Source organism: Ixodes scapularis, unplaced genomic scaffold (assembly GCF_016920785.2).
Source record: "Ixodes scapularis isolate PalLabHiFi unplaced genomic scaffold, ASM1692078v2 PGA_scaffold1__304_contigs__length_218370807, whole genome shotgun sequence".
Lineage (NCBI taxonomy): Eukaryota > Metazoa > Arthropoda > Arachnida > Ixodida > Ixodidae > Ixodes > Ixodes scapularis.
The window spans coordinates 148,952,279-149,074,174 of record NW_024609846.1 but is presented as its reverse complement, the minus strand read 5'-3'; the positions used below and the strand labels follow the sequence as shown (position 1 = coordinate 149,074,174).

The 121,896-nt window shown below is 44.6% G+C and overlaps 1 protein-coding gene across 1 annotated transcript; it reads right to left on the bottom strand.

The window, feature by feature from the left end:
• Positions 1-8,114: 8,114 nt before the first annotated feature.
• LOC115318372 (dehydrogenase/reductase SDR family member 7) lies at positions 8,115-76,954 on the bottom strand. Its single transcript, XM_029978070.2, has 8 exons — positions 76,834-76,954; positions 47,713-47,862; positions 43,257-43,363; positions 35,685-35,883; positions 32,647-32,693; positions 15,482-15,595; positions 10,336-10,469; positions 8,115-8,239 (listed from the first exon to the last, which is right to left on the bottom strand). The coding sequence occupies exons 1-8, from the start codon at positions 76,952-76,954 to the stop codon at positions 8,188-8,190; spliced, it is 924 nt and encodes a 307-aa protein (XP_029833930.2). The 3' UTR covers positions 8,115-8,187.
• Positions 76,955-121,896: the final 44,942 nt, after the last annotated feature.

The window sequence follows — 121,896 nt, the reverse complement described above, 5'->3', positions numbered from 1 at the left end:
GACCCCTTAACGAGGCCAAAAGTATGCAGAAAAACATAAAGGAAGCAAAAAAGAAAGCCAGAACAGTAAAGTGATTGAGTTAGCGTTGGCGTTTGCCAAAGGAGGACGTGTGTGGCGTTTCCCAAGGGTCATGCTAACGAATTCCCTAAAAATCCACCAATGTCTTTTTTTTTTTACGTTGTGATTAGGGAGGCCCGTTCATAAAAAGTTTGAAGTGACGCTTTCACTATCCTCAGGCACTCCTGCGATTATCGTGGCACGGTATGTTTCCAAGCCGATTTAATCGGTCATTCGAAAGGCATCCCCCGGATTCGGAGGCACGCGGTCAAATAGTCAGAGCCTGGTCACTAGAATTGGAACGTTATCACAGTAACACCGAGCGAAGACGCAGATTGGACACGAATGCGGCGTCAGCGCTCGGTCGGGCCTTGTATCCAACCAACGCGTCGACGGAAGCTCGGTATCGGGCTCGGGTACGAAAAACCGATCTCACCAAATGGGTAACATCGCATGCGTGACGCTGCCGTAAAATTTAGTCCGCGGAAAAAGTAGGCGGAAGTACACGAGACGGCTCGCGTAGTCTAGGACACTGCACGCGCCGAGCTCCAGCGAGTGTGCCGCGTGTGCAAAAATACCGAAGCTCCCTCGTTGCATTTCGGCAGCGGAGACATAAGCAAACTGGCTGCTGAGATCCGCGTGTTGCTCTATTGCCGAGCCAGAGACATTGTACTATGATGACGTTCCATGGTGGAAGAGGACAATGCTCGCGGGCCTTAATTATTGAGTGTGGTATTAGTTGACCCCACCCGGAGAGCCCTCGGCAGCATCGCGAGGTGGCCCTGCAGTAGCTGCCTCCTTATAGTTATCAGGGAGACGAGAATTCAGGACGTCTGGATCTCCTTAACGCCATGATTTTTTTCATCCACTACCTAACTAATGACAGATATATGGTGATCTGTACCAGCTTGCCTTTTGCAGGGTCGCGATACAAATGTATCGCGATAGTATTTCAGAAATACATTTCGTATTTGTATTTCTGTATCGCGATACACTTTTTTCACCGGTATTTGTATTCCTGTATCGAAATACATTTGGAATTTTTTTCCTATCGCGAAACAATCAGGATGAAATGTATTTCGTTATATTTCTTGAGAAATACTCCCCCCCTACCATAATACAAGTCCGAACGCCTTTTTTTTTTTTTTTTACTTCTGGGAGCAGCATGGTCAAGGAGATGCTGGGGCATTGTTACTATGCTGACCAATGTTCCTTCCGATTCTCCAAACTATTTTTCTATGCGTCCTCTTCTCTCTTCTAAGAAGTATTGCGTAGTTGGGGACTCGAACCAGGTGGTGTGCCACGGCCCAGTAGTGAAGTCAGTGCATCTTTTGCCGCAGGTCCCTAGGTAGGGATTTGATAAGTCATTGTTTGCTCGCATCCAATGCCCGCTGCTAACCGCCTCTCTTGCCTTAGCGAACACAGTACAACCAGCCCGCAAAGCTGAGTCACAGTTCGTTGCAGCAGGAGCCTGGTGGTGGTTGACTTGAAATAGTGGGACTACTCACGCAGTGAAGTTCACCACATATCTGAATGCATCTGCGCCCGTAATATTGCATGGCTCAAGGGTAAGTCATCGGTCGGCGTGAACGTGAGCCGCTGCTCTGGTGTTCCGAAATCCAGGAAGAAGCCAGACATGGCCCCGCTGTGCCGACCCAGACTTCGTACACCTGCGACTCGTCTCGAGCCCGCTGTTTCTCGGAGAGCTCGCACCAGTGTTGGCAATATCAGGTCGCACGAGGTCTCTGTTTGGATGATGCGATGCGAAACTTGAGGACTGCAATCTATGCGTCGGTGGCAGAGGGTCCGCAGAAAGAACCTTCACAACAAGGACGCCACCGTATCGTTTTTTTAACCGTAACAGAAGATAAGATATGCGTTCCTGGATGCTTCAGGTGGTCACCTATTCTCGAAAATTTGAAATGACGCTGCCTGCACGATCTTCAATGAGGTCACCTACAACGAAAGTACGTGTTGACCGTTCATACAGTAGTGTGGGTAAAGTTTCATGTTCAAGGCCACACCTTCAGATGACGAATTCCGAGTTTATTCCACCGTGACGTCATGTGATCAATGTTGACAGGGGCGTACTTATTGGGCAGGGGCGTGGTGAAGCTTTGATGGGATTTAGGCTGAAAGAATTTATTTAGAGGTTGAATTATTTTCGCATCACTCGTCAGACAGACAGGATGTCATGGAAGGGACCGGGGTCAATTCTTGATGAAACTTTTTTTGAGCCCATTGAAGACTCCTCTTCGTCTGAAACCACTACCTCCAAGGCAAAGTGCAAAGACTACAAGAAAGTAATTTCGGGGTCAAAAACTTCTCCTTCAAACTTCAAGCTTCATCTCAGTTGGCGTCTCGACCAAATTTGAAAAATGTATTGCAATATCAGTATTTCTGTATTTGTATTTCTGCCCTCCCTAAAATGTATTCCTGTACTTGTATTTCCAAAGACTTTCTGCCTCTTTTTAAAATGTATTTCCGGTACTATCGCGATACATCTTTACATATATATTTTTGTATCTGTATTTTAGCTACTATGTTAATGTATCCCAGTATTTGCATTTCCGAATACTTTTTCGAGTGTTTCTGCACAAATGTTAAATTTGGGAGTTTTACGTGCCAAACCAACGACGGGCATCTGGCACGCCCCAGCGGAGGACTTAGGATTAATTTGGATCACCTGGGGATCTTTTGACGTGGAACCGAAAGCTCGGTTACACGGCGCCTCCTCCGCAATCAGCCTCCGTCAGACTGCGGGCACCTCGGCCGGGATTCGAACCCGCCACATGGGGATTCGTAGGCCGGCGCTCTACCCTGGACTTTAGAACAAAGACAAGAGACGTCTTCATCTCACCCATCTAGAGCATGAAGCTCGCTCGTCAGACCTGCACGTAGCAACTATATTGTCGACGGCATTTCGACTTACCTTTAAGGCCCGTTCACAAGGGAGTATTTGCTTATATCCTTTTGCGTAACTTTATGAGTCTCCCCAACATTCATGCCGCGAACGTCGCGTCCAAGACCTGTTCTTGAACTGTTTGCCACAGTTCGCACGAAGCACAGACGTTTGACTCTCAACATAAGCATACGTAAGCTGCTGTAACATAACGTACGTAACGAGCGGTGCTGTTTGAGCCAGCCTTTACGCCTTCACCATGTGCACTGCCAAAAAATAACATACCCGATTCGATCAATATTACGACATATTCGCAGATGCTTGAGCACGCTGCGAATTACATCGCACGATCTTTTGTCGTGACCTGATGCTGTGTATACCCTTCCGTATTCAATGCACAAAAGTATGCTCATGTCTATTTTCTGATATTGAAAGTTTGCGTGGCCCGCTTTTTGTTCAATTGTGTTGCTTTACCTGCTTCACTGTGCTGCTCCGGTTTCCGCTTAAACCAATGTATAAATTAATAACGAACATGACAAAGTACTTCTTTGATGTTTTACTTTGGAACGTAAATAGAGATGCATCAATATTCAGAAAATAAAAAAGGCGCACAAGTCGACATGTCTTACTTAAATCTGACAAAACGAACATGCTTTTAACAACACTGAGGCATCAAAATAGGACATAAAAATACATTTTTTTTTCTTGCTGTATAACTAAAAATTAAGAAAAAATCATAGAATTGATTTTAAAGTTGACACGCTTGTTGCTATTTCTTGTGAAGTTTCATTACAAAATGTAAACCATGAACCATGTCTGCAATGCGTGCCGAGTGTAGAGTGAACATTGCAATATATCGGCAACAACCGCTCGGTAAAGACGCAGTGCACCTACCCGCTGCACGAATTCGCCGTTGGCCATACGTATCATTCTTCAGCGGAGGGAGGCATAAGCATATGATGTAGGCGCCTATTGGGCAGGAGATCCAACTATAGGGGGCGCTCTGACCCGTTTGTTTTCCCCACGCTCGGTGTTTACTCAACACAAGGCCTGTGCACATGCCAGCAGGCCTTATGGGCATGGCCATGTCATCTTCTACAATAGAGCGCGGGGCACAGTCTAATGTAAAAAATACTAACAATCGACGAAGCGACGTTAAGTGCCGGATCTATCCTCAGAGAATGCGAGCTTGACCCACTTCGGCTTTTGTGCTAAGCTGGGATCGTGCATGCTGCATTGTTCATGCAGGCCGTTGTGGAAACAAAGGAGCCCCTCCTCCCCCTCGCCGGAGAATTCGAACTCCAGCCGAACGCTGACGCCGCGTTCGGTTATGTCGGCCGAACGCTGCGTCATTCTATTTGTTGTCCCCATCCGTGTAGTTGATAAGTTAACCACTTGGGGCGTCACGGTCTGTCCTCCTCCCCAATAGACAAGAAATTCGACGACCGACTGAGGGACAGCAGGAGACGAGACTGCTCGGGGACGTCAGAACGCCGAGCTCTGGTTAGAAGGCATAGTGGGTACACGCAAAGCTGGCTGCCCTTTCCTCTATTCACGCTTCGAACGAGTTCGAATGCCAAACGCCGGCGTCCAGAGTTCCGCCGTTCCGGCTTCGTGCTCGAACGCGTTCGAAAAGTGAGAAGAGACAAGGGCAGCTTGCTTTACGCCTACCCACTAATTACTCCAGGGAGAGCACGGTGTTCTGACATCCCTGAGCACTTTCGTCTCCTCCTGTCCCTCTGTTAGTCGGCGCATAAGCTTATGTCGTCCAATTTTCAGAGTTACACGCGTCCATTCGAGAGAAGAGAGTTCTCGACAAATTAAGCGCATGCATACTCACCTACGTTGCTGGTGCAGGCTATGGTTTTTACTTTGATTGCTTTGGGATGGAAGAGGGGTGTCATATAAAGGGGAAACCGAGCGGCGACGGGCAGGCCAGGTAGACAATGTGCGACCATGGTGGGATGATGCTCGCGCGATGGGCCGGTCGAGCGGTCATGAAAAATCCGGCATTTGTGTTATCGGCGGGTTGTGTGTACTTCGTTGTGAAGCGGCAAAAATCTAAGTTTTCAACGGGAGGGTGGTCGTTAAGGAACGGCAGTCTTCGGAGTTGCTGTTTCATTGGTTTCCACGAGTTGGCATGTCGCGGCAGGTAGTGCGTGTACTTGCGACGTCGGCAATAACGGTGGATGTGCCCTGGAGCATGGCAATATAAATTGCTCTAACGATCACGAGAGGACATGAGAATGGACAGCGTCAACTCGTGAGACATTTTTAATGATAATACGGCGTTTGACTGGAAATTTCGGAGATTGTGCGTCGCGCGGTGTCTTGCGTAAACCACAGCCGATCACAAACAGAGGAGCTATCATCAAACAGGTTCACGCAAACGCGTTGCACAAAGTCCGTGGTCGCACCATCATGTTCATTCTTCACTCGGCAACGTTCTCTTCTACGTGTTGCTTCACGTTCACTCAGAGCTTGATCTTGACGTCAAATGCGTTCCATCCTAACACCCTGGGTGAGACCGTCGGCTCCTACGAATTGATGACGTCCTCTCTGGCGGGCGCGTTTACGTCGTCGAGAGCCACCCTCTTCTTGAACGGAGAGGCTCAGAGTGCCGAGGGAACGGGCGACGGAAGGCAAGAAAGATCGGGTGGCGGAAGTGCAATCACACGCCTCCCAGAGAAGTCGCGATTGGCCTAATGCGCCTCGCCTCATCCGCGACTATTATCAAATTACTTGTTGCTGGGCAGGTTGGTGGTGAACGCTTTGAACCATGGTTGAAAGAGCTGAAAAGGCAAACGCAAGCGCCCGAGTTTGTCGTCTCTATAGTCTTCGTTTTAGCGCTTTCACCATGGTTCAAAGGCGACTATTATCAGCGAAAGGGCGAGAACATCACTGCCGTACTCGCCCTCAACCGGCGCCAAAGCCACCTGCGATAAATGCGTACATGTTCGTTCGTTTTCGGTAACACGACACTCGCCCAGTACAAGCCCAGTACACCTTACGTTTTAAAAAGCATCCATATCCGTTGTCGCCAGTCCTCCAAATGTCAGTACGGCGATGCGCTTAAGTTGTGGAGTTGTTTACCTTCGTAGTGTACCATATAAAACTGGGAATTGTTGTTAGGCTAGCAGCACTGTTGGCGGGAGTGCTGCCGGTCTGTAGGCAGGAGTGCGTGTCAACAGCCATATTGCAATTTAAAGTAGGAGGTTGGACTGGATGTCGTGGAGCCCACGGGATGGCCGTGGAAGCGGGAATGATTCATACTGGCGACCAAGGAAAGATCGCAGCTCCTTAGGGATGATGGTGCGGATCAAGGTTAAAAGGCTAATGTCGGCGAGTGGCTCAATAACGACACCTCGGGGAGTCGCTCAACATTCATATGCGTGGTTGGTCACAGTGGGGGAATATTCTGGGGCTGTAATAAAGAATAGCTCTTGCGACAGTCTTTCGAAATATGTTAGACCTTGCTTGCACTCGTCTCGGGGTCTTTTGGGCGGCATAGACATTGTACGTCTTTAATATAAGCGGTTCATGACTCGGGCGGCGTCGACTGATAGCTTTGAAGCAGGTGATCCCGTGCCTTTTCTTCTTCTTCTTCTCGTTTGCAAGCTTTAAAGAACCATACTATCAGGTATGCGGAGTCACGCGTTCGTAAGTTTTGAGCCAGTCGTCCACGTTCGAATATGGAGATCCTCTGGATGTATGAGGGTCCGATGGCGGTGTTTTGTGGTCAGGTTCGTCAGGCTAATGAAGCGGGACACGGTACAATATTCGTGAGACATCGAGGTTGTCCAGTAGTTCAGTAGTGCGATTCCCATTCTCAGGCAATTGCCAGGGATGGGAGTCGCTTCACCTCCACCAACCTGTCAAAGAATTTATGGCTTGAACGCAGTCAGAGGAGGTCTACTATGGTGGTTTTTGTCAGACTGCTCTAAACGAGATTTGTTCCAGACACGAGACGCGCGGGGGTCTTCGGCATGAGCTCCACTTCCTTTTTATCGACCGTAAGAGGTCACTAAGCTAAAAAAGGAACTTGAATATGCCTATAAAAAAATGAAAGCCGTTTGCGATTCCCTGTAACGCCGGTTAGAGCGCAGCTCTTGAGGAGGAATATAGAAGCGTACTGAGGGATAGGTGACTCCTTGAGGTCCCGTGACCTCAAGGGGGTCACGTGACTTCAGGGGGTCACGTGACCTCAGGGGCTCACGTGACCTTTGTGGGTCACGTGACCTAGGGGGTCACGTGACCTAGGGGTGTCACGTGACCTGAGTGGGTCACGTGACCTGGGTGGGTCACGTGACTTCAGGGGGTCACGTGACTTCAGGGGGTCACGTGACCTTAGGGGGTCACGTGACTTCAGGGGGCCACGTGACCTCAGGGGGTCACATGACTTCTGGGGGTCACGTGACCTAGGGGTGTCACGTGACCTGGGTGGGTCACGTGACCTCGGGGGGGTCACGTGACCTCGCGGTTACGCCAACGGCGACGCCGACGGCGACGCCGTTGCTGATACTGCACGTGGCCTATCAGCAACGGCGACTGATACTGCACGTGGTCACGTGGCCTATCAGCAACGGCGACGCCGTTGCTGATAGGCCGAAACATTTTTTAGAGCTGCGCTCTAAAAAATGTTTCGGCCTATCCATGGACATCGAAATTTTCAACGTAAACCAGCTTACGAGTAATTGCTTATCAGAGCTCGTTAAAAAAATTACAGAGGATGACAAATTTTTATTTAAAAACAAGCAAACAAAATCCTATATTTTTCTGCGTCTTTAGAGCATCTTAAATATACTTACAAAGTGCCTGGCAAAGGTTAAATTAATCTAGACAGAAAAATAACGGGAAGATATCGACTAAATTATACGACCTGCGCCAGATGTGAAAAAGACGCGCATTAACTCGAAAAAGAAAACAATTAGGCAATACCACGGTCGCCGGCCATTTTATTTTAACACATGCCACAAAACGATATATTGTTGACAGAGTAATAAACACCCGGCCTTTTTTGCTTGCCCGATTTGCGATAAGATCGCCATGGCACATATGCCGTGCAGCACTCCTCTAAACATATAGCTCAGTTGGTTAATATTTTAAAAGGAAAAATGCATCATCACGCGATTTTTATATTTGTCAGCACTGGTCGCCTTGATTTTCTGGTACGCCGTATCTTGTCGAGCTTCGGAATTTAAGCATGGTTCTCTTCGGCCACGAATTATCTATTCTTCGTTCTTTCGTGCCTTGTTCCTTGGAAGAAGTTTGTAAGCCCACCTGAAAACACGCGTAAAATAAGCACAGCGCCTCAGCAATTGGTCGTGGGGCGCTACGGTACCATAGCACGCTACGAAATGGTAACTTAATCAAACAGAGCGACATGCCTCTTCTCATCGGTTCCTAATTCCCACTGAATTCTCGTTAACATTCTTTATTTTATTTTTATTTTATGACTTTGGTGCCGTCTTCTTCAAAACTTGCGCGTTTTACATTGCCATATAGTGTATCGCCTCACCTATATAAAAAAACGACCCTTTTGAAAGTTCAAAATGTCGCATGTATTATGTGCGGTCGCCATTAGTTGGTCATGCACGGTGAGCAAGCATTAGACACGAGCGCTTTGTCAGCATTCGGAGTGTACTCGGATGTAAACATATTCAATGCGAGTGCTGCGTTAGTGCTCGGCACGGATTCGGAACTAGTCACTGGCTTCACACCGGAAGCGATGAGACAAACCGATGGCGGAAACGCATAATCTATGCACCATTTCACAATTTCGGAAAGGGTTTATTGTTATTATAGTCAACGACATAGTAAGAAGCGCAAGCCGTGTCGAGTCTCGAGTATCTTTTTTTTTTTTCTCTCCAGGGTCAATCACGATGCAAGAAGGGTAGATAAGTCACGCCCTATACGTTTCTTAGGCTGTCAGTGACTATTAATACGTGATGCGACTCTCCTTAGTTAGTTCTTTCATAATTCCCATACTTTGTACGCACCGTTCACCCCCAAGCTGCGACTGCGCAGAAAACTACATCCTCGTCGAACCAGTAAAATGTCTCTCTTCAGCCACGTGATCACGCTCCGATCCCTACTATGCGCGTAGCACTGGTCAGGCGACGAGAGGGAGACGGCCGATTGGTCCGGCGGGCACGTAGCTCTCGTGCTTAGGTAATATATAGTAAGAAACCGATAGTCTCGATGCGCCCGTTGGGTAGTGTCAACTGCTCACTTCACTCGCCGTTATTTATCGCACGTTTCACTGTAAAGATTATCCTAAACGAAGCTACGATCATAATGAGCCAATCACGCAGCGGCAAAGGTGTGTCGCCACGACGCTTGTTGCCTTGGTAGGTTTTCTATCACGCGCTATACAAATTATGCAGAAATAAAAAGCGAAGGATCGCGCGGCATTTCCTGTGCGTGGTTGGTTCTTTGCGTAATTAGTTCAGTCGGTGATAGAGAACACAAAACGACGATAGCGTCACGACAATGCACTTTTCAAGCTGCTTGATTGACTCCATCTGATTTTACCGTTAGCTGCGGTCGAACTTTAAGGGAAACAAAGTATAACGCTTTACTTTAACTACAAATGCCATGAACGTCACGCCAAATATTGGAAACGCATGGGTTACTAGGCAGCAGCTTCCTTTGTTCCTACCACTCGATCGGAGAAACTAATGCGGAGCGCAAGTTCGTCTGCTTCTTTTGCAGAAGTTGTGGTGACGTCAGAATGCCGAGCTCTGATTGGCTCTGATTGAAGGATAGGGGGTAGATCTTAAGGCAGCTTGCTTTGAGGTCTCACAGGTCTTCAATTGGCGATTACGACGAATTCGATGGTTAAAAAGCTTTAAATACAAGCATTTTAAGGTACTTACATCAAAACTGTTTTTTTTTTTTTTTTTTTCAATTTAAGAACCTCTTCAGCTTCCCTTTAAGCTGAAATGTAGTATAAATCTTCCCAGCGCTTGTCACCCGGGCTAAAAATGTTGAGCCACTGAGCTGAGGGCGAATGCGCAGAGTCTTATATACTGCAGAGCGGAGCAACAGCGCATGCTCAGAAGGCCTTTACAGCCCAGCAGGCAACGATAGCGGCGCGAAGAAGGCCATTTTAGGACAAGTGTACATATACCTTCCTTTTTCTTACGCGATCGTCCTCGGTTAGCACAGCTTCCATTATTAAGCGCCCAAGGCCTTATAACTGCTGCACTGAAATAATCTTGGCTTTTGACCGATATTACAAGATCTAACACGACACAATAAAAAACCTAATTCACCGGTGGTAATGTTGATCATCGATGCGCAAGTCACAAGAGGTTTGATCTGGCTTCGATTAGAATATGCTTTGAAAACTTATTACAATGGTCTACACTCACCTTCTCAATACACGGGGAGTGTACATAAGAAGGAGCAGCGGGTTGGCAATTATCCAAGTCTCGCCAACTTTATTCGCCATCGCTATGGCTATCAGCTGGGCGCAGCGGGAAGTGGACATTGCTTCGAGTTGAAACTGAAATGGAAAAGGCCATTGTCGAAGAGGAATGTCTTGTCCCAGAAAGAACACAAAAGAGGCTTATCTTGATCAAACAAATAGAATAACTAAAACATTACGATTCAACGAATTAAACCAGAGACCTTACTTCCTATGTTAGGGTATCAGTACAACTTGGACAGATATTAGCGGTAACGGACATGCTGAAACTTAGCTATAGCTTAAAACTTCAAGATCTCTGAGATTGTTTAAAAATATATTTCTCCGTTTTCTTCACTTTTGTGGCAAACGCCATAGTAACACAAAATGAACTTTGTGTTTCTACTTGGTGATTTCGCACAGTGTAACTTGAGGCACATTTTTTTCCTCGACGGATCCGACATCCCGTGTCCGGTAAAAAAGCAAAACAGCGCTCCAGTGTGAGAGGAACGCGAAGTTCGTTTGCGTGTGTGTGTGTGTGTGTTTTTTTTCTCGTACACCTTGTTTCTCTCCAGGTAATTTGCGTTTCCCCATTTCCCCAGAACCACGCGCTCTTTCTCTCTCGCCTCCTATGCACTCTCTGACAAACAACCATATCTGCGAGCGCACTTGCTCAACACATTTTAGATAAATGTCCATTCAAACAGTACCATTTAACTACGTTATGAGGACATCCGAACGTCGAACTACGACCGTGAATCGCCGAGACATCCTTACTTCGCATGAAGCTTGGCAACCAATTCAAGGAGTAGCTTGGTACGCGTCATACAAAGCATGGTATCACTTTGTCCCTGTTCCAAATGTGTTTTTTTTTTTTTTACTCTTACTCCAGTGTAAAGGATTTGTACGTTGACATTCGAATACCCCCTCCCGCGTAAACTCACTGAGTAGGTGATAACCGCCGGAAAGAACTTCAGTTGTCCTGCCTCAAGCGCAATCTTTCTACCTTCGACAACACATGGACTTACACAACACATCATGAGATTTCTGTAAGCGCGGAAAGATTTCAACACTCATTTCCGTTTACCACCTTCACCCATTACAGCCCCTAGTCACCCCTTCAAGAGTGTTAGAAGCAATTGGTATTTTCCGAGTCCGAACATGGCAAATGCTTAATTGCGACCAACCTACTTTCCCGATATAAGAAAGGTTGTTAAAAGTGACGTAATCAGGGGGCGTGTAGGGCTTCAGCCCCCACATCCGTCCACCCCCCCCCCCCCCCATATATTTCCTGGTCATCGGCATTGCAAATTAAATAGCCGCAACTTTTTTTTCTACAATATTTTTTTGACGTCACAGATCCTTCCGAAAATGTATAAGCGACTGGAGTAGCATATTTATGTCAGGTATGCATTCTCGGAGAAAAAAACAATACTAGTAAAAAGCTAGTAACTCCAGCAGTTACCACCTTTTCCTGACCATCACCCCCTTTTTACTATTTACTCCCCCAAACGCGTGACGGCTAGTAGGTGCAGCAGGCACTACATTTTCTGCCCGTTACTACTTTTTTATTAGCTTTTACTACCTCAAACGTGCGACAATTAGTAACTGCAGTCACTATACAGGAACCGAGATCATAGCTGCTTGGGACCAACGGGAACACAGTTTTATAGACTGCTACAGATAATTACTGCGTCTACTGTTACTTCTTTGTAAGAGAAACATTCCTTGGAATGTTTAGCAGCGATTGTGAAGAAAAATATTCGTGAAAAACGAGCACTATATTGGTAACATCGTTCACGGACGAGGTGGTCATGAACAACCAACGACTCTCAAATCATTAGTATAAAAGTCGCATGGGCAGCCATTGGGGGAACCGATTAGGTTAGCATGTCGTCGCGTGTGTGTTGGGCCTGTTTGCCATCCGTGTTATAAATCCTTGTTTGTGTTAAATGTATATTACATGAGCAAATGCACATGTAAGCAGCGTGGAAAAAAAATACTCCCAGCGATAATCATTTTTTGCAATTCCGAATTTTATGTTGACAAGCGCCACCTGGGTCTTTTGAGAGTAAGTGTCATTTACTAGCTAAATGCAGTGAAATATACTAGGCGGGTTAGTAAACGTTTCAAACTTTTGACCTGAGAACCATTTCTGGCTTGAACGGTACTACCTACGCTTAGTAGGTACCTAGTAGTATATGTGACCAGCAGTCACTAGCTATTACCAAGGAAATACACCAAGTTTTTTTGTTTTTTTTGTCAAGTGTACTACAACACTCTCTCCGAAACTGCCGAACTATCCGCCGCAACACCCTCGGATAGCACCCTCAGACTAATGGTCGACGTAACGATCTAACTGGATAATACGCCAAGAAACAAGGAAAGAATCCGATAGAAAATCTAGACGCAGCGGACAGGACAAGAAGTTCAGATCTTTCTTTATATTATCCATGATTTTTTTGTGTGTTTTCAAGTGATTAGTAACCAACTGGGCCAACTTGTCATCTTATCGATATACCTGTCAACTTTCTACGATGCTTGCAACGCATTTTCCACTGAATAAACAAACCATGGGACGAAACCCTTCCCTTGCTAAAGTATGTCTATAACACCGCTGCATACGAGATTACACAATACAAACGATTCAACAGCGTTCCCCCAAAAACAATTTACAGTATCTTTTATTTATTTATTTTTTCACACAACAATGGCGTCGTCCAAAACTCGGTCTTCACTTAAATATAACACTAGCGGTCTCGATCAGCCATTGAAGTTTCTAAACTAACTATAACCTTATGCAAAAGTTATACGTGCTTTTCGAAAATTTTCAATGGGAGAGTGTGGAAAGTTCTTGGTATTTGGCGCCTTTTAGCCCCATGCGTTCGTGGGCTCCGTCAGACACCATTCTACAATTAAAAGTGTATGAACATTTATTAGAGCTTTTGAATAAGATAAAGGTTTGTTTTAAAACTTTGATACCTTTTTTCGGACAGCCAGCTCTCCATATGGCCGGAAACTTGGCATTCCACGATGCGTAATGTGTTTTTTTTTGTTTTTTGTTTTTTTGGCAATTAGAGAAACACTAATGTTGTTGTTGTTGTTGTTGTTTTCGGGGACACTCTGTATATGGTTCTTGAAATGAAAAGCACTCGCTCTCCTCGACACCATCCTACCCTTCATTGTGCCTATCTAATCACAATATAGCCGGTCTTTTTCGCCGGGCTTAAGATTTTCGCTTCATTACAAACGGACATGTCGACAAGCACAAATTAGCGGCCACAACGACAGGCACCGTCACATCACTTACAAACTGGGAGTCCTCGTCTTAATCCGGTAACTCTGTCGCTATTGCGGCCGTTTCCCAAATTTATTTCGCGGTATTTTGGCCGTACCAAAGTATTCGCAAAAATCTGACGGAAACTACAAATTAGACCGTGTGATTCCCCCAGCCGTTCCCAGAACACTGAAACTGTTCGTGAGTCCACGATAGAATTCCAAATACCAATATCTTCTCTTACCATCCAACCAAAGACGAGCAACTTGTTTTGTTTTGTTTTGTTTTTTGAGGGGGGGGGGGGGGGCGGGGGGGGGGGGGGGGGGGCGGGGGGGGGGGGGGGGGAAGGGGGGAAACGGGGGTAAATGGTACATTTAGTTGATTAAATTAAACAATAAAAAATCGCGTTGATAGAAGAAGAGGAAGTTCAGGTGGTGATCATACGTATTTGTCTTGTCCTTCATTATCGCATATTATTAAGATTTGTGTCATGTCAGTCACTTTCAAGGGCGCATTTAAGTCAGGGCAACCACCTTTTAATTCGTTTGGAGTTCCTAACGTTTTCATTGCTCTAAACAAACCTCTAGTTCCAAGTTGAACCTCGCTGGACATATTCAGAACCACAATCTCAGTCAGAATTCGGAAAACATTCAGTTGATGCTCTGTTAATCTGGGTCCCAAAATTGCATATAAATTCGACGCGCTGATGTGGCTTTTACGTTTCTTAACATTCTCATTTTCCTTACGCCTGCCTTGCGCCCGTACTTCATGCGGCCACTTTTAAAACCCCACCTCGCTTCCCAAGCGATCCAAGTTGTTTTATAATTTACGGTTTAAAAGTTTCATAATAGAAAGCATACGTGTATTTTCACTAATAAAAATATAAATATGGACAACTAGTTAAGACATTTGTTCGCATAAAGAAATGCACCTTAATTTACTGGCCTCTCTGCAGTAATTGATAGAGCACCTATCGTGTTTTACTGTGCTGTGCGTAGTTTACTTAGGAAAGGTTAGACCTATTGTCGAAAAATCTGCCGGTATACGTTCGTTGGATTACTTCTATTTATTTTAAGTCTGCCAAGAGTATTTGCAATTTGCAGGATTTTACGGTACCAAAATATAGCGAGAGAAAAAGGGGGAGAAGAGGATGCCCCAATCGAAAGCGTTCGGGATATATGCCCGTCCTCAATCCCTCGGGATTGTTTCCGATTCTCGAAACTAATTCAACTAACCCGCCCCGGTAAGTTATTTGTAGTATAATTATTCATTTTCTCAGATAACCTGCCTCTCAATTGTCTCTCGTTACAGCTTTTGTTTTCGAGTGTGTGTTAAGTTTGTTTTGAAGGACTAAGGTGTATTAACACGGTGGTCTAGTCCCCGAATGAATCTTCAGTGTCTTAATGTGCCAAATCTTTCCACAAAAGTTTACTTACAAGACGCTTTCTAAATTTTGTCTCATTTTAACTAAAAGCAAGGTCTACCCTACTCGCTCAAATCAGGGATGCGAAAAGCTTAACGTACCGTTTGAATATCTGTGAACGTTACGTTACCTATATGTGTGTATGCTGTCATACTCTCAGTCAATCAAGAGCAATGAACACGCCATGACCTTGATACCTTATTATTAGTATCTGGGCTTGTATGTCGGTGACCTCCGGCGCTGATTTATGGTGAAATGAAGTATAGTATACTTTTCCAATAGACTGATCTCAAACGGTTTTAACTAATGCTTTTCAGTGTTTTTATCAGAGGTTTTAACATTTTACTACAACGCCTTTGAGCAAATTTCGCGGAGCAGAGCAAGTCACGTCTGAAAAATCGGACCCCTCACCTTTTTTGGGGTAGCTGCCCACATGCGAGTTTCGACCGGACCTGGGCAGGCAATGGTCACGTCAGGGCCGTACACCGAAAGGCTTCCCTCCAAGGCGAGCGTCTGGAAATAACCCTGTCGGAACGAAATGCCGCATTAGTTTAGGACAAGCGGGACAAGGACTACATTCGAACAACACGCACTGAGTGTCATCGTGCATTAATTAGCGCGCTATTTATGTACGTCTCTTGCGGCCACTCAAACTCGAACGCAGTACCACCGTTCGTGAACTTTGCATGCAATGCGGCCCTCCAGTCCACCACGGGCTGTGCTCCTTTTCTGTAGGAGTATCGTCGCGAAGCTTCGTGCACTTTAGGTGCCATATTTTCTGTTTCCCCTTCAGCCGATCAAAATAAAATTTTGAGAAACTCCATTTTCCACAATTACCTATTAAGAAAAAAAAATGGTGAGTTCACGTTTTTGCAGAACGGTGAAACAGCTATTCATGGCGAACAATAGAAGCATCCAACCAAAGGACGGTCAAGCGGCCATTAGAAAAACAAACAAATTGCCTAAGAACAATGGGAATGTACGTTGCACTTTTTCCGATTGCCCCTGCGCGCTCAGCGCTTCTCAGATCGATTTGTATTTTAGCTTCGCCATTTACTGGGATCACTAATCCCTGTCGTGATTGGTTGTCTCCGTGTTCTGCATAAAAGTGAACTATTTTTATTGTACGTTCGGGTGTTGTTCTACTGTGTTTAGTGCACCCACGAAATGCACTGCATTGCCTTAGAGAGGCATGAGAGTTTATCAAGATCAGGAATGATTTAAAATACTTATGCAACTAAAAGTTAGGTTCTTCACACGCCGATGCATCTTTCTCAAGATGTCATTTTCGTATGCTTCGTCCCCTGAACCTTTAACGGGGAATCTTAATTATTTATGATATTGATACCATAGATAATGAGAACACTTCAAAGTTCTCTTCCCTGAATCCAGCAACCACCGCATTTGCTTTTCAAGAGAGGCTTTCACGTGCTACCGCGCCATGGGGTGTCTTGGGAATTGAATGAGTTGCATATTCGTGTCAGTAAGCAAGACATTTATACCCAAAAACGTTGTAGTGTAAGCAGAAAAGAAAAAAAAAAATTAACCGGATGAAATCACCTGGCAAGGCATGTCATCTCCAGCAACAGAGACAAACATCTGTAGCCATAAAAATGTATAACTAGTTGTATAAAATAAATCAGTTGCTCGTGTTTAGTGGGGTTATGTGCTCTTGTTTTTGTCGTTTCAAGACTCGGCCACTTTTTTTCGCATAATTTTTGCTTCAAGACGTGTATTATAAGCTGACGCGAACTCCACAAAACAGAAACAAAAAACTGTGCAATGTTGAGTTACTGGAGCCTTCAGAACAGTAACTTATTTACAAAAAAAAAACTTAGATGAAGTTTTTCTTTTGTTGTTATATTAATTATCCGGATTTGAACCGAATAAATAAAGCTTGTCTTTGTCTCAATGAGGCTTCAGAGGTATGACGAAAATTGGCTGCAGAAACCACAATTGTTGGTTGTCTCTGAATTGCCATAATACTAATAATATTTTTTTTGTTTAAAAACAACAACATTGGTCTTCTCATTAGTGCACCAACACAAACAAAGAAAATCAGCAAGCAAATAAATAAGCTCTAAACACCCTTACTTTTTAAAAAAGATAAAACATCTAACACAAACATATTGGTAAAATCGTGACGGTACATAGAAAGTGGTGCACTTATGTCAAGGTGGGGTCGAGCAAAGGTATTATAGAATGACTGAATCCGAGAGAGAGGTGAGGTATTACATGGCGAGCGGACATCAAAACAAGCAAGGGTTCTGGGTGCACGTCATGGAATATGGAAGTTCACTGTCGCAAGGAGTTGCGCCGAATCAACTACGCCATTTGAAACCTTGTGCAGAAAAATTAAATCTCGAACAGTCCTTCTTTTAGACAGTAGTGAAAGTGAAAACATTTTCACTATATATTCATACGCATAATAAAAGCGCCGCTCAAAGTATCTCTCATAAACAATCAGGACAACTCTTTTCTGTACATTTTCTATGCTCATAGCCTGTGTCTTAGATATCGAGTTCCATACGACAGAAGTAAACTCGAGTCGTGACCTCACTAAAGAATTAAAAAGGTGAATCAACGAATGAGGGTGTCTAAAATTATGCGTCAAACGAGAATTTACCCCTAACACTCTAAAAGCATTGCCCACGACCAGCGACATATGATTTATCAAAGATAAAGCGCTGTCAATACAAACACCAAGGTCCTGACCTCACTAAAAAATTAAAAAGGTGAATCAACGAATGAGGGTGTCTAAAATTACGCGTCAAACGAGAATTTACCCCTAACACTCTAAAAGCATTGCCCACGACCAGCGACATATGATTTATCAAAGATAAAGCGCTGTCAATACACATACCAAGGTCCTTTAAGATTGACACAGGCTGTATTGGCGATCCGTCGAGATAATAAGTAGACTCAAAAAAGTGCGCCGACGGCAAAAATAAATCGCTTTTGTTTTGGGGGGTTAAGCAGCAATTCAATATAGTTACACCCCTGAAAAACGCTGGTGACATCACCTTGTAAGACATCGCAATCTTTAAGACTATTAATGCTTTTAAACAACTTAAGGCCATCATCAAAAAGTTGTGGTTCAGAACTGTTCACGCAGTACACTATATCATTTATGAATATCTAGAACGAAAGAGGGCCCAGTATTGATCCCTAGAGAACACCGGACGTCGAAAAACAATTTTCAGAGAAACAGTCACCAACCCGAACAATGTCTGAGCGCAATGACAGAAAGCTGTCAAACCATTCGCATAATTCAAGACGCACACCATATGAGGACAGTTTACGCAAGAGTAATTTATGGCTCACTTTGTCGAACGCTTTACACGTATCAAAATAAATTGAGTCGACTTGTCTTCTATTAGCCACAACTGGCGCAGAAAAGTTTAAAAAGGTACACAAATTAGTCTCGACTGACCTACTACTCAAAAAACCATGCTGCAGCAAGTTTATTTTCTGTCGGAAATAAAAAAACATTCTCGTACGGATGACAAGCTCGAACACTTTCGAAAAGCCACAAAGCAAGGAAATTGGGCGATAATTTGTAACAAGGAACGGATGGCCGCTTTTTTAGAAGAACGACCACCGATCTTTTCCAAAGAGACGGAAATGTTCTCGAACTAAGAGAAAGGTTGAAGCTATGCTTTAGAATCGGAACGAACAATTCACTGCATCCTTTGATAATAAAACTTGGTATCCCATCAGCGCCAATAGAAAGCATCGGTTTCAGTTTTCTAATCGCTTCGGCGATTTCAGCTGAGTCAACACGCACAGAAGACAAAAGGTCATGGCAGTATGTGAAATCGTCACCAGGCTGAAAAAATTATTTACCGACAGAAAACAATTTCTAAAAAAAATCTGCCAACTTATTTGCGATTTCAGCGGAGCATTATCTGACCCATAACGCAGGAAGATAGTGCGACGCGCCTCACGTGTATGCTGTTTCACAAACTTCCAAAATATTTTCGGTCGTCGATTTAAACGGTTTTCTATGATGTCACGATGTAGACGTTTATCACGCGCGAACAGTTTTTTTACTAAGGAACGATATAGGCTAAATTTGGTGTGCCAAAGATCAAAACCAGACTTTTTTTATAAAGTCAGTGAAAATTATCTTTTTTCCTTAGGTTAAGCCTGAGTCCTTTAAATAACCAATTAGGGAATATCGACGGCTTGTTGTAGATTTTTGGCATAGCTTTCTCAATAGCACTTTTTACGGCTGTGGTAAGCGTCTCGGTAGCATGATCAACATTTGACTTAGAAAGAGCACAGCCCCAGCTGTAGGCGAGGCAATAGCAGCGAGGAGAGTATGCTCAACCGCTGTCTGCTTCTTTCGCAGTTTTCGGGTCCCTCGCTGTTCCTATGTTCAATGCTACCACGCTGCACGGTTACCAGCTACTGCCTGCCCTTCCTGCTTTGTCAACTGTCCCTTGTTGCGTGGTCGACCCGGCTTGTTCGTGCACGGACTTTCTTGCCAGCGGAATTGAGGGTGTTCACGGTTTCCTTACCGGCCTACAAACCGCGAATCCGCAAGTCATCCCCTTGGATTATGTCTTCCTGGATGGTCCAATCATCGAAAAGCCCTGTTCTGTGACGTCGGTTAAAAAGGATAGAAGGGCTTCACCGACATAGTTCCTCTTTAGTAGGCGAGGCAATATCAGCGAAGGCAGTATGCTCAACCGCTGTCTGCTTCTTTTGTAGGTATGTTACCTTCAGAACGCTTATTGTGTACGGTCTGATGATCGCTTTTTACTGCTATTTCCTCACCCACGTGGTTACGATCACGGTATTTGTTGTTTTGTTGACCGATGCTCTCAGCTGGTGTATTGCATTAATGGCCTTCTCCTGAGCGGAGACGTTGAAACGAATCCAGGACCACCCAAAAAAAACAGCAAAAAAAAAAAAAAAAAGATAACATAGTTTCTAAGTCCTGTTCCAGTAACAGCTCGGTTTCAGAAAACTTGAGGGCTGCTGATTCGGGGGAGAGCGATAATGGCGGAGGAGATATCGAGAGACAACCCACAGTTTCGGATATGTTTGCTGAATTGCTGGCTGGCCAGAAAAGGATGGCTCGGGGCATAACTGTAATCAAATTATTCCATCAGTCAGTTAAGTCCAGCTTTGACGCTCTTGAAGCACGAGTGGCTGCCTTTGAGTCGTCTTCCGCCACGCCAATTCACCCTTGTACATCTTGTGACAATCTGCTTATAGAACTTAAGTCATTGTCTGGCCTGGTAGACACACTCGTCTCGAGGAATGACGACTTGGAAACCCGCTCACGCAGAAACAATCTAATCTCACATGGCGTCACGGAAAGGGCAGACGAAACTAGTGAGTCATTAATTTCTAACATATCAGAAATATTCTCGGATAAACTGAATAATAACTGCCTTGTATTGAAAAGTGCCAACGAGTAGGTCGAAAACACGACGATCGTTCACGTCCTATCATTATAAGACTACTTGATTTCCGCAAAAAAATTGAAGTATTGAAAAATTCTTCCGAGCTCAAGGGTTCTGATATTTGTACATCGGAAGACTTCTCTGTTCATGACCATTCTGCTCGAAAGAAAACATGGGATGCATCGGCCTCGTTTCGAGACCGTGGCTCCACCGTCCGCCTTTGATATGATCACGTGTTCATCAATATTGTGCGATATAATTAGGATGATAAAACTAACACTCTGGCTAAGTGTTCGGACTACACCGCCCAGGCTGCTATCACCGAGTCAACGGCCATCTACTGATGGTCGTTGACTCGGCCGCGGTTTAAAAGACGGTTTAGGTGACTGTCATTGTGTCTTGAATGTTAACGCCAGGAGGTTAGTAAATAAGTTCCCTGAGTTTCTGTCACTAATTTCTTCCCACTCTGCTCACATTATTGAAGTCACTGAAATATGGTTACATGATGGAATATATGACACCAAAATCACACCCTCTGGTTTCTGCGTAGCTAGAGGTGATAGGAAGTACGGGTGCGGCGGTGGCGTCGCACTCTTTTTAAACACCAATATTAAATTTTCAGTAATACAGAGTCCTCCCCAGATTCATTCAGTGTGGTGCAAATTTAATGTGGAAAATAGATCTTTAGTTGTTGGCGTTGTCTGCCGTCCTCCGGCTCTCCCATTAATCAATTACACGCTTTATGTGACTTTATGCACGAGCATAACCTGTCTTCTTTTAATTTAATATTAATGGGTGACTTTAATTTATTTGGCAAACAGGTGCCGTCTTTTTTGCTACCTGGTCCTGACGTTCAAATATGTAGATAGTTACTGAACCTTTCGTTGTCATTTGGTTTAAAGCAGATTGTTCAGGAGAGCACGAGAGTCGTCAGTTTTAGATTTGGTCTTTCTTAGTATACCTCTCCTAGAAAACCGTTTGGAATGTGAAGTCGTTGACGGTCTATCAAATCATGAGGCAGTCTTTGTTTCTGTCGCTTATCCTGTTCCTAAAACACGTTTTGTTTACCACACTTTTCCTGATTTTAACCGCGCCGATGACGTGTCCATAATTCACTCATTAAGCTATTCTTGGGAAGTCTTTGAACAACTTAGTATTCCCAGTGACGTGAATGTACTCGTTACATTTTTTATTACTTAGTTAAATCGTGTATCCAGCAATTTTTGTCACTCAAAACTAAAAAAAAAAAGATTGTCGCTCATTGGTTAATTTAGGAATTATTGCATTTATCGCGACGTATCGCCAGACTGCGGCGTGGAAAACGTTGCGCTGACCCTGTAAAGACTGCTCAGTTTATTCAAGCTAAGGAGGAACTCCGACTTAAAACTAATTCCGCGAAAGACTTCTATTTCCGTGTTACATTGCGAAACTTAATAAAGAGCAACCCTCGAAAATTTTGGAAATCTATTTTACCAGGCAGCACGACTTTAAACTCGTTTATAATTAACGACGTGACTACCATGGACGCGCTGACAATCGCTACAGCTTTCAATACATACTTTCAGTCAGTATTTACAGTTGATAATTTCCAAATTTTTCCTTTTACTCATGTTTCGCAGAGTGCGGTTTACGACGTAGATGTGAACGTTCTGGGTGTACTAAACTTGATTTTGAAGTTAGATTCTAAAAAAAGTCCTGGTCCTGATTACATTCCTAATTCATTTATTGTCCGGTACTCCCTTGGGTGCAGTCGGTGTCTCATGGTTATTTTTCAGAAATCACTGTCAACGGCCACAGTTCCTTCATCTTGGAAACTCGCAGAAAGCATTCCCATATACAAATCTGGCAACTCACAATCAATGTCCAACTACAGACCAATTTCTATAACGTCACATTCATGCAAATTATCGGAACATATTGTCTACAGGCATGTTATGGAGTTTCTCGAAACTAACACAATTCTACGCGATTTCCAACATGGTTTTCGAACGCGGTTACAGTACTATGACACAACTAACAGAATTCGGTCATGATATCTGTCAGTCTCTTGATATCGGTAATCAAGTTGATGCGATACTTATAGGTTTGTCAAAGGCTTTCGACACAGTTCCTCATTCTAAACTTCTACACAAGGTTAACCTAATTCTAAATAAGCATCACCTGGTCAACAGGATACCTAGTTTTCTTTCTTGTCGGTCACAGTTTGTCTAGTTTAACTCATCCAAATCTAGTACAGTTGATGTATCATCAGGTGTTCCACAAGGACCAGTTCTTGGACCGCTACTCTTCTTGATATACATCAATGATTTGCCACGCTATTTTTCCACTAAGATACGACTGTACGCTGATGACTGCATGCTATATCACGTGATAAACTCGTCCGATGACCATAAAACTCTTAACAATTATTTTGTGAATTTTCGTACGCGGTGTAAAACCTGACAAATGCACCTAAACTTTCGTAAAACAGTTTTTTTTTTAACAGGAAGGTGATGAACGCCCTTTCTAGGCGTTCATCACCTTCTTTGTTTAATTATTCATTTCACACATTATGCCTAGAAAGTGTTTTTGAATATAAATATATTGGCCTCCTTTTCACGCCAGATTTATCTAAGCACATTGATACGACATTTAACAACTCTCTTAAAAGACCTGGATACCTGCGGCGTACCTTACCTGTGGCACCTCAAGGCTTTTAACTTTTAAAACTTCGATTCGCCCAGTCCTCGTATATGGGTTTATCATTTGCTTTCCCTACAAACAGTCCGATATAAATAAAGTCGAATCAGCTAAAAACAATAAGTACGTTTCTTTTTTTTCTTTCTTTTTTTTTTTTGTCGTCGGTATGACAGAAACTTTTCTCCTTCTTCTAACCTTTCCGTGTTAGGCCTAAGACTTCTTTCTGAGCGTCGTGGTATTGAGCGCCTAAAGTCTTTGCATTTCAAGATTAACTCATCACGTTTTGACGCTTTAAATAACTACATAAAGTTTTTCAAGCCAATTGCAACTAGGAGCCACCACGAATTAAACATTTTACCTATTCATCCTCGTACTGATATGTTGAAATACAGTTTTTTTCCTCGCACCATTGAACGCTGGAATTTGTTACCAGGAAACATCCGGTCACTACAACCAGATGAACTTCTCTGTGCCGTTGACAGTGGTCCGTAGTGACGTCTGGGCCGTCTGTGTATAACTCCCACTCCTGCCATAGCCCCACTGGGGCTGCAGTATGTATAAATAAAATAAATAAAATAAATGTTCTATATAATATAAAATAGTCCCCTCGAGAAAATTAGTAATTTGAAGCGTCACATGAAGCTCTCGGCTTCTAGGGGAGAGAAAACTCGACAGTAAAAGGAGGATGGAAACCATCAATTTGAACCAAGGGGTTCACAGCACAGAGTTAAAATTGGCATGTTACGAAGAGCCAGATCTAGAATATTTCCAGCCTTATTTTCGATCGTATTGTATTGTTGAACACCACAACGTTTATAAATAATAACAAAGAATACGCCTTGGTAGATGTGATCGTATTGCTATATACAGTTTCCACAAACCAGTCAACACCGGGTAGATTAAAATCGCCATAGACTTGAACACGACACTTTCCGAAATTAATTTACTTACTAATGGCATCAAAATGCTGAATAAAAACTGTCTGGTCAGAAAGGGGCGGGAAAAATTACGTACCTACTAGGTAATTAAAGCCATTACTGACCTTAATTTCTACCCAAACACATTCGGAATAGGATTCGAGGTCAAACCTTCGATGCAAGACAAGGGAACATTTAGCCGCGATTAGGACACCCCCGGTTAGCTTATGTCCTGTACAGGAGTAATCTCTATCTCGGCGATAGAATTCGTCATGAGACTGACGACCGAGCTCACTGTGAATACGACGACGCAAAGGTTGAGCACGTAAACACATTATTTTACGAATGGTTTATGACGAAATCCTTGACGTCAACCAGACTGCAGCACGCCAGTTTAAAATTAAACGATTGCCTCGTCTTTGTGCAATCGCTTGTGTTAGTCATGTAATTTCTTGTGTTAATAATGCAAGCATTATTTTGTTTGCTAACGATGCCAAGCTTTTTTAAGTGTTCAGTGTGTGTCTGATTGTTCTCGTCTTCAAGCTGATAAAAATTTATATCTTTAAATGCTTCCCGGCAAACGTTTATCACTTAACCCCCAGAAGACAAATTCAATTGTGCTATCTAGAAAACGCGATATGATTCGTTTTTCTTAGACCCTTGGTGACGTTTCAATTTCAACGGTTTATCAGGGATCTTGGCGTCTCTATTGAAAGTGCACTTTATTTAAATAACTATGTCATTATAACCTAAATGCAGCGTTAAGAGTGTTCGGTACGATTTCACGATTATGTTTTCAATTTTCTTCTCCGCTTTGTTCATTGTATTTGTGTAAGTCTTTAGTTAGGTCACGGTTGGAGCGTAGCTCTGTTATCTAGAATTCCTTGATTCTTACGCGGGCTGCTCTGACCGAAAATTTCCAGAAGCATTTGGTTAAAATTGTTTATGATATTGACAGAGATTATTTCTGCCCTTATGAGGCACTGTTTCGCCGGTTTCCATTACATAAGCTGAATGTGAAGCGACAGTAGAGAGATTTTATATTTTTGCACAAGGTACTTTGCGGAGAGGTGGATTCGATGGATTTAGTTCAGTCCATTTCTATGTTACGACCCATGTCGGCCGCACCATATAAACATTTTACCCCGCTTGTCTGTTTGTGCAGTGTTGTTGGCGTTACCTAAAAAAAAGCAATGAAAGACGTTACTCGTTACTTGAAGTTAAAAGGATCAAAATAAAATAACGCGTTACCGTTATCGTTACCCGTAAAAAGTAACCTTTGCATTACTTTGTTAATGATGAATTAACACGTTTTAGTCTTTTGACGATACATGTATGCATAAGGGCCTTGTTTAAAGAAACATTATGTTCATTCAGAAACTGAACATAATTACCCTATCTCTGTTTTCGGTCCCGCTAGGTTAAGTATTTAGGAAGTGAGTTTGGTAGTGCTGTTTCATGGAGTTTCCAAATTTCATATATGTGTAAAAAAACTGAGAAATGTGTCTTGTGGACACTATAATACAGTCATTAATTCCTAAATAAACCAAAAATATGATAGCTCAAGCGTTAGCATACCGTTTTTGAGTTATGGTATAACCTTTTTTGGACATGGGTCTGCGATATGGTGTCAAAACACTCAATTAGCTTTAAAAGGAATGTTCAAAAGCATTGTCTACGGTCCAGCGTAACAAAGGAAGAAGAGACACTAACAACTTCAAGTTTGCCATTTCCCAATGCTTTATTGGTTCGGACGGTTGCATTGAAATATCTTTGGAACAATAACTATAGAAAACCCCCATATAGTGTCTAGGTCACTTCGTCGAAAGCTATAAAGTGCTTTCTATCACTACGTACCATAAAAAAAGAGTTCGCAATTTTTATGTGCCTTCCACCTCCAATGACCTACCGGAAAACATATATGGCATGGACTCTTAAAACAACTCAAACAAGTGATCCAAGATTTTAATGAAACAGCATAACTCTGCGTATGTGCGTGTGTGTGTGTTTTCTTTTACATAATCATTAATTGCATCACAGTGTAGATATTGCAACTGTGCGCGTGTTTTGCATCATAATTTATCATTACAGTGTGGATATTCCAAGGTGAGCTTGACACTGTTTGTGTGCGGGGACATTGGGATTATGACCAGTAAGGTGCTGTCCTATAAGCCTTAACTGGCTTTGACAAACCCGTGCCTCGACTTGAAAAACTATCTGCACATAAAAGGTATTCAAATTATTTTAATATTATTTTCATAACTCTTTGAAACAGTCATTTATCTATTCTTGTCTTTCAAATTTCAAAACTTAACCCTCCCTGGTCAGCATGGTTTAGGACCGGCAAATCAACGACTACAAATCTTGTAAGTTTTATGGCTACCGCATCCCAGGTATAGTCTGCATCAGAGGTCAGATAGGCGAGGTCTACTTTGAACTAGACATGGCATTTTACGTTGTAAATTATACGATCCATTTATCAAAGCTCTCCGCATACGAGGCTCATGGCACAGTGTACGGTTGGTTTCAAAGCTATTTGTCAAACGGGAAATCGTACGTTCAAGTCAACAATATGAACTCTTCATTGTATGGGCAAGTTCTGGCGTTCCTCCGAGTTCCGTCCAAAGACCGCTCCTGTTCGCAATTTTTGTAAATGACGTCTCTGATGCTATTTCTAACTCTTCGTTCCTGCAATACGCTGATAACACTAAACTTTACAAAGAACTAGTTACCTTAGATGATTGCGCTAGGCTTCAGGAAGATGCATGTTCTTTCTTTAGATGTTGCTCACCCAAAAATCTCTTAAACCGTGGTAAAATCAAGGTTATGACATTTACTCGGAAGGCACAGAATACATTTTTCGCATATAGTATTCCTGGTGAACCTCTGTCCCGGGTATGTGCAATGAAAGATCTGGGAGTTATGTTCAATCCTAGCGTGCGATTCTCTAGTCACGTAACTAGGCTCGTTAACTCGTCTCTGCGCATGCTGGGTGTTTCCTCTTGCTTAACGTCAAGCATCCTTCTGAGTTTCACACGTTGTACCGCTCGTAATGCATGCCCCAGTTAGAATACGCATCAGTTGTGTGGAGCTGAATCTTTAAAACAATTTAATTGCAAACCGAACCAGTTCAGAAAAAGTTTATTTCCATCTTCAAACATCGCTACTTAATGAAGGATGTTCATTGTTCGCCTTATGACGCAACGTTAGAGCGTGTTAACTTGCTAAGCCTCCACCGGCGTCAGCAGAAGGCGGACCTATTGGTTTTGTTGAAAACGTTGCATGGATCGATTAATTGACCAAGCCTCTTTTTTTAGGTGCGCTTTAGGGTTCCACGCGTGTCTACTCAGAATCAATCATCATTTTATATTTCCAAAAACTGTAGTTTTTTTAGCCCAATTATTAAACTGACTGAGTGAGAAACTTGATATTTTTAACTCGTGCCACAGGGCATTTGTTATTTTTATTGAAGACCTGTCCGGCGGGTGAATAATGATTCTGGTTCACTTTAAGATTGATTTCGGAGAGCACAGACATTGTTGGGTCTGTGCTTGTGCTAATGTTTCGTATATCATTCGTTTTTGAGTGCCTCTAAAACTTGTTTTTACATTACTGCGATTTCTCATCATTGTACACAAAACCTACAAATTGTGTTTTGTTAATATTCAGCTCAATGTATGGCGTGTATGATTATATGGAGTTACTGTATAGTGCATTGCTCTTCTGTATTTGTGTTTGTATTAGTCATTTCTATCCAGTGTGCCAGCACCAAGACCGCAAGGTTGTTCCTGTGCACTATAATAAACATTGAGTGATTAAATGATTATTAATATTAATAATAATATTATTATTTTATATGTCAAAAACTTACATAATTTAGTTTGTTTTACGCATTGGGAGCGCGCAACAGTAAAGCGTACTAAGGCTGCAAGATAGGAAGAAACGTACCGCTGCAATAGGATCATTGCCGATGCTGTATGCAGACACTTCACATCTGGCTGCCGGGAACGACGTCCTCGGGTTGTATTGCGCCAGAATGAAGAGATCTACTTACTAGTTGTCAGGTTCCCAACTAACCTATCACTTTAGGTAGTCCCTATCAATTCATAACTATAGATACTAACCGCCCATTAAAAAATCTTACACCCTTAAGGGTACCAATGATATTGCAGAAGGGCTTACACCATGAGGGTGCTTCATACGGCGCTGGTGCACGACCTAAAATAAGAGTGCTTTAGGCCCAAGCAGCATCCTTGGTTCTTATTTACGAGCAACAAGTTGACGAGCTATACGCAACGCATACAGCTGTAGCATGCACAGGAACAACAAACACAAATGCAACGATGCACGCGCGAGACCGAAACCACTGTTCTGTTGACTGAGCCACTCGCTTAAACACACCGAAATTTAAAGGCACTCTCTCCATTTCATTTAGTTCATTTTTATCTCATTAATTATAATGTGAGTAAATCAGCTACTACTAGGATGCTCCTTCTTCATATTTAAAAACATGAGACTCGTAACAGATAAGAAAAAAAAACGCAAACACAGACTTTAATTGGAGATAGTGTGCATGCATGAAATGAGTGATAAGGCGCAGGCGAGCTGGTTTACGCTCATGATTTAAGACAACTTCGTCGAGTTTGTCCTTTTTGTTTCGCCCGTCTCAGGGTTGTCTTAACTCGTGTATGCTTCTCCCTTTTTAATTCTTTTAGGGAGGTAATTTACGAACTTGCTTGCGTTTTTAGCTTTCTATGTTACTGGTTAATTTTCTTATCGATATTTTATGCAAAGTGTAATTTTACAAGGTTCACGGATTGCATCTCTAACTAATAAGGTTTGATCAAAACCATAACTCGACCTGTGAAAAAACGAATTCCTTCCAAAAACATATGGACCGGGATGTCGTAGCAGTCCATAACAGAACCACTTTCTGTCGCCTTTAACACCCTCCGAGAAATAAAGGGTGTTCCTTGAAACATCACCCAACTTTACTATTATAAAGGAGCTACGCTCACATAAGCATTCCTTAATGATATAGCCGTAGGTAGAGTTTTTTAAACGCTTTCGTTTCACCCTATAGGGTGAATAGTTTTAAGTGTAGAAACTATCCAATCATCAATGCCTAGCTCTGTATGTAGAAAAAGACTCTTGGAGTTGATTTATGTACTTGGGGGCTAATCCTTGTGTTAAGTTTATTAAATAAATGAAATGTTTCATTATAGCCTTCGAATTAGTAAAAAGAAACATACGGTTTAAATTAGAAACTTTATGAGTGTCATTCAAAACCGCAAAACATTCAATGTAAAATACTCGAAGCATAAGCGAAGCGCGGAGTTCCACTAAATTTACCCACTCGTGCCACTGGCACAAGGCTAGCGGTAGTTAAACACGAATGATAGTTTTTCGCACTGGGAGTGTTGTTGTAGAAGTGGTCATTCTATAGCACCACAGCGCTTTTCGCGCGCTCTAAGTCTTTCTAAAATGGCATTCGAAAACGCTCAGCCTGCTTATATTTGAAACATGTGTTGACTTGGAATCATTTAGCTATTAGACTTATCTTGACAAGGGGCCCAGTATTATGCCCCACCCGGTTCTATCACTCACCTGCACAAACCGTATTCGTGTACCCTTCACATAAAATCAAACATCTTGTATCTGTACCATCGGGAAAAAGTGAAATGCGAACAGAGGATCCCGTGGCTCGCGGTACAGGCTGCGTCGCCTGAAAGTGAGCCTAGGGGCGAGGGTGCGTGGCCTATGTCGATGTGTTTACGCCCCTCGCTCGGCGCTCCCCAAGCATCGGCAGTGCGCCTCTTAGTGCGCTGAAAGCTATCACCGCTGTCTTTGCTCGCTCGGCACGCGCGGCGCAAGGAAGCTCGGGGCTATAATATGCTAGTAGCAGCTAAAGCACGCGCAGGGTTACCCCCCCCCCCCCCCTCTTTCTCTCCAAAAGAAAAAAAAAGGTGCGCGCGTTTCAGCTGATACTAGCGGCGAGAGCTTCCTCGCGCCGAACGCGCCGAGCGAGCAAAGATAGTGGTGATAACTTTCAGCGCACTAACAGGCGCGATGCACGAAGCTTGGGGAGCGTCGAGCGAAGGGTGTGAACACATCGGAGTAGGCCACGCACACTCGCCGCTAGGCTCACCTCCAGGCGGCGCAGCCTGTAGAGCGAGCCACGCGCTCCCTTGTTCGCATTTCATTTTTCCCTGATAGTACATGAATGGCAAGCGCAAAGCTAAATGGGTTTCATTTTAAGGCGGACGCCTTACTTGTCCAATGGAGCGAAAGAAAAGCGTATATGGCTATGAAAATGCGATTGAGCGGCACGCGCCGCTGAATCGTATGTTCAAAGACGACACTGACCTTGGCGTCGTCCTTGAGGTCGTCCTAAAGGTCGTCCTAGATTTCCAGGACGACATTAGTTGTCTCATTACTCGAAAAAGCGGCGTCGTTGTGCCCGAAAGACGGCCATAAAAATAGTTCATCAAAGACGCGCTGCTCTCGATCACTCTCAAGTGCGGGAGCGTGATGTCCCCGCCGGGGCACCGTATGCAAATGGTGCTCCTCGGGCTTCATCTGTGCTCGTTATGTGCTTCGCGCGATGGACTGTGAGGCGACCAGGTCTACATCTACGGCCTCGACATCGGTAGCAGCGTCGACATCCACGGCGGTTTCCGCAGGCAAACGTGGGCGCCCGCAAGAATACGCCACAGCTTCCTTATGTGTCCTACCCCAGACGTCGTTCTAGGCGTCGTCCAAGACGTCGTCCTTGAGGTTATCGAGAGGTCGTCCTCGGCGTCTTCCTACACGCCATTTATGACGTCGTCCTAGACGTCGTATTTGGCGTTGATCTCTAGGACGTCGTACTCGACGTCGTCCTAATGTCATCCTATGCGTCGTCCTATACGTCGTCCTAAACTTTCATACCTGTTGAAATATTACACGAAAGCGTTGCTCCCGTGGGTCTAATGCTTTCGCCTTCCTACACGTAGCAGTCGTGAGCGTCCTCCTGTAATTTTTTTATTCAGCTATTTACTAACATCTTCGCTTTCAATAGTTTATATATAGAAACATATAGAAGCTATTTAACTGTTATATAACACTACACTTTACAAAAAGCCCGTGCGTTTACTTTCCCGAACAACACTTGCAGAGCCAATCACCACAACGTACGGAGGCAGCTCACCGAATGACAATGCCGAAATAGATGTTGAGACAAAAAAACGCAGTCTGAGATGCCATCTTATGCAATGCAAAAAGTCACGCTTGCGTTGTTTAATATCACAACTCCAACTGCGTTTTTTGGTCCAACATATGTTTCGGCATCGTCATTCGCTGAGCTACTTCCGTAAATTGCGGTGATTAGCTCTCTGAGTGTTGTGCTGAAAAGTCGATGCACGGGCTTTTTTTTAGAGTGTACTAGTATAAGCCTCTAACATGCATGTGTTGTTGTTTTCATAATACGTGAAACTTATTGGAAAAAAGCATTAATTAGGATGATCCTATGTTTCAAGTTAAATACCAAATTCAGTTTAAATAAAAACAAATTCTGTGCAGCGCCGTATTTTAACTTTATTATTAGATAAAAACATTGTACTTAAGACGCTGTTTATACGTTAATACTGAAGAGAGAGCACTGCAAATTGGACGCTTAGAACATATTGCCCAATAGTTTTTTCATTTTTTTTTTTAAATATACGCTGTACTGTATGCCGTGGGGTTTAGGCAGCGAGTCTAAAACGGTATACGAATTAAACATTTTCAGACTTTTGGCCTCAATTGGATGTTATACCTTTCTTTGGCACAATATTGTATCAAATATTTTTCAACGGTGTTCGAATTTGCCGGAAAAAAAAAAACAAAAAAACTTTAGACGTCCGGCCCAGAGCTTTGGCGCAATGCATCTATCGTTTTGCATTTGCTGCAAGGGCTCCGGGGAGCATCAACGAGTGCGAGCGAGGGCGAGCTAGCGCGAGTGTGCACGCTCGCTGGTCCATCGGCTCTGTGACGCTCTCATTGGCTGGGTTTACATGAATGCGATTATAGCGCATCGAATCGAGCAGGGTTAATCACACGCACCCCGTCCTCCTACTTCTTCCCTTAGTGCCCATCTACTACCGATCAAAATGGTCAAATCATGATTCCATGCGCTACGGTCGCATCCATGTAAAGGCAGCCATTGTAAAATTTGGAGCGCAAATGCTTTATTCTTGTCAGTGGCAAGCAGGCATCAACAGCTATGACTGTACAAATTTATGCAATTTTGTGACATTGATTTAACTCTCTTAATATGGTGCTAATAGTTCAGTGTAAACAAATAAATAACGAAAAATACGAAGGGATTTAGGTAAAATATAGCTAAAACCTCATTTTGCTTAGAAGAGACTGACAAGGCTTTTACGTCAAACGAGAATCAGCGCCAGTGTTCATATAGTATTGAGGTAATAAACATTTACCGAGCTATATCTAAAGTAATGCATACCGATTTTGACGCTTTTTTCTAGATTTCAAACCGAAAATACGCTCATTACGCACAATGGAATGATAATGTTACACTTACATGCACGGCATGTTTAGAGGCACAGTATGCCGACGCATTGATGATACCTGTTTGAAACAAACATAAAAAAACTGCTGAGTTTCTTGTAGACGTTTATGCCAACTGGTGTTTTCCAGATAAACGCTACAGTCTTTAACCTAACAAATATTGTAATGGCTCAAGTTCATTATCACCCTCCTCCACATCACCATTATGCGCGATTGTGAATGACAATGATAAGGTGGATGACGGTGATTGTGAACTTGTTCCATTAAAATGTATTTAAAACGTTTCACTTTTGCATAATAAAGGCAAACCTTTCGCAAAATGCTGCGTGGTTTAAAGAGTTTCTTTTTTATGGTTGTTTCAGCATAAAGGTAATTACTTTTGTTGCAAGCTAAATGGCAGCAATGTGTTTCTTAAGCACAAGGACCGCAACACAGTTTGTCCTTATAGTTTCATCCGCCAGTATTTTAGGTGAATTAACTGTTGTTTCGCATGAATTCAGTCGTGGGCTGCAAAAATCATACTAATGGACCATGGCATGGTTAGTGAAACGGCAGTCGGAAGCAAACACGACTACACTCATCAACCTGCATGTGAGTATGTACATTATCTTAGAGTCACCGACAGCTTTAGAAACGCAGTGTGTGGCTGTTCAGAACATCGTATTATCGCAGCCAATCAGGTTTCAGAATTCGCTGGATGCCGAAGAAGCAACCATAAAGTAAAAAGAGTGAACATAATAAGTCAATCCCGGAACTTTCCTAAAGGTGTCGGGGATTTTTTATGTAACGTTTGTTTCGGTGCGCTTTGCGATCAGTCCAAATACGCAGATCAGTGAACGGTCAAAAAGAAGATGTGGTTATAATACCATCGTTTACCAACTTCCCCATATGCGTTATGCAATGAAATGCCACTCGTATCTGTCTTGAAGCGGGCCATTCATCGAAAACCATATGTTAAAGGCAACTTTTAAAGGAGCAAAAGGCCAACCTATTAACTTGGCGACGTCTGTATATTGTCAGGAATTAATATTGATGAGGCGACGAAAACTGAAGCAAACTTAACGTATAATGGGACGAACTTGTACCCAAAACAAAATTGAAAAAGGCTAGCGTAGCGGGCGTCGATGGCGGCGAAACAGCAGGATCGAAGGCTGGGGAGGAACTGATTCCCGCTCGCCCCGCGGAGCACCTTTTGAACCCGCGTGGGTTTCTGAAACATTCGGCGTAGGACGTTCGGCGCGTAGAACATTCGTAGCTCGATCAAACGAGAAGGTTCGCGAACTTACGAGAACCACAAGTAGAAAGAATAAATAAAGAACATTCCGATCCCTGGAACCGAACCTGGATCGTTGATACGACAGCCAAGCACGGTAAGCATTAGGCCACGCACGCGCTCGCTGGGCGAAGCGCGTGTCAAAACGTACAGTAAACGTCGAAAACAATATTATTTTAGTTGCCAGCACCAAACGCACAAGCACAGTTACCTAGACCGGCACCATGGGCAATAAATGCATCGCTTATTTATCTATACTGAAAAAATAAGCAATAAGCGGGTTTTGTTGTCAAGTTTAAATCATTAAACCTGTATTCCAAAGTATGCTTACAAAGCAAGAATGGTTTTAGGCAGTGCATCTTTTTTTTTATCCGTCGAACCGACCAAAGCTGAAGATATACTAAAAAGTCAAATAATTTTTCACTATGAGATTCGAGTTTTTCTAGTTATTACTTTGATCGAAAACATTAACCTTCAATTTTTTAAAACAATGCGTACGAGTCTTTTTTGTTCGAGGCTCACAGCAACGATACAACCACATCAGTGTTTCACACCATCTGAGGCTCGAAGTTTTTTTTTTTACCAGCCAATGTTATCGCCCTCGCAGGGCATAGAAATGTGCATCACGTGCGACTCGTGATTACTTGTGCCAGCGCTTGGAGACTAAATGTGAGCACTCAAAAGTTTCAGACAACATCGGCCTGATAACTGCTTCTGATGTTTACGGCGCATAAAAAGAGTGTGGCCTAATTGGCACCCTATAGACAGGCAGTTCAGTTCATTCACAGTCACTAATCAACATGTGGCGTAACGCATTCTAGCATTCGACGAGTCTTATTCGTCAGAAGTAGCGCAAGGAACTAAATTTTCGATTAGCTTTATCCTCATGGCCGAACTATTTTTTATTGGTCGATATATGGACGATGTGATTGGTCCACCAACTTCAATTATCTTCCACCCAATAAAGGACAAAGGGTCATTGGTTTGCAGAGTATCGCCCTTTGTCATTTCCATATCTAAACGCAAAGCATCGGTAGCCTGACGTTTGTCAAATTTGTTGTTTTGTCTCTCCACCGAGGACTTGCCTATTACCGAGAACTGACCGATGGCCGAGCATTATCCGATGAAGTGACCGACGTTTCTGCTACACGTGTTATTAGCCGTAGACTTATGCTCTAGGGTAAAAGCAGTTGCACGAAGCTGTGGCAATACGTTATCAGCAAATCGTAGTCAATTTTTTATTCAAGTTTCGCCCAGAGGCATTCACTAGAGAAGAGATGTTCCTCGCTTCTGCGTTCGCAGAAAGACAAGGTAATCAACTGGTATCGCCGGGTAATTAGTTTAAAAATCATTGTAATATTGTTTACATAGAGGTTTCACCTGATGCACTGTTGGATTGCACACTTGCGAGAACCCACACATATGAACGGGATCAAGCATTGCCACAGGCACTTTTTAAACGCACATGCAGTGTAATTCAGCCAGCTCAACAACCATGTCACCGACTCATAATGCAATTAAAACAGATACTTTACGAAAATTGCTTGACTGTACGAATTGTAGACAATATAAAAAATTGTGATGGGATGTAAAAACTTGATTGTCCTCACTTGTGCAACTATTTTTCGCTTGTACCTATCAGCAACCCAAGTGAATTTGCACTGAATGTCCTCAACTCTGTAGTTTAATACGCTCGTTGCTCTGCCATTGTTTATGCCACGATACACAGCCAAGTGTTTTAGGAGAAAACTCCAGTAAGAAATGTGTGTTCGTATCACCTGTCCTTCCCGCCATGCTGCTGGTGACGACCACTTGGCCCCGATGCTGCCGCTGCTTGAAGTGCCGCACGACCAGTCGAGCGAGAGATACCGGGCCGAACACGTTCACGTCGAAAAGATCCCTCTCGAACTCTTGAGATGAATCACTCTCGAACATTCCATTTCGGCAGAGTCCCGCGTTGTTCACCAGCACGTCAACCTAGCATAAAAACAGAGCACTGCTTTTGACGTAGGGGACGCCATGTGAGACCTAAGGGAAAAGTTAGGAGCACCAACCTTCATGAAGAAATATGCTTGACATTCGTTTTTTTTTTTAAATAGTGTTTTTTTTTTATATAAGTGTTATACAATTTAAATTTAGATGCTTTCTTCAAGCCCGACATTATAATATTAATTGGTAAAATCGCGTTTCTTCATTATATTGGGCAGGAATTGAGGATATTGCTACAGTTGTCCATAGCACTCATTGCAAAGAAATATGTCGGAAATACGTAGTTGGGCTGGTTGGTGAACGTTATGAAGCATAGTGTAAAGCGCAAGAAGACAACGGACACGAGGAAGAAGACACACACAGGCGCCACTTACAACGATATTTGAAAAGTGCAGAAAATAAAGAAATACATATCCCGTACCTTACTTACGTCCCCGCATACGCTTGACCTGGTGTTACACACCAGAAAGTTCTCAAGATTTTTATCTCCGCATTATACGGTGCAATAGATGTATACACTCCGTGCGGGAACTATAGGGGTCGCTTTGAAAAACGCGCGCAGCGCCGCTAGCGGAGGAGCTGGCGTTCGACCGTGAGGCGCGTTCAGCAGCCTGCGGCGCCTTTTCGCATGCCAAGCTGTGGCGGCGGAAGCGCGTACGGACGAAACTTTTGCTTTTTGAGCCGATACGTTGAGGGTGACGTTGCATGAGTGCTGGGGCAGAAGGGCATTTAGCTGTTCTCCACTTCTTATATATTGAGTTTGAGTCGTTATTAGGGGTAATTTCTCTAGTTGCGGCCAAAAAAGGAGTTGAAGCAATTTTCTGAAAAGCAAGACGGCCGCCACCATAATTGTTTTGAGTGGGAAATTTATTTCGCTCGTCGCTGTAAACGTAGGACTGCTGGAACGATGATATTGGAGGCGAGTGAGATGTACACTAAATTTCTGCACGAAGTGTGCCAAGTTTCATCAAGACGGCAGGTGTGAAAGTTGTTTCTAACGAATAAAGAAATAAGGCTGTACGGTATATCCAATATTGGACCCAAAACGTTGTGTTAGAGCGGGCTGTGCAAAGTGCAGATTTGGGCACACAGGTGCTTGGACTTGACAGTAACATGACACAACCCTTATTATTCAAAAAAAAAGTGGCATAAGGAAATCAGGTGAAAATTTAGTTTGGGCGGCGTAACTCAATGGGAACCGGTTTTGGCCATGAAAAGGCTGTCAAGAGAATACCACTGGTCGGGGGAGGTGGAGACTTTAGAGGTAGGAAGGGGCTAGTGGACTGTACTTCCAATTGAAACAACTTTACGAAAGGTGGTTCCAAAGCCGAGAAAACAAAGTTGTCGGCCAACACACGGTTTGGCCGCCAAGAACCTTTGCGGTCAGCTGTTGTGTAATAACCAGTTGTGCGAGGTGCTGATTTTCGGCCCACAGGTACTTTGACATGACCGTCACTTGGCACAACACTTATTATAACAAAAATAGTTGGCATAGCGAAACCAGGTGGAAATTTAGTTTGGGCGGCGTAACTAAATGGGAACTGGCTTTGACCGTCAAAGGCTGTCAGAAAATACCACTCATCGTGGGAGGTGCACACTTTACAGTAGGAAGGGACCAGTGGACGGTACTTCCAGTTCGAACCACTTTGCGATAGGTGACTTTAAAGCCGAGAAAAAAATTGTTGTCTACAGAACTCGGGGTGTCAGTGTTTCCACATCTAAAAGGAGGCTGATCAGGAAAGAAAGCACACCACATAAACTTCCATACTCAAACGTCGATTCTCCAGTGATTCCGAGTTTCATGGTTGTTTTCTTTAGACTTATATTTGTCACTTTTTTTACCGTTCGAATCTTTCTTCGTAAAGTACAGATTCCGTGCCATATTTGTGCGGAATTATCATCGACTCGTACGATGGGGACGAAACTTCTTTGGAGGGCATTCCTCCAACGAAATCGGCACTGCATACCCGCGAGTGTGGGATGGCATTTCAGTTCGTCCCATCGGCGCTGACAGATGTAGGTGTTACTGGTACGAAAACAAACGCAGAGCGCAAAGCGGCAGTGTAGAATATGTCAGCCGTGCCGACACAGTGGCAGACATGATCGGGACACCAAATTTCTCGCGTCGTATGGCACGGCTCCATCGTTGTCGCTGTCCCAGAAAACATCGGCGAGGTGAAAAACTGTGAAACTTTGTCACCACGAGATACGACGCATAACTATTGAAGCACTTAATGACGCAGCACAGGCTGCGTCATTAAGCTGTGAACCCAGCGCAACAGCACCACTCCGACTTCAACGCGTACCAACGTACGCGGCGTGGTTTCGGTTTCGTTTTCTCTGGGGTGCTCACTGCCTACCTTCGGTACCGGCCGCGCGGCGGCGCGCCAGTCGCGTCGCACGGAGTGTATAGCTTACGCATTGTGCACCCCTTTTCCTGATAAAGCATGCTTCAATTAACTCGCGCGCTTTCCGGCTCTTTCCCTTACCCGGAATCGTTGTCTGAGAAAGGCGCGGTTCACATTTACATTTCCTGCAGACTTCAGGTAAATGTGCCCCATCATTCCTCTAAATTTTCCCCGTGCTCCTTTAGTCGGTCATTCGCACATCTTCCCGTTTGTCTTGCGCAGGACTTTCCACACGTAAGGGGATTTCGTATAGCACACCCGTGACGCATTCAACATACGGCCTGACATGCTTTGTGGTGCAACCTCTCCTTATACCGCCACCACCGGTAATGCGAGAGCACAGCTGGTCGAGTTTGCTCGGAGCTGAAAAAACGCGCGATACCCCAAAGCGGTTCAACACTTTCTTGAGGTTGTGCGGCCTTGTGTGCATATACGGTACCACCTGAGGCCTCATTTTGCTTAGTGCCTTTTGCATCCTTCCCGTACTTGTACATCATTTTACTTTGTGAAGGGTGCCTTCTACCACATTCATTACGACCGTTAAGGGAAGCCCGCTGACAAACGTCTCGTCACTTGGTTGTTAAAGATTATCTGCATTATCTGCACACGACTTTCTGTGGGCCGACTCTAGGCATAGCATGGCGATAGTTATTTTTACTGCCTTAGAATGCGTGGAATCATACGGCATGAGTTCCTTTTGGGACCGTGGGAAATACAACCGACACGTGTGTCCTTCTAGGAACTTAAAACTTAAATCTAAAAGCTGTAGATTATCCTGCTTATGCAGTTCATGGGTAAAAGTTAATCATTTCTTATGGTGTCTAAAGACCTCCAACACTAAATTCACCTCTTCATCGTACGTAAAAGACTATCGTTCATGAAAAACTTTAAGAAAATCATCTATGGATGTAAATAGATTGTCACGGACGAAGATACCATTTACCACCAAAGCGAAATCCACAGCAGCCCCGCAGGCCGCACCGCACACGAAACTAGGTCAGCAAGCAGGCATTCCGGGATTGGCAACGGCTGGTGCGTCATCCGTCAAATCACCTGATTACGCTCCTACCGTTACCCGCGCACAGAGAACAGTCAAGTGATAAAGACACTTACGACTGCTTACGTGCAGGAATGCGAAAGCACTCCTACATGCGGCGCATTCCTACAAGCAGCGTGCCAGGTCTCCCTTTTTCACACGGCGCTCCGGCGGTGACATAACGCTCCTACTGCGCAGGCGCGGCGAATCCCGCCGGCTTCACGACGGCTTCCGTGACAAAGCATCCGCGTTGCTGTGCTTTTTTTTCTGTTTTATTTCTGAGGCCCGTGCTTGATGACGTAGTTTTGTGACCATCTTTCGGGGACAACGCAGCCACCTTTCAGCGGAGTGTGACATGTGCTTTCGCCTTCAATCTTTAAAAAAAAAACGTTAAAATCACTAAGAATATTTTTAACCGTTCGATCTGTTGCTTAAAATATCTTGCACAGTCTGGGGCTCACGCACGACCCAATGCAGATGCCTCTTGTTTTGTAGAAAAAGCTGCTTGTCCAGAGAAATAAAAGTGCTGCTAATGTGCGCCTGTTGTAAGGTTAGCAAGTTGACAACTGTCAATCCTGCCTTATTCTTCAATGGAAAAGCCATACTCAATGCATTGGCTGTCTTTGTAGAAATCAATAACCTCATCAGACCTTTTTTGTGGCAAAAGGGTCTGCCACCTTCAAGCTGTTCAAAGTGTCTAAAAGAAACCGACTGACATGTAGCTGCCAAGCGTCATTTTCACTCACAATTGTCTGAAGCGGTACATCCGGCTCATGAGTTTTTGTGGAAAAAAAACACACTTAACGCATCGTTTTTTGTTCTTCGAAATATTCCTCCCCAGCCTGTTCAATTATAAGCTTCTACAGAAATTGACGAAAGCTCTTTTCAGTTTTAAAATATAGTTGTGAGTGGCGCTTGTATTTCTGTGGCCTCTTCCTTCTGTCCGTTGTTCTTTACGCCTTACACTATGCTTCATCAGGAAAATACGTTTCTGGAGTTCTAATTAGTGTTAATAAGTTTTGCATTGTTGCGTTTGTAAACGCTCTGGGGAATATAGCGATATTTTCAATTGTTCGACTGAAACCGATTTTTTACGTTTTGCTGGGGGAACGAAATTTTCTGAATCTTTGAAATGTATATTCCAGAAAGCATGTGCATAATCGGAAACATCCTTATGTCCACTAGCGCAGATCAACTATTTTTTACTGCCGCAAAATTCGTTAGATTTAGAGGAACTCGAGCTCTAGTCGGCCGCCAAACTTTCAGTAGTGCTCTCTTTGTCTGTGAGTCGCACTATGACCACAAACAACAAACATTTTGGCAGGAACCCATACTGCGACCAAGCATACTGGCGTTATAGGTATTTGAATTAACTTTTTGTAGCTTATTTATTGATATTAGAACACGCTGCATCCATATTCGGCATTCCAACACACGACGCCAGTTGAAGATGTAAACGTGTTCGCCATCGTGTTATCACATTGATATTACAAAGTGTTTAATTTTATATCGAAGTGATATAAAAAAAAAGTGGGCTGATGGACGAGTGCCGTCTTTCCCTTGTATTTGTCAGGATCGGCGGACATTAGATCAGAAGATAATTATCATGGAAAGTTTGCTAATTTACTAAAATCTGTTAATTTCCTTATCTTTTTGATTAGAAGTTTTAAGGTCATGTTGGAATTGTAGTATTCATAGCAATTACTATTAGAGCCCAGAAAAATTTTAAATTTGCCTAAAGGTAATGTCTCTTTTAACTATAAGTCGATACATTTTCGCGCTCCCCTCTCCCCCTTCGCCCCGATTTTAAAATTTTGATTAAAAAGAAAGCTCTGCCTCTAACAACGCTTGGAAAAGTGACATAGTCGTTTCAATTATATCGTCACTATATCGACAGCGTATCCTTGGAGGGTGGGCAGAACGACAAAAGTGACGACATGACTGATACGACGTCCCTCTTCTAAGCGTCACTGGGGGCAGAGCTTCCGGCTCTCTTTTTGCGGGCAATATTTAAATGAGGCGCGAAACCTGAAACGTTTATTAATTCATATCTCATAATCATTACCTCTTTTAAACTGTTTAGTTGTCTTCCCTTCCATGGTTATTGGCGCCAATACAGCAATTCCAAAGTGACCCCTAAACTCAACAATTAACAACTTATTTAAAAAAAATCATAATTACATAGCATATCATGACGATTATCACCTAGTCTATGTCCGCAAAGCCCGATAAATACATGATAAAGACGTCACTTGTATAACGCTCATTACCTTTAAAAAATATATGTTCTAATTAAAAATTAAGCACCCTGTATAACCAACTTTTGCTCAAGTCGAGGCGTGAGTTTCAAATACCGAATGTTTCTGGTGGCATCATAGTGTCACGAATGAGAAGCAGAGATGGGGTTAATGAGGTATAAAACTAAACGTGTAATGGGGCGAACTTGCGTCCATACAAAAACAGAGGTATAGGCATCGCGGCCGTCGAAGGCGTCGGGGCAGCTGGATCGAGCGCCGGCGAAAGACTGACCACGGCTCGCCACGCGGAGCCCTTTATGCACACGCGTGGGCTTCTAGAACAATCGGCGTAGATGATTCGGCGCGAAGAACATTCGGACCTCGAATAAGCAGCATGGTTTTCGAATTCACCTGAACGCGAAATTTACAGAAATAACAAAAGGTGTCCCCTCCCAGGCATCAAACCTCGAACTGTTGCGTATAAGAACTGAGCGCACGGCATTTTTTTTTTAGCCGAGCGCACTGTTTATTTGGCTAGCTTCGCGCTCGGCAATGGTAATTTGTGTGTGTGTGTGTGTGTGTCTGTGTGTGTGTGTTTGTGTGTGTGCGCGTGCGTGTGCGTGCGTGCGTGTGCGTGTGTGTGCGCGTGCGTGCGTGTGTGTGTGTGCGCGCGTGCGCGTGCGCGTGTGTGTGCGTGTGTGCGCGTGTGTGTGTGTGCGCGTGTGTGTGTGCACGTGTGCGTGTGTGTGTGTGCGTGCGCGCGCGTGCGTGTGTGTGTACGCGTGCGTGTGTGTGCGCGCGTGTATGTGTGTTATATATACAGGGTGTTTCACGAAAGGTGGACAAAGTTCATATTGCGAAAACTAAGCATCGCACCAAAAAAGGCTTATGTCGTATTTGTGCTAGGCCAGGGGCCTATTAAGAAAAATTGTTACAGTTCGGGATAATCAAGTTGTTAATTATTTTCGCGTAATTATTTTTGTAAATGTTGAGTTTAAGGGCATGGTTTCCTTTGGAAACTTGATGAGCGTCATCGAAAAGCACCAAATAAAAAGATTGGTGTGCGATAGAAGGCACGCGCTGCATTTTACAGCTTTTTCAGAAGCCGAACAACCTCGACGGGTCTTTAAGTTTTGGTTTGCAATCGGAGAGCTTCTCGGCACCGACGCAACCGCGCCCCGCGGAGAATTGTGCAACCTGCTTCTCATGCGTTGCACGAGGAAAGCGAAGCAAATGTTAGTTGCACTATTTCTCCACGGTGCGTGGTGCCGTCGGTGCCGAGAAGCGCTCCGATTACAAACCGAAACTTAAAAGCCCGTCGAAGTTGTGCTGTTTTTCAAAAAGCTGTAAAATGCAGCGCGCACCTTCTGTCGCATTTCAATATTTGGTTTTTAGTGTTTTTCGATGATGCTCAGCAAGTTTCTATATGAAACTATGCCCTTAAACTCAATGTTTAAAAAATTAATTACGCGAAAATAATTCACAACTTAATTTTTGCGAATTTTAATCATTTTCCTAAATAGGCCTCTAGCCCAGGACCAAAGTGGCACAAGCCTTTTTCTGGTGTGATGCGCAGTTTTCGTGAAACACCCTGTATATACAACACTTTCAGATTCAATCTTGATGTAATGATACGATCAACAAAATTGACCGGTACATTTCCCGTACAAATTTACTTACTTTTCCGAAGAAGTCGGTAACTTTTGATAGCTGCTGTTCGTGAATTGAGAAATCACGCACGTTGAACGGTACCAGAAGAACCCGGGTTCCTTTCTTCTTGCCAATTTCTGCATTTAAGAGCAGCGAGTGGGGTTCAACACTGACCAAACATTACATACAGCTCTATGAACGAGCTGCCATCTGAACTTAAGAAATAAACTCTTAAAAAAGGAGTGCACAATACTTACTAACCAAAAGTTAATAACTGCTTGTCACAACATTCCCTTGCTTCTTAATGACTGTAGTAAGTAAATGTCGAACTAGTAACGTTATTAACTGAAGAAACTAGTAACGGTTACTGACCAACTTACTATTTACCACCAACTTTTGCTAGTAACTGGCACCAGCTCTCACAAGAGCTAGACTCTAAGGAAAAAAATAGTACTATTTTCTCACAAAAAAATGAGGAACAGAAGCGTCGTATATACTATCCCACAAAGAGACAAAATCTTCCCGTGCCTCGCACACCAAAGACAAACCTGATGGCGGGTAGTGTTTCGGCGCCTATGGCCACATAGTGTGATTGATGCAGCTTCCACCAGATGGAGCTCAAAAATTCAAAATAATGTCGGAACTGCGCCGCTTGCGTTTGCCTCGAAATTCGAGTTAAAGGTGCACAGACGTGCGGGAATATTCAATACACCGCACTAACATTAAGAAACAGAACAACACGCAAACAAAAGCAACAGAACAGCCAAGCCGATAACGCACTCTCCTTCTACGAATGCCAAGTTCACCCGATTGCTGTATTTGGCAGTTTTGAATTTTAATTCGCCTTGGCCGGTTACTGCCACATTTGCGGCATAAACACGTGAAGGATGACCAAATATTACTCCTACTTATTATTAATTTGATGTTTTCTGAGGGAATTGTGTATATCCTTAATCCAGTACCTTGAGAAAAGCCACAGTACTAATTTGATGAATCATGTTAGAAATGCAGTATTGACAGTGATTCTTCTTAGAGTATCTGGAAACTATTTGAGGTTCATTTATTATTCAGTTACCGGCACCATTATTTTTTTACCTTTTGATATTTTTACGTCGAGGCCACCCTTTTCAAATGTTCTGCGTTTATTTGCAACAAATACCATAATTATAGTGTAATTTAAAAGCCGGTAATTATTTTGCGCTATCAAGGATACTCCCAGCCTGCTTTATATCCAGGTATACCAGGCTATAAATGCATGCTATATGACAGGTTTTACCAGGTACAGTTTTTCAGGCACCACAGGTGGTTACTGGCTCAACCTTTCCAGCTAGTAAAAGCTACAGTTACAACCTGTAGCGCGTTCTATGTAGTAAATGGCTAGTTGAAAGGTAGTAACAGTCAGAAAAAGGTAGTAACTGCTTCAGTTACTAACTTTTTACTTGTTTTTCTTTCTGATTGCGTACTGGGTAACGCAAGATGAACACGACCGGCAGCATCTAGGCCGGGCGGCACAAAAGCCATGCTGGAGCCGCCGGGTGCGTTAAGCCTTGAGAAAAGGGGTCGAAACGTACTCCCACATTTCCTATTGTCGCAATGTTGCAGTCGGTTTCATGCTTTGCTTTCCTGACGCACCCTATGCGGCATTTTACCACTTTCGGCTATATCTAAACTAGGCCAGCTCAGAGTGCCGCCGAACGTACATTCGTCAAGGTTGTAGCCAACGTTTTGATAGTTTATGAGTGCGTGAGCGTAAGACCTTAAAAAGGGTCCTCGTCAGCCGAGCACTCTGTAGAAGGGGTACATTTTTTCATCAAATTTATTGTTAGTCAAATTCCAATGTCATACTTGATTTAAGAATTGATATTTATTTTGCTGTGACGATAACCGCTAAATTTTGTAAATTTCCGTTAAAAGAAGGTAAATCTGAAAAGCAGTAGTTTTATTTTTAACAATTTACCTCGTGTTTCATTAAACACAATATTGAGGGTTTGTTTGTTTTTTTGTTTTGTTTGTTTTGTTTTTGATAAGTGTGCATTTAGTAGCGGGTATGCTCCATGATAACTAGGACTCCCGGTTTTCAGATTTTATTCGTTGTAAAATTCGGAGTGTGTTTTTCAGAGTTTTTGCTCGTTAGGTATTCGGGGTTTATCGGCCCTACCGAAAAATCTAGTATAACTTTTTATTATCCCGATTATTGAACCGGAAATTTGTTTCTGGAAACCCAAAATCCAGATTGCAGACAAAGGAATAATTTCTGAAAACATCAAATCCAGATAGAGTCCAGAAAGAATCCAGATGGGGTTCCGGTTCTATAATCCGGATAGCGAAAAGTTATACTGAATTTTTCGGTAGGGGGAGTTTATTGTTTTTAGATTTCCAGTTGGCCAAAATTTGAAGCTTAGCGGTACATTTTTCTTATTTCAAGAAAAACTGATGTACGAAAAAAAACCGTAGACTGAATTCATAAAAAAAGATCACCGGTATCTAAATATATTTATGCAGCCGCATGTGGCGTTGACGCCCTTCGGATTAGTAGTACTAGCTGTCTTACTACGACAAATGTTGAAAACAAGTGTTATATCAATAAACGTTGGTACTTTGATATACTCAAACTCCTCGACGCAAAAAACCTTCAGCTGACCTCCCCATCCATAAAATCTGCACGTTCACATCGTTCAGTATGATAAAATTATGACCCCTACTCCTAACAAGCGCAAATACGTATGGTACAAGCTGGAAATCGTAAGAGTGGTATTTTCGTGATTCAGAACTACATTGGCCCAGTTACTGAAGGAACCTCTACGAGATAAACGGGACACTCCATTTTGTCGAAAGTGCTTGATAAAAAAAAATATATATATGACCTTTTTTCGGTAGCACTATTCTGCGCTCTGACATACTATGCGTAAAATACCGTCTTCTTTGCTTATTACTTTGCCATCAAGACATCGAAATTCCGAGTTTTCGGATAAATCAGAATTGTCGAAACTTTTACCGGCAAGTGTTTTTCGGAGTTTGTCTGATTTGTCGGAAAACACGGAACCCTCATTATAACCTATAGTAATAGTAATATTTATTCACAGGAAATATATACAAAAACAGTGATCTGGCCCACAAAAGCAGGGGTGTGCTTGTGTGTGGGGCCAGGCAAACGACGGAACGCATCGACATGAGGAAATCGGAATCAAATTGCACAACAGAAAAAAGGCACTTAGAAGTTATGCAGTTAGACATATTACAATTAATTCATTAAAGAATGACACCAGGTTTTACCATTACTCAATAAATACGTAATATATAGCACTCATATTTATAGGCACATTGCAAATCACTGAACCTACATTTGGTATATGTATTATTGTATGTAAACTGTTTAGCTAATGCATTTCTCTATATATGATGCTTTGAATATTTTCTCCCTCTCCATCACCATCGGTCACGCACTAAGGAACCGGACCTTGTCAAGCCAACAAATATTGACGTTTTTGTCCGTGGCTCCAACATTTGTTTATGCAGTTGCAAGGAAAACTATATAATTTCATTTCAGTAAAATATAACTTATAGTGTGACTTTACTTTTTTTTAGTTTTAACAGAATAAAATTACGCTGTTTATATTGCCGCGTAAATATGTCTAGGATTGTTAAAAAATAAATGTTAGGGATTTGCGGCAATTAAAAAAGACCAAAGTTATTGGAATTATGAAAGGGTCCAATTTAATTTTACTGTTATCTGTTATCACATGCTTCGTTAAAAAAAACGAGACAGTTGCACAGATGTTTGTCTTCCTATCTATTAAATGGAGGATTTTCTTCCACGCCGTGTTAGAAGAAGTTTTAGCTTCAGGAGAGGAAGAAAAAGCTATATGCCACTCTCTAGCTCTTTTTTTTTTTTAGTTGGACAGGAATATTGAAGGAATAAATAAAAATATGCTATTAGATATTCGTGAATTAAAATAAAATTCGCGAATGCTTGACCTGCTAAATGAGTCAACCAACCTTAATTCTCGTTAAAGAATTGATTCTAAGAGCGAATATGTGGAGGACAACTCAGGTGCCGCGCGCAACATTTTTGTGCAAACGGTAGGCGATCCGCGGCATGGAAACGCCGTACCGCCGAATTTGCTGCTCTTGGAGGAGGGCACTGCGTTTTCACACATAGCAATGGGCGGCTGGTGCGCTGGCCAGCAGAGGGCGTTGCGCGTATATCACTGGAACGCGTTTTAGTGCTCATTCAAGCGCCCCAGAGATACACGAGCGCAACGTCGCTGCAAAGCGATGTGAACGGAGGGGGGGGGGGGGGGGGGGGGGGTAGATTAAAACGCGACCCAGTGGGCCATTATTCTCAATTTTTAGTGGTGCTTCAAATTTTATGACATGGCATCGATCGCAAGGAGGCTGGCCACACGAAGGAACGAGAGGCCCGGAAATTCACCTTTTATCGTCCTGTCAGTAAATATTGACAGTTTTCGACGACACTTTCGCTTACCCAGACATTTCTCCTGAACTGAAGTGAGGTTCTTGACGTTGGTTCCTGACAGGGCAAGGTCTACCCCTACTTTGGCCAGGGTGTAGGCCAAGTGTTCTCCAATTCCACTGGACGCACCGGTGATCCAGATCACCTTGCCTTGTAGGGACTCTGTTGACGAGGGCAAAACGGTGACCGGCAGAAACAAAAGGGCCGAGAACATGAAATAGTTTTGTATGACACAATTGTAAGTTTTAATGATGTGAATAAAAAGGGCTGATGAAGCACTAACAGACAGGCGTACAGCCGGAACGCGCATAATTGAGATGTGTGCTACTTGCTGCTAAACGGCAGTACACAACATAGGTACCGTATGTCTCCAAAACATAATTTCGCTCTGTGGTAGGAAACTACCCCTCGAAAATTAAAAGAAAGAAAGAAGATAAATCTCAATCGGTACTCTACACTTCTGACTTCACATTAACTGTTGGTTCCGACCAAACGATTCGCTTCTCATTTTAGAGTGGTTGAACAAAGACACGGTGCACAACGGCTACTTGTTTTTAAAAAAAATTTAAACATGAAAATGTCAAGGATCATTAATGTAGTAATCGGCCATCGGCACATATTTCATGGCATGATGATCAACACGATCAGGAGGCGAATGATTTAATACTACCGAATTGACTTCTTAGCTTTTTAAATTAAGAGACCATATCCGATGAAAAAAATTGAAAGCTGTCATAACCAGTGTCCAGAATGTTTCTCACCAGAGATGCCGAGAATTGTTTCAAGCCTTAGGTCCGAAGATTTAACCAAGGAGTTTCAAGGGTCGAAAGAGTCAAAACTTCGAATTTATATTACTTTCAGAAAAATTTTACGAATCTTGAACTTCCAAATTTTTTCCCAGATAAATTACATTATTATTCTTCTCACTTTAGATAATGGAGCACTCAAAAATCTGGCATTTTTTACATTTCGAGCTTATGGACCTTTTCCTAAATTACCAGAACATCAAGGAGCATGCTAAAAATGTAAGTCTACGCGCCCCACGCGCTCGCCTTCCCCTTATAAAATATTCGATAAAAGAAACAAAAATAAGGCACTGAGGATCGTGCGTTTAAGATGTAAGTTGTTCATGTTTTGCTTTAGAACTCTTACCACTGCAGCCCCAGGACGTGCAGCGCGTGTAACTACGATCGCAGTGTGTTCCTTCGTGCTTGGGTAATTCAGCAAAAGGTATAGGCGCTTTCAGACAGCGGTGCATGGGTGCCACCATAACCGACCTTTAGTTTTTGTTTCCTCCTATTCCGTTGGCTTCATTTCATCATTGCCATAGCAGGACAGGTTATTGCCACTTTACGTACTAATGTGTCCTTCTGCTTAGCGTAGGCCTTTGTGGAGGCTCGTCAACGCCCACTTCAGTGACTGGGCATCTCGGTAAGACGAGAGAAGGTCGGCAATGGCGACTCAATCTGGCGCTTGCTTGTAGCGTGTATATTGCGTTGACACATTTGGCGATTTTTGAACTTTGAAACCCCTGAAGCTGAGTACTCGACAAACTTCAAACTTCTTGTAATATAGAGATCATTGTTTCATAATACAACAACGCCGCTGTTGCATGACGGGCAGGCCTGACAGGCATGTAAACTTTGACGAGCACGAGCTGAGCTCGTACTCCTGTGATTCAATCATCGGCAACCAGCCATGGTCGTTGAAGAACCCCAGTTCCCATTAAACTAGTACGTTTCCGCTAGGTCCGGACAACGGGCAAGCGTCCGTTGCCCGGACCCCGAGGATGGCTGTGGGCGGTATCAACGAGTATCGCCTCAGCACCAACGCTTCATGGGACCAGTACGTAGAGGGACTCGAAATGCACTGCGTAGCCAACAGCCTGATAACGCCTGAGCAGAAGCGTGCCGTCCTGCTGAGTTGATGCGGCGAAGAAACGTACTCCTTAATCGTCACCTTGGTAAAGCCGACGAGACCGACAGCTGCAGACTATACCCCAAAAGTGACAGCGGTCAAGGGTCATCTGCACCCAAGACCATCGGAACTGTGCGCAAGGTTCCTCTTCTACAAGCGCGACCAGCACCCGGCGAGATAGTTGCAGACTACGTGACAGCGTTTCGAAAGCTGACAGAAGACTGCGGTTTCGGAGATAGACAACTGCCACTTGAAATCATAATGCGGGACAGGTTCGTCTGCGGCCTCGCGCCCGAGAGAGTGCAGCAACGGCTTTTGGCTGAACGCAACTTGACGTCCGATGTAGCCTACGACTTGGCTGTCGCTGCAGAGGCAACGTCGCAGCAACAGCAAGACATCAGGAATCAAAGGCAACAGAGCGGTAAAGTTGACGCTGATGGTGAAATATAAGCGACAATGATGAAACCTCAGAAGCAAGCATACAACGGAAACTGCCACCGTTGCACCTGTAAGCACAAAGCTTTCCTGTGCAAATTTAAAGGTTTCGTCTGCTGCAAATGCCAGACGAAGGGGCATATAGCAAAGGCAGGCCAAAGTAAGACCGCCACAGTAGCGAAAGGAAGGGACACAAAGGGAGACAGCGTTTACGAAGTAGACGAACTCTTTTCAATCTGCGAGGTACACAAAACCGAAGAAAGGATTCTGGTGCCAGTAAATATAGAGTCACAAGAAGTAATCATGGAAGTTGATTCTGGAGCGTCTATTTCTATCATGAGCGAAAAAATGTTTCGCCAGATACACAGGAGACTGATTCCCATCGAGAGTACAAACACCAAGTTGTTAACCTGGTCAAAAAACATTGTCTACAGTTGGCAAAGCAATGGTAAGCGTCATGTTTAAAGTACACAAGGCGGTTTTACCAATCACGGTCGTGGCACAACACGGAAAACGTTTGATGGGACGAAACTGGTTTCGACCGCTAGGAATTGAGTTACACGCCATCCGACAAGTCACTACTACCGACGAAGCGCTAACAGCGCTGTTTTCAGAGGTTTTTCACACCGATTTGCTCGGATTCAAGGGGTCTCCGATCCACATCGAGCTCAACGACGTGCAACCCAAGTTTTTAAAGAGCCGGCCGGTGCCGTTCGCCCTTCGAGAGGATGTGACCAAGGAGTTAGACCGCCTGAAGAAGCAAGGCATCCTGGAGCCGACCCAGTACTCCGACTGGGCCACACCGCTGGTCGTGGTGCGAAAGAAAAAACATAACTTTACGCCTGTGTGGTGCTTATCGTAGCACAGTTAACAAGGTGGTTAAGAACAACGTCTATCCACTACCCACTGTCACCGAGTTGTTTTCCACTCTAGGGTCAAGTAAGATATTCACGAAACTAGACCTAGCCCAGGCCTATCAGCAGCTCATACTTGATAATGAGTCATCAGAAGTCCTCACCGTGAATACGCTGAAACGACTGTACAAAGTTGGCCGACTTCCTTTCGGTATATCTCTCGCACCAGGATTGTTCCAGTGTGTTGTAGACAGCTTACTATCAGGTATATCCGGAGTTGTCGTGTATCTCGACGATATCGTTATCTCGGGCTCGACCGCGGCGGAGCACGAAGGAAGATTAAGAGCAGTCATGCAGGGGTTGCAAGACTCGCATTGACTTGTGACTTGTGACTTGTAAACAAAGACAAATACGAGTTTTGTAAAACAATCATAGAGTAATTGGGTCACAGAATCGATTCCGCTGGCATTCACCCAAGTGGAGAACACGTGACTGCAATCACGAACGCGCCGAGCCCAAAAAACAAACAAGAACTACAAGCTTTTTTTGGGACTAGACAATTACAACAGATTTCTCGAAGGAAAAGCTGAAGTTGCCGAGCCATTGCATCGCCTTCTCGACCAAGAAAGAAAATGAGCGTGGACGCAGGAGCATGAGAAAGTGGGCCAGAACCTAAAAGTGCTTCTCAGCTCTGACGCAGTGCTATTACGCTACGACCCAGCGCGTTCACTGGTCTTGTCGTGTGACGCTTCAGCGGTTGGTGTTGGTGCAGTTCTTTCTCACAAGAACGATGATGGTACAGAAGTGCCAATAGCTTATGCGTCACGGACATTGAGGCGAAGTGAGCGCAATTACGCTCAAATCGACAAAGAAGGTCTTGCCGTAGTTTATGGTGTTAAGCACTTCCACCAGTATCTCGCAGGAAAAGAATTTTAGATCGTGGCCGATCATAAACCGCTTCTTGGGATTTTTTACAAAGAGAAGCCAATGCCACAGATCCTGTCACCGAGGATGCTGCGGTGGAGCTTGCTGCTGTGAGCGTACACTGTAGCAAAAATAACACGCCTAGACGTGTAAACCGTTGTCCCATAGCGGACACGTCGAAACGTGTTCATTTTACACGCAGCCATTTGTGTTTTTTGTCTACACATGAGGTGCTGTGTAAACTTAACACGATACACCGTGTTCTTCTTCCGCTAAGCACGGCTGAGCGTGTTGGCTGAGCGTGCTCATAAAACATGGTGGCCAGCAGCCGAAAACGGGCGAGAGACGAGCCCAGCGAGCCGCGCTCCATTTAGTTGAATTGAGAGCACACAGGACGGCGTTTGTTCTCGTTCGATGCCTTTTATACACACTAAACAGTCTCCAAGCGGCGGACGTAGCTACGCGCAAAGGTACGTACGTGCGTCGTCGGCGGTCGGCGGCGTCGGTAGCTACGATCGAGCCGCTAGACAGAAAAGCGAACTTAAATGGACAAATAACTCGAGCAAACTATTTGAAATCGGGCGGTAACTTCCGCCACCTAGCGGGATCTCTAGCAGTCTAGAAAAAAAAAACAAGTTTGTTAATACGCTACGACCGATCACAGGTGGACACAACTCTACATACATCACAGACATCACCAGTACCATGTATTACACATCACCGACATATACACAAACACAACACCGAACACTGCGCCCGACACTTCCTACTCAACATGCTTCTCTCTCCGCGGCGTATATAAGCTTGACATGTGCGGGTGAGCTCTTTAGTCGCTGACCGTTACAGATTTATAGAAGAAGACGCAAAACACGGCGCAATGGACAGCCGTATGTAAGAACTGTTTGCATTTAAAAAGTATGGAGGCAAAATCTATAATGTTAGTCAGTTGCGAAGAATAACGATGTATTGACGATAAATCCTAAACCGGCCATGAAGACGTCCAAATTTTTGTTATTTTCATGCTAGACCAGTGTTATAAGCAGTCCGACTAGCTTAAATCAGATTTTTTAAAAACATTATTGGGATTTTATTATTATGTAATTAATAATAAATGGAAATGATCCTTGCGCAGAGCATTTTTTATATATTCTCGTGGAGGACATGTGCTCAACACTTCAGTTCCGCTAGTTGCAGTACTGGAGCAGACACCTTCACTTTTGAGGTTGTTGATGCAGTTTGTTGTCGTCTGTCGTGTCGGTGTTGAGTGGAGCGGTGGGGCTCGGGAGTTCGTGGCCGGTGTTATTCGTGATGAGTCATGTGGGGCGCTCATGCGTCTTTTTTTTATACTGCCACTACCCCAAACTTTGAAGATACAAGGGCCCGTAGCACTGCATTACGCTGAATCGCGAGCTCCTTCTCTGCTGACGTCGCTTTCCTGGTACCACTCGTGGATCCTGCAAGCGTTTAAACAGTGTGCACCGTCTCGCCTACATTTCCGGTGACGTACTCGACCTGTTGAAACGTTTTGTTTCCGTCATTTTGGAGTACGCAAGGCAGTTATCTCGTTGCTCTGGTTCCGGTTATAAAAGCAAGGCAAAACGCTCATAGTTCCTGCCCTAAGTACACGCTGGACATCTTCCACACTTTGACACCGGATAACTGAATGAACGAAGATCTACATTCACTTCAGAGGTCACTCTCGCCGCTTCCTCACCGTTGAGCAGCAGGATCAGCTGGCGACAAGCATCCGTGAAAGCATCCGTGGCTTGTGAGCATCAACAGCCCAAGCGCACTCCGTGCCGACGCGGGCGACGCGGGTTTCTGTCAACCGGGAGGCCAGCACAAACCGTGACCGTTCCAGCTCTTCGTCAGGACACGGTTTTGCAGAGAGCAGGGTAAAATACAACTACACAGACCACCGAAGCAAACGCACTGCTATCGTAAATATTGGCTTATGATTGCGCCTTTGTAGATCATTTTATTCGTTTTGCTGGAGAGACGCAAACGACAGGCATAACAAAATCGCTTGCATATTCTGCATACCTCGCAAAAGCATTTACCCCGTCACCTTACGGAAAGCGCGAAACACGGAGTCCGCACCGTCCTAAGCTTCCCCCTGTTTTCTACCTGCTTTACTGAGCAGTTTGTACCTGCTTGTAGATATGCCTACTGAAACTGAAACGGCAGTGCCAGAGAAAACAGACAAAGTTGGGAAAGCTTGCTCGCTCTCTCCAATTTCTCAACTCTCAAGTGATTGTACCATAGTAAATGCACCAACGCCTCTTTCCAAAATAAAGAAAAAGCACTATGTTCACCACGTAAAAAATGGTCTCAGTTAATGCATCTGTGGGCAGGTAGGAAATCTTGCTCCAATTTATTCACACCGCATGAAGAGCGAAACAAACTCGCACGAGATTAAAAGAAAAATATCAGTGGTGACTTAAGTTTCCCTGAAATTCTGTTTGTTAACCGGTCGTTTGCAGGACCGAGTCAACTAATCGAGCTGTGTGCGTCGCTGTGCAAACGCAGTACAACACGAAGCATAAAAACGGCAGATCTAGGACAACAATCCGGAGTCCATTGTTCAATTTAAACGACGTAATCTTGTTGAAAACGCTCACAGCTTATTACTCGCGGTATGCGTCGGGATACTTCCACGTTTTGAAACGGAACGAAGGAAGATTTACTTTTAAAAACGCTCGCTGCGTCCTCCCGGACCAGCTGGACCGGATCAGCTGACGACGACGGGACTGAACCCATTTACGGGTTCAGTCCGTCAACCCCAGAACAATCAATTCGCGTTCCGTTTTAGTGTAGCTTTCTACCTCGAAGCACCGCACTGCACACCACGAACACTTCAGCTCTTTGTCGCATCGCCGCGTTGCACCAAACAGAACGAGATCGCCGAAGTCAACGCAGCGCTGTCGTGAATTTTGGCTTGTAATTGCGCACTCGTATACCCTGTGACTCCTTTCGCTTTCCAAGCACACACGACGATTACGAATGATGCTTTCCGTCGTCCGGGAACATCACAGGGGCACCGTCTCACGGTCACGTCTTCGCTACATGTGCTCGCAAACCGAGCGGCTTTCACCCTTCTTGTCCAACCAAAAGAATACCGGCGCCATGTTAAACGTGCGTTGTTGCCAGATTTTCCCCGACCAAATAAAAACAACGAAAGCCAACCGGTTCTAGCTTCCAGCATACATCCGCGTTACGCCGTGGCCAAATTTTCTCTCTCAGCTCTAACTTAAAGATGACCTACAGATGCAGCAACACTGGCCACCACGGAGCGCCGTAAATTCTGAGGAGGATGCTAGGGGTGTCGCGAACCGGCCGCGGTTCGGGTTCAACCAGGTTCGACTTTTCCGAACTTTTAGTGAAAAGTTCGGCGAACCTTGCATTGAGGTTCGACTCGTGTGCGCATGCGCGACAGGCTGACCAGTTGGCTTCGGATTGGATGGTGATGGCTAAGTGATGAATCAAGGGCAGTGCTGATTGGTTCTTTCAGTTAATTCAGTACAAAAAATTAAGTTATTAACTTCTTCAGTGATAAAAATTGATTTATTTTAATTGCAACTGTTCATAAAATAAAATAACCCATTGCATACAAAAAAAGTTCTCCAAACCTAGACATGCTTGTGTCAAGGTCTGGCCACAGTGTCCACAAAGTCGAACCAGTCGAATCTGGTGAAAAGTTCGAAGGTTCGTCGAACCGGTTCGACCCAGTCGAACCCCGAAAGTTCGACCTAAAAATCTGGTTCGACAAAAGTTCGCGACACCCCTAGAGGATGCATGGGAAGTGGCGGCATCTTCGCTTGCAGTTGAAGTGTTGAAGCCAAAACGAAACCAACTGCAATGTCACGTGTTCAGATCGAGGGCACGCTTTTTTATATCCATTGTAACTGTTTAGAATGAGTAATTAGACCCCTAACTGTATCTGTGGTGTGTAAGAAGCAATTATCAAGACCCCTAAAATAAATACAAACAAGGGTGACATAAGGGGAGCCGCATTGCCATCGTCGACCACAAACAATGGCAGCAAGCACGGTAAGCGCGGGGCTCCCCCTTCCCGCGAACATGGCGTAATTACTTTCGGTGCATATCTGTCTCCGAGACATGTTCCTTTCCGCGGAATTTGTCTCCACAGTCCTTTCTAGGTGTGTCCCCAAGCATTCCCGTGCTTCGGTAGCCGGCAATGCTGCGGTCGTCACCGGCGGTGGTGCGTGTTTTCGAGGTCGGCTACCACACTTATCCGTGTATGACCGAACAAAAACACGTTTTTTACAAACTCGCATGATTTTTGAAAAAAATTATCCGTTACTCAACGTGTAAATTTATGGTAATTTGTGTAAATACCGTGTTTTTCACCCCAAATATTGACCAAGTACACGGGACTTGCTAACAGTGTATGACTATAAGCTTGTGTTTCGACCAGGAATCGACAACACTAACGCAGACGGGTTAAGCCGCCTTCTAGCACCAAGCGATGTCGACGAGCCATTGCCGCCAGGTGACGTACTCCTCCTTGAGGTCGAGTGCCTTTCACTGCAAGCAGCAGATATCGAAAAGCTGACAAAGCAAGACCCTACCCCGGCCAGAGTCAAGCAGTGTATACACGCGGGTTGGCCACGAGAAACCCTGGGAGGATATTTTGCACCTTTTGAAGTGAGACGCAAAGAACTTTTTTTGCATCGAGATTGTATTTTGTGGGGAAATAGAGTGGTCATGCCCAAGCAAGCCACAAGGAAGGTCCTATAATTGCTTCATGCCAACCATCCAGGAATGACAGCCATGGAAACGTCTGGAATCGATCAAGAAATCGAGGACTTTGTATGCCGTTGCCAACAGTGCCAGGAAAACAGGCAGAGCGATCCAAAAGTACCTCTTCACTTTTGGATAAAGCCAGAACAGCCCTGGAGCCACCTGCACGTAGATTCTGCTGGACCTGTTCGAGGTAAAAGTTCCCTCATTATGGTGGGCGCATTTTCTAACTCGGCCAAAGTCGAGATTATGACGTCAAAGAAATCATCTGCAGTGATTACGGCGCTGATGAAACTATTCGCGAAACATAGGTTACCCGACGTAATTGTTTCGGACAACGAAGCGGCCTTCAAAATTGCAGAAATGAAAGAGTTGTTGAAACTTTATGCTGTCCGTTTCATCTACACAGCCTCGTACCATCCTGCGAGCAATGGCAGGCAGAAAGACTGGTGAGGGAAGTTAAGTCTGCCTTAAAGAAGCTAGCTCAAAGCGACACACAGTGCAAGATTTCATGTTTTTTTATTTAAGTAGCACACGACACCTCACTCGGACACCGGGAAGACTCCGGGAGAGCTGATGATGGGCCGGAGGCTGCGGTCTCCGTTGGACAGACTGCATCCTGAGCTCCAAAGAGATCCAGGAGCGGATCAACCAAAGGCCAAGTGGTTTCACGTAGGCGACACCGTCTCCGCCCGGAATTTTGGGGCGGGACTACGATGGAAAGCAGCAAAGGTTGTTGCAGTGACGGAAGCGGTCTCCTACAAGGTTCAGCTGGCCAATCCAGAGGTTCATCGCCGTCATAGTGATCACCTCAGGAAGGTTTGGCTTGACTAGGATGACAACCTTGAAGCTGACGTTGACTACAACGTCAAGCTGCCACCAGCGGCTGCGCCTGGACATGAAACACCACAAGCATCTCCTGCCAGGCGAAACCCAGAAAAACCAGCTCCTCAGGTTGGGCCTTGGCCAGCGGCTCAGCCGGAGCAGCCGCTCAGAAGATCAGCACAAAAGCAACATCCAGTCATTCGCTACGGAACTGTCCCACCTGAGGGGGAAGGAATGTATAGTGATCATTGTTGCATATTACAACGATGCCTTTGTTGCATGACGGGTAGGCGTGACCGGCGCGTGAACTCTGAGGTGCACGAGCTGAGCTTATGCTCCTGTCATTCGATCATCGCCAACCAGCCATCGTCGTTGAAGAAGGCCAGTCTCCATCAAAGTGGTACGTTGCCGCTATAACTCTGCCTGCATAAGCTATAACACTTCTGAACAAAGGTTCGACAAACTCAGAACGAGCATTACCCCGAAGACCGCAAAATGTAGAGTTATGGGAGCTATGCGAGTGACTTCGATTGCACTGAAGCTTCACTTCCGTTTCTAGGTGTTGTCACAAACGACTCGCTTTGGATGGCTTTCGGGTTGAGACGCTTTCCTCCGGATTTTGGGCGCAGGCTCTCGGCATCTCCCGTGTGAATTTGCGTAGGAGTCCACAATGACGCGTCGCACCAACAAATTCCTGGTCGCCAAGTTTGAAATTCAATCGAGGCGCTTTGCTCAGGCCTCTTATATAACCTTAGTTGTTTCTAAACTTAAGTTTTACTTTTTTTTGTTCTGGGAGGCTCGTTCGCCTTACAGAGGTCGGGGAAAGGTGAGCGCGGTACGCTATGCCAATGAACGACAGAGAGCGCTGTTTGGTCCTTGCTCTATTATCATTTGTTATATTAAAAATTTATTTATAATTATTTCAAAAAGAAAGTTTAAAAAAAAACGTGGATAAGATGTGTAATGCAAGAACAATCGCCACCTGACGAGTTTTATTTTCGGGAGCCGAGGGGACCCCAAGTTCAGTTTGGTTGCGTGCTCTTCATCCTGGAATTGTCTTTTGTGCCGTGTCGGCCTCCTTGTGTCCTCGCGTTTCCTACATCCCGAGGATCATCCCACAAGAAATATAAAAAAGAAAAAACTTCAGCAACTAAAAACCCACGGGACGCAAAATGTCTCGCCTATCGTTCCTTTATATGGACACGTCGTCTTTTATATTTTGTTGTTTCATGTCAGTATTGCATTTAGGTGGCGTTTTGTCGGGCTCCTGCCAGTTCGCAAGAAAGTGTAGGAAGAAGATAGACCATGTTTACCGGACCTCGTCAAGGCTTTTCACTGTGCGGTTCAATCACTGTTCCAAAAGTTACAATGAAACGCCGAGTAGTGCACAAAAGTAACGAAGTACTGAGAATAAAGGAGGAAGGTGACTCTACGGCATAAGAGACTCGCCTAACCTTTTTCTTAAAGTTAGTCCACTTTTCGCAATATTTTTAGAGCGCAGCTCTTAGGGGCCCGTTCCCGGCTTAAGCGGCGTCGGCGTCGGCGTCGGCGTAACCAAGGTCATCCCAAGGTCACGTGGCCCCCAAGGTCATCCCAAGGTCACGTGACCCCCAAGGTCACCCCAAGGTCACGTGACACTCAGTCACGTGACCCCCTGAAGTCACGTGACCCCCGAGGTCACGTGACCCCCCGAGGTCACGTGACCTCCCCGATGACATCGATGACGTCACCGGCATCCGCATTGTCATCGTCATCATCACTGATGATGACGATGACGATGCGGATGCGGATCACTGATGACGTCATCAGTGATGATGACGATGACGATGCGAATGCCGGTGACGTCATCAATGACGTCACTGATGACGTCATCGGTGATGATGACGATGACGATGCGGATGCCGGTGAGGTCATCAGTGACGTCACTGATGACGTCATCAGTGATGATGACGATGACGATGCGGATGCCGGTGACGTCATCAGTGACGATGACGTCATCGGGGAGGTCACGTGACCTCGGCGGGGGTCACGTGACCTGGGGGTGTCACGTGACTTCGGGGGGGGGGGGGCATCCGCATCGTCATCGTCATCATCACAGATGACGTCATCGGAGTCCGCATCGTCATCGTCACTGATGACGTCATCAGTGACGTCACTGATGACATCATCGGCATGGTCACGTGACTCCCCAAGGTCACGTGACCCCCCCGGGTCACTTCACCCCCCAGTACCCGTCCCTCCTCCTCCTCAAGAGCTGCGCTCTAATTCGGTGTTACAGGGAGTTGTAAACGGCTTTCACTTTTTTTAATGAATCAGTGAGAACTTCATTTGAAACTGCGGAATTCGAATATTTTCTCATGGGATTCAAACTTTTTGAACTTTCGCCAGAGAGATTCTCGAAATTATCAAATTCGCCCAACTTGACTCTTAAATAAAATCAAAATTTTCATATTTTTCAACCTTGATCTTAAAGGCCACGGTCCCACTGAATGTGGCAGTTTAGGTACTTTTTGGCAGGTCATTACTCATCTCCTTTTAAATACTGTTTTGTGGGATTGATGTCATTCGAAAGGCAATGCAATCCTCTTCTATTTGATATTATGTATGTGTTGGTTTTTACCGTACATGCGCATTTGTAGCGTTGCGAATATGATGGCGCGGACCCTCACTTGCTCCGCTAGTTCATGTTTAATGAACGATCCATTAAAGATAACATGGTTCCAATATAGCAGTTTTGTTAAGATGATGTCGGAGCAGAATTTAACGATACACGTTTTGGTGTTTGCACTACTTCGTTTTTTCATACCTCCAAATATTGCCCTAAAATTGACATTTTTCAGCACAAATATGTTTTTAATCACGAGCGTTAGGGCAATGAAATTAGCTACAGATGTAGTGCTTATAATTGGTAGTATGCAAAAAAAAATTTAATGTTGCGTAAATTTTTTTGTTTAGATATTTTATATGAAACGTAGCACTTTTTTGTGCTTCGAGTCATGGTACTTTAAATGCCGCTGAGGAAATAATTAAACTATGATAAAATCTTTTATAACATTTAGTGCTACAATGGTTGCCCAAGAGGTGGACTATGGCTTTTTTTCATTTTCCAAGTCATAACGCTCCAGGAGCCCTTCAAACTTACCTGTTTTTGACGCATATCTTTTTTGGACATCAAACAGATTTATAGGCATCTAATAACATTTATTGTTTGGAATAGATATACATTGCGATGTATTACATTTTCGCAATGATCCTGCTTTGGTTTCTTAATAGGTGTAGAGCTTAGCTAATTTTAAAAACAATTAAAACTGTTTGGGTGTTTTGTTGCGCTACCTGGCGGATGGGAGACAAACTGCTGATTTCTAATGTTCAAAAAAATTCCAATGGCGGCGTTGGCGTCTGTATCATCATCAATCTCCGTGTATTTTAGAGCGCAGCTCTTAGGCGCCCGTTTCCGGCTTGAGCGGCGTCGGCGTCGCCGTCGGCGTAACCGCGCGGTGCATTATGGGTAAATTTTCCCGAAGGAACCCGAGGTCCTCCCGAGGTCCTCCCGAAGGAACCCGAGGTCCTTCGGGAGGACCTCGGAAGGACCTCGGGTTCCTTCGGGAGGGCCTCGGGAGGACCCCGGGCTTTTTCGGGAGGACCTCGGGTTCCTTCGGGAGGACCTAGGGGGGGGGGGGGTCACGTGACGATGACATCAGTGACGATGACGATGCGGATGCCGATGACGTCATCAGTGACGTCACTGATGACGTCATCAGTGACTATGACGATGGCGATGCGGATGCCAATGACTTCATCGGCATCCGCATCGTCATCGTCATCATCACTGAGGACGTCATCGTCACGTGACCCCCCCAGGACCTCGGGTTCCTTCGGGAGGACCTCAGGCTCCTTCGGGAGGACCTCGGGAGGACCTCGGGTTCCTTCGGGAGGACCTAGGGGGGGGGGGGGTCACGTGACCTGGGGGTCACGTGACGATGACGTCATCAGTGATGATGACGATGCCAATGACGTCATCAGTGACGTCACTGATGACGTCATCAGTCATGATGACGATGGCGATGCGGATGCCAATGACGTAATCGGCATCCGCATCGTCATCGTCATCATCACTGACGACGTCATCGTCACGTGACTCCCAGGTCACGTGACCCCTCCCCCGAAGTCACGTGATCTCCCAGGTCACGTGACACCCGAGGTCACGTGACCCCCCCCTTCCGATGTCAATTGATCCCCCAGTACCCTTCCCTCCTCCTCCTCCTCAAGAGCTGCGCTCAAATTCGGCGTTAGAGGGAGTTGTAAACGGCTTTCATTTTAGAGCGCAGCTCTTAGGGGCCCGTTTCCGGCTTGAGCGGCGTCGCCGTCGCCGTCGCCGTCGCCGTCGCCGTCGGCGTAACCGCGCGGTGCATCATGGGAAATATCCCATAATGCACCGCGCGAGCCCCCCACCGGGGTCACGTGACTTCGTGGGGAGGCACGTGACCCCCCCCCCCCGAGGTCACGTGACCCCCCGAAGTCACGTGACTCCCCTGAGGTCACGTGACCCCCTCCTCGAGGTCACGTGACTCCCCTGAGGTCACGTGACCCCCCTCCTCTAGGTCACGTGACTCCCCTGAGGTCACGTGACCCCCTCCTCGAGGTCACGTGACCCCCCGAGGTCACGTGACCCCCGCCGATGTCGCGTGACCCCCCGATGACGTCATCGACACTGATGACGTCACCGGCATCCACATCGTCATCGTCATCAGTGATGACGATGACGATGCGGATGCCGGTGACGTCATAAGTGATGATGACGATGACGATGTGGATGCTGGTGACGTCATCAGTGATGATGACGATGACGATGTGGATGCCGATGACGTCATCAGTGATGATGACATCAGTGATGATGACGTCATCAGTGACGATGACGATGTGGATGCCGGTGACGTCATCAGTGATGATGACGATGTGGATGCCGGTGACGTCATCAGTGATGACGTCATCAGTGATGATGACGATGACGATGCGGATGCCGGTGACGTCATCAGTGATGATGACGATGTGGATGCCGGTGACGTCATCAGTGATGATGACGATGACGATGTGGATGCCGGTGACGTCATCGGTGATGATGACGATGACGATGTGGATGCCGGTGACGTTACCGACATCCGCATCGTCATCGTCATCATCACTGATGACGAAATCAGTGACGTCATTGATGTCGACACCGGCATTCGCATCGTCATCGTCATCATCACTGATGACGTCGTCAGCGACGTCACTGATGACGTCACCGACATTCGCATCGTCATCGTCATCATCACTGGTGAAGTCATCAGTGACGTCACTAATGACGTCATCAGTGACGTCAGTGATGACATCATCGGCATTGGGGGTCAGGTGACCCCCCAAGGTCACGTAACCCCCCCCTGGTTAGTCTAACCCCTCCCCCCAGCGCCCTTCCCTCCTCCTCCTCAAGAGCTGCGCTCCAATTCGGCGTTACAGGGAGTTGTAAGCGGCTTTCACTTTTTACCTTCACATTTAAAAAAACTATATTGGAAGATTTACTATCGATAAATGAATGGTTTAAGTACTGGGTTAGGTTGATAAATTGAAGATAATTATTTACGCAAGCTTAGTGTGATAGAATGTGTTCATTATTTGATACGATTGAAGTCAATAAACAATGAAGACGAGAAGGAAAAGAAAACACCCTAGTTCACTTCATGCCCTTGTTCAAGGAGTTTGTAATAAAAAATTATGTTGTGTGTATGTTTATACAGCCTAGAACTTGATCTGCCTCAATGGGCGACTAGTCTCCCAGCTGTAGATGAGCAATTTAGCTAGTGCAGTACAACCGCTAGCCTGAGATCTTTAAAGTGCACCATGCAGTAGTGATACACGACCGCACACCGGTACGATGCTCATCCAGATTGCAACAGGCAGGGGTGGGGAGAACTTGCAATACCTGGAGGGGCCATGACGTAACCCCCGTCGGTTCCACTACCTTTTGACGACTGCCTCTTTCTCATTGTTCCCGCGAACCTCCTTTCCTGCGACTCAAACTGAAACTATACTTCGTTTCAGCTGAAGTCCAGACGCAGCCAATTCTACAAGCGCGAGCATATGGCCCGGAACAGTGCCTGTACTGGACGAGCGCTCGTGCTTGGCAAAGATGCTGAAAGCCCGTAGCTCGCGCTTGTAGCATCGGCTGCGCCTGGACTTCAAGCTGTAACGAAGTGTGAATAAAAACATTACACGATTATTTAGCTCATTTAGTGATAACCAACTACACATAATGAGAGTACGAAGCGGCCGGGTAGCAGATACGCGGGTTTCATGTGCGACCATTCCAAATGTCCTCAGAAGAGAGAACGCGCGAGCTTACGTCGTGCGTTCTCTCTTCTGACGATCTTTCAAGACGATCTTTGGATCGTCTTGAAAAAGACGATCCAAAGAAAAAAGGCGGAACGTTGTGTTCTTTGTGATTGTGCGTTTAATTTATTGACAGGTACATTTGAAAATCAACGATGGACGTCGATCGTCTCGAGGTAGTGTGATATAATAATATTATATAAATAATAAACACAATGAAGGACTGAGCAACTCAATTTTTTTTAATTCCTGGATTGTAATATGGCGGTAACTTATTGTATTTACTGTTGATGAGGAGCAATATGATAGGACGAGGTAATGATTAGACGATGATGCTCTATAAGGACGACGACTTTAGTGGTGTAATTTGTCGTCGCCATCGTTGCATGCTTTTCTTTGGTCCTGCGATCGTCGCTGTTATTCTTGCTACGCTTGAGTGCACGTCGTGCATAGCCGCAGTTAGTGTTAAATAGTCTTTGCTGTGAACAGAGTCGAAAATAAATCGACGTCTTGAAATGCTTCCGGCCCGAAAGCAGTCGTGGCCGTCCAGACAGCGCTCGGAAAAAAAACTCAAGCCGTACCAGGCTAAAGAAGGACAATAATGCAAATCTTGACGCTTGATTAAAAATGTACTTTTCTTAATTCTTCTAAGCGACCTAACCATGGGGCGCGCAATATAACGTAATTGCACCATGTGTGAGAATCATGAATGGTTTCAGTGAGTATGGCCATAGGGATGTGCAGCGGAGTAAAACTGCAACTTCCCGAGAGGGCTGCTTGATAGGCATCTTTCCACTGAGTCAGTTATATCTTCGATGTTGTGGATTTCACAACTGATGGCATAGAGCAGTGGTTCTCAACCATCGATGTTTCGCGGACCCCTTGTGGATCGGCGAAAATGATGGAGGCCCCCGTCCGCGGTGGGGGGGGGGGGGGGGGAAGGTATAGGTTAAATATAGTAAGGATATGATAAATGGATTTAACTAAGGGCTAATGTGAACTAGACTTCTTGACATACACACAAAAAAACTCGCCCGGAAATGGAAAAATTCCTTCTCGATCTGAAAAAAAGACAACTTTTATTGCCAGGCTTGACTGATGTGGCACCCCTAGATTGCCTTCGCAGACCCCAAAGGGTCCGCAGACTCCCATTTTAGAACCACTGGCCATAGAGAATTCTTTTCGAAACACGAATAATGTTTTTCTAGATATGGACAGGTAGGAAGGTCGTTATTACGACGCAGTGGTGTTATTTTTATTTATGCGACGTTTTCTGTAGGTGGTAACAGGCACGTATTTAGGGGGGGGGGGGGGGGGGGGGGGAAGCCCATGGGGCCCAGGCTTCGTCGAAATCTTCCTTTTTGCTGGGGCCTCCTCTGCCCTTCCCTCATACAGCATTTTGTCATGGGCGCCCCCGCCCTTCCCCCTCCCCCTCCCCCCCCCCCCCCCCCCCCCTCCGAATCAATATCCTGGCTTCGTGCCTGAGTAGTAATATATATTTTTTGATCGCTGTCCAGACAGCGTTTGCCGCATTGGCAGTAAATGGCTATATATGCTTTGTTAAAACTCTTGGAAAGTAAACATAGACCACTTTAAAATTGCTGATGCAAAACAAACACTGTTGTCCTTTCCCATCAAAGGGTGTTCGTAAACAAACCACAAGTTTTGAAATCTTACCCCCTATATTGGACAGGCCCTTAATATTTTTTTTATCTCTAGACGCAAGGAAGAGGATGAGGAGAGGCCAGCACCCCGCACTCACGAGCAGGAGTTGGCAGAGCAGAACCAAGGAGCTGCTGCGTCAACTACGGATGACTTATCCTGCTTCTATCTGGATGAAGAGCTCCCTGACCTCGTTATTGAGTCGTCCTCCAAGACAACAGCACCAACTGAGGAAGCCACAATCTCCGGCAGGAGGATAATTACTCCCAGTCACTTCATTCAGTGCCTTCGGGAATTAGAGCAGCATGAGAGCGTCCGAGATAGGCACGGAAGGTTCATATTTGATCATGAGCAGAGAGTCGGCCTATGGTCGGAATTTGTGTACATATGTAATGAATGTGGTGCACACAGGACTGTTTCAACAGACCCTGTTCCGGATCCAACATCCATTACTACTCCGCAAAAGAAACTGGGAGCGAATGATGCCGCCGTCTGGGCCTTCATGTCAATCGGTGGTTTATATTCAAATCTTGAAGAGGCTTGTGCTGTCTTGGAGGTGCCCACTCTCAGCAAGAATGCATTTCTACGCCGCGAAGAAGGACTGGGACAGGTACAGATGTGCAATTTTCTTTTAACCTTTTAATGTTAATTCGTAAGACGGTTGCCATTTTTATTCAGGGAAGAAGCGCATCGAAAGCAATCTTTCGCGCTTAAAATGTCCGCACGTGCTGCGCGCGCTAGCTTCAACTCTAAAAATAATTCTAGCTCAATTATGGCTAAAGTTAAAGCTGGGTCATGCACGTGTTGAACGTTTGGTAAATTAAGTCGAATGAAATGTGTCAACTGAAAGTAATGTCGAAATTTCTATCTATGTTTTGTTACTTAGGTTGCTCATTATCACATTTCACTCGTACCCCTACTTCTGGTGCGAATTATATTTGGAGAGAGTCATTTTTTATTCGATATGTCCTTGTTATAAGATATATTTGCAGTCTTATGTGAATCACCCTGTGTACATTATGACCATCAGCGGTGCATTTCCAGTTGCGAAAAATTGGCCACCTGTTACATTGCTGCTACGCGTTGAGGATACCAACACCAATAGTGGAAGCACTCATACGTTTTACAATAAGTTCTTGCACTCTCGCCAAGAATACTTTTTCTGGTTTGCTTATCACTAAAAGTGCGTCGAATGTTTTGTTTTTTTTCAGAACTGAAAAGCCATTTGATGATCCTTCAGGCCGGGGAAAAAGAAAGAGCATTGGCCTTGCAGCAAGGTCACGTATGCGAAGATGGTGCCGCAGCATATGTAACCGTAATTGTTGACAGAGGCTGGTCCCACAGGAGTCATGGGCACCGCTACACAGCTAAATCAGGACTTGCTGTGATAATTGGTGCAGTGACCAAAAAGATCCTCTACATAGGAGCAAGGAACAAGTTCTGCAGCTATTGCGAGTACTACAAGCAGAAATATGCTACGATTCCTACGCACTCCTGCTACAAGAACTGCAGTACTGCTTCAACTGCTATAGAGTCCGATATCATAGTCGAAGGATTTCAAGCAAGTGAAACAATGCACGGTCTGCAATATCGCACCTTTATTGGAGACGGAGATTCATCTGTCCATAACCAGATCTTATGCAAAGTTTCTTACGGCTATCTTGTTGAGAAAGTTGAATGTGCCAACCATGTTGTGAAGTGTTACACAAGCAAGCTCTTCAACATAAGAAAGGAGAGCAAAGATCATGAAAAGTTCCTCTCACTAACTCGCATTAAAAGAATTAAAAATGGTGCTCGGAAGGCTGCGTCACATTATGTGACACAGCTGTCAAACTGGCAAGGAATCCCTCAAGACCGACTGAGGTGCACAAAAGATCTCGTAGGGCAGCTCCAGGCTGACATAATTAATGGTCGTAAACACGTGTTTGGCCATCATGAATGCTGCAAAAACTACTTTTGCGATGGCACAACGGGACAGAAGTCTATGCAGCAATGCCTTATATGCTGCAAACAAAAATAATGTCCGCCGCAAATTAAATCGCTGACAAGGCTCATCGCCTTATCACCAACAGCACGAGCAATCTTGCGGAGTGTGTGATGTCTTTAGTTGCAAAATTTGCAGGGGGCAAGCAAATCAACCGCTCGCAAAGGGGATCCTATCAGCATCGATGGCACGGAGCCGCGCTAAACTTCCAGTGTGGAGCGAGCTGGCACCGTAATGCAGTTGAACAATTAACAGGAAAGAGTCCATCTGATTCGCTAAACAAACACATATCTAAAAGAGAACAAGCAAAGGCTATAAACACAAGGAAACGTAGTCGTGTGGAGGAGTCTGCAACTGCTAGCACATTTAAGCAAAGAAAACTTACCCAAGAACCAGGTTCTAAGGCACGCTACGGTGAAAGGTGTGAGCAACCAGACATTCCTCCTGATGTTTATGAACAGAAATCAACCATAAAGCTCCAGAGCCTCCAAGCAGACGTCGCACAGCGCACTAACATTGAGTTGTTGACGAGAGGCCAGGCAATCAACCCAAGGTGGAGAACTGAAAGGAAGCCAAGGCTGACAGCATCCCATTTTGGGGAGGTATGCAAGATGCGACCCACAACGTAGAGTGCCAGACTTGTTTCAAGTATCGTGTACCCTAATGACTTTTATACACCCGCAACAGAGTATGGTAGAATAAATGAGGATGCTGCTCTACAACTGTACGTGGAACAGGAAAATTCCATTGTGCAAAAGTGCGGCTTATTCGTTGATATGAAGCACGGATTTCTAGCAGCATCCCCTAATGGACTGCTTGGAACAAATGGCCTCGTTGAGGTAAAATGTCCCTGCTCCAAAATATTCTTGAAGCCTGTTGAAGCCGCAAAAGAGTATCAGGCAAAAAATAAGAAGAATGAGCCTGGTGTGGAAGGTCTAAGTCACCATCATAGCTTCTACTACCAAATACAAGGGCAGTTACACATTACACAAAGAGAATTTTTGTGATTTTGTTTTTACACTCAATGGCATTAATATCCAACGTATTCAGAGGGATAACACCTTCTGGTCAACCAAGATGGAGCCTTTTCTACTCAGGTTTTACATGAAATTCATGCTGCAAGAAATTGTAAATCCTCAAGAACCCCAAAGCATGCCACTAAGAGAACCCCGTTACATCCTTGATGCCAGAAAGATACGAGACAAAAACCAGGCTAATAAAATCAGGAGGAATCAAAAGATCAGAAATAAGAAAGCGGCCCCATAGTTTACACTGTGAAGTATCGAGACTGAAACTGTATTTCCGATGACCTCGGCTCTCGCGAAAAAAGCGAGCAAGAACCTTGAGTTTATGGCCTGTGGCTGGAGACAAGGGTGCGCGGGCAGGAAAATACGTGGAACGTGGATTCCTTCGTTTATTATTATTTTCACATACTCCGGTTACCTAACGATACGGCAGACAGGCAGGACTGCCGAACTTCCGCTGAAAGTCCTCACGTAGACGAGTTGTCCGATTGAATAATCTGCCATTATTACGTATCTGGAAATCTCTCGAACTTCGTTCGTAGGCCATAGCGTCATGGGATCGAGGGTTGTGGCTCTTCGTCTGCCGAACATTGCTTCGGCGGGTGTTTTCCCGGTGAAAGATGAGACCGTCACGTGCTGCCGGAACAAGAACCTGGCGATTCGTCACTGAACTGCTTCTTCCGTAAGCTTCGAAAGGGCCTTCTTCGTTTCGCACACCATCTGTTCTGCTTGCCCGTTAATTGCAGGATGGTATGGCGCACTGGTGTAGTGCCTGATGCCGTTTTGTTGTTCTTGTTTTTTTGTTTTTTTTGTCAAAAGCTTATTTATTTTATTTCAAACAAGATTCGGCGCGTTATCAGATAAAAGTATTTTCTGTAGGTCAAAAGTAGCGAAAACAAATTGGGTTGTGTGTATGTTTATACAACATAGAACTTGGTATGCCTTAACGGGCGACGAGTCTCCCAGCTGTAGATGGAAAATTCAGCCAGTGCAGTACAACTGCTAGCCTGGGGTCTTTAACGTGCATCACGCAGTAGTGATAAACGATCGCACGCCGGTACGATGCTCATCCAGATCGAAATAAGCAGGGATGGGGATTGAACCCAGGATCATGGGTTCTGCAGCGTCAAAAGTATCAAAAAGAGAGCGTAGAACGTCAATGACGCGTTTGGATGGCGTGGCATGCATTGTTTAAATTTTCAACCACTTATAGTACACATCGACCATGACTCCGCAGATGCGGATACGTTTCGCCATCCACCAACTGAAGAGTAGATAGTTTTCAGTTACTGCTAAAAATGGCGCTAGACTCGAAGAAGACTCAGTAGTTCTGCAAAGTTAGCCCAAGTGCCAACACTTTTGTCCAAGGTGGAAAGTGTTCTAAACGTCGACAACGTCGCTAGCGACGTGCTGTGCTTGACACTGTACGCTTACCCTTCACTGAAAAGAAACTTGCTTGTTCTTCTGCCACAAGTCGTCCGATGTCAGGTCATCACCGCAACTCTATCTCCGGACAAAACAGGTCTCCATCGTCCGCATGTCCATTGTTAGCAATCATGTAAACTTTAAATTTCCGAACGCTCATCGCCTGCCACCGCTAAACGCCGCTCATTCATAGCGTCTTCATTGCAAATAAACGTCTTCCTATTTATTCTGACGCTTTTCATCATATTCCTCCTAAGCTGTACTTACACCATTATGTCTGTCGGTACTTCCGAAAATATTGTAACCACGCTTGTTTCTGGCAACCTATAATGTAATAACCTTTACAACATCTTCCGGATACCGTGAAACATAATATTTCGTAACGTCACTTTTCAGTCGCCATTATAATGGTGAGATAAGTACCGTAAATCGTGAAGCATTTTGCTAGACGTCAGCTTCCGCTAATGTCTTCAAAGATTGAGTCTACTGAGTGTGCATTCCTGCAGAAGTTTTCATTGATAGAATATTGACACGTCAATCAAAAATTTATTTCTTCTTGGTAAGATCTTTTACTGGAGCTCGTGACAACCGCCCAACCGCATCTCCCTATATCAGAAAACAATTTATAACCAGCCTGACATTCTCGCATACATGTGTTTGCTGGACCACGCTACTTGAGCCAGCTGTGCACAGCTGGCAGCGGCGTGAGCAAGGCCACGAAGGGAACGTGATGGTGCTCGAGCCATCCCATTGTGAACCAATGTTTCGGCCACCGGGTGCGTGTCGCCATCTATTGATTGAACTAACGCCTTGTTCAAGATGGCTGCCGTGGGACCGCAGCCTTAAAGAAATTCGAGATCTTCGAACTCCAACTTCGAAGAGCCTCCACGTCATCGAAGGTTTCGAATTATAACATCAATGGGTTTCGAAAGTCCCCATTTCGTCCACTTCGAAATTTAATAACGGTAGAAAGTTTTGAAACTTTTCGAACTCGAGCCTGGGATAGGTTCGCGGCATCTCTAATTATCACAATGTCCAAAAAAAAGTGGGCGGGGGGCTCGTTTTCTCCGGTGATTCGCTGCACTCTACGTATTTACTCACCATTGCCTATTTCTATCCTAAAAAAACGTTTTGACACAAAATTATTGTCTGCTGTGAGACGCAGAGCCTGTGGGATAGTCAGATCAATATTCCAGTCCAGAGGGGTCTTATTCATTTGCAGTTGAATTTTGCAGAGTGTGATGCTACTGCCTCTGTCTGCTTCCGACGAGAGAACACATAAGCACACTGGCGCCACCTGTCAGGTACCCCTCGAACCCTTTCCACCTGCGTATAACCAGACGGAAGGTTTGACAATCTGCGGGATGAAATTCACGCGCTACTAATTGGAAATGGTAGCTTATAATATTGTCAAAATTGTGTCGCGCCGCAAATAAAAGAAGGATCCGTAAAAAAAAAAATTTTTAGAAAGCGGATACAAAGATGGGAAGCGTTATGGGACCACCCGATAGATGGCGCCAGAGCGCAATGGCGTGCTCTCGTTGTAAGCGGCGGTCACAGGCGAGCACATCGCATTCGGTGAAACACTCCAACACAAGTGTGTTGCCCATCCTCGACAGTCCACGCCCTGTCTAAATAGCAGGGGGTGGTGTGTAGACGATTGCCGCATTCGATTTATCTGCACCTTCTGCACAAGCTGCACTCGGTGAACACCGCCGTACTCGACTTACGAGTGCAGCCCACGTCAAAACACGATCGAAAATATACGGTCTTGCACGTATTCTGCACCGCGCTACACATTTCTGCGTCTGTGCAGCCTGGTGCAAGTGAATAGAATCATCGGTCTGAGGCGTGTCTCTCTCCCTTTTACGTCGGCCCTGTAACACTGGTCGTACAAAAACCGTCTGGAGACACGGAGCTTCTCTGCAGAGAAACTCCACATCTCCAGATGTATGCTGTATGAACAGTGTGACTGGGACTTTAGGGATAAACGCGGGCATCTTCAATTAGCTCTAATCGATTGCTAGGCTACCTCAAAAGATGCGTAATGCAGATTCTTGAGCGAGTTGGTACTGAAACTTCGAGAACATGATAGCGCTTCAAGACAGGGACGAGAGTAGGAACGAGATAACTAACTGCGCTAACTTAAATTAAACAGTTGAAGCTAATTCCCTATAGCTTCGGAGGAAGCTCCTTCGAAACCCACTGGAATGGCGGCGAATGTGAAAGTGGCGCCTCTAGCGGACTCGGAGTCTACGAAAACAGACGACGCAATGGAAAAGTATAGGCTCCGCGATGCCCTCGAGCTTTGCGAGCCCCGTTTCGTCACCCCAACAGCTGAAACAATTCATTACGGTCAGTCCGCTTGCAAAGCAGAATCCACTGGTCGCAACTGCAACGGCAAACAAATAACAAGGCGCGCAGCCGCGGTCTCAAGCGCCACTCAGGGGATCACACTCGTTTGAAGAGCATCTGGAAGCGGAAAAAGAGGCGTTAAGCTGCTCGAACTACGTCGTAAAAGGTTACTGTTGACCCGTTACAAACTGCGTTATCACAGTTTCTTACCTGAATAGGCGATTGTTTTAACGTGCGCAAACAACATGTTAAGATTACCAGAGCAAGCGCAGCAGCCGCTGCAGCAAAAACATTATATAACGAGAGAAATGACCGTGCAAACACTTTCCGAACTTTGCAGGAAAGGATAAGCAAGCAAAAAAATTTCTAAGCTCGGCTGAAAGCTGAAGCTAATTTTTTTTCTTTTCAATATTTTGGCATGTTTACGCTATTGTATTTTGCTCGCTCCACAGACGGCGCCACGACGAAACTATAATAATAAAAACGACAAAACTATAATAATAAAAAACAGCTTTACTATTTATTTTAGCTGCTTGCTACACGTTTGCTTGTTTGCTTTCGCTGCGTTAGTAGGACCTAAAAACAAACCAGAGGAAAGGAATAACGTAGTCCCAGCTCACTCTGCCCGGTAAATAGGAGCCGCACGCTGCAATTTGGTACGTCAAAGGAGTGTGAAATCTTTTTTTTTTTTCGCATTTTTTCTCTCAGTGAATTTGGCAGGTTTTTTGTTTGCTCGCTTGACGAAGCAGTTCAAAATACATAAAGTACTTGTTGACGTACGTGTCCAGGCAAGCTTTGCACACCGTGCCTTTGTTTCGAGTGTCGATCAGCGGCCTCAAGACCGCCTTCAGCTGAACTCTTGTCTGGTGCGATACATCAGTGAAATGTGTGACGAAGGCACGGCTGATGTTACCGGCTATGTGACTAGCTAAGTAGGAAGGTGGTGTCATTTTCGCATACGAATAGTTCTTGCTCTTCAACAGAATGTCTTTCTTCGAGGTGTTCCATGTTTCTGATTGCGGTTGGACTTGGCAAGCATGATGACAGATATGATTAGCTGCCCACCCGGCTCCGGACTGGGTGTTCAGTTGTGCATCTGGACTGTTGTCGGTGAAGCTTTCCGCAATATCCGTGGAGTTGTCATAATCATCTGTTGAGGCGTCAGTGGAGATTTTGAAGCCAGACTTGGATAGCTCTTCCAGCTTATTTTGAATGCTGCAGTAACTTAATTTTTCACGTTTGTTCGGTCTTTGGGAAACGGAAGAAGGATTTTCCACCACATCGCAAAAACTTGTTTTTGCAGTGGTAGGCAGCACATGGTGTATGCCCGAAGGCGGCCGGTTGGTCAACAAACGATGACCCACAGCAGATATGCCCGCGTACACAAATCAAATCCAAATAGAAAGGTATACCGAGCTTACACGCTTTTAATATATTTAATAACTATCAAAAAGCTTATATGAATATTTCGGATTAAAATCTCAATCGAAGGCTGAAATAGGAGGTTATCGCAGACGACAGTGGTAGAAAACAAAAAACAACAACAAAGTTGCAGACGGCCCTCAGTCCGAGAATAGCGTAGCACACGAGCAGACGAACCGGCGGTAGTAAGCGCCGAAGTGAAAGAAAGGGAATAAAAACTAGCCAAACAACCCAAAGCAAAATACGCGATGATTCCAACGTCAAGAAAGCAAAAAAAAGAAAGAAAAAAAGCAACAAAGCACAGCATAAAACCAGGAAAAGAGACCGCTCCGGCGTAGCGCCGCCTCAAGCATAAAAAAGAGAGTGGAATTTGAAAAATGGAAGGAGCCGCAAACGGTCCGACGGGTGCCGGCTTTTATAAAAGACGCAGAAAACGTTAGTTGTCCCGGCGCTAACAATCGGAATTTGTGCATCGTATATAATGGAACCAGAATCACCTTTATTTGCGCTACAACGCTCTCCTCTTGTTTTTTTTTTTCTTTTGCACGCGGGAGAAGTCAGCTTTTTCTCTAACTCCGCTTTTATTAATTTCAGTAATACCGTCAAATTCGCAGGTGCACAATCGACTTCTTTCAGAGAATACTGACATCGCAGTAACGTACGTGGTTTGAAATTGCCTTTTGCTTCTTCATCCGCAGACGATCTTAACAGGAATTAGCCAGCTCGCCTATTCGACAAAACGGTTATAAACAAGACATCCATAAGAAATGGGAATTGCAACAAGAAAACGAATTGATTGATAAGAACAGTAAAGTTGAAACGCAGCAATGTTCAGAAATTTTGTACAGTGCCCTTCATCTAAAAACAGCGCGAAGGTACGTTCGTGTTTCTCTTGGCTTGCATAAGTTGTGACAGGGTGTTTTCGTCACGAGAGCCCTAAAACTGCACCCAGAAAGGTCTAACATATTTCCCACGCGAAAATGTTTTTCAGTATAATGTTACACCTATCTTTTAACAATCAAGGCAGTGAGCACCCGGGACAATATTTTTTTTCATTTGTCACCTCGCACGGAGATAGGCAAAACCAATGCGTTGTGAAGAATTCATCTGCTAGGCGGAGACTCCGAGCTTGCCAGGGGCGTTGCGATCACTTTTCGCCAGTTGCCAGTATTGGTATTTGGTTGAAGCTTACATGGAATTTGGTAGAAGTTAGCGCAGTATGTTGTCTCGTTCCTACTCTCATCCCTGCCTTGAAGCGCCATCATGTTCTCAAAGTATCTCAAAATAAGCTTTTTTCCTCTAACTACCGCGTCTCTAAAGCTTCTTTTATACGAAAACATTTAGTTCGCTCTACTCTGGAATATGCGGCCTTTATCTGGGACCCCGGTGTCACCCTTGTACCTGCCATTGAGTGCATTCAAAATCGTTCCGCTCGTTTAATTCTTTCAAACTATCATCGCACAGCCAGCGTCACCTCTATAAAAGCATCACTGTCCTGACCTAACCTCTGTTTTCGTAGAAATTTATATCGTTGAATCATCCCTAAAACCCAAAAGGTTGTGTGTGTGTTTTTGTGTAAAACGATTGAAGTTGTAGGCATGGACACGCAAACAAATACCACAACGCGAAAAAAAAAAACGTTTTCCACGCGCGCGCGCCTTTTTACCTTTTGCGTTTTTCTCTCCCTCTACTCACCTCCTCGCTTCTTTTTTTATTTCTGACGTAATCTATTACGAAATTTAGAATCTTTCTAGGCGACATTCCTATATTATTCAATAACGGCATTCGTAAAACATGTTTTTAACGTTATTGCGAACGTCCTACGGACCTTCTTTTTGAAATACCGAAAATTGGAGTCCGGAGTGATGTCGCCTCCTGGTTTTTACAGCGGAACTTTATAAGGGCTAGTTTCCCCAGGATCGTGTCCCCCGCAAAAAAATTACGACACCAAACTCTGGACACCCACCGCCATCTATGAGCGACAGCGGAAAGCCACGTATCTAGTTGCCGCCGTCGCTCATAGATGGCGGCAGCCTTTCCACTCCGGCTTGCCAACTTATGGCCGGCCATTACTTTCCATTGGGCAGCTCCGCTGGTGTTCCTTCTTCACCACAATAGAAAGAATTTTTTTTTATCTTTTTTTGGAAAACATGGCGGCGCTCGACACATGGAGCACTGAGGAGGATCGGTGAGTCGGGGAATCTGACGAAGCTACCTTTTTTAGGTGCCGGACGACCTCTCAGACTACGAAAAGGAAGTCTTCAAACGGTCAAAAGAACTGGGTTTTGTGTCTGTATACCGTAGTTTCGGTTGTGCAACAGCCAACCGGCGCGACGTGGCCCCTCACGTCGCTCACAAAAGTCCACTGCGCGTTTTCTTCGCCCTCACACCATTTCGAAAATTTTGAGGTTGCTCGAAGGTACCTAAAAGAACATCAAACTCGAAAGTGGAGCGTCGTCTGCTCACAGCGATACGCGGTACGCAGGGAGAAGAGCGGTTGATTGCGGGACGCGGGCGAACACGACACTTCGGTTCGGGATGGTCCGGAGTCATAAAAAAAACTCTAGTTCGAGAACGACTCAATCTTTGACGTCACTGCACTGGCGCAGATCGCGCAAGAAATTCAAAATCGCCTTTTGATTTTTTTTTTTTTACTTCACAAATTTTGAATTTTTAAGTTTCGAATTTTCAGGGTAATGCCCAATCATCGTTTTCAATCGTTTCAGATAATAAAACAAATATGATTTAGACCTGTCAGTGTCCCTTTATGTCTTTTTCACAAGAATTCTTACTGTAATTCCTCACTTCATGAAACTTTATTTATATAAACACCTCGCATATCTTCAGGAACCAGTCACCAGTTAAAGGCTGCCGCCGCTGTGACACCTCCTCATTTAATGCCCATTCTGTTCACCGAGCCTCAGTAGACTGAAATCGCTTTGCCGAGCCCATAGCCTCAACAACTGATGTTGGTGATCTTAAAATTGCGATTACTCATTTTCTTATTGTTCCTTAGCCATTGTTCCTATTTTTGCATTGTTTGTTGTTAAACTCATATTTTTTGTGTTAAAACTCACTCTTTGTAATGTCTTCGGGCCCTGAGAAAAATAAATGAACTGAAATAAAATGAAATAAAATGAGGCGTGCACTGTGACGCCGAAAGGTTTACACTTACCTACACCGCGTCCAAATTTCACCAGTAACAGCAAACTAAAGTCGGCGTCAGCGAACTTATACCACACAAAAAACAGAACGAGAAGAGCTCCAACGAAATACAGCACAGTGCAAATATCCATATCTGTGGTATGTCAACAGACAAGCGGTGAATAGATGACAGTCAACGTGGCTGTTTTGCTTTGCACACAAATGCCCCTGCAATTTTACCCCGATGTTGGCTTCGGTCGATTGAAAATGATGACGTAGTTGGATTGAAACGGGTGGCGGATTTTATATATGATCTCTGCGTTGAAAGAGCGTTTCACGACTTACGACCTTTAAAAAGAACAGACGGTAAAAAGGTTGGACAACCTTTTACCGTCAAAAGCTAAAAGGACAAACGAAAAGCATGCTTTGTCGTCCGGCCCATACTAACAGAATAACTAGTTTTGAGCCTAATTCCAGACGCAGCCGACGCTACGAGCTAATAAGACCAATCAAACAGCATCAAAAGAGCAAGTCACTCAGCCTTTTGTATATTATTGCTTCAGCGATGATAGCCATGATGGCGCGCTTTTGACGATGTCTCAGTGGTTCCGTCAGCTCGTATCGTCGACTGAGTCTGAGCTTAAGGTGAAACGAAGTAGAAAGTATATTTTACAAAGACAAATGCGCCAACTCAGCGCTATGCATGGTTTGCACTGACAGCTGTCATAGGTTCGTGATGTTGGAAAGAAATGCCAGAAGACACGAGCATGCGTTATGGGATAATTCACATTGCACTGTAGAAATATGGAAAGAGAATATTTACACAACTATTTACACCACTTCAACAAATGTTAAGGTTCGAGTGTCCCCTGAAAAGTCCCTCGCTCACGACTTTTCAGTCCTTGCGGCATAGCGCCAGTGGCAGCCGGTGATCAGGGGTCTACCGACGTCAGGGCCAAGGGACGTATTGACGAGGCAGTTGATCGATGGCCGAAGGCTTGAATCAGGCCCAGTACGTCTGTGGCACGAAGCGGCAGCGGGTGTTCAACTGCGCCACGCATGCAGTCTTGTCTACTTTTGGAATGTTGGCGCCCGGACTGCGGGAGAAGCGGGTTGTGGGTCGGGCCTCTTGACGTCTGGTCGCGCCGACCGAGGTCCGGCCGGGTCGCGTCTGCTCCGTCCTTTGTCAACCGCCAGAATCCTCTCTCGCGCTCCTCGCATGCTTCCCCCCTCCCCCCCCCCCACCCCCCCCCCCCCGTCTTCTTCTTCCTCGTCCTCTTTGGCTTGTCGCGGAATCGCTCATCACAGAGCTCATTGGTGGCCTTGTGGTGACCCTGCTGTTGAGCACGTATATCTTCTGCAGCACAAGGTTTGCGTTACGTAGATTTAAATGCGCCGAAGTTTCCATTTTTGTCCGGTACCATGGCGAGGTGTCGTTGCGTACCGCAGATGCGGTTCTACTCTTCACAGACACAAAACATGCGCAAGTCGACCCAAGGGACATCGGTGATACCTGTGCAAGTCCATACCAAGGTGAAGGGTGTGCCTGTGCTAGTTGAAAAGGTGCATTTCTCTCCTCAGTCATGTCAGGACAAAGATAAGACATTTTTGACCACTAGATTTGAAGGAAGGGGAGAGGAATTCTATAAGTGTATCAAGGAAAAATTTTCTTCAGCTGCTGGTCTATACCTCGATTGGGTGAACGGGCCGATCATCGTTATAGGGAATTTTAATCTCAACGTCAGGAGATGTGCAAAGGCATGGTTTGTGAACTTCATGCGCGAAACATTTGAACTTGAGGTGGTAAATGGTGTGCAAAAACTGCGGACGCAGCACTGTACGAACATGAATCGCCGTTGCCTCACTAGCTCAAACTGAATGTACTAGGGTATGGTGCCCACTAAATCGTTCATCGCCTAATGACTTGTTGCTGCAGATTCCGAAGACGCAGGAGAAGACGGTGTGAGAAAAGTGGGCGGCAGCAAGTAAATAAAGTTGCAAGTGAATTTCAGAATTGATACTCGGTAATTGACTTCCTGTTTTTCTCATCGAATGCGGCATGCGGCGTGATGTTGCCATGATGGCGTTAAATATTTAGAAGTTGCATTAGCAAAGAGACAAAATCAGTAAAGAAACAATTATTCATATACAGATTTATAAAGTGTGCGCTATTTTGGGAGCTGTGAGATCCCTGCACAATGGCGGATACGCGGATACATAAGACACTGCCAAAAATATAGAACACTGAGATCATTCGATTTCCTGCACCTCATGCACCAGCCGCATTCGGTGCAACATGCTATATTCGATTTACGAGGGCAGCCTATCTTAAAACACGACCGAAAATACGTTTCTCTGCCCTTTTCTGCACCGCGCTAAACTTTTCTGCGCCGGTGCCGGCTGGTGTAGATAAATCGAATAAGCCCACTATACACGCTTTTCAGCAGATGTGCTTAGGCGCTGCCATAACTGACCTTCCATTTTTATTTCCTTTAACTTGTTTCGCTTTATTTCATTGCTGTGGTCGCGTGACAGGCTATCCACCTTTCAGATACCGCAGTGTTCTCCCAAGCACAGGCTTGGTGTAAATAACATTTTACGCAAATCAGTGGTTCGTCATAGTTCGGTAAAACAACAGATGGCCAGTTATGACTAGGGCTTGATGTTTCGGTAAGTACCGATGAACCGCAAAAATTAACTCGCAATACAGTTTTATCGGAATCGGGAAAAAACGAGAAAAAAAAAACATTTAAAGTTGCCCTGAAAGATTAAAAAACAAGCTTCTCGGAAACGAAATTCATTGAGAGTACCGTCATTTTCTGTTGACCCAGAACATGCACCCAATAGACCGATGTCACCAAGCGAACTGCGCAGGCGCGCGCATTCCGGAAGTGGTGCCGCCGCCATGCTACTTGTAGTCATCCCTTCCTGGCTTCCCGGCTACATACGGCTGCGCGTACGTACATCATCATAGATTATCATTTGGCACGCCCCGGTATCACCTTGATTCTCTTGCATGTTTTTACTTCATAAGATTGTGTTGTTTGCGATGCCTTACTTTCCTCAGCAAGTGGGGAAAAGCAGTTTCAGTCGTCTTATCGCTTTAAATCGCTTTGTTGTCTGCTTCGTCGTCGTCTGCTTCTTCGTTTTCGTGAACGCGTGAGCTGACTGCGGTTCAGGGGGTAATCCCGCTGCGACCGCGGAAAAAAACAAAACAAAACAAAAAAACTACTCGAGCATTCCGAGTCCTCGGACGTCTCAATTACCTTGCAAACAAGTGAACATCTAGTGCAATAGCAAAGAACAAGAAAATTCGAGGGACCATCGGCTCGGTGAAGCACCACGGAACAGCATCAAATGTGATGAAAAACTGAGCTTGGTGGTGCTGAGTCTTGTGCATAACGTTTAATCAGCCATCAAGTAAGAGGAGCTAAATAGACTTTCTCGGTCAGGGATAGTTTTCTAAAAGTTGTTTCATTCTGGTTGACAGCCTGTGCGACAGAGTACAAATGAACAGCGGGAGAAGCCTGCACACAAAGAACTGATCTACAGAAAGGCCATGCCTGACGGGCCGTAATAATTGGCATCTATCAAAAAAAAAAGCAACCATGCCAGATACCTGAAAGCTTGGGGTGGAGATGATTTTTCGTGCACAGTTTCTATTCAGTTTAATTTTGTTTGCGCAAGATCCGAACGCTAACAGTCGCCCGACGGAGGAAGCTTTTTTCTGCGGTCTCGACTGGTGCTAGTGCAGAATGAACCAGTAACACCAGCCTAATAGACCACCACAAAATGGATGAGGTTCGTTTGTTACATTTTTGGCGGTAAGTACGTGTCGCAATTCTAAATTGCATTATGTAATCTTTTCGCGTTGGTATGAAAAAAAAAATGAAGGCTGCTTCCGAAAAAAAGTTGTTTTATATCAAATGGTGCATATCGGGAATCGCTGGTCTTTTTTAGTGATTGTCCTGATCTTTTGAAGCACAGTTGTGCTTGAAATATGTCGTCGCAATAACAGTTATAACCACCAAAATACACCGAGTAAGAAGTGTTTTAAAAACGGCCTCCGTAAAGCAGTGCGGAGGTCCTATTTGAGATAGACCAATGAATAGGCCGCTACGGAGCAAATGTTCAGAGAGATTCCAGCTCACGGAACAGTTCGGCACGCTCTATGTCTCGTGCCCTGTAATCTTACATATTTTAGCTGACGTACAATAACTGGATATAAATTACGAAGCAAATTGCGAAAGAAATTGTAAAACGCTATTTTTCCTGCCGCTCTGTCCGGCTCTGCCGCTCTGTCCGGCTCTGCCGCTCTGTCCGGGAAGACATAATATCCGAGGCCTTTTTGCCTGGTGCTGTTATTATAGCTCCGTGGCGTACACCATGTGAAGCCACCGATTGAAAACCATGAGTAAACACCTGGCTAAAAGTCTCGTGCTAACCCGAAAATTTCCAAACGCCCGGCGTACAATGCGCGCCGACGCGGCCGGAAAACTGGGGAGAACTACAGGTACCAGAATGCACCGCGGTAGCGGTGGCGTCGCGCAACTCCTCGTGAGATCGGTCTATTAGCTGTCCGCGAGGCTGCTTCTTGCTGCGGAGCCACACACCTTACCTGGTTTTTTTTCTTGCCGATAGGGGTTCGTTTTCCAATTACTCTGGTTACGCGTACATTCCCTCGAGATTGTGGTATCCCATGCCTGTGTTTTATTTTCTTTAACACAAGGCACGATAAACCCCAATTTGCCGTAACAAAGAAACAAATTCTACCAAAGAGCACCGATTTCATGCAAACAAAATAAATAAAGGCCCCCAAAAACACAGCCCCGAACTTGGAGAAAAGTCAACTACGTAAACACGGAACCCTAGTTATGGCGTCTCAAATCTGGCGCGAGGGAAAAGATGTCTATAAATATTACTAATTCGACTTCGCATCCATAATACGTTGTAAAACGTACTTGCGAACTTTCCGCGGTGTTCGTTTTTTTGCCATTTTGCAGTGTTTCGAAACTTCTTAACAATCAATATGTAAATTTCGGAAAGGGTCATCTATTGAGAATGAGGTCATTTCATTCTTATTTACCAGCTATAAAGTTTGCCTCAATTTAATCAGCATAATATAGAATTCCTAGAAAAAATATCGAAATACTATCGATTTTTTACATATCCTGTTGCAAAACACCGCAAAAGCGTAACCCCATTTTTGCTTTTGTTTTTGTTAAGAACGAATAAAAAAGCCGTCGTCACACCTGCACGTTGCAGTTTCCTCATTTGCAGAAGAGATATAGACGCAGGGCCGGTTCTCATGCAGCTCAGTAGGAGTAATAGTAATAGTAATCTTTAATGACTCGGGAGAGCCACGGCACCACGGAAAGACAACAGTCCGTACGAAGGAGGCCCGCGATGCCGCGTCTATAATAATTGTAAGGGAGATTATGGGCTGATATAATATACAAGATGCATGACGATGTTGAAATGAAGCAAGTGGGCGAGAATGTGAGCTGATTTTGCGGGTGATGAGGGCCCAGTGTTTTCAGTGGGCTGCTCGCTTCGCAGGTCCAGGTTTCAAAGGTGGCTTTCATGATTGAAAAGGTTTACTCCGACTTAACATAACAAATTAAAATCAAAAGGTACAGTCGTTTCGCCACCTATGCAGGTGGCATCTTCAGTATACACTGACACAAATGAGGTGAGGTCGACCAGACTGGTCGACCTCACCTCATTTGTGTCAGTGTATACTGAAGATGCCACCTGCATAGGTGGCGAAACGACTGTACCTTTTGATTTTAATTTGTTATGTTAAGTCGGAGTAAACCTTTTCAATCATGAATTCACCCGGCTTTTGGAACATTTTTGCAAGGTGGCTTTCCCAACTGAGTGTTCTAGTAACGTTGGCGAGAACGTAGCACCAAGGTATATGTACATATGGTAGCGAAGCTTCCATAGAACCCCACGTGTCGAAAAAATGGCGGCTCATGGGGCTTCGCTAGCGCCATCTATGTGTCGTGATAGCATTTCCGGCGGAACAAAAAATAAACAGGAAGTGACGTCACTTCCACAAAAAAAAAAAGAACGTGACGTCACTTTGATGTATTGTTTGGCGCGAAAATTAAATATAACACGAAACCGAGACTGCAGGCAAAAAGGACGATCGTCCTTTTTGCCTGCAATCCCGTTTTCTAAAAAAAAGTCTCAAACAAAGCTTTCTGGTACTAAAAAATCTGAAACAAAGCTGGGCCAAGCTATGTTTGACTTCTTTTAGTGTGTTGTCCTTCTTGCCTGCAGTCTCGGTTTTTTTATGTTGAATTTACACCACCCGTTTGAACTCTTAAGTCTGCGCGAAAATAATTTAATTTTTGTATGCGGCCGCCTTTTTTAGGTAGCTCACTACGAGAATAATTTTTTTTTTCATCCCACAGAACTACTTTTTCTTTTTTCTTCAGCTTTTCAGAAATGTGGGAGCGGCTTTAAGGTGATTGACCTCACAAACAAAGTGACTAACAATAACGTTTCTCGAGTGTGTTAGCGTTGAAGATACACAACAGTAACTCTAATGCAAGTCCAATGTTGCACTAACATTTTATTATCTTCATTCACTGCATTGTGGCCTAGGTATCCAGGCCGCAGGAAAGCTGACTCCTTGGAATGTAAACAGCAAACAACCATGTTTCGTAGCTGCCATGGAGTCTTCCCCTGTAGGCCCCGGTTGTTGGAGAACCGAACCCATGCTTCACGCCTGCGGATGAAGCGCAGTGCTACCTAAGTGTCTTGCGTACTTGCAAAGAGCAAATGTAGCCAATATGTGCACACACCAAAGCAAATCGGAGCGAGGACATTCACAGATTAGTCAGCAAAACTCTCTGTATGAACCACAAAAAGATAAACATGAACCTTTAGTACAGAGGCTTTTAAATGTATCTATGTCGTGTTGCATCCTTGATTAGAGAGTCGATGAGTATGACCCCATACTCCTGAGGGGCAAACCGGTTCAGGTAAATTCAAATATCCTGGGCGCTTTCGTAATGAGTGCAAACAACGCTGCAAAGTCAGCGAAAACTAACAACAGTTAAGAGAACATTTTACAAAGGGGGCATGGCATCACTTAACACAACACAGCAGGCACCTCACTGATAGGAACAAAATGTCACCTTCGAGTGTCGACAGGAAACCGGTGCAGCGAGACGCCAGCCTTGCGGTTGTCACTTCGGCATTCTTCCACGGAGCGTTGCAACGCCTCGATGCATAACGTGTTGAGCTCATTGTCACGAAGGACGTTGAGCCCTTCGGACGCAGCAGCGTCCAACCGCACGAAGGTGACTGTTCCTATATCACGCTGATATTACGCTCCTGCGCACGTAACTTGCGTAATCACGCTGAGCGCACGAAACTTTTCAAACTATTTGAAGTGACGGTAGAGCGATTCAAAAAGCACGTGGAGACCTAAAAGAAGCAAGCAGACGGACAACAAAAACCTGCCTCTTCGCGCAGCACGATGCCTCTGCAATTTATCGCTATTAAAAGCCAGCCTTGTTGCTTGTGCAGTACAGAGGGCGCTAAGAGCAAGTTAGAATATTAGTAGTAATAAAAGCTATTTTAGCTTTCTCGAGCGCGATAAACCTTATTTAAGACCACTAATAACAACATACAAAATTTAAAATACAATTCAGTATAATTTAAATTAAAGTTATTTTATTTGTATATAGTTTGCCATAACGTCTCCTAGTCGCGCTTCAGACGCACCGTAACCACGTGACCCTCCTGGTTGATGTCGCTGGCAATTTGTTTCGTACCGTGTTTTGGCCCAAGCTTCGCTACCATCTGTACATATACCTTGGTAGCACCGCGATCATCCGGTATAGCACCCGCAGCACTGATACAGCGGTTATGTGGCGGGCAAAAGAAAGCGCTACATCATCGCCGTATCAGCGCTCTTCTACTGAGACCCGACCTTTCTTTTTTTCTATTCCCATGCACGATGCAACGCAGAGATTCGGTGCTGACTTGGCTTTCAGTACTAAGCTGCCTGTGTGAGCAGGCTTAAAAAAATGAACGGTGACTTCTTGACTACAAAAGAGTCAAGCGCACGTAGGCGCTAGGGCGTCTCTAGGGTCAGCTGCACTTGGTGCGGGAGCCCGCCGCGATCCCCCTCCACCTAGCCCCTCCAACCTTCCCACCCCTCTCCTTTCAAGCAACGAATTTTGAAACGAGAAAGCGGAGGGGGGGGGGGGGGTGACACCCCCCCCCCCTTTTCCTCTTTACCCGATCTGCTCTTTACTGCCCACCTGCGCCCCCCTGAGCGCACCGCCCGGGTGGGTACACGCCTCCTCCCCCCCGTAGTGGCGCCACTGAATTGGCGCTTTCGTCATCTTCCTCTGCGGACCGAGGTATGCGGGTGATACCAGTTATCGGTATATATTTTTCGCCCAGACATTCATGAACTTGTAGAAACATTGATACAATGAAAAAACTAGAGAGCTGGTGGATGTCTAATTCTTTCCGGAAAAACGAGATGAAAGCAAAGGCCCTTTAGTCAGGCCCAAAAACAAGCCTGCTCCCACAGATCGGTATAGTCTTAAATTCAATGAAATCAAAGACGTGAAACATTTCTGGAGTCTCTGCGTGGTATTTTCTGCCAGCGTGTTGCGGGATAATCACGCAAAATACCTGCGAAACAGAAGTACCTAGATTTATTACTTTACGACGCGCGGGTGTCCGACACGACCATTTTACTAACAGCAGTCTCGACCAGCTTCAGAGTGAATCTTGTCTTGTCAAAGTGCACTGCGTCACTATGCACGCAACTGCACGGACGCGCCGAGCGAGCTTTGATCGACTCGCACGAAGTACATAGAGATTCTCTACCATTCCGCCGGTCTCGTTTAAATTTCGGAAATAAGGGACAAAAATCTCCTTCAAGAACACGCCAGCCCTCCTGCCAGCCCTACATCTAAAGCACAGGCGCTTGTAGTCTACTCGTTATCGGTGCGCATCGCGGAGCTTCTACGCGAAAATGGTAAGCGATTTCTCTATTTAATTCGCGTTGGTGAAGTTGCTGTTCTGCACGTCCCTTTGTTTATTCTTTCAGTTTTAGTTAATTTCTCTACACTTCGCGCGAGTCTAAACACTCCAATCCAGTAAAAGTTCCAGCGGAAAGAACAATTGTCCTAGAATTGCTTCCCGTTTTATATATTGGCCTACCTAGAGCATTGTCAGTTACGCTTTCTTCAATTGAACTTTTTTTTCGCAGTCCACCGAAGAACTAATTCATGAGTTTCTTCTCTACATGTCTGAACATGTCTTCTCTACTAAACGTGTGTAGTTATATATGAAAATTCAATATGTTATTCCTTAGATGATAAATTACAGGAACATCACTAAAAATAAGAATTGTGGTTGGTCAGGCTATTTTTAGTAAATCATTCAATAGAACGGCGTTCGATGAAAAGCGTGCAATGAAATGGTCGGTCTCCCCGCAAGATTCAAGGTTTGGCCTTTCCCAAAAAATAGAAAATCTACGCCGCTTGGCAGGGTCACCGTGATCTTAACGGCCCGCCACAACTCATTAAAACAAGCTGAAGGTAACTGAAACAGTGTGCTGGAAGTAAGATATGCTTTTCAGGGTGCTATCGCACCTCATGCTTGCTGACAGAGCGGTCGTAAGGTGTGTGGATAGCAGTAAGAATCCTGTTTATGCTTTAAAACGGAGCAGTGCCAGTAACATCTTGTGGTCCACAGTGCTACCACACAGTACATTCGTTCGAACGGCTACCGAGGTCATGTTTATGCTTCGAGATAGCCGCACCAAGTTATATATTATGCTGTGTCGCGTGGCGAACATTTTTTATATCAACATATTTTCGACCTCATCATTTGGTGCTCCGCTCTTTCGGTGCTCTGCAGTAAATTAGATGAACAACTGATTGATTAACTCCCTCTATTCTGGATGGCGCTATGGCATCAGTGGGGGAAGCGGAATAAGCAAAGAAACGTGTTCACCTCCGGTGGTCGACGCCAGTCAAGCGCACGAACTTTTATAGGGAGAGGAGCGTCTATTTACTGTGTACATTGTTCTTCGGGTAACTTAATCCTGAAGGTTTCAGATGCGTGGATCGAGCTGCTCGGTCCTTTTAGGTTGCCATCCGAGAAGAGGTGTTGCTTGGTTGGACAGACGTCAGCAAAGCACGTAGTACATATTATCGGTGCGCCCCGACTGTTCCTCGTCGCCAGTCGGCGCTTGATCGAGCAGGTGACCTCTCTGCCGCTTGCAGTTACGCCATCTGGTGAGTACGTCCTTTGTAAGTGCAGCTCCAGTGCGGGTTTTGTGTATCAGTACTTGATCCCCCCCCTGGATAGACCCTTGGAAACGTTGCCAGGTTGTGAAGTATCTGCTATCTCGCGCTGTTGCTAAAGTCATTGTCTGTAGTTTCGCGGTCACGGGAACCACATCTTTCCACACTGCTCCTGGCTTTTGGAAGGCAGTAGCAGTTTGTTGAACCTCGTCCGCAAGGCTGTGCTGCCTATCCGGAGCCACAGCCAGATAGGGTAGGGGTCGGATCTCATAGGGTCCGGTCCACACCGCCATTTGGTCACCAGAGTTGAGTTCCCCCAGGTCAGGTCCAGGATAGTGTCCCGCTGATCCTCGCGTAGCTCCTGGCACGTCGGGCAGGTGACGTCCTTTGTCAATGTCAAGCACGCTATCTCCGCTGCCTCCTGGAGCCGTTCACCGTGGAGTATCCCCTTCCAGGTAGAAGACGTTGAAATCACCTGCCAGGAGAAATTGAAGCCCATAGACAAAAATAATTTTTTGCTGTGCTAGACGAAGCTTTCGTCTGCATAACAAAACTTCTCACCACACAGACTGAACATCCATAACAACGAAAAACATCACTCCACCCTTGGCATGGACTGCGCAGCATGCCTTCTTATTCAAATAAGAAAGCTTTTCATTTGCCCTTAGTCCGATTTAATGCATAGATTTTGACAGAGGTAAGCTGAAATGACGTATGATGTCTCTGCTGTATGGACGGGCAATTTAGCCAGTGGAGGGCGACCGGAAACTTTTTTGTGAGGAGTTAATACTTAGACAGGTAATTCCCAAAGCAGTGGAACACACACGTCAGCCTTAAGCGACCACGAAAGTGCTTGAAAATTGCAATGAAGTAGCGAAGCACAGAACCACGCCAACGACATTAGACACGGGAGGTGAGGCATGTACAAGGACGAGTATCCAATTTTACAGCATATGAGGTCATTAAAATGACAGTTTTGTGTTAATAATAATAATAATAATAATGTTTATTTCCATCAAGCACAAGCACATGATGGAAGAGGACTGAGGAAAAAAGCTGCATTTGTGCAGCTTGACGAGTCCTGAGCCCCCTCCCCCATTAGCAACAGCGGCAGGTCACAAAAGAAATGCATCACCTTGTAAACAAACAAACAAACAAAAACGCAGGTCAGTAAATTAATGTACAACATTCAAATGTAGCAGATAAATTAGCACTGCTAAGCAAACGGTTTATGTGCAAATTTTAAGGGTTCAAGATATTCAAGAAAATCAAGATTCAAGATATATAGCACGAGTATGTAATACTATACTCATCCACTAAATTCCTTCGAAGCGAATATAACTGTAACTTAAAAATGAGGACATTCAGTGGAATATTCACTTCCTATGCAATTCACTCTACAAGAAAGAAAAATTCTCTGATGTATTTTACTGTTGATGTTAAAGCATCAATATGACGAGTATTAAGGTAATTAAGTAGGGTCGGAAGCACGTTGGATAGCATTTGCTCACTATAGGTTGTTCTGCAACTGGGGACTTTCCAGTTGTCTAGGCTACGAGTGGGATATGTTGTTAATTTCAGCGATAAGGACGCTAGTTCACTAAAATTGATAGCATTATTTTTTTATTTCAGACCCATAACTTAGACATAACCGATATTTATAGATATTGTAAATATGCATTAAATTTAACTTAGTGAACAGAGGTTTACTGGGGTAATCGTATGAAACATCACACATTATTCGCAGCATCTTTTTTGTAGCATAAGTATCTTGTTCAAATTTGCCATTGTAGTATTTCCCCAGACGAGGTGACAGTAATGTATATGTGAAAGAAATAACGAGTTAAAGATTAACAATTTAGCATTTTTTGGCAAAATAGAGCGGTGACGATGCATTATGCCAATCACATGTGACAGCTTTATCAGGATATGATTTACATCTTCATCCCAAGTCATACGTAGCGGGAAAACAACTCCAAGAGTTTTAAAACTGGTCAAAACTTCTATTTTTCTTGAATTTAAAACGATATCTTTTGTAATAGCTGCATTTTTATTTTTCGGTTGAAACAAAATAGCCTTAGTCTTGTTCACGTTGATCTTTAAAGCGTTAGCTTGGCTCCAAGTACTAAACTTCCGCAGAGTTTGATTCGCCTTATGTGCTAAGTCATCACAGCAAACACCTGTGAAAAACAAACTTGTTTGCGGTTGACCCCCTTGGCGTTGGTATCATGAATCGCTGAGGGTATCAATATCAGATAGATCACTCTCGAAACACGTTTCGTCTTCATTCAGCACAATGATGATGGCCTCGATGTGGGTACTTGTGGCACCGCCTCGTTTAAAGTTTTCCTCCCCTTCAACAACATGCCTCACAATGTTTCGCCAGTTATCAGCCGTGACCTTGTCAGCTGCTTCGTTGAAGAGTTATTTAAAGTCACTGATCTTGAAGGTTGTTGTCCGGGTTGCCAACGCCGTTCTTTATTTCTTTCGAAATGAGTTTATTCGGATAGAACTCACAGTGGTAGGGTTTAAGCCTTGGCTGTGCAACACTAGAGCGCACGACACAAGAGCGCAGCGATTAGAGCGCCGACAGTAGAGCGCCGCGACATTAGCGCGCTACACGAGAACGCAGCGACGTTAATGCGCACAACAGGAGTGCTGCGACGTTAGCGCGCGCAACTCGAGCACGCAGCGCGACATTAGGGAGTTTTAGAATAACGTACGCAATTTTAGCGCACGCTAGCGCTAAATTTAGCGCTTTTATTAGCGCACGCGACGCAAGAGAGTTTTAGAATAGCGTTTCTCCGTCGCGACGCAAAAGCCCAAGCAGCTCGCGCTTGCGACGCCACCAAGATACAGTCATCATTTTTATTTCACAGACGAAATGCTGCAACTTTAGAAAAAAGCAAGTTTTTTTGGGTTCAGAGTACTAATTTAGATTTGTTTAAACATGAGAATGCGACGCGAGCGGTTGACCGGTTGTGTCCGCTTGCATCGCCTCGGCAAGAAAGGACTCGTGTACTGACCTTCGCACATCGTACCTTCGCCGAGAAATGTTCGCGCGTCGCAAGCATCAAGTTGCCGGTGATCGTTGCCAAACCGAGTGCAATGTCGTCCCGTATTGAAAATGGCAGTTGCGAGGACACCGCCGACGTCGCACTCACGACGCCGCCAAAGCAGCCGCCGACATAATCCTGGAAGCCGCCATTTTTGTAACTCTGCTCGTCTTGGCTTTTTTATTTATTTATTCATTTATTTATCAATACTTCCAGCCCAATCCAAGGCAGGAGTGGGGTGATACAGTGTCACACATGCAAATTATAAACACAACAGTTCTAAACAAAAAGCAATCTTAGCACCGAAAAATAATATCTACGACTTACTCGAAAGAAGAGAAACAATATCAACAGTAATACAGTAACCAAATGTAATACTAGTAATAACAATAACAGTATAGCAGCAAATGTAACAGCAGTAATAAAAAATAAAGACAGTAAAAATAATGTCATAAGAGCAATAAAAGCAATCTTAGCACTGAAAAATAATATCTACGGCTTTTTCGAAAGAACAGAGCGAATCAATATCGATAACATCACCGGAAAGGCTGTTCAACAAATCAATTGTATGCACAAAAAAAGATTGTTTATAGCTATTTATTCTAGCTTTAATAGGGGCTACCGTCTTTGAGTGATGCAAGCGTTCCGAGTAAACACTTTTTGGTTTTAAGTAAACGGAGCCATCAATTTTTATACAGTTCTTGAAAATCTGAAACAACAACTTCAACCGTTGGCTCTCTCTTCTGTTTGACAGAGGGCTTATATTGGCTCTCCTTTTATGTTCGGTCACAGACGTAGTTCGTCTGAAATCTGAAAAAACTATACGCACTGCTAGCGATTGAATATCTTCGAGTTCTTTGACCAGAGAGCTCTGCCATGGGCTCCACACTGCAGACGCGAATTCTAACACGGGTCTAATAATTGTCTTATACGCAAGAATTTTAACGGAAGGGGGAGTTTTACCCAGCCTTCTCTTCAGGTACCACAATTTGTTAGTTGCCCGCTTTTTAACATATTCCACATGCTTTTTCCACCCGAGGTCACAAGGCAAAAGCGCTCCCAAATATTTGTAACTGTCTACTTGAGTCAATACTACGCCAGCAACCTCATAGCTAAAGTTTAAGACAGTTCTTTTTGTTGTAATATGCATGTACTGAGTTTTGCTAATATTAATCTTCATGTTATTTTCACGACACCAAGACGCAATGTTAGCCAGCGCATCACTCACTTTTATCTGGTCTTGTATTTCAACAACGGGACTGTGAATGACGCAGTCGTCGGCAAACATTCTTAGCTTAATTGGTACATCTTCAGTGGATGGGAACAAACTGTTAACGTAAGTTAAAAAAAGTAGGGGCCCTAAGACAGAACCTTGGGGCACCCCAGAATGAACATCTAATAGTCCTGAGTAAGTACCATTTATATCCACAAATTGTTGTCGGTTTGAAAGATATGCATTGATCCACCTAGTCAAAGAAAATGGAACTCCGAGGTCTATTATTGTTTTAATTAGTCTGCGGTGAGGTACCCGGTCGAATGCCTTCGACAGGTCGATGAACACTGCATCAACCTGCGTACGGTTGTTAACGTAAGTGGCTAATTCATGGTAAAATTCAATCAACTGGGTTACCGTTGACAGACCACTGCGGAAACCATGTTGGTTGGGGTTTAGAATTTTATGCATTTCTAAGAAAGAAACGAGTTGTTTGGTTATGATATGTTCTAGTAATTTACAGGCCGTGCAGGTCATGGAGATAGGACGATAATTATCAATTGAGTCACTTCTGCCAGATTTCTTTATAGGGACAACCCTAGCGACTAGCCGGTCATTCGGTAATGCAGCATCCTTGATTGATATAGAAAATATTCGTACAAGGTATTTGGCCACCCATTCTACATATATTTTAAAGAAGGCATTCGGCAAAGCATCTGGTCCCGGGGACTTTTTTTCATCGAGTGAAAGTAGTAGTGCAACAACACCCTCCTCAGATATAAAACTGCTCATGACATCTGCGGGTGGAATAATAATGTTCTGACATGACTCTCTTGTAAATACAGACCATGAATTAGCCAACTTCTCATCACGAATCCTCCTTCGAGAAGCGCAAAGACTCTTTGCGTGCGCACGCTATTTCCGAAAAATAGCGCAAGCTAAAATTGCGCACGCAAAGCGCAAAACCTGGTTTGCGTTCGGAGCATACGCAGTGGTGACGACGCTATTCTTTGCGTACGCAAAGCTTTAGCGTGCGCTATTCTAAAACTCCCTATTAGGGAGTTTTAAAATAGCATGAAGACCGTTGCGGCAGCACTGCGTACAACGCACGCAAGCTGTCGACGGAACGTTACGGAGCGCGTTGAACGCGAAACGCATATGTACAGACTTGCAGCGCCACCTATATGTGCTCCTGCAAACTGCTTCATACAATCCAAGTCGGGTATTCGGCCAAGCCAATCCAACACCGCGAATCTCCTCGCTTTGCGGCTTTGCTACGAAGTGCGTGAATCTCTTCCCAGTTGCCTGCTGTGAACGTGTTTTGTCTTTTTTTTTTTTAGGGCTGTGCGACCAGCAGTTCGATCTATGGTTCGCTGCAGTGTGTTGTGGGATACCTACTATCTAATGTTGGTATCGTAATTTGCTTGGAAGTATGCAAGCAATAAGTCGCACCGCTCGCGTACCAACCGCACGGTAAACACCTTTTTGGGTTCGACGGCGTCGCCAACGTTCTTGTCTGTCGACACCCATCTTTGTGGGCGCTCGAAAGGGTTCGTCGCGTTGATTTCTTTGAGGAGGTTGTGGGTCGCCTGTCAATACCGCCCGATCAGGCCGAGTTCCACTCGCTCCGAGGAAGTCACACGGGGAAGCGGTACCATTAGGTTTTATCTGTACTTAAGTTCAGAGTCCGATGAAGGGGTGGGCCAATGCTGTCTAATGGTCCGGGTCTTCTGTTGGAGGTCTTGCTCGGCACCGGCTCTTTCCTCTGTCCCCAGCTCCGAACTCCGCGTGTCCTCGCCCGCCACGAGCCTCGCCCTTTTAGAGCGCAGCTCTTCCTCAAGTTTAACTTAGGGGCCCGTTCCCGGCTTGAGCGGCGTCGCCGTCGGCGTCGGCGTAACCAAGGTCCCGGTCACGTGACACCGAAAGTCACGTGACTCCCCAAGTCACGTGACCTCCGAGGTCACGTGACCCCCCCCCCCCGCTGAGGTCACGTGACCTCCCCGATGACGCCATCGTCACTGATGATGTCACCGGCATCCGCATCGTCATCGTCATTATCACTGATGACGTCATCAGTGATGTCACTGATGACGTCACCGGCATCCGCATCGTCATCGTCATCATCACTGATGACGTCATCAGTGATGTCATTGACGACGTCACCGGCATCCGCATCGTCATCGTCATCATCACTGATGACGTCATCAGTGAAGTCACTGATGACGTCACCGACATCCGCATCGTCATTGTCATCATCACTGATGACCTCATCAGTGACGTCACTGATGACGTCACCGGCATCCGCATCGTCATCGTCACTGATGACGTCATCAGTGACGTCACTGATGACATCATCGGCATCGTCACGTGACCCCCCCAGGTCACTTGAACCCCCCCCCAGTACCCTTCCCTCCTCCTCATCAAGAGCTGCGCTCTAATTCGGTGTTACAGGGAGTTGTAAACGGCTTTCACTTTTTTTCTCTTCTTCTTCTTTGTCTTGCTTCCACAAGGTTGAGGTCATCTTCAATGGTGAAACGAACCCGTACATCGCGCGTAGCACTTCCAATGGTTTGCCTCACCGCCGCCATTTTTTAAACTGGAGTAGTCTCGCGCTCTCCCATGCCCGACGAGAGCAACGAGAATGGCACGCATGGGACTACTACGTACGCTCGCAAAAATCGATAGCGAGCGTACGTACGCATAGCTCGCTGCAGTGCGTAAGTATGGCTCATGTGCATTGTGGAGGACTCAACGTTAACGCTAACGTTGAGGGCTTGCGTTAGCTCCTATACGTAATACTAAAATTTTCTGTTTGCTCGCATGTCATTAAAGCGCCCGTCATGAGAGCGCACAACCAGTCCAGGGCGAGAGGCCCGACCCGACCAACCACTTGTTCGAACATCGCGTGTTTTATGTGAAATTCGCGGAAATTTACGTCGTAACATTCAGCAAAAAAAAGAAAAAAAAAGGTGACATACAAATTTTACAAATAATCCTTTAATTTTACTTCCCGCGGCACTATCCTCATCTAGAAGTTCGGTGTCTATTCATGCCTAAAAAGTTTTTGTTTGAACTTTTCTTTCTGTTTGTGCTGTGGTTTTTTTCCTCAATATTCACACATTTCTGAAATCGTTGGTATTCGTATATTTCTGAATCAAAGCATTCTCGTTCGGCCCAAGAAGATTGGACTACTGTCTAAGAAAAAAGGTGGAGAAGCTACGGTTCTGTAGAATGCAAAGAACGGGCAGAGTGATAAACAAGTTTTTGTTTTTTTTCTTTGTAGACTCTTTTTTGAGACACGCAGAACGGCATTACGTTAAGGTTTTGTTCTATCAACAACAGAAGGTGACGTCGTCACCGTACCCCACGCGTCAACGAATTAAGATTTTGGAAAGACATTCTCAAATATATTTCACAAATTTGCAGGGGAGGTCTTCCTGTATCCGCCAAAAGGCCGGAAGGCTCTGCATTCGATAAATTTGTGCTGAGCTTTCCTTCGATGAGATTTTTACTGATAGTTTTTTTTTAGCGGTGAGCTTTCTTTATTACAGTCATGGACGTGACAATATTTTTTTTAAATTATATTAGGAACGTCTAAATAGCCACCAAATAGATCGGAGCCAATTGTCTGCCATGAATCGACCAAATATAGCAAAAAGTAAACTATTTATAGTATATCCGAGAGGACGTACCGCAGAATCGTGAAGAAGTTTTAGGCTCGCTGCTCCACTCAACTGCAGACATGCCCGGTGCCCCACTCCCCAACCCCACTTTCTCTCCGATGTCAATAAACAATAGGTTAAAAAGAGTTGTACCCGTTTTATTTTTATTTTTTACTAAAGACATATTGAATCAATCGAAAATCGCCAATGTTCCGATTCGATGAGTCGCACATTTCTGCTCTGTCTTTGAGAGCCGCAGGTACATCACACATTTTGCTGTGTTCGCTCAACTGGGGTGCGCTCTCGTGTCGTGCGCTCAACTGGTCACGCGCTCGCGCGTCGCACGCTCAATTGGTCGGGCGCTCTCGTGTCGCGCGCTCAACTAGTCATACGCTGTCGTGACATGCGCTCTAGTCTCAAGCGCGCTACTACTGCAGCGCCCTCGTGTCGCGCGCTCTGACGTCGGCGCTCTAGCGTCGCGCGCTTTAAAGGCACTCTCCCGTAAGCCTGACCACTGTGCAACCAGCCCTCTCCGAAGCATTGCCCACAAGGTACTTTACATGCTGTGGCTTGACCGACGAAACAATGTTGAGGAGCTGCTTCTTCAGCATCCTGAGGTTCCAGGCAGTTTCCTTCGACGTGAGCTACTCCTGGATGACCTCCTTTCGGTAATTCGTCGTCTCCACTGCAGCTGACCGCCGAGAATCGTACAAATCATTGTCCATTACGACGACACTCCCGTCGGCGGTTTTTAAAAAACACCTGCTAACCACTTTTGGAACCGGGTACCATCCATTGCTCCTTGGTAGTCGCCGGTTTTCTTGCTGGGGAAAGCGTCCAGGCACCCAGTGACAAAGCCGTCCTCACTGCCTATGTGCGTGATGATGAGGCGTTGGCCCTTCCTTGACGGCTGCTTCAGGCCCGTCTTGAGAGCTCGCATGAAAGCGTTGTGGGACGAGGTCAATGTGCTGTCTACTCACGCGATCGAGTCAGTGCTCCTTACCGTCACCCACGTCTCATCCAGGTAGAAATATTTTCAACCCTCTTGCCTGCGACGAGCAATTCACCGCAAGTACGTACGTCTGCTGCCACGTGACGGGAACGTCTCGTTCAATCATGTGCGAGTTTCAACCCCTCCCTTCTTCGCTGAAGTCGATGTCACGGAGAAGAAGAAAGACAGTCGCCCTCTTCAGCGAAAGGAGTTCAGGGCTTGCGTGGAGCTCGACCGTTATATTGCCGCGAGCGAAGGTCGAGCAAGCAAGGCTCGGTCAAGAACTTCAAAAAAATTCCTGTATATTCTTAATAAAAAATGTAAACGTAAATAAACAGCGCACAAAAAAAAATACATAAGGACGGAAGGAAGGTGCGAACGACACAAGCGCTGAACTCACAACTAAACATTTATTGAAAAAAAAACTCCAACGAAGTAAACCGCACTATCGCTTCAGGACGTGTCAAGATAGGCAATTTCTTTTTTGTGAAGAAAAACCGATGTTTGGCTGACGCAAGCATCTTGCACCTCTTTTGTTATTACATACGCTTCCAATAATTCTCTGGTAGTTTTATCTGTGCCCTTCCCGATGATGGTGATGTTATTGAATTGGGGCTGGCATTTACAGGCAGCACAATGCAGAGGCAAGTGACCCCTAGCAGTCGACCGGAGTGTCCAGTCATGTTCACGTGCCCTGTCATTAATGCATCGGCCAGTTTGGCCGATGTACACTCTTCCGCAGCTTAGCGGTATCTTGTATACCACCCCAACCACACAATCAACATACTTGTTCCTATGCCTTACGGCACATTGGCTCTTGCCCCCAGCCTTATCCGCAATTCTAGGGCAGAGTTGCGCAAGCTTTCGAGGTGCCGAAAAAACAACAGGAACGTCTAAGCGCCCAGCTACCTTTTTCAAATTGTGCGAGAGTTTGTGCATGGAAGGGAGTACCTGGGGTCTGGTTGTGGGTCTCTCTTTTTTCTGACTTAACCTTCCCTTAATTTTTTTTAGCAACGTCTGCGCAAAGAAATGTAAGTTTTATCATTCCATCCTACTTACTTGTTCTCGAATATGCCTCGTAATTCCCACCTCTAACGTGTCGCACGTTAGGCGTGATAATTAGCCCTGACGGCTTGAACCTTCTGAGCCAAATTTTCGTGATGCCGACTCACACTAAATGAGGAGCTGCGCCTGATCTTATCGACTCAGTCTCGCACTCGCTTTCTGTTAAGTCACCTACTCGCTGCCCGCTTTTCTTCTGCCTCGCCGAAAGTTCTTTGTTTTGTTTGACGCAAGAGCGCCCCAAATAAACTTTCAACTTGAAAGGGGATTTTCGCCCCTTCTGCTCTTGTCATTCGTGACATTTATAGTGGAGGAGCGCGGTACCGCAGCCCCTCCGAGGCATCGCAGCGCAAGCACGGTACCCGGCTAAAGAAGGCCGTCCGTGGAAACTACCGAGACCCGAGGAAGCCGCCGCACCAAAGATCAACCCCCGGCATTTGAACTTCTACCGGACCCCCAGAGAAAGAAGTAGACGAAACCAACTATGACCTTCCGGGGCCCTCAAACTGACACTCCCGCCGCTGCCTCCCCCTTTGTTTATCTGCCTGTCACCCCTCGTACGCCGACGCCATACCATGGCGAGATCCACAAGGTTGTCGAGGACCGGATACAACACTGCGTGTGCGTGGCACGCCACAACGGATGCACTGCTGCGCAGTACCTGTACAACTTCTACTTTTCGCTGGAGGGTACTGCAATGCACTTTTTCGAGAACCACGAGGCTTCGCTGACGTTGTGGACATTTGCGTAGCCGAGTTGAAGCGGATATTTACTCGCCAACACCGACGGAAACGAGCGGAGGATCTGCTTCAAACACGAATTTAGGCCCCCAACGAAAGTGTAATCAGCTTCGTTGAAGGTGCGCTACGACTAAATGCACGCGCCGACCCGCAAGTCACCCAAGATAAAAAGTTGCGCTTTCTCATGAAAGGCGTAAAGTGCGAAATCTTCGGCGGACTTACCGATACCGATAAAAAGTACTGCACGTTACTTCTGCGTTACTTTTTTTAAATTATGGTTTAAAACGTTTTACTGTTTTGACGATAGAGCTGTGCATAAGCTCATATATCAAGAAACATTATGTTCATGCAGAAACAGAACAAATTACTTTATCTCTTTTTACGGTTTCACCTAAATACGAAAGAAAAAACGCAGAAACCTCACAAATTTACATAACTTCACGCCTAAAAACACGGAAAAAATTGAAGTGTAATTTCTTTGAGACGTGGGAAGTAGTGACGAGTAACGTAGCTACGTTGCTTGAAATAGTAACGTAAGTACGTAACCCGTTACTGTGTCGAAAAAGTAACGAGTAGGTTACCACGTTACTGAAAAAAGTAACGCGTTCCTGGTAACGCCGTTACTTGTAACGTGTTACCTCCAAGACTGCAGAACGGACAAAGCGTTACTGCTTGTCATGCCTTGTGGTCATGAGGGTAGGAAAAATATTATACCTTGACTCGAAGACGCTGTGTGTATTTAATCAATTAATAAATACACTGCCGCAACCCCAAAGTCTGCTGATGCCGCCAGCAGTGCGGAAACCGACTCGAAGTAAGCATAGGCCTTGAGGCACTTGTACGCCTGCACCGTGTCGTCCGTGAACTGGCTTGGCGAAAAAACTAAGTAAACGACGACGTGCGCCGTCGACTTAGGTGGCAGCAACGTCTCGTCGGAAGTCCAGCAGGCCCTGTTTGCGGCGTACGGATCCTCGAAGGCAACGCCTTCCACGCACAGTTTGTTTCGATACCGCTGCCGTTCAGGCACAAGTAGCGAGCTCAAATAGTCGGGCATAGCATATGACATACGTTGTCAGGAAATGCGGCGCAAAAATAAAGCTACAAGCGTCCCTACAACGTCAACAACGAGCGCACGCCACACAAAGCAATGGCGAAAACACGGAGGGCAGGGCCGCTTTTGCCCACATAGCTTCCGCGCATGCGCGACCTTCCAGCCGTGTTGGTAATCAGAGCCACTCCGCGAGCCGGTCTATACGGCGCCATCGCGACGTGAACCTCCAGCGCCGCTCTACGTCCGTCCGGAGCAAACGTCGCCAATAAAGACGGACGTCTGCAGGACGGCCGACCGACGGCCGCTGTGTCACCATTGCAGGGAAGCCGACCATGTGTACCGGCGATACCTCTACCGGCAGCTTGGACTTCGTGGGTTCCCACTGAACGTCCCCCGCCCAAAGAGCGGAGAACGACCGCGTTATATCGAGGAGTACCTGCACCTTACGCCGTCACCAGCACTCGCTTCAGCCCAGGGATCTCGTTCACCGTCCCTACGACGTAGGTGCCGCCGCGAGAGCCTGTCTCCCTTGTGTTGTCGGGAAAACTATTGCATGGAAACCCCTGGAGGTGAAACCTGCGGTCGGGTTGCGTTGCTGCTCACCCGATTCGGTGGAATAACACAGAGCCAACGGCTTCAACAAGAAACTACATTTAATTGGACACGGACAAGACGATCAATATACTAGCATTGTTACCGGCGGCGCTTGAGTCCGGGCCGCCACAGCCTGTTCGCCGCGTCAAGGCGGCGCGCGTGGTGTGCGCGTTGCCGGCATGAATCCACCGACACGCGGGAAAGTTCGCCACCTGTGCCCCGTAGTCGGGCAACTGGGCTGGGGAGCCGCCGAGGTGCCCACAAGCTGCCATAAACCGACGACGTAAACAACATCCAAAAACGCCGGAGACCTCCTACTCGGCCGACACCATACATCGGAGCGAAGATTCAGCAACGGTGTCCAACAAGCTCAACGTTGTTCGATGGCCACGACGCGTAGGCACTCGTGGACACCGGTGCGGACTACTCTGTATTGAGTTGGAAGCTTTCTCGCCACCTTCCTAGAGTCACGGTGCCCTGGACGGCCTGCACATACGCACCGCCGGAAGGACACCTCATCACGCTTACTGGGAAGTGCTCTGCTCGCGTCAGAATTCACGGGGAGACATGTCCAGTGAAGCTCGTCGTCCTTCAGGACTGTGCGAGAGACCTCATCCTTGGTATGGACTTCGTGTGTGAATACGGTGCCGTGAACGACGTTGAAGCGAACATGTTGACGCTTCGAAAGACCGTCCTACCTCCAGAGGCATCCAAAATTGCGCCAGCCGCCGTCCGAGTGATTGCGGACTACGTGAACCTGCCGGGCCGCGGTCGAGTGTTCTTGTGCCAGTCGTGACCGATGCAGTCGCCTGCGGGGATGTTCTGGAAGGCAACGTCCAACTGTTTCACGGAAGAGAAATAGTTGTTGCAAGAGGCGTAACAGAGCTCCAAGATAGGCGCACTGTGGTCCTCGTGATGAACTTTCCATAGAAGGTGCAGCACCTCACGAAAGGTGCAGTTGTAGGCTACGTCAATAAGCTATGGAACACCGCCGAAATCGCCCCGATCTCTGATGAGCCCTCGCCATATCAGCCGTACAGTACACCGCCACAGCTCGACAACTAGCTAGAGCTCACGTGCAGCTAGAGCTCACGTGCTTTGAACTCTTCCGGTGCCCAGCTATATAACCAAGGAACACGATCAGCATCGCGGGATCTGCAGCCCAGCCTTTCAAGGCACTAACAGTGACCTGTGCTTATCCAGGTAGCGACGATTACCCAGTGCCGAAACCAACTATCTTCAAGCCACCGATACCCTGCTGAATCTGCTGACGAGGCAACAGGCACCGATTCGACGCAAGCGCAAGGTGCTCGCTGAGGGCGTTTCATCCGGCCGCAGCTAGAGCTCACGTGCTTTGAACTCTTCCGGTGCCCAGCTATATAACCAAGGAACACGATCAGCATCGCGGGATCTGCAGCCCAGCCTTTCAAGGCACTAACAGTGACCTGTGCTTATCCAGGTAGCGACGATTACCCAGTGCCGAAACCAACTATCTTCAAGCCACCGATACCCTCCTGAATCTGCTGACGAGGCAACAGGCACCGATTCGACGCAAGCGCAAGGTGCTCGCTGAGGGCGTTTCATCCGGCCGCAGCTAGAGCTCACGTGCTTTGAACTCTTCCGGTGCCCAGCTATATAACCAAGGAACACGATCAGCATCGCGGGATCTGCAGCCCAGCCTTTCAAGGCACTAACAGTGGCCTGTGCTTATCCAGGTAACGTGTGATAGGCAGCTTTTCTCTATCCTTTGTATGCTGGCTGCAGATCCCAAGCCATGGGTGTTGAGTTGTGCATTTACCGTGCTCGAGTTGGTCTCTTTCACATGCCGAAAGTCAAGACTAAAGCCGAACCCTCTCTCTGGCTTGCGCCGGTGATCTTTGTTAGGCCGAGTACTTGCGTTCTGTTCAGTCTGGCATTGATTCTCTTGTGTTCTGGAGACGTTGAGCGCAATCCCGGACCTGACAGAGTCGCCGACGATGGCCAGATTTCAAAACTGCAAAAATCGATCGAAACCCTGATCGCTGCAACTTCACAATATCAGACCGAAAATTCCAGCCGACTTGATAATATTGCCTTAGGTATCTCCGAGATACGAACAAGGGTGACGGCCTTGGAAGCTAGTATTCAAGATCTTACGCAAGTTCGTGATGATGTCAACCAATTAAAAACCGAGGTTGAAAACATCAAAGCTGAACTTAACTTCTCAAAATCTGTGAGCGCTAATAATTTGGAATTGGTGGAAATTGTGGATGACCTTAACAACCGATCAAGACGCAATAACTTAATAATTAAAGGGTTAAGCGAAACTGAAAATGAGACTCACAGCCAACTGGAATCTCGTGTAAAAGATTTCTTTTCGGAGGTGCTTGGTGTTCAAGTAGGTATTCTTGAGCGCATTCACAGACTCGGATACATCCGCCCTAACTACAGGCGACCTGTCATAATCAAGCTTCTTGACTATCGTGATAAGGTTGCTATCTTAAAAAACGCCCCCAAACTTAAGAATCACGGGCCCGATAAAATCTGGATCGACGAGGACTTCTCGCCGAGAACTAGACTAGCGCGTTCTAAACTGTGGGCATTTGGTAAAGAACTATGGTCACAAAATATCAAAACAAGATTGAGGATCGATAAATTGTACTCCGACAAAAAAATATTTGCGTATGACTTTGTTGAAGGCCGCGTTGTCGAGGTGACATCTAATGAAGTACGCGCCGATTGACTGCTATCACACAGCAACACACGCCCTAAGCGCGTTGCACCCAGACTTTCTTTCCTGTTTACAAATTTTCGTAGCGTGTTAAAAAAACAAGATATCTTACTAGATAATGCCAAAATGTGCAATAGTCAAGTCATCCTCGGCACGGAGACATGGCTGTCACCTGACATATCCGACGGTGAACTCCTGAATTCCAGTTTTTCTATCTTTCGCAAGGATAGATTGGTTCACAAAGGCGGTGGCGTCCTGATTGCTGTTAGTGACCACTTATTATCATCTGTAGTTGATATTGAAACGAGCATCGAGATTATTTGGACTAAACTGAAAATGACGCACTCGAATTTTCTCATAGGTGTGTGTTATCGACCCCCGAATTTTGATTGTACATTTGTGGCTAGATTAAACGACTGCCTTGAGAAGGTCTTTTCTGAGTACTCAAATGGTGTCATTATTCTGGCAGGGGATTTTAATTTTCCTGACATTGATTGGGTTTCAGATTGCGTCAACCCCTCGTGTAAAAATCAGAAAGAAAGTCGTGAATTTCTTGATGTTATGAATAGTTTTGGTTTCCACCAAATTATTAAAGAACCAACCCGGGGTGACGCGACCCTGGATTTATTTTTTACTACCCACCCTGAATACATAAGCGATGTTAACAATTTATGTTTGTTTAGTGACCACTCTCTTTTCAACATTAACCTATCCATTGACGTTCCCGCTCCTGTAACGTCGAAGAAAACAATTCGTAATTACGCTAAAGCCAACACTGTGAGTATTAACGCCGAGTTATTGGATTCATTCCCAAACTTTGAGAATCACTTTAATACAAGGTCGGTGGAAGAAAACTGGTGCATATTCAAAGAACGTATTCACAACCTCATTTCTCGATACGTTCCGGTGTGTCGGGTAATCTCTAACCCCAGTTCGCCATGGTTCACTCTTAATACGAAGAGAATGCTAAGGAAGAAAAAGAGGCTATTCCAGTCGGCAAAAAGAAAAGGTAATGATGACGCCTCGTGGTCTCGCTTCCGTGATTTTGCTAAAACTTGTAAACGTGAAATAAGAACGGCGAAACGTAATTTTTTTGAGAACGACCTGTATAACATTCTTATGTCAAATCCACGGAGATTCTGGAAAATTATCAATCCTTCTTCAAAGAAAAGTCCGATCATCTCAGATCCGACTGGAAAGCAGCTGACTGAAAGTGATGTATGTGACAGATTTAATGAATACTTCAGTAGCGTCTTCACTCGCGAAACGTTCCCCATGCCGCAATTAGCTTCTCAGGACGCACTTGGCGAAATGGGGTCAATAACTATTTCTTCTGAAGGAATACAAAAATTAATAGAGCAACTTCCAGTCAGCTCTGCTCCTGGTCGCGACGGGATAAACAGTAAGATTTTAAAAATTACTAAGCACATCTCGTCCCTGTACCTGGGTAAAATTTTCAACCAATCACTTATTACTGGTATGATTCCCAATGACTGGAGACATGCAGACGTCATTCCAATTTTTAAGTCTGGGTCATCTGACGATCTGAGCAATTACAGGCCTATTTCTTTAACAAGTGTATGTAGTAAGCTCCTTGAACATGTTATTTTTACAGCCATAATGCAGTTTCTTGATATCAATAATGTATTGTTTTCTAACCAGCATGGATTTCGTAAGAATCGATCATGCACAACACAGCTTTTCGAGTTAGTAACCGATATTCACAGTAATCTTAACTTACGAAAACAAACAGACGCTCTCTTTATAGACTTTTCGAAAGCTTTCGACCGTGTGCCACACTACAGACTTATAGTAAAATTACAAAACTTAAAAATTAATGCAACTGTAGTTAATTGGATAAAAATTTTTCTCACGACTAGAACCCAATCCGTACGTCTAGGTGAAACATCTTCACAATCCTTACCAGTTATTTCAGGCGTACCACAGGGTACTGTACTGGGCCCATTGCTCTTCCTTATTTATATAAATGATATCGGTTATCGCCTGAGAAGCTGTGTTCGTCTGTTTGCTGACGATCTTGTTGTTTATCACGCTATTTCCAGTGAAGATGATTGCCGAACATTACAAGAAGACCTATCCCTAATTGAAACCTGGTGTGCCGAGTGGCTTATGTCCATTAATCATAATAAATGTAAATGTGTATCTTTTTCTAAATCCCGTAATCCATTAGATTACACCTATCAACTTGCATTCCAGCCCATTGAAAAGGTTTCATCGTTTAAATACCTTGGCGTGCACTTAAGCTCTGACCTTTCATGGAGAACTCATATTGAACACATAACTTCCAGTGCTAATAAAACTTTAGGTTTTCTAAGACGCCATCTTAGTCAAGCTTCACCGAAAATCAAACAGCTGTCGTACTGCACCCTTGTTAGATCCAAGATGGAATACGCTTCTACCATTTGGAACCCCCATCAGGCTTACCTGTCCGACATGTTAGAATCAATCCAAAACCGCGCAACTAGATTCATTCTTGCTGACTACTCACCCACGAGCATCTCTGCCCTTAAGGCTTCTTTATCACTACCTCTCCTTAATACTAGACGCACCGTAGATAGATTATCCTTTTTCCATAACCTGTTTTACAAGCCCTGGACTGATCATGAATTCTTCTCTTCAGCCAGCCATGTCTCCCTACGCCGTGATCATTGCCAGAAGATAGAAATGCCATTTGCCAGAACCAACATTTTAAAAAACTCTCCCCTTTTTTTGTGTATACGGGATTGGAATGCGCTACCTGAGTCCATTGTAACAATTACAGATCATACCTTGTTTTTAGCAGAACTTACTAAGCATATGATTGTATAATGAAGATATTGCACTGTAAAATAACAGATGTTCTTTCAACCTATTTGTCCCTACATTTGATTTCAACCCTTGAAGTGTTATATTGTGTTTTATGTTACCCCCCTTATGTAATGCCCCCAGGGGCCTTTAAGGTATAATAAATGAAATGAAATGAAATGAAAATAACCTCAAGCTCAGTGCCACGGAACGACGACAGCTCATAAACATCCTCGCCGAATAGAGCGATCACTTTGCGACGACGTCGAAAGTGCGCCAATCAACGGTTGCGAAACATCGCATCGTTATTAACGACGATGCACTGCCTGTGCATCGGCCGCCGTACCGGGTCTCCCCAAAGGAAAGATTGGCCATTCATGAACAATTGCAAGAAATGTTCAACGACGACATTATCCAGCCTTCAAGCAGCCCACGAGCCTCTTCAGTCGTACTGGTGAAAAGAAAGGACAGAACGCTTCGATTTTGGGTAAACTACCGGCGGCTCAACGCTGTGACAAAAAAAGACGTGTATCCACTCCCCCCGCATCGACGACACACTGGACCGGCTGCGGCACTCCCGAAACTTCTCATCAATGGACCTGAAGAGTAGCTACTGGCAGATCGAAGTCGACGAACGGGGCCGAGAGAAGACTGCCTTCGCCACACCCGATGGACTGTACGAGTTCAAGGTGAAACCCTTCGAACTGTACTCAGCGCCGGCAACCTTCGATAACTATAGCTGATACTCCGTCATGCCTTTGTGCATGCATACCATATCGCTATCAAACTGTAAAAAGTATTTGGGTGTTTTCATCCCAATTCAGGCAAGGTTTGGGGTCGATATTTTGTTTTTTACAAAAATATATCATTTTCCCGTTCATGATTGAAATGAAAGAAAACACGAATAGCAAACTTGGCGGATTTTGTTTTTTGAGTTATTTATTATTGTAACGGCCGTTGCCAGAACTGACTTTTCTCCCACCTGCGGTGGTTGCAAGTTTGACCGCTCGCTATTTTGTCGCTTCTCGGGCAATTGAACTAGGTCTCTTCTCTGGGATATCCAAAATAAATTATATTATGGTAAATAAAACAAAAAATCTTGTATCCTAAAATAATTAAGAATATTTTCTGACAATATCCCGTTGATGATTTTCGGCGAAGTTTTGCAAGTTCTTACGTTAGTCCTATTTAAGATATTTGAATTACCCCAATAACCCCAGAAATCTCAAATGAATCTACTTTTATTTAATGCGATTTCGATATTATATATAGAAATTAATGTATGTTGTACAGAAGAAAATAGATGGGGCTATGAAGAATTCGGCAGCCTTGAAATGGCGCCGGCTACTCTAAGTACAGTATTGTACAGTTTTGCTTCATTCATTTATCAATACCAAGCTAAAGTTTTGATTTATCATAATATTCAAATAAAATATAAAGCATTTTGTGTATTTAACCGGAAATAAAGCTTCAATCTTGCTAGATGTGCATTGGAAAAGGCAAGCTTTGTTGCGGAGTAAAATAACTTTTACTTCGCATTGCGCACTATTTTAGGCAATTTTCAGCTTAGATGTTAAGTAATATTTTGAAGTTATTATATATATTATTGGCATAAAATTGTCTAGAATATCACTTACTCGATGAGGTTGTCACAACGCACTAGTCATACGTTTCAATTGCAGTCATACCAACAAAAATACTATATTTTCTATTTATAGAAAGTACACATTTTTTCTTCTGATAGACTACAATCGTATGTTGTTACTAGTCAAACATCAAGCAAATAAAAGAAATATTAAGAAAATGGGTTTGAAATTTGGTTTTCCAAATATATTCTCATTCAAAAATACAGCGTGTCCTACAAAAGATTCAGTTATTTGCACAGCAAAACTTAAAATGCGGAACGCCGAACGTTCATTCTGCGCCCAAATATAGCGCTAGCGGTCCAACCATAAGCCAAAGTTTCAGTACTAACCATCATTTTACTCGTAAGTTCATTAATTTTTTTATTATTATTTCACTGCGAAATCAAGGTATTTTTGCCTGTTTTCGCTGACAGGCGCCCTAGAGTTTCATTACAAATTTAAGAAAATCTCGTATAAATGTTGAATAAATAAATAGCTAGTCCTGAAAGTGGCATTTGGTTCGGACAGCTAGAGCTACGTTTGGGCGGAAATGTGCGCTCCAGAATACGTAGCTTATTTTTAGGGTGACAAATACCCTGTAAATTGATTGGGGAAGGGGGGTGCGGGGGTTTACCATCCTCTGTAAAACGAATTTTATTTTGTACATATATTATTGAACTTATGTGCATTCCAAGAGCTATGTTTGAGCTCTTTGGCGATGTCATTATTCTTAAAATACCTTATCCAGGTGTCATAACAACTTTTTAAAGTTTGTCAAAAGCCATTTGTTGCACATCAGTCGGACGCCATGATGGTAAGGGACATAAGTTTATTGACGCATTGTCCTTCTATCATATAGCGAACTCATGATACGTGCTACGGCGGCTTGCGTGGTTGGTAAGCGATAGGAAGGGAAGATGCAGCGGCAGTATTCAACATCACTAAAAAGAAAAAGTTCGACTTTTTTTTCGAAATCATTCTAAAATACTTTTTTAATGCATTTAGCATCATAAAGTATATTTTCAAATGTCACAGGCGAGTTTTAGTGCAGTAGTGTGAGAAGTGGCAGTGTGGCACGTCAGGATACACAATCTCGTCTGGTGTGCCGATTAAAACACTAAGCCGCTCATATGTGCACACTAGGATACACAAGGCTGGGGTGGTGAGCACACCAAAACACAGCAAGCCGCTTTGATGTGCTCATCACGATACAACTAAACCGCTTTGATGTACACATCAGGATACACTAGGCTGGTGTGGTGTGTTTACCGAAACACACTAAGTTGGCCTGGGGCACCCAGGACCAATAGTATCGTGAGGTGTGCATATCAAAACAACCAAGGTTTTATTTACAGATAGGGACACATAGGAAAGTCTGGTTTTACACCAGGACGCACATGAACGCACCAACCCGGTCTGGTGGATTCATTAAGTGGGTAAATAAATAGGAAGTTTTATTATACTAAAAAGTTTTAGAACTGCATTTTGCCCCTGCTGCCCACAATGCAAGCCTATCATGCTTGCACGATGTTGCAGCTTTTATTGCGTATTAAAAAATGTTCCATGTTGGGTAACCAGCACACTTTTACTCAGAAAAACCTTTCGAATTGCTTCAAACGTGGGAATAAGATAGAAGCGTTTGCGTTTGCTCGCAATGTCTCTGCATTAGCGGCTTCGTGCTGCTAGCGCGGAAATTCTGTTTTCTGACAAGAGCCGCCAGTTGGTAGTGGTCGTCGCCCACCTCTCTGTCTTTTTGGAAGAATTTTTAGCATAACCCCCGCAGGAGTGCTAGTCGCGGGGACACTATCACACTGCTGTCTCGGGTGCTGTTTTCGCACTCTTAGCTTTGGCTTTGGACGCAGTTTGTCCTTTCTTTAACCCTCGGCAACAACGCAGGCAACATGGAATAGTTTTTACTAACTAAGCTGCATACAAAATCTGCCAATCCCACCTGTTTTCACTCAATTGCCAGACAAAAGGAAAAACTAAACTTTCTACGGGTCGGACGTAGGAAGGTGTCTCAAATATGGCTCAATCATTATTTCCAAGATACTTAATGGTATGCTAAACAAGTATTAATACCTCTTAGATTCTTCATGCACAAAGTGCATGCCAAATCATTTTTTTTTTTTTCATATGCATGTTCATGCGTTCAGGCACTGGCACTCTGGCAGTTAAATGCCGTCTGTCGAAACTGATCTCGGAGTCGGCACACTTTCTGACCATTGCACAACTTGTTGAAAGTTTTCTCAGATATGTATGTGTCGGCCGCTTAAGCTCAGACGGCAGAGGTCCCTAAACTAATCAAAATATGGTGCATTGAAAAAGCACATCACTAAATAGCTAAAAAGCTAAAAAGCACGACTAAATAGCTCGAGTCAAAGAGCCAAGTTGGTGATACGGATCGTATGGTCAACAGTAGCTGGTGATTAAAGTGTATTAGACAACTGTTACAGACGATAGGCCGGTTTTTGAGTAACAGTCATTTGGAATATATTATTGACCTTTAGTTAGTATGCATTTTCACATAACAACAAAAAGGTCTAGAGTAGAAATTTAGTTGTTATTTGGAACTAAATTGTAAGAGAACCTATCAAAAAGTACGAAAACAAATTTCTAGCTTACAATTCTTTGTTCAGGGGTGGTCTATGTTGTGACAGCAGCTAAGAAAAATGGCTTTTGTTGACAAATACAAGAAAAGTAATTTGAAATCGAATAAAACAATTACCAAATCGCACCTGTATAGCTTAGTTGGAAGGTTAGGGCGTCGCGATCCTCTCGAAAGCAGCTTCAGTCTGTGGTATCATGGCTCACTTCTTTATTTAAGCCTGCGCGCGATCACAAAGTGAGCGAAGTGGCGAAGCCAGGCCGTTCAAGAAAATATTGCATTGTCTGTTTCGCGGCATCGGTCTCGGGCACTAGTGGAGAGAGGGAAGCTGCAGCACTGTTTGAGCTAGACGACATCATCGCTAGGTGGCAAAGGTTCCACCTAGCGACTGAGCAGTATACGGAGAGTCGGTACGGAATATTTTCTACCTCGTGTTGTTGAAGGGGACAGCAGGATATTATTCTAATTTCCGTCCTCAACCCATTCATGCACGTGGTAAGAGGCAATTATCGCTTATCTGGCGTATCAAGTGACCGATGCCAACAAGAGTTGGGAAAAATGCCACGTTTAACAGATGTTTAAAACTGCAATGGGAGCGCCTCTTAAGTAGGAATGCTTCATTTATTAAATCCAGCAGAGATGAATTTGGAGTATAGTGAGGCAACACGGCGGTGGCATCACTCACACGTCTCACGCAGTGAACCGTATAGATAGTGGTGGTTGCAGCATTCACGTCGCCCACCAGTAACCACCGCAACAAAACGCTGTTACCTTCACAATTTTGTGAGCTACTTTCTTTTAGTAAAGGGCAAGGAGCCCGAACAAAGAGCAACACTCGGGGCCGACAAAGGTTGTCTTGCGGGGAAGTCTTGAGGGAAGGTTTGGTCGCTATGCCTAAACATCGTTGTTGCCAATGACGGCATCAAGCGTGCACATTGAATACAGCCGTGGGATCCTACTATTAGGCTACCGAAACCACTGCAAGAGGACCACTGCTATCTTATCAATTTAGCGAGGTAACTTGGAACAGTCAGGAAACGTGTACGAGCTAAACTTAGGCGTAGAGAAGGCATAAGTGCCGCCACTGCGGTTTCTTCGGTGTCGCCGAGATGTTCTGGTGCTGCAGGAGACTCCTGCAAGTTTACGGCGTGATGCCGCAATGTTGTGCGGCATCACGCCGCACATTAACCATTGTGCAGCAGTGAATTGAGGCCTTATTCAGCGAGACGTCGTCCCACAGGGTTCATACAACGAGAAACATTCAACTCTGTGAATCGTTCTCGATGCTCGTCATTTCCCACTTGGTACAGTCGAAAATTACTTTTTTTTTTAATCATGGTCAATGACGCATCAAACAAGAGTACGAGATGAAGAGGACGAGGCAGTCAGAAGACGGGAGTGGAGAGAAGAAACCTCCTCTCGAGTGCAGACTTCCATTTGTTTCCTCTTCTCCAGCTCGTACTTTATTCTTGACCTGTCAGTGACTCTAAGCGAGAGTGCATTGGGTTGCCAGCCCCAAGCGGCATAGCTCGTACCTTCGTCGTGCTGAGCTCCATGAAATTACGACTGCGTAGAATATTCCAAGACCCTTTGTGCTCCTCGAATGCCAAGTTTGAAGCGTTCTCCAGAGTCGGCATTTAAACGAAAAATATAGCCATCCGCTCAAAATGCAATCACGCGATTATCAGCTACTAGTATTATAGATCATATTTGACACATTTCAGAATGTTTCGGGCTTATTTTAATTTATTTTAATGTACCCATTTAATGTTATCATTATTTTCAGCTCTACCGTGAGGGCATTCCTGCAGAAAAAGTCCAATAACGCGGCAGAGAAGGAAAATAAAATTGCAACGCAGACTGTTTTTTTTTATTATCGGATTGTTTTTGGGGGGCGGCCGTGGAGAGAGCTCACGAATAAAGAACATAGCCCTGCATCAGTTGTTACTTTGTCGTAATCCTTCTATATGTTTCCAAGTGGGCAACTCGCATGTGCTGGTGAAGTCTCATATTGACACGCACTCAGCAGCAGTGGCACCACGGTACGGTCACAGACGTTTTTTTGTTTTTGTTTTTTTTATTTAAAGAATACTGCGGCTCACATCTGTGAGCCATAGCAGGGGTGGTTACATAATGGCATGATGTGATGTACTTATGAGCACTTTCTCGTGGCGGAAGCGGTTGCTTCAACAAAAATATCAAGTGATGGGAGGGTGACTATTTCATTCGTCAAAGAATTCCATTCACTGATTGCCCGAGGAAAAAAAGAATATTTGAAGACATCATGCTTAAGAGGATATTGTTTAATGGCCCTAGAATGGTTCAGTCTAGCTGATCCGCTTGATGAAAATTGTATGTATCTATCACTACTGACATTAAAGATTCCATTAATAAAAGAATATAAATTTCGCAGTCTGTCTATTTTAGCTCTAACCTCCAATAGCGGGATGTTAGCTTCCTCTAGTAAGCTCGAGGCAGACACACTATATCTCAACTTATTAAATATAAACCTTCCAGCCAGTCTTTGTACGCTTTCAAGTTTACTGATTCCTTCTGCCGTGTGCGGATACCATACTGTGTGCGCGTACTCTAGAATAGGTCGTACAATTGATTGGTAAGCAGTCTTCTTTGTTTCGTCATTCGCAAATTTTAAGGTGCGTCTTAGTGTGTATAATTTTGCCCTGGCCTTATTCGTTATGTCATCGATATGCTGGTTCCAAAGAAGTTTACTGGTTATTGTCACTCCAAGATACTTATAGTGGTCAACAAATTTAATGGGAATCGCATCTATTGAATAGCAATATTTCAAGGGATTCTTTTTCCAAGTAATTGTCATTGCAACGGTTTTATCGTTGTTTATTTTCATTTGCCATTTATCTGACCATTCCTTAATTTTTAATAAAGCCTCATTAAGTGCGACCTGATCTTGAGGTGATTTTATTTCAGAGTAAATGACACAATCATCCGCGAATAATTTAACCGGAACTTGAACATCCTTAACGATGTCATTGATATAAATTAAAAATAAAAGTGGCCCCAGCACGGAACCCTGTGGTACCCCTGATGTTACTGGCAGAAGTGAAGAAGTCTTATCCTCAAGACATACATATTGCGATCTATTGGAGAGATAAGAGGTCATCCACGTAATTAACTGATCGTTTTTAAAAATAGCCGATAGCTTCAGAAGAAGTTTAGGATGCGATACGCGATCGAACGCCTTTGAGAGGTCAAGAAAAATTAAGTCAGTCTGCCCCCTGTCATTTATTCTATTTGCAAGTTCATGAACTAGCTCAATTAGCTGTGTACTCGTCGATAATGATTTTCTAAAACCATGTTGGAACGGGGTAAGAATATTGTGATTATCAAGATTTTGAATCATATGTGAAAACATTATATGTTCTAGAAGCTTACTACACGTACTAGTTAAAGATACCGGTCTATAGTTTGATGAATTGTTTCTGTCTCCAGATTTGTGAATTGGAATAATTTTCCCAACTTTCCATTGCATTGGAAGTACACCGTAACGCAGTGACACCTTAAAGATTATGAATAGATACTTCGAAATCCACTCTGCGTAACGTCTCAAAAACTCATTATGAATGGCATCAGCACCAGGACATTTCTTTGGGTCAACGTTATTTAATAAATGAAAAATTCCCTCCTCGGTGACTACTACGTCGATTATGCCTGGAGACGTGTCGGGGGCTATTTCAGGAAGATGTCCGTCATTTACAGTATATATCGATTCGAAAAATGTGTTGAATTCGTTTGAACTTACTGTTGTTATCACTGTATCCCTCTTTGAAATCGAGACATATCTCCAAAATTTTTTCGGGGCATTTGAAAGAAATGATCTCAGCGTTACGTTATAAAAATATTGTTTTGACTCAGCTATCATTTTTTTTTAGTTTGGCACTTAAGGTGGAAATTGCTTCATTAGGAGCATGTACAGCACTATGTCGCTTATTTTTTTTACTCGGGCAATCTTACGCTTCAGGTGAAGAATATCTCTACTAATCCATGGATTTTTCACATTTGTTTTCTTATTTCTGAAAGGCACGTATCGCTTGATACAGGTGTTAACAATGCTCACAAAGTACAACCATATTTGATCTACATCCGCGCCACAAATATCCACATAATTAGTAAACCTTTCAAGTGACAATTGCAAATGGTCCAGTATGGAAACATCATCAGCTTTTTGGTAATCCGGTACTCTAACAAATTTGGTATTGTGAATATTCATAATTTTCACCGGTATAATCACTTCAATCATTTTGTGATCTGAAATACCCTCATGTATTTTACACGTATAATAAAGATCGCTCAACTTATCATTTAAAAACACAAGGTCAAGGATTGAATGGGAGCAACCCTGGCTTCGAGTGTACTCATGAACAACTTGTGTTAAGTTGTGAGAAAAGGCAACCTCCAAAAGAGCATCTCCATGTAAACGGTCAACAGTTCCAACTGTCATCTCGGACCAGTCTATGTTGGGTAGGTTGAAGTCCCCTGCTAGTATAAAATTTCCCCTGAAGTTTGTATAATTATCTAGCTTATCACTAAGAAGTGGAATGAGGTTTAATGGGGAATTTGGTGGCCTGTAGAATGCGCAAATTACATATGATACACCGTGTACAACGACCTTACACAACAAAGATTCCAAGTCAGACATGTCACACAGTTTTTTACAAGATATCTCCTGTCGGAAAAATATTGCCACTCCACCTCCTCTTGAGGATCTGTCCTTTCTCAACACGTTGCAATCAGGGGGGCCTATTTCCGAATTTAATATATTAGCATTTAACCATGTTTCAGTGACTATCATTACATCAGGAGAATGCACCAGTAGTATCTGCTCTATATCCTCGACTTTGTTAGCTACACTCCTAGCATTTAAATTAATCAATTTGAACTCGCGACATTTCTTTCTCTGACTTCAATTTCTGTCATCCCCCGGTGTCCCTGTAATCTTCACCCTGCGCATCTGATCCATATCCCAAATATATATTTCGTTATTAATGACCAGTTTATCGTACCGTAAGGACACCTTGTCCTCAGGTCTCCTCGAATCCTTCACCGTCATCCACAGCTGCTTTCTGATCATTTGTACCCTTCTGGAAAAATCATCTGATACAGAAATTGAAGTTCCCTTTAGCTTCCGCGCGTTTTTCAGAATATCAAGCTTCTGATTGAAATCATACAGCCTTAGGATGACAGGGCGGGATTTGTTAGGTGCTTTCCTACCAAGTCTGTGAATCCGTTCCACACTGGTCGCTGTAACTCCCAGCTTATCTTCAAATATTTCTGTTAATACAGATTCTTTAAGTGATACCTCAGTTTCACCCTCTCGCTCATGTACACCGTAGACGATTATATTGTTTCTCCTGCTGCGGTTTTCCAAATCGTCAACCTTATCTGTCAGCCATCCTATTTGCTGTTTCAACTCCTTAACTTCAGTGGTACATTTTTCAATTTTTTCTGCACTTTTCGAAAATGCCTTCATTTTTCCTTCAATTGCAACCAACCGTTTACCAGTATCAGATATGTGCCTACCTAGAGCTTCTTTGATCGATGCGAGATCACGTGTGGATTGTTCTTGATTAGCTAGGATTTCTCTCAGCTGTTCCGAAACCGTTGGTCCCGGATTCGACTCTACATCTCCACTCAGCAACAACACCATGAGGCAAAAAGAATCAAAACACTCTGCGACCGAATGACACAACACCTGCGGGCAAGGCAGCACCACCAAAAACACACAATCGCTCTTAAATGATGATACATTTCTACGTACCTGCACGAGATAGACGAAAAGGTTCATTCGTGGCTGCATCGCTCGGGTGCTGCCGTGCCCACTGAAGCGCAAATCGAGGGGGGCGTTGTTCCAGAATCTCGCTGATACCGATTACCATTCGGCGTATGTCGGTGACATAGGGTTTAGTTCAAAAAGCACAGTGTTGTTCCCGTTGGTGGTTTCCGCGTCGCCTGATACGCCGTTGCTGTAGTGACCGCGACGAGTCATCTCTGCATCCAAGCAGGAGTCCATTACGGGCCATTCGATGGCCCCTCTTCCATCGCGGAGGATGGTGCTGGCGTGAAAAGCAAAAGCCTGCACGAGATAGACGAAAAGGTTCATTCGTGGCTGCATTGCTCGGGTACTGCCGTGCCCACTTTAAAAAGTATGTTCTGATCTTCGCAGCTGGCTTTGCTGATTCATCAAGCCGACAGCGCGGCGCGCAGCACTTTTCATCGAGCGACCTCCAGAACGACCATTGGACGCTGCACGCACGTGGACCACTACGTCATCGCTCGGCACCTACTACAAAAAGGGACTCCAATCAAGGACGAGCTTCACACGCACTCAGCAGCAGTGGCACCACGGTACCGTCACAGGCGTCTAAAAAGTATCTTCTGATCTTCGCAGCTGGCTTTGCTGATTCATCAAGCCGACAGCGCGGCGCGCAGCACTTTTCATCGAGCGACCTCCGGAACGACCATTGGACGCTGCACGCACGTGGACCACTACGTCATCGCTCGGCACCTACTACAAAAATGGTCTCCAACCAAGGACGAGCTTCACACGCACTCAGCAGCAGTGGCACCACGGTACCGTCATAGGCGTCTAAAAAGTATCTTCTGATCTTCGCAGCTGGCTTTGCTGATTCATCAAGCCGACAGCGCGGCGCGCAGCACTTTTCATCGAGGGACCTCCAGAACGACCATTGGACGCTGCACGCACGTGGACCACTACGTCATCGCTCGGCACCTACTACAAAAAGGGTCTCCAACCAAGGACGAGCTTCACACGCACTCAGCAGCAGTGGCACCACGGTACCGTCACAGGCGTCTAAAAAGTATCTTCTGATCACGCAGGTTGGTTTCTTTTTAACATTTTAAGTTCTTCTTTCGATGCCGCTGCTGCTGAGTGAATGTTTCATTTGTAGTATATAAACACGCGTTACATTGCAGCAATGGAAAACAAATGCATTGCCTGTCATGAACTGCTTCCCGAAGATGAAGACTATTTATGATGTTCAGAGTGTAAATTTAACTATCACATCGGTACTTGTTCCGGAGTAAATGGCAGCACATATAAGAAAAAGACAGAGGCCACAAAAAAGTCCTGGAAGTGCGTAACATGCAGGGCGTTGAGGACTCGAAGCAGCCAGAGCGCATCGAAGCCAGGTGACGAAACTGGAGCAGATCTTGCTAGTGAGATCGCTCAGATTCACAGCAAACTTTCAGAAGTGCTTGAAATGAAACTAAAAGTAGATACCCTTGTGGGTATTAAGGAAACTGTTGACAGCATTGAACGCTCAGTGCAGGAATTCTCACTGAAGTATGATGAAGTAATTGCCGAAATGAAGCTACAAAACCAGGAGATATCCGGTCTGAAGAAGTGTGTGGAAAAACTCGAGGTGGAAGCAGGGTTGGGCAGAAATACTCAAAAATGTATTTGGAAATACAAATACTGGGATACTTTAAAATAGAAGCTAAAGTACTGATACTGAAATATATCTGTAAAAGTGTATCGCGATACGTATCGGAAATACATTCTAAATAGTGGCAAAAAGTATTTGGAAATACAAATACAGGAATACATTTTAGGGAGGCCAAAAATACAAATACAGAAATACTGATACTGCAATACATTTTTCAAATTTATTTGAGACCAAATTAGATGAAGCTTGAAGTTGGAAGTGGAAGTTTTTGATCCTGAAATTACTTTCCCGTAGGCTTGGCACTTTGCCTTGAAGGTAGTGATTTCGGACGACGAGGTGTCTTCAGTGGGCTCAGAAAAACGTTCCATCAAGGACTGACCGTGGTCCCTTCCCTGACATCCTGTCTGTCTGACGAGGGATGCGAAAAGACTTTGACCTCTAAATAAATGCTCTGTCATCCTAAATCCCATCATCACGCCCCTGTCAAATAAGGACACCCCTATCAACATTTATCACATGACGTCTCGGTTGAATAAACTAGTATTCTTTTTCTGTAGGTGTGGCCTTGAACATGTAACTTTAACACGCTGCCGTATGAAAGGACAATACATACTTTCGTTGTCGGTTACCTCGTTGAAGATCGTGCAGGATTTTCGAGAATGGTGGACCGCCTGAAGCATCCTGGAACACATGTCTTATCTTCTGTTACGGTTGAAAAAACAATACGGTGGCACCCTTGTTGTGAAGATCCTTCCTTCTGACCCTCCGCCACCGACGCATGGATTGCAGTCATCAAGTTTCGCCTTGCATATTCCAAATAGAGACCTCGTGGATTGCGACCTGATATTGCCGGCAGAGGTGAGCTCTCCGAGAAACAGCGCGCTCGAGACGAGTCGCAGGTGTACGAAGTCTGGGTCGGCACAGCGAAGCCACGTCTGACCTCTTTCCTAGGTTTCGGATCACCAGAGCAGCGGGTCACTTTTACGTCGGCTGATAACGTACCCTTGAGCCGTGCAATATTATGGGCGCAGCCGCAGACGCATTCGAATATCTGTTGAACTTCACTGCGCGAGTTATCCTACTATTTTAAGTCAACCACCGCCAGGCTCGTGCTGCAACGGACTGTGACTTAGCTTTGCCGAATGGGTGTACTGTGTACGCTAAGGCAAGAGAGACGGTTAGCAGCGGGCTTTGGATGCCGGTAAACAATGACTCAAGAAACCCTACCTAAGGACCTGCGGCGCAAGATGCTCTGACTCCACTCCTGGCACGCCACCTGGTTCGAGTCCCCGGCCGCAGAACAGTTCTCAGAAGAGAAAAGAGCACGCATAGCAAAATAGTTTGGAGGATCGGAAGGAACCTTCGTCAGCATGGTACCGATACCCCAGCATCTCCTTGACCCTGGTGCCCTCAATAGTAAAAAAAAAAAGTGTTCGGATATTTTTTTTTTTTTTGGGGGGGGGGGGTGGGGGGGGGGGAGTATTTCTCAAGAAATGTAACGAAATACATTTCACCCTGATTGTATCGCGATACAAAGAAACATTCAAAATGTATTTCGATACAGAAATACAGATACAGCTGAAAACAATTGATCGCGATACAGAAATACAGATACGAAATGTATTCCTGAAATACTATCGCGATACATTTGTATCGCGATACTGCCCAACCCTGGGTGGAAGTAAGCGGCCAAGAAATTGAGAAACTGAGACAAGAGGTAAAGGAACTAGAGCAATACAGCAGGCGGCAAAACTTAGAAACCCACGGGTTGCCCCAGCATGTAAACGAAAATTTGCTTCAAGAACTAAACCTACTGGCCAATGATCTCGACCTTCCACAGCTTTGTGAAACGGATGTCGATGCCATCCATCGACTCCCCTCACGGACCGAAGGATCTAATAAGACTGCGCCCATCCTTGTACGTTTCACATTCCGCCTAACAAGAGACACATGGCTCAAAAAAAAGGGAGAACTGAGGAAAGCTAAGTCAAATTTTTTTTCTAAATGAAAATATCACAGCACAAAAAAAGCTATTCTGGCAAATGAGGACAAAAGCAACGGAAATGGAGTATAAATTTGCTTGGCAAAGGAATGGGAAAATGTTCGTTCGCCGAGGCGCCGGCGACCGAGTCATCAAGATCAGTACGGAGAAAGATCTGGAAATGATACGCTAAATAGTTATTTTTTTCTGCTATGTAGTTACTTCAGTTGTCATCCACCAACATGACAATCTATGTTGAAAAGGGCAGTTATTACAATTCCATTTCTTTCAAGCACTGTAATGCTTTGCAGGACAAGCGGTTTTCTCTTCTCCATCTGAATGCTCGAAGATTAAAAAATAAACAAGAAGCTGTTGAAACATTTCTAAGTGACCTAGATCACACCTTCGATATCTTAGCTTTTACTGAGACCTGGTTTTCCGATAACTCCAATACTGTTCATTTTTCGGGATACAGATGGTACATCGCTATCTCGAGAGATTAGGAGAGGAGACGACGTGGCGGTATATGTAAACGAATGTCTAGATTATGATGTGTCAGCCGAATACTCTGTGATAACGCCAGACTTTGAGTCCCTAATGATCAAATGTGGCAATACTGTTCTCGTTGTCCTGTACAGGCCTCCTCAAGGCAAAGTACCCGCGTTTCTCAAATACCTTGAAGATATGCTAGTCTTTTGTGCAGACTGGTATACATGTTGTTCTTTGCGGTGACTTCAATATAGATGAGCTATCCCCAGACCCAACTACGCAAAAACTTCTTGATACTTTGCATTCTTTTGGCCTGGAAAATGTAGTGAAAGTAGCTACCAGGGTGACGGACGTGTCTGAAACAATGCTTGACTTGTGTTTCACTAACTACCAAATGAATGAACTAGAGGCAAGTGTACTAATAGCAGGCCTTAGTGACCCTTTACCGATTTTTATGTTATTCACACCTTACTCGACAGAACGCAAAAAAATTGCCACCATGCACACCGATTACTTTTGTATTGATAAACGAGAATAAAATTAATGTTTTTCAGACGTTAGTCTCGGAGACAAACTGAAACAACATTTTAGAATTGGTTGACCCCAATATAGCATATGACGCATTTATAACGACTGTGAAGGAACTTTACGAGTGAGCGTTTCCTATGACGGAGTTCAAAAGAAACAAGAAATCAAGGAAACCCTGGATTGACGCCGCACTTCGCAAAAGAATGCGACATCGTGATAAGCTTTACGGCTTATTCATAACAACTAGGTATCCGAATTATTTTTCTGAATTTAAAAAGGAGAGGAACAAGTTATCTCGCGACGTTAAGCGAGCACGAAGCAATTATTATGAGAACGAATTTGCAGACATCTATAATAATTCTAGGAAAGTCTGGGAGACTGTTAACACCCTTATGTCAAGAAACGAAAAATGCGGTATTACCGAGCTTACTGTCGAAGGTATCATTCAATGGGACTATGCTTGCTGACGAATTTAACGAACACTTTTTGGAGTCTTGTGTATCGAGTAGAAATACTTCAAACATTACTGACTACGAACGTTATATCACATCTTGCACAGAAAGTTCGATTTTTATGTTTCCAACTACGGAATTTGAAATAAACAACTTGTTACAAAAACTAAAGAAAAGTAGCGCTTGCGGTGAGGACGGCATAAAAGCTAGGCCTATAAAATTAGTTGCCAACTTGATTAGCCAACCACTATCACATATATGTAACCTAGTCTTGGGCACAAATGTATTCCCAAGTAAATTAAAAATTGCTAGGGTATCAGTAATACATAAAGGAGGGGATAAAAATTATTTAAACAATTATAGACCAATTTCTGTTCTGCCAGTGTGTTCAAAAATTATAGAACAAGTTATCAATGAACGATTTCCAAACTATTCTAAACAGACAAAACTTATATCAGAACAACAGTACGGCTTTCAGAAGAAAAATTCGGCGGAAATGGCACTGTTAAGCATAAAAGATAAAATAATTGCTAATTTTGAACACCAACTGTATACAGTAGGCGTATTCATTGACCTAAAAAAAAGCGTTCGATTCAATCAAGCACGATATTCTATTGGGAAAACTTTATAGATGTGGGATTAGAGGGAATTCGCTTAACCTAATAAACAGTTATTTATCTAATCGGTTGCAATATACAGACGTTAATAACGCGAAGTCAAATATGGGTAAACTAAAGTACGGTGTCCCGCAGGGCCCTATCCTTGGCCCGCTGTTATTTTTAGTGTATATCAACGACATAACTAACGTACCGCTTTCTGGAGATATCATTCTTTACGCTGATGACACTAATATATTTTTTTCTGGGAAAAACCTACAAGAGATTGAGCACCATACCAATACGTGGCTCAGAAATGTATCATTATGGCTCATAGCAAATAAGCTAGAATTGAATACTAAAAAAACTAAGTATATTATTTTTAGACCACGCAATAAATGTGCCGAGCAAGACATTTTCATACAATATCACGGCGAAATAACTGAACGGGTTGTTTCGCACTAATTCCTTGGCGTTTTGTTTCACGAAAACTTAAGCTGGTCTTTTCATGTAGACCAACTAAGAACCGAGATCTCGCGCTGCATTGGTCTTATCTGTAGAGTTAGACATTTATTGCCACGTCGAATAAAGAAACAGTTATACTACGCATTGGTTCATTCTCGTTTTAACTACTGCCTACTTGTATGGGGAACAACAACAAAAACAAATATGACAGCCTATGCGCACTGCAAAAGCAAGTCTTGCGTTTAATAGAAAATGCACCGTACAGGAGTCATACTACTCCGCTTTTCAGAAAGCACCAGTTATTAACACTGCAAAATATTATAAAAAGAAATTATCTTTAGTCATCTATAATCAAATAAAGTCCGAGCCAACAGCCTTCTTTCAACAGTACATTTGGAGAGAACATACTTACAATCTTAGATCCACAAACTACACAAGAGAGAAAGTACGTACAAACTACGGCAACCAAAAACTATCTAACCAAATACCCATCCTTCTAAATGACCATCCTGATCTGATGGCTATAATTGAAGACAGTGTATCAGTTCAGGCATTAAAAAGAAACATGAATATGTACTTTCTGTCATATCAAGGGTGAATGCGTTTTCTTTTTTTTTAGAGTGTTATGATATGTGCTGTGTCATGTTTTATGCTTCTTTTATCAAAGCAAGTTATTTGTTATTTTCTTGACCTTTATGCAGTGCTATCCTGTGTGGACTGTAGTGCTTATGG

Bases quoted from the DNA above. Each gene is read 5' to 3' on its own strand.
- LOC115318372 (XM_029978070.2), bottom strand. From the start codon at position 76,954: ATGGATATTTGCACTGTGCTGTATTTCGTTGGAGCTCTTCTCGTTCTG. The intron at 15,596-32,646 runs GTAAGTGTAACA...TCGTTCCGACAG, and splicing joins CCTCTAAACATGCCGTGCAT to GGTTATTTCCAGACGCTCGC. The intron at 10,470-15,481 runs GTGAGGGGTCCG...TTTCCATTTCAG, and splicing joins GGGCAGCTACCCCAAAAAAG to TTTCAACTCGAAGCAATGTC.